This window comes from Humulus lupulus, chromosome 4, assembly GCF_963169125.1.
Source record: "Humulus lupulus chromosome 4, drHumLupu1.1, whole genome shotgun sequence".
Lineage (NCBI taxonomy): Eukaryota > Viridiplantae > Streptophyta > Magnoliopsida > Rosales > Cannabaceae > Humulus > Humulus lupulus.
Genome location: NC_084796.1, coordinates 54,752,735 through 54,896,913, shown reverse-complemented (window position 1 = coordinate 54,896,913; position 144,179 = coordinate 54,752,735). Strand labels below are relative to the sequence as shown.

General features: G+C 38.0%; 4 protein-coding genes, 2 non-coding genes and 1 pseudogene across 6 annotated transcripts; 1 reads left to right on the top strand and 6 right to left on the bottom strand.

The window, feature by feature from the left end:
- Positions 1-50,034: 50,034 nt before the first annotated feature.
- LOC133833624 (small nucleolar RNA R71) lies at positions 50,035-50,146 on the bottom strand. The gene has a single exon (XR_009892994.1). It is a non-coding gene; the product is annotated as a small nucleolar RNA R71 (small nucleolar RNA).
- A 2,953-nt stretch (positions 50,147-53,099) lies between these two features.
- On the bottom strand, positions 53,100-53,206 carry LOC133833695 (small nucleolar RNA R71). The gene has a single exon (XR_009893062.1). It is a non-coding gene; the product is annotated as a small nucleolar RNA R71 (small nucleolar RNA).
- Positions 53,207-53,792: 586 nt separating this feature from the next.
- On the top strand, positions 53,793-54,749 carry LOC133832190 (uncharacterized). The gene is made up of 2 exons (XM_062262565.1): positions 53,793-53,937; positions 54,445-54,749. Exons 1-2 carry the CDS (start codon positions 53,793-53,795, stop codon positions 54,747-54,749), a joined length of 450 nt encoding a protein of 149 aa, XP_062118549.1.
- A 23,307-nt stretch (positions 54,750-78,056) lies between these two features.
- On the bottom strand, positions 78,057-82,043 carry LOC133832189 (7-dehydrocholesterol reductase-like; annotated as a pseudogene).
- A 514-nt stretch (positions 82,044-82,557) lies between these two features.
- Positions 82,558-94,883, bottom strand: LOC133832188 (uncharacterized). Its single transcript, XM_062262564.1, has 7 exons — positions 94,799-94,883; positions 94,511-94,608; positions 94,118-94,294; positions 93,300-93,356; positions 84,618-84,726; positions 83,865-84,129; positions 82,558-83,187 (listed from the first exon to the last, which is right to left on the bottom strand). Exons 1-7 carry the CDS (start codon positions 94,881-94,883, stop codon positions 82,953-82,955), a joined length of 1,026 nt encoding a protein of 341 aa, XP_062118548.1. The 3' UTR covers positions 82,558-82,952.
- Positions 93,976-97,380, bottom strand: LOC133828974 (probable UDP-N-acetylglucosamine--peptide N-acetylglucosaminyltransferase SEC). Its single transcript, XM_062258981.1, has 5 exons — positions 97,314-97,380; positions 97,178-97,228; positions 96,573-96,689; positions 96,425-96,481; positions 93,976-95,237 (listed from the first exon to the last, which is right to left on the bottom strand). Exons 1-5 carry the CDS (start codon positions 97,329-97,331, stop codon positions 95,181-95,183), a joined length of 300 nt encoding a protein of 99 aa, XP_062114965.1. The 5' UTR covers positions 97,332-97,380; the 3' UTR covers positions 93,976-95,180.
- A 736-nt stretch (positions 97,381-98,116) lies between these two features.
- On the bottom strand, positions 98,117-98,843 carry LOC133828973 (glyceraldehyde-3-phosphate dehydrogenase GAPCP2, chloroplastic-like). Its single transcript, XM_062258980.1, has 3 exons — positions 98,730-98,843; positions 98,494-98,593; positions 98,117-98,364 (listed from the first exon to the last, which is right to left on the bottom strand). Exons 1-3 carry the CDS (start codon positions 98,834-98,836, stop codon positions 98,170-98,172), a joined length of 402 nt encoding a protein of 133 aa, XP_062114964.1. The 5' UTR covers positions 98,837-98,843; the 3' UTR covers positions 98,117-98,169.
- Positions 98,844-144,179: the final 45,336 nt, after the last annotated feature.

Sequence of the window (144,179 nt, the reverse complement as noted above, 5' to 3'; positions counted from 1 at the left end):
AACACTAATCGCCCTTCAACATCCCACACCCAACCACCCCAAACTCAGCCAATCCCACCAACACCTCAACCAATTCAAGAGTTTGATCCGACGTGATTTATTAACAAGGATGCCTTTGATCACTATCAAAGGTTATCTCAGCGTCCAGAAATTCAAGAGCGCGGAATGGAATATCAAGAAGATCCTTACCTTTAGGAAACTTATAATATTATTAGGGATGAAATTCAACGCCGTGGTTGGAAACTTTTTGTGGATGATAAGATGCCGAAGGCCAATTGTTTAATGGTTTATGAATTCTATGCCAATTTTCCTGGGGCTGTTAATAAAAAGGTGTTTGTGCAAGGGGTTTTGGTAGAATGTTCCATTGATAATATTGATTCTCTATATAGATCACCAATGTTTTCTCAAGAAGACGATGAGTATTATCAATTGGCGTATAATTGTGAAATTGATTGGGTTGGGGTGCCAGAAACTTTAGGCATTCCTGGTGCTACTTTTTTCATGCAGAATGGGGAACTGAAGCATTTACAAAGATATCAAATGAATTGTATGGCCAAAGCCTGGACACTCTTTGTGAGTGCACGCCTTATGCCCAACACTCACTTGTCTGAAGTGGGAACTGATAGGTGTCTTCTGGTTTATGCTATTATGACGGGACTCTCATTCGATATTGGCCGAGTTATCCGGTAAAGCAACATGGATTTATGTCGACTGAATACTACTGCCGGTTTGGGGCACATATCAATGATTACTTATCTATGTGAAGTGTGGGAGTTACCTAAGTATCCTAGTGATATCTATAGGAAGGCAATGGGGCCTATTTCTTGTGCTACGGTGTATAAATTTAATGACCCATCTTTGGAGCCACCAGTACCACAACCTAGGCAGATGATGGTTGAAGAGGAAAGAGATGTGGCTGAGGAACCTGCGTGCTGTCAATGATCAACCAACCAATTCAAAGGCAGCTGAGCAAGAAAGGAGAGGAGAATATCCTCAATATTTGACACTTGAGGCTCCACCGGATCCACACTTGGCCAGATTAGATTATATCATTCGGCAGAACCAACATACTCAGAATTATTTGGGAGAACTTCTTGATTATCATACAACTCAGGTTGACAGACAGAATGAGCTGGTTTACCGATGGTCAAACCAGGAGGCAGACCACCATCATTTTCCTCACCAACCGCCTTGGCATCCTTTTCTAGATCAACCCCCTTTTTGAAGTGATTCGCACCAGGTAAGTTTTCTTTCTTTACTTATTTTTAAAAATTGGGGACAATGTTTGGTTTAAGTTTAGGGGAGGGAGCTTATTTTTATGTTAGTTTTGTTTTGTATGGTTTGTTTAGTTTTTTTTAGTGTTTGGAGTTTTGTTTTAGTGTGTTTATTACCAACATGAATGATGATTAACAACAAGTGTCGATGAGAATAAAATGAATGTCATGAGTATAGTTCAAAGAAAATGAAATCTGAAAACAAAATCTGTGTGCTTGATTGAATACTCCGTTAGTTCATTTTAGTTTAGATAACATTTGTTGAATATCTTCTCATGATGTTAAATTTATGTTTTTGATATTGATTATGCTTGCTGAAATTGGTTAGTGGAATGATGAATGGAAAGTGGAAATTATTTTCTACGATTCTAGAACTTGCTTACTTATTAATTGAGGCGAAATAATATATCATGTATGCTTAGGAATATGATTTAGGCTATCATTTGGATTGTTTGAGCTTTTCTTGCCGACCTTAAATCACTTGATCCTTTGTATACCCCTTTTGAGCCTAACTTTTTCTCTTTTTGTTCTAAACCAACATTTAAGCCTAATACTTAAAACTTGGTTATATATACGCCCCTAATATACTATGAGAATATGATTGAGAAAAATTATGGGGATTGATGTGTAAGGGGGTTTAAATGTGATTTTAGTGGGTTTAGAAAATGAAAAGTGAAAAAATTAGAGAGAGTATATATATTGAAAAAAAAAATCAATACACTCCCAATATGAATATATAGAAAAATCAAGTTTGGGAGAGTGTAGCTACTATTGAATATATATATTTTACATCTCTCTAAAGAAAGAAAAAAAAGGGATTGCGGGATTGTATTACTATGGAAGTAAAGTTGGTGAGTTTTGGCCATGTGCTTATAGTAAAGTGAGCTTAAAAATTACTTTTTCATCTACCTTCACCTAAGCCATCATTACAACCCTTTGTAAGTCCTTGTGATTCTTATGCATATCATGATTTATATTAGTGGAGAATAGCAAGAAAGTGAGCTTACGAAGTTATTTGGTTTGAATTGATCGATTGGAAAGAAATTTGGTTAGCATAATTGATTTCAAATACATTTATGTAATGATCATGATTTGATAATCCAAAATGTTAGTATACTAAAGTCTGTTGATGGAGTGTTTTGATCAAAATTCTAGATATAATAAACTGTTGAGTAGTTTTCTGAGAATTATATGATTAACATTCATGATTTTGAGGCATAATTGTTGTTGTTGGTATAATTCATGTTGTCAGAGTCTAGGTTTGTTTTGAGTCCTTTGTTCGAGGGGGAACAAAGAGTAAGTTTGGGGGAGTTTGATAACTTCATTTTAGTGTCATTTTAGAATGTGTTTTTATGGTAATCTTGAGTCTTTATGTGTGTTTTGTCCAAGATTACGCTTTTGTTTGTCTTTATTGTAGGTTGGTGCGGTGAATCATGAGAAAAATGTAAAAAGAAGAGAAAATGGTGGCAAAACGATGGTCTTGGCGGTTGTTGGACTCAAAATGATGCTAAAGACGATTAAAAGTCAGTTTTTGAAGAAGAGACGAGTTGAAAGACCTAATTTGAGAAAAAATGGAATTAGAGCTACGACTTGAGCTTATAAGTCGCGACTCTAGGCAAGTTAGAAACACATGGCTGCTAGAGGCAATTAGTGCCGTGACTTGACCTTATAAGTCACAGCGCAAGGCGAAGTCAAAGGCTAAGCAAAGTGGACATTCTGGACATGGGCTGCGACTTGAGATGTTTGAGTCGCGGCGCCTGAAGACTTGTGCAGTTTTGGGAGGCTTCAAAAATTGATGCGGGCCACGACCTAGAGAAGGCCAAGTCGTGACTCACATATGAAAAACAAAGATTTTGTAATTTTTTTCTATAAATTCATACTTAGGGTTAATTAGGTCATTAGGTCAGATTTTAATTACGTTTTTAGAGACTAATTTTGATTCTTAGACTAGTTGTTCTGCATTTTTATATTTTTCTTTCTTCTTTAAGTTTTTGAATCTTATGTTTTTGAATTATTATTTTGTTGATTTAGTCATGTATGATATGAATAAACAATTTTTATCTGGAGTTTAATGTAGTCACTTGGATTTCTATCTAATATAATTATGATGTTATATTGATTTTTCTTCTCTATTATAATTTATATAAGGTGTGCCTAATGCTAGTAAATACCTGATCAATATTTTCTTGATTTATGATTTTGATTCAAAATTCGAAAGATGTGAATTAAATATGCTATCATTATATAGACATATGTTGCATATTGGATGAAAGTACCTGTATGGCTTGTGTAGTAATTAGGTTTCCATACTTAATGCCTGATATATGTTTAAGTTTATCACAGAGATTTAGAAAACCTGCATATAAGATGAGATTTTATATCTTGAAAAAGAATAGGAATCGGTTTATGTTAATCTGCTATTAGAATAAGAAGAAAGAAACTTAGAACTAATTAATGAAATCAGTAGAATGAAAATTGGATGAAATTAACACCCTAGGTCTTTTTAATATTTATTTTATCTTTTAATTAGTTATATTTTTTTCATAGTTATTTACAATTTTAAAATTAAATTGATTAATCTAAACATTTTTTTCCAAATAGAAATTTAAGAACAATTATTGGTAGTTGGGAAATAGTCTTCATGGGAATGATACTCTATTTATCATTTATATTACTTGAATCGATTGCATGCACTTGGGTATATATATTTTCGCGATCACACAGTTGAATAGCTCACGACTAGAAAGGTGGCAGAAGATGGAAAGAATGCATGAAAGTTGTTGTATCAGGTCCCGAATTACGTTATAGTTGATGGAATTCTCTACATGTGAGGTCATTTTTTTCCCCTCTTAAGGTTCGTTTTGCCTGAGCAAGCTTAGACTATCCTTCGGGGGGGGGGGGGGGGAACTTGGCTCTAAAGGTACTAAGGCAAGGTTATTTCTAGCCCACGCTGAAAAAGAACTCGGCCTCATATGTGCTCAAGTGTTACAAATGCTAACATTTTGCCACCATTGCCCGAGCTGCTCCCATGAAGCTAGCTATGATCTCTTCACCTTGGCCATTCGCTATATGGGGGATTGACTTAATCGACTTGTTGCCTACTGGAAAAAGAGGAGTTCGCTGCACAGTTTTCGCAATCAACTATTTTATTAAGTGGGTTGAGGTCGAGCCTCTAGCAACTATAACCTCGAAGAGAGTACTAGATTTCGTTGTGAAAAACATCTTATGCCGTTTCGGACTCCCAAAGAAGATTGTGTCTAATAACGAAACTCAATTTGATAGCGACATATTCATAACCTTTTGCAAGATATACGACATAATGAAGAGTTTCTCTTCAGTGGCATACCCTTAGGCTAATGGGCAGGTCAAGACAGTAAACAAAACCCTAAAGGAGAGCTTAAAGAGATGACTAGAAGATGTTAAAGGGCTATGGCCTGAACAACTCCCACAAGTTCTCAGGGCCTATAGGACCTCACATCGCACTTCTATTGGGCATAATCCCTTCTTTCTAACTTTTGGAAGTGAGGTTGTGCTCCCAGTTGAGGCTCTAGTAATGTCGCATAAGCAAAAGACCTACAACCAAGATCAGAATCAAGACTTGCTTAGTGCATTCCTAGACCTAATTGAAGAGCGACAGGAAGAGTCTCAGTTGTAGCTCGCCCATTACTCGCAAAGAGGTAGCTCGATATTTTAATTCAAATGTCAAAGGGCGTAGACTCGACCTAGTTAACGTTTGATATGTGTATGTACATATGTTTACAGTGAGAACTCATCAACGATATAGGATTAGAAAACTCAAAATGTATTGCAAAAACTATGTAGGAAGAGGATAGGAAGAACTTAAAGAAGAAAGATGCAGAACTACAATGAAGCAAAAATCGTATATTCCTTAATTGTCTAAGCATACAAAGAATTTTCCAACCCCTTAGCTTGAAGGGTTGAAGCCTATTTATAGATGGGCATTATTGGCCCCTGATACAAGGGTGTCCCAAGGGACAAGACCGTACATAGGTACATTGTCAGGGTAGTGGTGCAGTACGTAGTGGTGTCGGCTCTCGTACATGGTCAGAGGCATGCAGAACGTGGCAACACTTCACGTACTAACTCGGGTTGCCACTACTTGTCGGACACGAATATCAAAATCACACGTCTTCTACCTTTATGACTGTATATCCCGTACTCATACGCGTGCCTTATACCTTGTGATCCTTCATTCATTTTCAATTTCCCTCCAATCGTCCTTATATTTTGCTGAGTGTTGAAGAACATCGTTGGTTCTTCATCAGTGTAAATGGGACTTCCTTTACACGGTTTCCATGTTGAGGCACTTCTAAGAGGTGGGACTTAGGTGGTGAGTCCTTGCCATGTCTAGACCTCTCGTTATGGGGTTCAGAGAATGATGCCTCGTAGGTAGGCGGTTCCATAGTTGAAGGAGTTTAGCATCTGAACCAGCATCGCTTCGGATAGCGAGGTGCTCTCCTTCTCGCAGGCCTCACGCCAAGTCAAACGCGGCTCTAGGTCTTGCACAACCCCTCCTTCATTCGCTTAGCCTCGAACAACAAGGCATTCTTAACTCCGCGGGCCTCGTACCAAGTAAACTAAGGCTTTAAGCCTCGCCCAATAGCGCATAGCGAGGCACCTTCCTCCATTTGCTTAGCCTGGCACACCGAGGCACTTTTCTCTTTGCGGGCCTCGCACCAAGCCGACCGAGGCTCTAAGCCACAAGCAAATGAGTCTCGATCTTGCGGCACCCATGAATGCCAAAACACTGAGTTGGGCCTCACTATGTGAAGCCCTTGTTTATTGAGGGGTTCGCTAAGTGTTGCGGGGGTATGTGCGCATGTCTAAGGCTAGCTGGGCCTCGCATAGCAAGGCCTTTGCCCCCTTCGATGTTCACGCCCATATGGGGTGACGAATGCATCAAGGGAAATTTTTCCATATTCATAACATATTTAAGAAGTTTAAAACTTGAAAACATACCAAAACATGTCTTAAACATAAGGTATGGTTTGAATTTTTTTTATTTCTTTCAAGCATTTACTTTTCTCAAATGAGTATATACACATATCAAATGTGTAGATCTCGAAAAAATACTTAAATTCAAAAATAAAATCACCATAAATGGAAGTTGAGTGAAAAATTATGCCTCTTGCAAGAATCGCATCGAGCAACCATCGAGTTTTATCAAGCAAAGTCGATTTTTTTGATGAAAATCTTGATTTGGAAGGCCCCATCGAGCTGACATTGAGCACCATCGAGCAAAGTCATTTTTCTGCAAATTTTAGAGTTTAAAAAATGAAATGAAATGGTTTGTGAGGGTTATCCTCATGTTCGCCTTATTCATTAAATATAATCTTGCCATTGTCAAACAACAAACTTCTGTAGTCTCCCAAGCCCTTCAATCTGATAGGCATCTCGACAAAAATAAGTTCAAGATCCCAGCTACTACCTAAATAATATTCACCATGATTTGGATCACAATCTGTATACCAATCTATAAAAAAATTATAAACCCAACTCTGGGATGATTTATTAGAAGATAATTCAGATTAACACTTCTCCAAAAAACAGGTTCTGGATGGTTCTAAGACAACTTCACATATACACTAAATGTATATCATACCTTTCTACCCTAAGGATTATATTGGGCTCCTATTATTAGTGATTGCTGCCAATGATTTTATGGCCCAACCTATAGTCATTACGGTGCTATCATGTGCCTCAAATGCAATTAGTAAGTGTTAAGCATCCCATTATGGTTATTAACAATTGGTAGGAACTCCAATTAATAGTTGTAATTATGGAATTATGTTAGTGATTATATTATTCCATAAAATAATTCTAACATTCTCGCACTTGGAAATTATAATCAATCCACCACAATGTTGTCCATCACACAAAATTAGTCAAATGAACCATACATAATATCATATCGGCATGATAAATATATCATACATGATTCAGCCTAGAAGACATTCAAGTAAAATAATTGTTGGGAAGAGAGTGAGATTACACGACCAAAATAATAAGAATCTATACACAATTATCCTTGACTGAGTCCAATAAAAGATTGAGATAGAGAGTCGCAAACCCTAGTTATAGAACATGCTTCAAACGCTTATTACAACACCACTTGAAACTTCTTCTTCTTTGATGAGGATCAAAACAAGGCTTATACATGAGGAGTATTGTTGTAACGCCCTGGATAGCCAAGACCGCTACACTGTGTGTTTATAAAGATGCAGGACTCGCTAATCAAGTCATTTAGTCGAAACGTGATACTGAAACCACTAATGTGCTAGGGTTAAAAGAGTTTTGGTCTCAAAAGTGTAAATTCTATATAGCAAAACATTTTATACATGGGATCCCAAAAAGGAACAGCGATCGAAAGTCAGTTTAAAAAATTTCCAAGGTTTAAACAACCATTAGCCATTCTAAGGAAAAACAGACATTTCTGGTTCCCCTGTTCCTGCCTTCCCCTCAACCGTGGCGGCTGAGCAGCTGGTCATGTACATTCAACTTATAGAGCTCTCCAAGTAAGGGCTGATCAAGTTTTCCCTTGCCTTTACCTGCACCACGCAACACCCGTGAGCCAAGGCCCAGTAAGAAAACATAATATGCATCACAAACAACAGTAACAAATGAATAATCCCTTAAGCATGATCAAACACTTAGCACTCATATTAATCACATAGCAAGTATTCAGAATCAAAGCTGTAACCAAGCATTAATAACAATCAAGTTACATGATTAATAGGGCTGACAACTTAGGCCGCACCCTCTGTTTACCCCACTGACTCCGGCCTGCTTAAACCGAGCTCAGTGCATAATAAGCTGTCCTCGGCTACCAGTGGTCGAGCCACGCCCTGTGCGTTAGTGTAACCTTGGCACTCTTAGGCCATTGGTTTACTATTTACATGGCATGATACCATCCTTTCAAAGCATACATATTAGGGAACCCTTAGTCCCATTACAAATACACAATCGGGTGCAGTTTTCTTACCTTTAATTTCCAAGTTCACCGACTACAAGCGACGTCTCTCGAGCACGATCTGCTTCCCGAGCCCTAGCTTAACACCTAGTCACAACCAAGGTAATGGATTCCATTAATATTCAAATAAAGGTTTCCAGGTACAATTCTAGCTTCCGGGACATCGAATTCCACCCAACACGGTGGTGGAATCGATCCCGAGCACCCTAGGTTAGGTTCCCGCGCTTAAAATTCCCAAAAGATCAAAAATGCATCTAAGGGCTGTGGCCCTGAAACCTAGCCACGACCCACCCCTGAAACAGAAACCAAGGCCCTCTGAAGGCAGACACGCGTCAAGGCCCTGCCCTGTGGCACCGCGGCGCTCCCCTTCGACCAAGCCTCCCTGGCTCCTTTGCTTCATAGGGCCACAACACTCTAGAACAGAGCCGCGGCCCACCCCTTCGTGCCCAGAATATCCACCATTTCTAACATCCTAACCTTATTCAAAACCACCGTAAAGCACCCTAATACCAAAACCCACTAATCACAAGACTTTTAGCATGATCCTAACATCATAATCCAATAGAAATACAGCTTAAAAACTCATTAAAACTCCACTTTGATTTCTGAAACCCAGCAACTAAAGAACTCAAAAACTAGTCATGCAAACTTAGAATTTATGCTCTAAACTACGAATTGAAGCTTACCTTCTTTGATGGACCACTTCCTTAACAACTTTTGAGCTAAAACCCAAGCTTCTCAGCTTCAATTCAGCCCTTAACATCAAAACCATAAACACCTTAATGTTCAGCCAAAACTCAGAATTCTAACACCCAAAAACAAAACTCAATTCTTACCTTGGCCTTGGATGAGTGCTCCTTGGTTAGAGCTGAGCTAATTCCTCAAACTTCTGCTCAAATCACAAGATTTCCAGCTGAATTCACCTTAGTTTCCTATAGCTTTCTTGAGAGAGAAGATAGAAGAGAGAATAGGAGAAGAACTATTAAAGGGTCGGTTTATCTCTTTTGTTCCACTGGTTTCGTTTTTGTTAAGTCTAACCTTGGTTAATTAAATCAATCCCGAGGCTCGGGGTGTCGGAAACATCCCCGAGAGCAAAATGGTAAAATTTCCCCAATATTCCCGCCTAAGCTTCCTAACCTCGAATATATCTCCATATATTTATTTCCATGACCCGATAGTCTAAATAACCACCTGATACCTGAAATATCCCTGACTTGCCAAAGTCAAATATTAAGCCCTGTTGTGACTTTCCCGCTAACTGGCTCCCTAAGATCGCCTTTAGTCACACGTTGCAGACTTACCCACATAATAATGTGGTTCTCACAGATATAACATTTAACCACAATTATATTCATATAATCATTCAATCATGCTTATCATAAAATCATGCATTAAATCAATAAACTCACACATAAACCAATTATGCCCTCCCGGCACACTAATCAGGGCCCTTAAGCCATAACAATAATTTTGGGTCATTACAATTGTTGTCTAAATTCTCTTTTTCCTAGCCCTTGATTGATGTTTTAGGCTTTCTCTAGTAGGAAAGGGACTTGGGATTGAGCACGCCTTTAAATTCACAAAGACAAGCACTTTCCTTATGAATTTCTTGGAGAAAACTTATGATCTTGAAAGCTAGAGAGAGAGAGGTTAGAGAAAGATTTGGAAGAGTGATCAAGTCTATCAAAATTCTTTGAGAACCCTTTTATAGTGTAGGCACCATCATTAAGTCTAACCAATAGGATTAGAGATTTTAAACATATCATTTAGAACTTAAGACACCGGTCTGTATGGACACGTCAGACGATGTATCGCCTGCTAGGCATTGCCAAAACCCTAAGGTTTTAGGCAATGCAACACCTCTAAGGTGCATTACTAGGGTTGTCAATTCGTGCTATCTTGTCGTATTTTGGGTCAACATGATTTTGACACGACACGATTATACTCAACACGAGCATGACACGATTAAATAATGTGTCATTAAACGTAAACCCTAACACGACACATTTATAAATAGGTTAACTTGTGAGGCCATGTCCCAAGGACCACCCTCGCTGTCCTCCTGCTTTCTTAACCCGATAGTCCTCCAGGTCTAGGACTTTTGTCCTCGGGGCCTGGGGAGAGAGCTAGGCGGCAGTCACTGTAGCCTTGGGGCACAACAAGATCATTTGATAGATTTTTGGGTGTCTCTAGTAGTAGTGTCGAGTTCGTACAACTCACAATTGACATTTCCCACAATGTCGCTTGAATAGGAAAACGTGCAGTCGCATTCTCACAGTGTCAGGGACATGCCTCCTCTGAAAGAGGGGGTTGCACCTTGTGAATTGGGCCCCATGCGATTTGCATGGGCTTACTGCCACCTTTTGAAATAGAAAGGTGTTTTAATTATGCTTTTAATCCCACTTACGTGTGAATATTCTTATAATAACTCCTCATTAAGAGAGTTAATTAACATCAACCTCTATAAATAGGGCTAAGGTACCATTGTAAAAGGGTTCAAAACTTCTTATACTCAGAGCACACTATATGCTGCTTGAGAAAACCTCCATTGAAGCTTGTCATCTTAAAATTCAAGAATACTAATACTAATGACTCGTGGACTAGGGTTGTTTTATAGCCTGAACCATGTTAAATCTCGGTGTTAATCTTCTCTATTTTCTTTAAGTTATGTTATTAAGTTGATACTGAAAAAGGCAGTCAGCATTTCAGTGCTTTCATTGAGAGCTTGAAGAAAGCTCAAAGAAAAAGTTATGGTGACCATGCGTAGAAATGCCCCAAACGACAGTGCTCCTCCTAACGAGTTGAAGGGGGAGAACCCGCCGACCACCTCCACACGACCTCCCGGAGACGGCCCAGGAGGATTACGACGAGAACATTGACTACGAAGACGAATATAGGGAGTTCTTCAAGGAGGACTATACTACTCCCATGGACACGGAGGACCAGCCAGAAGTGGTGGCGCTCCATGGCTAGGTGGATTCATAGCATCCTTAAAAAAGATGGTTAACACCATGAGGGCTACTCTGGCAGCCCAAGGGCTGAGAGTAGACCCCCATGGAAAAGTACCACCAAGGCAAGTAGCTGGCATGCCACCTGTGCACCCAGCCATTTGCCACCCATCAGTACAGAGGGTATGTCTGTCATGCACCACGCCGGCACCTTGCCAGCTTCATAGAAATAATGGCCAAGGGGCTAGCAAGAGAAATGTATTCGCCAACCAAGGACAAAGAATTAGAGTCTCGGTCAATAACGAATACGATGACTCCGAGGATGAAACAGACGTAGGATACAATGACAACGGTGGTCGCCACCAAGCACAATCTTACTTGGGAGATGACTTGAACACCTGCAGGGTTAGGGTAGCTCTCGAAGACAATCCTGGGAAATAGCAACAGCCAGACCTCCAAGATGATCTTAATCCTCGGAGGAGAGAATACCCGGCACAGAGTGCCAATAAAAAATCGCGACCCTATCCGCACAGAATTGGATAGTTTGAAAAGGATAATGCTAAAGATGGCCAGGAGACAAGGTCATGACTCAGAGTCAAAGGATGAGGATGGGGAGCCTTGTGTTCCCCATATTGTGGAACCCCACTACCTCAAGGCCTCAAAATGAAAAACATCGATTCATATAGTGGAGGCACGGATCCCACCGACCATCTCTCAAAGTTTAATAATTGATGTCGGTCCACCGCATCTCCGAACACTCCAAGTGCCATGTCTTCCCGTTGACATTGACGGAATCAATAGATGAACGGTTTAAGAAGAACAAGCCAGGATCCATTCACTCATAGCACGAACACTCCTTCTCCTTCCGAAGACAATTCATAACTACACGGAAGGTGAATTTTGAGATTAATGCTTTGGCCAACATAAAGCAGAGACATTTTGAGACCCTTAAAGAATACATCAAACACTTTAAGGGAGAAGCAACCAGGACAAAGAGGGTCAATGATGGCCAAGAGCTAATGGCCCTACAAGCTAGCATCTGAGTAGGTTCCCCACTATGGGATGACCTCCAGTGAAGAGGGTGCCACCGGCTCGACGACTTCATACGTTGATCCCAAGAGTAGATCAACCAGGAGGATGACCAAATTAGAGCATTCGGAGGACCAGTCCTTTCCCCATTCCATTGTTCCCAAACGTCATGGCTCTAGGAATCCAGTACTTTCCATACACTTCAGCCCAAATAAGTGTTATTAGCACTACATAGTTCAACCCTGTTGTTCAAGCAGCTGGTTTCAGCACCATGCCAAATCCTGGTTTTAGTGTTGCCCCGACAGGCTATGGAGTAGCTCCCACTGGATGCATTACTTTTCAGCCTGCATTCGGTGCTGGAATTGGGGCTTCGGCCCAGTCCGTAGCACCAATGAGACCCCCAGTAGGATCAAACACGGGGGAAAAGGCAAGGGCAAGAAGCCTAAGAGAACTGGAGAGCTCTTTACGAGAAGTACGCTCCATAATACTCCAAGTACACAAACCTGGTGGATACTCGAGAGAATATTTTCCTGGCCACTGAGCAGTAGGTCCACTACTAGAAACTGCCACCTATGCGGAGGGACCGGGAGAAAAAAAATTTCACTAAGGTTTGTCGGTTTCATAATAATGTGGGGCACCACACCAACAAGTGTAGGAAACTTAGAGATCAGATTGAGTGTCATCGAACTGAGGCACCTCCACCAATATTTTAGGGCCAGCGCGCGACCAGCCTAGGCTTCGATCATAGGATTGCCTTAGCAGGGGATTCCTTAGCCCCTGGTCCAAGTGTCAGCCGCCCTGTAGTAGCAGATAGCCCGTGGACCTCCTTCGGTGAACGAGAGAGTAGGCATTATCTACAAAGGACCCCACCTGTGGGGCACATTGGGGGGCTCAAAGAATCGATATGCATGGGCCCTAAACCATGACAATGAAGTGCTGGTGTTAACCTAGTTACCAGCACAGATGCCTCGAATGGCTGATTAAGTCATCACTTTCTCCGAGGACGATTCTTGGAGGGTGCATTTTCCCCACTGTGATCCTTTTGTGGTCGAGAGCCAGATTTCAAACAAGATGTTTGCTCGAGTCCTTGTGGACAACATAATTTAGTGAACATCCTGTTCAAACTAGCCTACGAGAAGATTAGGCTGACCACTGATGACCTGTCCCCTTGCACCTCCACTCTTTACGGGTTCTCGGGAGAAGGTCACATTCCGATGGGCAAAATCAAATGCCAGTGACACTTGGAGAAGTGCCTCGCCAAGCCTTCAAGTGCTGCAATTTTGTGGTCATGGACTGCTCCTCTTTGTACAATGCCATCCCGGGGCATCCGATTCAAATAGAATTTGGAGTTGTCACCTCCATATGCCACTTGTGCATGAAGTTCCCAACTAAGGTGGGAATAGGCACATTTTGTGGAGACCAAAAAGAGGTCAGGAAATGCTACAATGTATCACTCATGCATCCAGTAATGGTAATTAAGGCAGCAACCCCCGAACAACCTCCTCCCTAAGAGATGGAGGTCCATGTTGTTCAAGAGGAAAGGGAATCCAATGAGCTGGACCCCAGAGTTTAGAAAGAGAGGATTACAGAGCCCATGTAAGAGACAGAGGAGGTGATCCTTGATGCCTTTGTCCTAGATAGAAAAAAGAAGGTTGGAAAGATCTCAAGGCGGATGTCTGAGAAGCCTTAGTGAGTTTTCTCAAAGACAATCAATACGTCTTTTCCTGGTCTCACTTTGACATGACAGGCATTAACCTGAACATCATATGCCATGCCTTGAACATTGATCCTTACATTGCTCCAATATAGCAAAAATAGAGAACGATTGACCCAACCCGAGCACTAGCTTTAAAGGCTAAGGTGGATAAGCTCCTCGTGAACGGGTTCATCTAAGAAGCTTAGGACCTGAGGTGGTTGTGTAACCCAGTTCTGGTGCACATGCCAAATGGAACTTGGAGGACCTGTATATATTTCTCTGACCTCCACAAAGCCTTCCCAAAGGACTGCTTTCATTTGCTCATGATAGATCAGATGTATGATGCTACTTCCAGGTACGAGCTCTTGTCCTTTATGGACACATACTTGGGATATAACCAGATTTCCATGAATGTTGCGAATCAAGAGCACACCAGCTTCCAAACCAACAAAATGGTATATTGTTACTAAGTGATGCCCTTTGGGCTCAAGAATGTTAGTGCCACCTATCAGAGATTGATAAACCAGGATGTTCAAGAACCAGCTAGGTCGGAACATGGAGGTTTACATAGATGGCATGCTGGTGAAATCTAAAATAGCACACGATAATGTGAGAGTTCTAGCGGAAGTGTTCTCTGTCCTCCGTAGATTCTAGATGAAGTTGGAGCAGGACCTCTAGAAGTCAGAGTCCTCAGGGAGACTCCTCAAGTGAGTCATTGAACTAAGTCAGTTTGACATCACTCATCACCTGAGAAGTGCCATCAAGGGACAAGCACTAGCTGACTTCATTGCCGAGTGTATGTTAGCGCATGAGCACCCGAAAAATGCATCACTGGTCGGGCCCTCGTGGAAAATGTATGTGGATGGGTCCTCCAATGAGAATGGAGCAGGAGCGAACCTAATCTTGGTTTCCCTTGAAGGGCATAGGGTTTACAATGACCTAAGGTTTGGACGACCTATAATATGGATCAATACGCGGAGTTGTACGTGAGGGAGATTATACATCTCCATGGGGTTCCCAAATCTATAGTATCAGACCGGGGTCCCATATTTACCTCCAAGTTTTGGGGTGGCTTACAGAAGGATATGGGACCTCAGCTGAAGTTCTGTACAACCTTTCATCCTCAAACATATGGATAGTCTAAGAGGAAAATTCATGTATTGGAAGACAAGCTTAGGGCATGTGTGTTGGACTTCGAGGGGTCTTGGATTAAGTACCTCCCGATGATTGAGTTTTCATACAGAAACAACTATCAATCAAAGACTAGAGTAGCTCCATATAAGATGTTGTATGGAATAAGATGTAGATCGCCCATGCATAGGGATGAGATGGGTGAGAGGAAGTATTTAGGACCAGAGATGGTTCAAAGGACTAATGAAGCCACTGAGAAGATCCGAGCTTGAATGCTCGCTTCGCAGAGCAGACAGAAGAGCTACGCTGACCCTAAGTGTAGGGATGTGGAGTTCCAGGTGGGGGACTACGCGTTTCTACGAGTGTCACCACTGCGAGGGGTGAGGAGGTTTGGGAAAAAGGGCAAGCTGATTCATAGGACCTTTTGAGATCCTAGAGAGGATCAGTCAGATGGCTTATAGATTTGCACTGCCACCATCGTTAACAAGGGTCACTACAAGAAAAAATGCTTTTAATAACACCGAAAATGTGTTATCAAAACATACCATAACACTTTTTCATGTGTTAAGGCCGACTATGTTATCGTAGGTCAGGGTACTTTACATAACACTTTATCATACATATGTGTTATTAAACTGTCAACGATAACACACTTTCTGTGTTATTTTAATATATAGATAAGTGTTTAATTATATTAATTATAGTCAAATTTTAATATAAATTTGTGTTATACTACACTTTAGTATAACACTTTTTTTGTGTTATACTACACTTTAGTATAACACATTTTTTGTGTTATACTACACTTTAGTATAACACATTATTTGTGTTGTATAATGAAGTTTGCATAACACAATTCTTTGCAGAAAAAGTGTTATTGTAATAGATATTATAACACAATTTTCGTATTATTTTAATATTTAGATAAGTTTAAATTCTCATTATATATATATATATTTTTATATAACACTAATTTATTCTATTATATTTTAATTTTTTTTATATAATTAAAATTAGCTTTCTAATATATACTAGCTTCGTCAAATGAACTTATTTTCAAATAACAAAAAGTAAGAACATTCAACATTGTATTAACAATCCACAAATTAGTTTAAAACATTCAACACTGTCATCAACAACAAAATGTTCTTTAAGTATTCAAGGAGTCTTAAATATTCAACATAGTTAAAAGTTACCACTTTCAACACAAAGAAATGAACAAAGTTACTACTTTCAAGGAGTCTTAAGTATCCTTTTCTACTTTTCTTGTCACATCTGCAAAATAAACAAAGAAATATTTTATTGTTATTATCTAGCATCACAAATTACTTTAAGAAAAATGCTATGGAAATTATATCCAAGAAAGGATACCACATACAAAATAATGAATTCACAACTACACCAAAGCAAACAAAGAAACCAAACACTAAATTATAAGACATTGGTTATTTTTTGAGTATGAAAATGTACCTCTTGGATTAACTTTTTTAGAAGGCCATGCAACTGTGGAACCAACTGCTTCTTGTATTGTAAGCATCGCATGATTAGGAAGAAATAAGTAAGATTCTGGTACAATATCAACATCAACCCATACTCGCATAAAGTCTGGTCCAAGAGGCTTTCCATGTACAGTTATCTTTGGATCGCTAGAATCCCAATGACCTTTAGCAACAATTACATCTGCCCAGTCAAGCAAGTAGCAAGCATTCTTCCCTTCTGTAAAGTTATGTCTTTTTTCTAGTACAATACTCTACCAAATTTATTTTAAAGACAATATATTAGTTTCTGTATTTGTTCTTCTAAAATGAAAATTTAAAACAATAACAACTTTTATAATTTACCTTAGGGGACTGAATATTGTTTGACTGCGATACATTGTGAGACTGTCCTTCGCTTGGTGTCACTTTACCACCAACCTAAATATAAAACCAAGTAAGTTTCATTGGAAGAAAAGAAAACTAAGGTTTATAAGTGCAAGATAGAAATACCACCAAGTGTTCTTTAAGTAGATTCATCATGTCAGTCATTTTAAGTAGATTCATCATGTCAGTCATTTTGAGCTTCATATTATGTTGCTCTTCTTCTAACTTGGAGATCTTGCTATTACACATATTAACAACAGTTAGCTTTGACCTTGTTACGCCTCTTCCATGTCTGATTAAACGACCAGATTTTGGGTTACCAAACAATTTTGTCAAGGCATCCTCATCAGCGTTGTCTGTAGTTCCATATTTTGGGTCTTCGAGGAGAATCTCATTCAATGAACCCTGCATATAAATTAGTATAACTAATGTATGCATTATGGAAAATAAGTAAAAATTCACAAAAATTAAATGACTAATACTCACAAAAATATCAGATGGCGTTGGGTTTACAGGTTCACCATTCTTCTTGGTATGGGCTCTCCGAAAAGCATCGATTCTAGATATTTTAACATCCATATTTTCTTTCTTCTACACAATACATCAATAGAGATTATAAAATAGAGACTACAATAATGGAAGCAAAAATACAAACATTATAAAACTTAATTATTACCATATCATTGATTGTTCGAGCATATCCTCTTCGACTTAAGGTGTGTGGAACAACTTTCTTTCTTCTCTCTTGGTATTTGGCCCTTATATCCTATTTAATAAATAAGTAAAAGAGGCATAATTATATTTAATTTAACAACAACAAAGATAAAAGAGGCAGCAACATCACTTCTTACATCATATTTCTTACCAAATGTTCTTTACTATTTTTTTTTGGCAACAAATGCTCTCCATTCTACATCACTTTTTATGCAATCCGACTTTAAGGCTAGTCCTTCAATCTCATTTTTTGCATTGATAATATCCTTTACAAGTCTAGATTTCCCAACTCTCCATAGTTCTGCCATCATTTCAAAGCACATCTTTTTTTGCCAATCATCATGTAAGTCATATTGTGCCTACAATAGAATATAGAATAATATATTATATGTTTAAGTGTAGAGCTGAATATATATAAAAAAAAATACACTCATAAAACTTTTAATTCTACCTAAATAGATGCCCAAAGAACATCTCTCATAATTGGTGAAACTTTCCTCCAATCTGAAATAGTGTAAGGAACAACCTCTTACACAAGAGCGCCCACAAAAGAAGAAAATTGCACTGAGTTAGTACCAACTGGTTGCCCTTTTTCATTCCAATTTATTATCCTTAAGTCATTGTTCCTCTTGGTAAGATTTGCCAATAGAGTTTTTCCCCTTGTCTTCTTGGCTAAGTTCATTACATTCGCATCTACATCTTGAGGTATTTCTTCAATCTTAGTTTGATTTGCCTCATCAGTTGTTTTTTGTAATCTAACCGATTTTCTAAGAGGTTGTTCAAGTTCTATCTCAGCCACTTCTTCGCATTCTGCAGCAGCCACTTCTTCACATTGTGCAACAACCCCTTCTTCAAATTCTACACCAACCCTTTCCTCATCAGCTATCTCTTCATGTTCCTCCCTTACTCCCTTTTCACAAACACTATCAACTAACTTATCTACTTCATAATTAAGAGATCGTCTAGTTTTTGAACTTCCAAGTGACATCTCCATGTCTTCCACATCATCATTTGGATCTGGCTCTGTATTATAGACCATACGACGAGTTGCTGCTCTAGTACTAAGAGCAGGTGGTGAGTCAATTACAACTCTAACAGGTGCAGAAAACCTACGAAGAACACTCTTTTTCTTTAAAACAGGGCTTCCAAGCAACATATCGTCACAATCATCTTGAGTCTTCAATGATGCTTTTCATTTTTTGGCCACAAAATTGCATAAAGCACCTGGACGAAGGTGTTTTTTTTGGAGATCTTTGTAATGTACTCATTTTCAAGTTGAAATTGCTGCAATATAAAAAGAAAGATAACATAAGAATATAAATCAGAAATGCAGATCACCAAAGAGTAATAAACATACACCAAAACAATAAAACCAGAATTATTTCATTCAAATTAAAATAAAATCATAAAGTACACCATAGAGAGTAATAAAATCAGATTTGTTTCATTCAACAAAAGAGTAATAATACACCAAAATTACATACAAAAAGTATAAGCAGATTTGTTTCATTCAAAGTACATAAGAAACAACAGGAAACTCAATTTTCTTCATTGGATTCAAGTCCAAAACACCCTCTATTTGAATCCTTTAAAGCTATATACCAATTACTTGACTCATTCACCCTTGCATAAAAATCTTTTTTCACTTGTGAAGCTAATACAAATGGATCCCTAATGGATTGAGCTTGTCCTATATTAAAATTTACAAGCGTATAGAACTCCGACTTCTTAACACCCATTCGAATATTCACCCAATCGCACCAAAATAATGGCACCTTAAAAGTACGATAATCAAGCATAATTATATCCTTGATAACAACAAAATACTCTTCTTTATCATTCAATTGCCCACTGTCATGTGCTTCCAAGTATACACCGCTGTTTTGAGTTGTTTTTTTAGCTCTTTTCTTTATGGAATCGAATTCCACTAATCATGTACCCTTTTGTAGGAAGTGACACCGCGACTTGGACCTTCAGCCAATTGAGCTAACATGTCATCTACTTTGTTCATGTTAGAAATCTGAAAGTAAAAATATACTTGTAAGAAGTTTGTACACTAAAACAAAACGTAAACTTTTATCTTGGCAATAGAATACAACCTTTTCATAAAACCATAACGGGAACCCTTCAGAATGTCGATTCCACAACAAAGTTTGATTGTTATTCAGATTTGAGTGTCTTTCTTTCAGCTCATCCATATGGACATTGAGAAATGGTTCTACAATATCCAAGTTAAACAACACATACCGATGCGCTACTGCCAAGTTCAATCGGTCAAGCTCAAAGCACTCTGCTGCTGATAGTGGATTTTCTTCTAGTAATGTACTATCTTGATTATCATTTTGCTTTAAAAATGTTTCAAAAACGCGTACACATTCAACAGCAAGATAACGATTTGCAATACATCCTTATGGTCGTGCATAATTTGCTACAAATCCTTTCAATACTTTCATATATCTCTCAAAATGGTACATCCATCGAAATTGCACCGGACCATAAAGTCTAACTTCTCGTGCTAAATGAACAACCAAGTGAATCATTGGATCAAAGAAAGAAGGAGGGAAATATTCTTCTAGTTGACAAAGAATTTCAAAGGCTTCTAGCTCCAATTTCATAATTTCCTCCTTATCAACCACACGCTGACACAATCCATGGAAAACTTAGAGAGCCGAAGAATTGTCTCTCTACAACCTTCTTCCATTAAACCCCTTATAGCAATAGGCAATAGTTATTGCATAATCACATGACAATCATGAGACTTAAGTCCTGTCAGCTTCTGTTTCTCCACATCTACATAGTTTCTAATGTTAGAGCTATATCCATAAGGCAATTTCAAGTCAAATAGCCTCTCACAAAGCAACTTCTTATCAGATTTTGATAGAGTGTAAGCTGCAGCAGGAAGACGAGTAACACCATTTTCTTCATACGGATGGAGATGAGGCATAATGCCCATCTCTGTCAAATCTAATCTCGAGTTGTAGTGATCTTTAGATTTTCCTTTGCAATCGAGCAATGTGTTAAGTATGCTTTCACAAACATTCTTTTCAACATGCATAACATCAAGGTTATTGTAATGACCCAACTACTATAGACTTTGGACCATTAACGAAAACTATCCATAGACACTAATCCTTAATAAAACTTACAAGTGAAATGATCATAACTTTATTAAAAAATTGTAAAAATAAATGTTAAACTTACATAAAATTTAAAGTAGGATATGGGATCCCATTGTTTTAAAATCAAAACATAACATAATTGTAATTAAAAGGGATTACATAATAAAGTGCGGAAAAATACACATAAAACCATAAGTAAAGAAACTTCATCCTTGAATTGAACTCTCGGCCCTTCGATTCCATTCCGCCTCAATACACATGCCCAAACTACCAAGAACCTTTCCCACCAACAAAGCTATTTTCCTGCACATATAAACATGAAAGGAGTGAGCCTAATGCCCAGCAAGGAAAATCTAACACATAAACCATATACATAAATTTCATAATGTAACATAAAACATATCATAACACATATGTCACATACATACTATAATGGCCATTATTACTTGGGGTCCCATAAACTAAACAAGTCATATGCCCATAATTTATTGGGGCTTGTTAGTTGTACGGGTCATATGCCCAAGTGTACAATTATACATATTATAGCATATTACATAACACATAATCATAAGATAACATTTATCATAACATATAAATCATATAATACATAAATCCTATCCTATTTTCCTTACCAAAAATATCAGGATATGAGAACAGTTTTGGGACTTTGGAACACTCCTAAAAAACCATAAATGGAAGGGTGAGTATACTGAAGAGAATGAGATGAAAAGAATGGAAGAACTATACCATTAAAAATATACTTACCAAAAACCTTATGTTCAAGATCTTAGATTTCCTATCCAAGAGTAAAGAATAAAGTTAGGGTGCTGAATAGAAAACTACAAGAACTTAAAGAGAAATAATACCAAATGAGCTAGAGTTTGGAATACCTTGAATGCTTCTATGACCAATCTAAACCTTGAACTGAAATGTGCTATAAACCTTACTTCCCAAGTGTTTAGTAAGCTTATAATGATCAAGCTTATAATCCTCAACCCAAGTGTTTACACTCTCACAATAACCTAGCAACTTGTAGCCTCTGAACTTAGTTTGATGAATGAATAAATGGCTGGGAACTAGGTCCTATTTATAGAGTTTATGAATGAAAAGATTTTCATTTAACTTGAATAAAAATAATGGCTTTTTAAGTGAAAAATATTTGAATTATCGTTCAGCAGAGGCTGAAGACTCGTTCAGAAAGATGTTGGACTTATCAAGAGGTTAAAGATTTGAATTGAGAACATTTACAAAAACTTTCAAAATGCCTTGAAGGAGGTGATATATCGCCCCTGTAGGCGATATATCGCCTGGGTCTAGCATGCCCGAGGCAATCATGCGAAGTTTCGTGTTTTTCGTATCCCCGTACTGCGATATATCGCCCCCTATAGCTGCGATATATCGGCATACGCTGAATATTTAAACACGAAATTACACAATTTTAGCTTAATTTGAATTGAGTAAACAACCTTGACTAAGTCCCCTAACGTTTTCAAAGCTACTGATAGACCCTAGGATATTCAAATATTACTCTTAATAAACTTATTCCTCAAAATAATATAGGCGCGCGTTTCCCTGTTTTCTCTCTTCCATGGCGAAGAAGAAGAGAGTGGTTCGAAAGCCAGTTTTTCAAACGCCTGATCGAGATTCGATAATTTCTTCTCATGAAGGAGAAGATGTAGAGGAAGTTGCTGGTTCTTCAGCTGGATTGGACTTAATTGCAGAAGTGGTGAATTCAGGGGAAATCAGTCAGACTAATAGCAGTCGTGAGCGTTCGTCTGGTTCGAAGGTTGATACGAATATTCAGCGCAGCTCGAGCTGGGCTAAGGAGGTGGAGTCGGAACCTGAATCTGAGGTAGCCCAGGGTCATTACCAAGAATCAGCAAAGACTCATTGGAAATCCTTTTCTAAGGAGAATATGTTCGTACGTGATCCAATGCTCTCCTATTCTGAACCTCTGATCAAGGATGGGATGAAGATAGCTCAAGTGGATCCAAAGGAGGTGGTGATGCAAGCTGCTAACTGGAGTTCGGCTGTTATCTGCATGGTTTTGGGAGCAAATCCTCCTATGGCTGTGTTTGAGGGTTTCATCAAGCGAATTTGGGGACACCTTGGGATTGCTCAAGTGGCTAGATTGACAATGGGTTTGATTATGGTTAAATTTAATGATGATGCTACTAGAGATCAAGTCCTAGAGTCAGGGGTGCTTCAATTTGATCGAAAGCCAGTTATCATCAGGCCTTGGACTACAGATATGAACACTCTTAAACTTGTGCAATCTGTGCCCTTATGGATCCGTTTACACGACTTAGGTCTTCAATACTGGGGGAACAAGAGTTTAAGTGCCTTAGTTAGTTCTGTTGGGAAACCAATTATGAAGGATCAACATACTAGAGATCGTACTAGAGTTAAATTTGCTAGGGTCTTGGTTGAGATGGACATTACGGACTCTCCTCCTCGTATTATCCAATTTCTAAATGAACATGGACAACTAGTGGAGCAGGGCATCAATTACGAATGGCTTCCTATGAAGTGTAAGCATTGCTCGGGGTATGGGCACCTTATGGCTGAATGTCGTAAGGGGGAAAATGTTACAAAAGGAAAAATGAATGTTGCAGCAAAGTCTGGTGCAGCTCACAAAACACAGGAACCAAAGCCTTTGGTTGAAGTGGAAAAGGTCAGTCAAGATGTGCCTCTGAATAACAAAGCTAATGATCTACCTACCCAAGATAAAGAATGGCTTATCCCTAAAAGAACAGTGCAATCGAAAGGGCAGGGATCCCATGATTATGATAAACCAGGTTCAGCTAGACAGGCAGGGAGGCCAACTGGGAATGCTTTTAGCATTTTGTAGGAATCAGGAACTAGTTTGGAGAAGGGTCTAGTGCCAATTAAGGCAAAGGGGTCAGGTATTGCTATTACTTAATGATGGATAATTACAATGTTGCTAGTTGGAATGTTCGGGGTGTTAATAACAAGAATAAACAGAATTCTGTTTTAGAGTTTTGTAGTATGAATAAAATAGGAGTTGGAGCCTTGCTCGAAACTAAGTTGAAGGATAACAAGGTTAACGAGATGATGATGAATAAATTCAGTAGTTGGGATTTCTATAATAGCCCAACCATTGAAGGTCGTTTGCTTATTATTTGGAGGAAAAGCTTTGTTAGAGTGATAGTCATTTCTGAATCCCCTCAGTTTATTCAATGCTATGTAAAAATGGCAGGTCAGGAAGATGCTTTTTGTGTTACGTTTGTTTATGGTTTAAACACCATTGATGAGAGGAAAAGCTTATGGGTGGATCTTTTGAGTCTTAGGTTTCCTGTGAAGCCTTGGCTGCTGTTTGGAGACTTCAATGCAGTGTTCAATTGTGAAGACAGATCTGGTGGGATTCCTATCTCTATAAAGGACTTGAATGATACTACTTTATGGCAAGCTCAGGCTCATGTGGAAGCTCTTAAAAGATCAGGCTTGTTTTTCACTTGGTCTAACAACCAAGATGGCGCTAGTAGAATCTATTCTAGAATAGACCACGCGTTTGTTAATGAGGAATGGCATGATATTTTTCCTAACACTACTGCCCATTTTGCTTGGGAAACTATATCTGATCATTGCTCGTGTGTGGTTGCTGCTACTATATCTGAGAAGATTGGGTTTAAGCCATTTCGATATTTTAATTGTTGGGCAGAACACCAGGATTTCAAGGAGAATGTTTCTGCTAGCTGGGAGAAGCCTTTGGCTGTTAGGGGTTTGAAAGGTATTTATCATAAACTCATGAGGTTAAAACATATCCTCAAGAATTTTAATAAGGCTGCTATAGGAGATGTGGGGACAACTTTTTCTGAAGCTAGAACTAACTTCATTGATGCTAGACAGCAGGCCCAAGCTCATCTGAGAGATATAGGTTACCAGAATTTGGAAAAGACAGCTGCTGAGATTTTAAGCAGAAATGAGAAGATGTATTTCAGCTTTCTGAGACAACGAAGTAAAATTAAGTGGCTCCAACAAGGGGATGAGAATACTGCCTTTTTTCACACTTGCTTGAAGAAAAGGAAGGTGGAGAACAGGATAGCAACTTTTGTCACTGACCAAGGTGTTGTTAATGATAATTTTACTGAAGTTGTTGATCATTATCTAAACCACTTTCGTGGTTATATGGGGAGCAGAAGCACAACTACTATGAGTCTGAATATTGAGTGTATGGAAAAGGGTGCTAGACTAATCCTGGAGCAGCAACTTACTGTTCTGAAACCTTTCTCAAACAAGGAAATTAAGAGAGTTCTTTTCAGTATTCCTGATGAGAAATCCCCAGGGCCTGATGGGTATGGTTCGGGTTTTTTCAAAACTATGTGGCTTGTTTTAGGAGCTGAATTTTGTAGAGCCATTTTGGATTTCTTCAACACAGGGAGTATGCCTTTTGAGTTTCATGCTACGATGATATCTCTAATTCCTAAGAAGGATAGCCCCTCGAGAGTTATTGATTACTGTCCTATTGCATGTTGTTCCACAGTTTACAAATGCATCTCCAAATTGATGTGTTTGAGGCTTGCGGAAGTGCTTCCTTCTTTGGTCAACCAAAACCAAGGAGCATTCATTAAGGGTAGATCCATAGCTCACAATGTGATGATATTGCAGGATCTTTTGAAAAATTATTAGAGAAAGACAGTTTCTCCTAGATGCACCATCAAAATTGACATAAGCAAGGCTTATGATACTGTTAACTGGGATTTTCTTGAAGCTCTGCTCACAGCCTTCAACTTACTTGAAAAATTTGTCCAAAGGGTGATGATATGTATTCGGTCAACAACCTATTCTCTTTCTATGAATGGGAGGGTGCAAGGCAGCTTCAAAGGTGAGAAAGGGTTGAGACAAGGTGACCCGTTATCACCTTTACTCTTTGTCCTAATCATGGAATACCTGACTAGAAGACTTCAGCTAGCTGCTACTCACTCTTTATTCAGGTATCATCCTATGTGTAAGGGATTAAATATCATTAACCTCTGCTTTACAGATGATTTAATCCTTTTTAGAAAAGGTTCTAGGCAGTCTCTGTTAGTCATAAAAGAAGTGCTGGACGAGTTCAGCAAAACTACAGGGCTTCATGTCAGTGAGGACAAATCGCAACTCTTCTTTGGTGGTGTTAAATCTATTGAGAAGAGTACTATTCTCAATGACCTTCATCTCACAGAAGGAGCATTCCCTTTCAAGTATTTGGGAGTGCCTCTTAGGCCTACAAAATGGAAAGCTGAAGACTATGGCATTATCATCAAGAAAATTAATCAGAGGCTGCATTCTTGGGCTAGTCGGCACTTAGCCTTTGCTAGAAGAATTCAATTGATTCACTCTGTGTTATTTGGTCTTCGTAACTATTGGATGAGCATCTTTGTGCTACCTCACAGTGTGACTAAGGAGGTTGAGAAAATTTGTAGAGGTTTTTTATGGGGTACTAATGGTAATAGGAGTAAAATTCATGTTGCCTCTTGGGATAAGGTGTGTCTCCCGAAGCCTTATGGGGGTCTTGGATTCAAGAATGGGATTAATTGGAACCATGCTATCCTAGCTAAGTTTGTCTGGGCCATCTCAGGTAAGAGTGACCTACTTTGGGTCAAATGGATCAATACCATTTATCTTAAAGGTACCCCGTTCTGGTCTTATGATCTTAAACCAGACACGAGCTGGTACTGGCGTAAGCTCTGCTACTTGAGACATCGATTTACTAAATCAGATATTGAAGCTGCTGGTTGTTCGGGTAAATTCAGATCTTCAGCTCTTTATAACAGTTCATTAACTCAATCTCAGGTCTGTTACTACTATAAAGTTGTCTGGAACTCTTTGAATTTACCTAAGCACCGTTTCATGCTGTGGCAAGTGGTGAATTCCCAGCTCCTAACCAGAGATAATATGGTCAAATTTCATCTTGACTTGGACACTTTGGACTGCCCTGTGTGTGGTGACAGCTCTGAAACTCATGAGCACCTGTTCTACAGATGCAGCTTGTCTTGTTGTATTGTTGATCAGATTTTTGAGTGGTTAGGCATGAATGCTTGGCCTAAGGACTTCAATGGTTGGATTAGCTGGCTGAACCTGAAGATGGCCGGTTTGGTGCACTGTATCAATGTTGCTGTTCTTGCAGCAGTCAACTATTGTATCTGGATTAATAGGAATAGGTGTATTTTTGAAGGTTGCTCCAGTTCGATCTCTCATATTGTAAATGATGTTAAATCTATAGTTAAGTACAGATTACATACTGTAAAAAATAGAAACTTGAATAGGCTTGAGAGAAATTACTTGATGAGATTACTATTGTAAGTAGTTTGTCTTGTTTGGTGGAGTCTCCTTTTTAGGAGCTTTGGTGTTTTGTAGTTTGTATCTGTTCAGTTGATTAATGAAGTCCTCATTCTTCTTGATCAAAAAAAAAAAAAACTTATTCCTCAAAAATACTTAATTATCATTAAACATACACATGACAAGTGTTACTTTCTTATTGGGTCTATCTAAACCTTATAATATAATATTTATCACCACCAATATCAGTCATATTAATCATACCTTAGGTTAAAATTAATATTCTTAAACTATAGGTTAAACTTAGAAAATCTACAAGTGTTACTATGAGTGTCCAAATAATTCCCGGTCTGAACCAAAGTCCACAGTTCATAAAAATACTACTACTATTACTATTATACTACTATCTAACTAGCTAAGTAAAGTTCTTGGACTCTACAGTTATGACGAACAACTAATATTTCCCAATAAGGCAGCCTAAAAAAAATAGAATGCTTCTTCCAGATTTGTATTGTGTCTATACCACGACTCCTCTTTTTTCCCTTTCCAAAGTCATTAGTCACTTTTCTTAACTGCTCAGCTACTTCAACACCTGTCAATATAATTAGACATTGTGGTGCTCTTTCCTTTGCCCTAGCTGTTGTATATTTCTTCTTTCTATAACGGTGTTCTTGTGGTAGAAATCGAATATGATTGCAAAAGGACATCTTTTTGCTATGCTTCAACCAAACAACATTTGAGTGATTGCCACAAACAGGACAACCATACTTCCCTTTAGTCGCACATCCAGCTAAGTTTCCATAAGCTGGAAAATCATTTATGGCCCATAGCAACATGGCCCTTAAATTAAAAAACTTCTTTGTAGAAATATCATATGTATAAACACCATTCCATAATTCAAGTAACTCATCTATTAAGGGCTCTAAGTAAACATCTATGTCATTCCCGGGTTGTTTAGGTCTAGGAATCAACATAGATAGAAAGGTAAATTTATCCTTCATGCACAACGCTAGTGGCAGATTATATACAATGAGCATTATATGCCAACAACTATACGTAGAACTCATATTTTTGTAAGGATTGATCCCATCAGCAGCAAGTCCTAATCGAAGGTTGTTAGGTTCAAGTTGAAAAGATGGCCATCTCTCATAAACTGGATCCCAAGCCTCTGAATCTACCGGGTGCCACATTTTCCCGTCTGTTCTTTTATTGGTTGAATGCCATTTTAAGCTTAAAGCCGTCTCTTCTTTTTTAAACATCCTTTGAAACCTTGGTATAATAGGAAACTATCTCAACAATTTTGCAGGCTGCCCTTGTAGCATCTCTTTTGTTTGTTCAATTTGCTTCCATCTTGGATATTGACAAGTGGGACATAATTGGGCATCATCATTCTCTTTTGTATACAAACAACAATCGTTGACACAAGCATGGATATGCTTATAGCTCAGACCAAACATCTTTAGAAACTTTTTAATTGCATACATTGATGTCAGTAGAAGATTATCTTTCGGCAACATTTCTTTGATCATCTCCAACATCTCACTAAAGCCAACATCTGAGATTCCATGCTTTGTTTTTAGATTATACAGCCCAATGATAGACAGAATTTTTGTATACTTTGAACAACCTTCATACAATGGAGATTCAACATCTGCTAATAGACTCTGAAAATCAGCACTATTGTTATCGTCACCAAAATCATTGGCGTTACTTGAAAATACTCCCGCTGCCCGAAATAAATCATATTCAAAACTTGTGTTTGTCGTGCTGCTTTGGACTGGATCTTCCCTGTGATGAAACCATGTTTTGTAAGATTGGTCCATGCCCCACAAAACTAAGTGTTCGACAACTTTGTCTGAAAGTTGATGTCTTAGATTGTGACATTTTTTGCATGGACAAAGAATCTTGGCTGGAAATCCAAGATTCGTCATGGCTGCCTTAACAAACTCGCTAGCTTTTTGCTCATATTCCACCGTTGCTCTACAGTTTTAGAGCATATGTCAATAATCAAGCACTGACACTTAAACTTATACCCAAAATAAACTATATCATTTTGGTTACTAACCTGTTAAGATGGATCCAACTTTTATCCATCTCAATTGAATTTGAACTTGATGTTGTTCTCTTAATAAAATCTTGTTTTTTTTCTGGGTTTAACAACTGTTAGACAAGACAATCACATTATTTGCGGTTGTAATTTCAGGGTCATGACAAGGTCATTAACACACATGCTTTTAAAAGAAAACATGCCTTGGTTGAATTTCAGGTCATCTTAAAAGAGAATTTCAGGTCATACCAGTTAAAAAGATCCTTTTCTTCAGTTAAATATCCTATTTTTGCTATTTATCCTATGAATGATTAAAAATGGAAGAATTCCGTTATTTTTGCTGAGTTTAAGAAATTTTTAATATTTTTTCATTTCATTTCCTCTGATAGACATTGCAATAGGTAGTAGGATCATAAGAGTTTAAGGGGGTCTTCTTAGTATCTTTTGAAAATAGCAAGTTAGCTTATGTTTTAGATCATCTGTATTGTTTTGGGGTTAGTTGCAGAAGAAGAAGAAGAAAAGAACGGTCATTAAGTCAATGTTGTTTAATAGAGAAGTTGACCATATTGTTATTTTCGACCTCAATTGTTTTGTGGGTTGTAAATATATCAATGAAAAGGCCTAGTGGGAACTGGCCCTTTTAATTTGATTAAGAAAAAAAGGGATATTATGTCTAGTGGGCAGCAGACTCTACTTCATGTGCTCTTAAGAACTTGTTCCTTGAGAGTATAATATGATTAATTCAGTTTTTTAAATCTGTAAAAATAATTGGTTATATGATCCAAATGGTGGTAACTAACCAAAAGGAAAGAAAAGGAAAAGACATTGATCTCTTTTGTTTTTTTTTTATTATTTTTTTGCTCAAGATTATTATTATTATTATTATTATTATATTTCTTAGTATTTAGAGTGGTCCCCTCCAAAATTCCATTGCCATGTTAGCAGCTTGTGGAGTGTGGAGTGTGTAGTGTGGAGTGTGGACTATTTTTGTATGATAGAATAGATCACATGAAGGATGAGAATGTCAACCTCATCACCATCTTTTCTTTTATAAACAAAAATATTTAACCTTTCAGTATCATCAATGGTTAGACTTAGATTTTTGTCTTTGTATAATATTCCATCTATGATCTCTAATTTCTCTTCCTATTTTTTATTTTTATGAGCAAGAATATAAATGGTGGGTAAAGTTTTACTTGGATTATGGTGAACCTATTTTCTTACATATGTACTAATTTCAGCATATTATTATTTACTTGTTTCAAATAAAAAGAAATGGTTGACCCAAAAACTTGTTGTTGAAATTATTTTCCTTTCAATGAATAAGAAGTAATCTTTAGAAAAAGATAAACGTTCCCTGACCCTAAACATTACCAAATATTGGGCTGCTTTTAAATACAAAAAAATTCAAAGATATATTGTTTTTAACAAAACATTACCAAATGAGCATGCATTTAAACATCATTTTTAACAAAACAAGTGTCATATATCTCACAATTCAGGGCCAATTTAAGAAGCATACATAGCCATCTGTTTGCTAGTGTGACCATTTTCTATTAGTATACATTATAAATTCAATCTATTGTACTCACTTTGTTTGGACCTACTTATAGGCTATATAGATCATCAGAATACACCATACCATCATATGGCTAAGTTCTTTCAGATTTGGGTTATAATTAATTGATGAAATTACACTTTTTAATTGTAATTTTATTCGACCATACCATCATATTCTTACCAGTTTTTTTTCCCTCTAGTCTTGGCAGTTTTCCCTCTACAAGCTAATTACTCTCTTGAATAAATAAAAGAATTTCATTTCTTGGTTTTCTTTTAAATTATGGATTTCTATTTTTTGTAATTTAATGATTTCTTATTTGGCTTAATCTGAATTGTTCCCCAGGTTCCGATACAACTAGCTGCAAATTGAAGTTGTAACAAAGAGCTTTCACCAGTTAAAAAGATCATTTTCTTCATTTAAATTTGATTGATTGATTTTTTAACTCAAAGTTGCGTGTGTATGGCTTAATTTTTGTTGAACTTGTGGTTGGCTGTTTGGTTTCTGTTGAATAGAATAATCACGTGGAATGACTATTACTTTGTTCTAAGTGTTCACAGTGTAGTATATTCTTTGAACACTGAAACTAGAAACTAGAAACTAATGGTACAAGGAGTTGAGTGTGAAAATAGAAGATAATAAAAAATAGGAAATGATGCTTTACACAACGCTACTATGTTAGGGAGGAATAAAGATCTGAACCAAAGTAATAATTGTTTATTTTTTTATTACTTCTGTTTGTGTTCATGTGTTATTTTTGGGGGTTGGGAGTAATAAGGAAGGAAGGAATGTGTCATGATGGTATGTTAAGAAGAGATGTGGTTCATTTGGTAGTCACTATGAGTGCATTTTTAGGATTCTGCTCTCTTAGCCAATTATCTTATACAGTTTACATAATATTTGCAGATGTGGAGGGGTAATTGGATTCTATGGGCTAGGGTCAAATATTGGACTGCTTTTAAATACAAAAAAAATTCAAAGATATATTGTTTTTGGATTTAGTTATGAACTAAATTTATTGTTTATATATATGAAGAAGATCCATTGTCATCTTTTACTGTGGTAATGTTTTCGTTATACTAATCATATTAGCCCCTGTTTCTTATCGAAAATGAGAATTATACTAAAATGTGCTGCCATTTTTTCTTCTTCTTTCGTATTGGCTATGATAATGACATACGTAAAATGAGCATGCATTTAAACATCATTTTTAACAAAACAAGTGTCATATATCTCACAATTCAGGGCCAATTTAAGAAGCATACATAGCCATCTGTTTGTTAGTGTGACCATTTTCTTTTAGTATACATTATAAATTCAATCTATTGTACTCACTTTGTTTGGACCTACTTATAGGCTATATAGATCATCAGAATACATTCTTGTTTGGTTTGGTAGTCTATTGCGAAACTGCCTCAAAGTTCTTACTTAAGGAACTTTAGACTTTTTGACTAATTTAAATTTGTAGGAAGTGAATGTGTGTTTGATTCTGCAGTAAAAGGAAGTTTCAACAATGAACAAGGGTAAGTTTTTTAAGCTAGCAAAGGGGTTCCGTGGGGTACATTATCTAATAATCGTTTCATAGATTTGTAATTTTGAGTAAGATTTTATATTATATTCTCTGTCTATACACGATTGTAAGGGATTGCTAATGATTTTGGTCTTCTTATTATGTAAGTTTTGTAGTATTGATCTCAGAATGAATCCTGCTCTAAGTCTTAGTTCTGTATTCAGTTTCTTTTAACTAAAAACTATACAAATAGTTTAGTTAATGCTCTCCTTTAGCTGCACTAAAGAATTAGAGAAGGATTCATTTTGAGATCAATATTAAAGATAATAAATAGTAAAATATTGTGTACAATTTCTGAATGTGTAAATTACTTTTGTTTTTGTGGCTTGAAAAGCTTGTTTGCATTTTATTATGGAGATTTCTATTGAAATCAGTAAGGCAGAGTGAGTTTCACTTATTTTAGATAGATTTTCCTTTGATTGAAAATCTTATAGTAATTTTTGAGGAACCAAAAACTAGAGAGAACTACTGAAATTCCTCATTATTAATTAATAGACAGTGCTGGTATAGACCAAAACCCTAAACATTACAAGGTTGAGTTAGATTGAGAGGCTCCCCTTTCCCAAAGATTGCCAAATTCTTCTCTAAGTAAATCTCACTCTCTATCTACAATATCTTCCCAACCTAACAGCCCAGACAACTTCTAACACAAGTCTTTCTTATTGGAGGCTTATCTAAATGCTTATCTAGTTAATGTTTGTCTAAACTTGTGTTGGCTCTGCAAAATTAGCTAGATAGCATGAGCACCTGCCATTTGTCTTCGCATTCTACTGAATATTTTCTCAAACTGGCTGTTAATATATATTTAAGACAAGAAATAGCAGCTTCACTTTACTCTCTTCTCTGCATCCTGTTGTCGTTGGTGGCCTTTCATTTCTTAGCAACATATCACAAAATCTTGATGTTTTATTTCAAGGTTAATTATGGCAACTTCATGCATGGGCTTATGAAAGAAAACAGGAAATTTTTGTCTGAGTTATCTATGCACGAACCATACAGTTTCAAGTTTTGGCTGAATTTCATTGTTTTTTTATGATAGACGGCATGTGAGCAACAACCATATTTACATGCAAAATTATTAGATCTTAGTTTTCCAGCCCTACAAGTAACTTGGCACCGGTCTATGTTATGCCTTGACCACCATTTTTTGTTAATTCTATTGGTTTATTTTCTATCCATTTAATAGTCTCTAGTTCAAGAGATTCTAGTGTTGTTTTTAATTTAAAAATCAGATTCTAAAATGGTAGCCACTAACTAATTGGGTTTGGATCAAAGACAAGATTTTAGCTTGGGTTATGGCAATTTTGTTATGGCAATTAAATCTAATCTATACATATGGAAATAATGAAAACAATATGACTAAATGAAAAATCTAATCTATACATATAATGAAAAATCTAATCTATACATATAAACGCTTACCTAACCATCTATCAATACCAAGTCAAAAAATTCAAACAACACACAATAAGTTTTCTTCCTTATATCACCGCAGCACACAAACAAATTTTCTAGAACCTACTTCTCTAATACACACAAGTTTTCAACCTTCCGTTATCACTGCAGTACACAATTTTAATCTCAGAACCTACTTCTCTATGGATGAATATTTAAGATATTCAAACTCCTCTAACATTTTTAAGATATTAATAATAAGAGTTAAAAGAATAATTCCGTACCTCTTGCAAATTAACTTTGCAATGCTCCTTGCCAATTCGATCCACAACCTAAAGAATATAATCAATACCTAAAAGATTAAAACAAAATTAAGTTTTTCAATAGATATTAAAACAACCTTTGAAATCCAAAATTTGTCTAATTCGATCTTAAAATTTGGGGATAAAATATATACACACATTTACTTTAAAGGCATTTTAAGTATGACTTAGTAAATTTTGACAAAATGGATAGGAGAGTGTTCCTATTTCACACAATACAACAGTAAGTTTTGATCGTTTTTTGAATATATAGGATTAAATGGTACTTTTTCCATAATTGATTTTTTTCTTTCCGGGGATGATTGAGATGTTATTATCCAATAATTTTTTTTCTAGGGGACATTTCTACTCTAATCTGAAATTATAGAGAGAAATTAAAAGGGTAAAGGCTGAACTGAAAAAAGAATTTGAGATGAAAGATTTGGGTGCTACAAAACTAATTTGGGGTATAGATTTCTGGTTTATGGTGGAGCTGGAAACGAATATAGAACAGCTGCTATAGAAGGTTTTGTTGACTCATATTTTGCAGGCTGTCTAGAAATTAGAAAATCACTTAAAGGTTATACCACATTCTTTTCTCTTTTTCTTTTTCAAAATTTAAAATGATAAATTAACCAATATGGAGTGTTGCTGTACTATTATATTAAAATTTAGTTCCTACCTAGCAAGTTGATAATGAATCATGTGATCAAAGTTTAATTACCAAATAATAGTGTTAAAGTGTATATATGTACCACTGGAGAGAGAGATTCAAGTTAATTATAGAGTGAACTGTATGCATCATGTTGGGAAATTTGGGTTCAGCTTTACACAATTCCCACCACCAATTGATATATAAAGTAAATAAATAGTAGAGCATTAATCACTACTGATAGAGAAATTGAGTAGTAAAAAGTAATATCAATGACATGGTTTCAATTCTAGGTGGCACTAATGGGAAAATGTGGATTGACCAACTAATTACAAAGAGCAATAGGAATGAATATAATCTGTCTTATTAATTTGAACCATACAGAGACAAATATTTACAGGAGAGCTATTGAAAAATTGAAAAGGAAACAAATTTTAATAATTGGCGAAAGACATGCATGATAGTGTGATGATCTTTTAGCAACTACAGTAGTCTTGTGTTGTGATTGGCTCTTGTTATACATGTCATCTGTTTTAACTAGTCCAAACTTGCTTAACCCCGGCTAGCAATTACTTGTTTATCATTTATGATTGACAAGAGCCATACAACATTTAATAGCTAATTACTTAGCATTTTTTGAGATCTAAAATCTGACCTGATTTTTAGCTTAACTTGTATATGTTTTCATTCTTGGATGGTTGATGTTCTTTTATTCTCCATTCAACTTTCTCTTCTTTTAAGTCAAATTATTTTTCAAAAATAAAAATATCTCATTACAACCCCAAATGGTTTTTTTTAACAGACATGCTTTTCTTCTGTAGTGGCACCATTCTAAAACATTGGCCCCCCATCTCACCCTAGCTTGTCACAGTAGTTTTGGTAAGGAAAGAATGATATTTTAATGAAACTTGGCATTCCCAACATTTATACCAGTATATTTCAGAGCCAAAAATCAATCAAGAACAGTTCAAAATAGCAATCAAAATATGATCTTTAAACATAAACTGGTAAATGCCCAAATAAAAACACAAAATAAACTGGTAAAGTTGATAAAACATAAAACATAAAAAGTCTGAAAGATGAAAAACTCAAAATAAAAACTCGATAAAAATGGTAAAGTTGAAAAAACTCAAAATAAACATAAACTTGTAAAGTTGAAAAAACATAAACATCGTTTCATCATTTCAGTGAACTCTAGCCTTTGTCCGGTTTGTGAGAGAGCTGAGGAATCTCATCAACACATGTTTTTTTACTGTAGCTTTTCTCATTAGGTTTGGGAGCTGACTAAAGACTGTTTAGGCACTGCCATTTGGCCCAAGAATTTTGTTCAATGGAAGCTGTGGTTAGAAGGGAAGCCCAAAAATTGGCTGCTGCAGTTTATGGCATCTGGTGCAACAGAAATGCATGCTATTTTTCTCTTTGCTCCAGCACTCCTCTTTGTTTAGCTACAATGATAAGTTTGAGTTTGAAAGCTAGATTTTTTGGTTGTTTGAGTTAATAGTGTTTGGCTAAGAATAGATCAATTGTTGAGTTGGTTAAGAGTTTATGATTTGGTTTGTTTTTTAGTCTCTGTTTTGAGTTTGTTGTAAGTTTGGTGGTGTTTCAAATCTGGCAGTTGTAATTTGTTTCTGTGTTTTTAATATACTCCTTTTTTCGATAAAAAAAAGTTGAAAAAACTCAAAAACTCAAAATGCCCAAACCGTACCTGGTGAAAGCTAATGTAGTTGAGGTTACCCAAGTCTTGAACTGGTCGGAGACTGAGTGAGGAAGGGAGCTCTGATATTGAGCCGAGATCGAGGGAGTGAGGCCTCAGATTAAAAAATTGCCAACAATCTGCAAAACCCACAATTAATTTTGAAAATGCTGATAACTTTTGAGGTTAATGCTTCCAATAACACCTAAAACTATATATCCTTACCTGGCTTGCCAAGACCGAAGAGAAGGAGTGAAACAACCCAACGAATGGAACCCTATTGACAGAGAGTGTAATGACCCACTAATCTAGAATTTTGGACCATTAACGAAACTATACATAAAATCCTAAATAGAACTTACATTTGCGAAAATACCATAATTTTATTAAGTAACTTGTAAAAAAAATAAGAGTTACTTACAAAATAATATACTAAGAAGGATATGGGATCCCATTGTCTTTATAAACAAAACATGATTTAATAAAAAGACATTACATAAGAAATGCGGAAAATACATGTAAAACCATAAAAAGACATAAAACAGTAACTACATCCTCGAATCGAATAACGCTCGGCCCCTTGACTCCATTCACCATCGATATACATCCTCTAAGCGTCCACGAATCTTACCGCCTCTAAAGCTATTTTCCTGCACATAAAACAAAAAAGGAATGAGCCTAATGCCCAGCAAGGAAAATCTAACACATAGTCATACACATAAATTTCATAATAAACGTAAAGACATATCATAACACTTAATACATACACTTATTATAATGGCCATTATTACTTGGGGTCCCATAGACTAAACAAGCTTATGCCCATGAGATTAGTGGGGTCCTACTAGCTAAGTAGGCATATGCCCATAATCTTTTTGGGGTCTTGTTAGTCAAATAGGGCATAAGCCCAAGCCTACAAACATACACATTCATAACATATTCATAACATATCATATTTCATAACATAACACATAAGATAACATAAGCAATGAACATATAGATTCTATCCTATTTTCCTTACCAAAGTTACCGGGATATGATGGACTGAGTTGGGACTTTTGGAACACTCCTAAAACCATATGAGAAAGAGTGAGTCTTATGAAGAAGAAGAAATGAAAATGAATAGGAAGACTAAACCATTGAGAAATATGCTTACCGAAACTTATGTGCTTAAGAACTTGGATTCCCTAACCAAAATAAGAATGAGGTTAGGGGACTGAGTAGAAGGCTTTGAGAAAGAAAATAACATGAAACAAATGAAATAGAGTTTCGGGTTTACCTCAAAGACTTGCAAGACCAATCTAACCACAACCGAAATACTAAAGAACCTTACTTCCCAAAGTGTTTGATAAGCTAAAGATGATTAAGCTTATGACTTTCCCACCCAAGTGTTTAACTCTCACACTCTCCTAGCACTTGCAGCTTCTGAACTTAGAGCAAAAGGTGAATAATGGCTGGGTACTAGGTCCTATTTATAGAGTTTGGGAATGAAAGTATCTTGATTTTACTTGAATAAAAATAATGGCTTTTTAGGTGAAAAATATTTGAATAATCGTTCAGCAGAGGCTGAAGACTCGTTCAAAAGATGCTGGACTTATGAAGGAGTTTGAATGGCTGAAAGGAAAAGAATTCAAAAGTGTTTGAATTTATGCTGGAGGAGGCGATATATCGCCCCCTGTAGGCGATATATCGCCTGGGCCAGTATGCCCGAGGCGACCGTGCATCGTTTCGTGTTTTCCGTATCTACGTGCTGCGACATATCGCCCCCTATAGCTGCGATATATCGGCACACGCTGAATATTTAAACACGAAATTACACAATTTTAGCTAAGTTTGAATGGAGTAAACAACCTTTACTAAGCCCTCAACGTATTCAAAGCTGCTGACTGACCCTATAACATTCAAACTTTACTCCTTATTAAATTTAATCCTAAAAAATACTTAATCCTTAATCACCATTCATAACATGTGCTTAAAATCCTATTGGTTGATATCTAAACCCTATAGTACAATAAATATAATCCTTAATATCAGTCTTATTAATCAACCTTAGGTTAAAATTAATATTCTTAAACTATAGGTTAAACTTAGAAAATCTACAAGTACTACTATGAGTGCACTTGAGCTGAGATTTGAGGGATGGAGGAGATGTGAGCTGAGATTTGAAGCAGGGATGATGAAATCGAAGTTGGATAGAGTTCGGACTGTGCTTAGCCGAAGAAGAAAATGGTGAGTCTGGTTTGATTTTTTCTGAAAAAATTGTATAAATGGCGGGCTCCCAAAATATTACCGCCATTTTCATTTGCCACATATATAACATTTTCCATAATACTTTTTCATTTCTATTATATTCATGTGTTATGGAAATGGGTATTTGGTGTAGTGGGTTCACGACGTATTCAACATCTCTATGCTTCAGAAGTACGTCTCAGATACGACTCATAAGAAAAGCGGTCGGTCCAAGTCCAAGACAGAAAAGGTAAAGTTCTGAGGAACAAGACAATTCCTATAGTCAAAGTGTTGTTGAGGAATAGTAGGGTCAAGGAAGCGACCTGGGAGCTTGAGTTAGCTATGCGGGATCAATATCCCAAGTTATTCAGGTAAATTTCGAGGACGAAATTCTCAGTAGGAGGGGATAGTTGTAACAACCCAAAATTGCTAATAGGTTTAGGCGCCTTGATTAGCGTGTCGAGAGGGCATAATTGCTTTATATATGTGTTTAATTGGTTAAATGCGTGGCTATGTGGCATGCATGATTAAAATGATTATGTGAATATATTATATACATGTGTTATGAGTATTAGATATGCATGTGAGCCATTTACTGTGCATAATGGCATATTTGTAATTTTGGCCCGTTAAGGGCATAAATGTGATTGTATGTGATAAATGGTTGAGACCACATTATTATGTGGATATATTTGTAGTATATGGTTTGAAACAGTCCTAAAATATTGGCGGATTAGCGAAATAGTCACAGCGGGGTTTAATACTTGGCTCGGGGGAGCCTAGGGTTATTTTGGTAATTTAGAGAATATTTCAAGATTTATTGAGTAATGAATAAGTATTTGGTAATTGATTCAACATGATAGGATTATTTGGTTAATAGTAGGAACTCTTGAGGAATTAGCGGGAACCGGGGGAAAATGACCATTTTACCCTTAGAAACCATTAGAAGGCTGAATAAACTTAAAGGGCAAAAAGGTCTTTTGGGTTAAGGATATACTCAGATGTGTTAGGGAATGATCAGAAACATCACGAAATTTCTCACACTCTCCTTTTTCCTCTCACTCACGTTCACTCCCTCTCCCCCTCTTGTGTTGGGGCTTTGAGTTGGCTAAAGGAAAAAATACTAGTTTAAGCTGAAGGAGAACTCAGGAAGTGAAGTTGGGAATTCAACTATGGGAACCTAGGGGATCGAGCCAGAATCATCCAAAGTCTTTGCTGAGGATTAAGCCACAATTGAGGTAAGATTTTAGGCCCTTGATTGTGAAAATTCCATCTTCGTCTTCTGCTAGGAAGTTATATCATTAGGTTGAAATTGGGCTGAGCTTGGGGTGATGAATTACTGCTAAATTGGGATGGTAGCTTCAGTAAAATTCTTGGTGTCTTATGTTTAAAATATGTGATTGAGAGTCCTAGATTTTTTCCTGAAATTGGTATGGATTTGGGAGTATGGTTAGAGGAATTTTTGAGGTGATGGCTGGGTAGAATGCTAAGGAAACCTAGGGAATTCTGGGTTCACGGGGGCGCGTCACAACCTAACTCATGGGCGACGCAGCCCGCATGCCCAGAATGCCCTTGGAGGGATTACTGACTTGAGGGCGCACTGTGGCCATAGGGGCAACTCGCGGCCCGCCTCCCCTGAGAACCATGAGGTTGTACCTCTGACTTCAGGCGCGCTGCGACACTTAGGGCTAGGTCGCGGCCCACCTAGGGAGCTTTGGCCTAGGATATTTTTAAGCTTGGGGAGGCTCGGGGGTTCAAACCTAAGCGCTCAGGACGATTTCTACTACCCGGTTTAGTAGAATTCGAGGTCTCGGAGGCTAGTTTTTGTTTCCTAAATATTTATTTGGATTAGGAATTGATGGATACCCATTGACACTATGATTAGGTTTATCACTAAGGCTCAGGACTGAGGATCGTGCTCGAGACCATTCTTAATTCTACGCTTGGGATTCGAGGTAAGAAAACTGCACCCTTGTTGTGAATAGGATTGAGGTTCCCAATAATTGAATACATGTACTGTGTGATTGTACGATTGTTATGTTATAAGAGAATGAATGGCCTAAGGGTGCCGGGGTTGTATGATAAGCATACTAAATGCAACTCGGCCTAAGCGAGCCAGAGTCAGCTAGATAAACAAAAGGCTCGGCCTAAGCATGCCAACCCTGAACATTCGTGTATCTGGCTAAGATATGAACTTGAGGTTATTTGTTTACCATTGGTTAGTTTAATGCTTGCATTCTGTTACATAATTGAACTAGTTGAGTTAAGGTTGATTAAATACTACTATTGCTTTATGTGCTTGCTGTTTATGGTTTTCTTACTGGGCCTTGGCTCACGGGTGCTACATGGTGCAAGTAAAGGCAAAGGGAAACTGGACCACCCATGAGTTGGAGAGCTCTAGGGGCGGAGTGTACATAGTCAGCTGCTCGACCGCCATGGCCAAGGGATTGTTACAGGGACGAAGCTCTAAATTTTTATTTTTCCGTTAGAATGGATTTTGGTTGTATTAACTTTTGGGGATTGTAAATTACTACTTAAACCCTGTTTTTGGGATCCCATATATCAAACTCTGTTTTAATGAAAATTAATCATTTATGATCAAAAATTTTTAACCCTGACCTGATGGTTAACCTGAGGATCACATTTTTGTTCAAACGACTTGATTAGCAAGTCTTTCACTATTTCAAAAACACAATGTAACAATCTTGGTTATCCAGGGCATTACAAGCTTGGAAGCTGCTTTACTAAGTCCCCGGTAAGTTATAATAGACAGCAAGTTGTATAGGGAAGGATATTCATTGCCCCTTCTCCGTTGTGTGTCCAAGCAAGAGGCCAGCCTTATACTTTGAGACGTACATGAGGGTTTTTGTGGGGACCACCCTGTGGAGTAGAGCCTAACCAAGAAGATCTTAAGACAAGGGTACTTCTGGTCCACGCTGCGGAGTAGAGCCTAACCAAGAAGATCTTAAGACAAGGGTACTTCTGGACCACGCTGCAATGGACTACGTCAAGAAGTGCGACAAGTGCCACCACTATGCCAACATACCCTGAGCTCCTCCAATTGAGCTCACCCAGATGAAAAGTCCTTTTGCCCTTTGCAGTTTGGGGGATTGACTTTATTAGGTCCTTGCCCACTGGGATGGAGGGGGGGGGGGGGAGTGAAGTACGCTACTGTGCCGGTGGACTACTTCATGAAGTGGGTTGAGTCCGAACCTCTCGCTACAATCAATTCCAACAAGGCGCTAGAATTCGTCATTAAGAACATCATTTTTCGATACACTATCCAGAGAAAGATATTCTTCGACAATGGTCTGCAATTTGTCAGTGCGTTGTTTACAAATTTTTGTTAATGGCATGGGTTTATGAAAAGATTTTCCTCCGTAGCCCACCTGCAAGCAAATAGACAGGTGGAGTCTATCAACAAGGCGCTTAAGGCCACCTGAAGAAAAGGATGGAATAGGCAAAAGGCACCTGGCCCGAAGAGCTACCTAAGGCATTGTGGAGTTATCGCACCACTTCTAGGACCTCTACTAGCCACTTGCCATTCTCTATGGCCTATGAATATGAAGTCATGCTACTAGTTGAGGCAAAAATCTCCACTCACCAATAAGATACGTATGATTCGACCACAAACCACGCTTTACTCTGAGAGTCTCTAGACCTTGTAGAGGAGCTCTGTGAAGCTTCACATCTTCGAGTAGCGTCCTACCAGCAAAAGGTGGCCAGATATTTCAACTCTAAAGTGAAGGATAGGAAGTTTGGGGTTGGAGATTTAGTGTTGCGAAGAGTCTTCTTAGCCACCCAAGATCTTGGTGCTGGAGTATTGTGCCTTAACTGGGAAGGCCAATATCAAGTCAAGAGTATCATCTATCCATGGAAATACAAACTATATCGACTAGGTAGAAAGTCAGTGTCCCACGCCTGGAATGCCGAGCACCTTTGTAAGTATTATCAATAATATAAGAAATGTATTTTCTAAGTTTATAGTCATTTTGTAGCATCCAGGGACAATTAATGGAAATCGTGTGTGCAAAACATGACAGATGAAATTTAGAGAAAATGCTTGTATTTTAAATTTTAATTTCATTTCTAGAGGTGTACCCGCTCGCTGGCCTAGACAAGTTTACGTAGACTAGTCTCCTATCATTTGGGGTGAATAGCTAGGTCTCCTTGCAAGATAGCTGCTCGCAGAGCATGACCTAGGAAACTAAGCTTATCATGAGCGAAGCAATCCTAGTGTCAACGTTTGCATAAGCACGATAAAAAACCAAGTAACCTATGGGCGGAGAACTTAAGTTGTCTCCCAAAGACCAACTACAGGTTCCCAAATTCCAGTTGGTGAATGAAACTCAGAGTCATCCTTACTCTGGGGGCAACATTGTTCAGTGTAACCTCTCGAGGATCGTGTGCCCCAAAAGTAGCACTGAAAGTAACCTAGGAAGCTAAGCTTGTCATGAACGGAGTAGGCCTATCATCACGACTTAGGGAACAAACCCAAGTGTTGAAAAATTCCAAGTAACACAAGAATTGAATTAAGTTTATCTCCTGAGGACCATGCGCATGAGGAGCACTAACCAATTCCTAAATCTCGAAAAGTGAACAGAAGCTTGAGTCACCAATACTTGGGCACAAGCCTCAAGTTACATAAATCTTGATCACACGTACTCACGGAGCAGGACCTTGGAAACTAAGCTTGTCGTGATCGGAGTAAGCCTAGTGTCAAGACGTGAGAATGGAACAACCTAGGAGAAAAAGTAAAACCTGATGGTTGAAAAACCTAAAAAGCCCATTTAACCATTTAATGGGTGAACTTGCGTTACCTCCGGATGACTGCGCCGAGGAGCAGTAATCAATTCTCAAGCTTCAAATCTCCCATACTCAGGTGCAAGCATCAAGTTCTCGAAAACATAATCGGAAGGCCTGGCCTAAAAGGGCAAGAATTCGACCCACTTTCTAGGGACTATTAGCTAGAGGACTGGGAACGGGTTTCTGATTTCCAAAAACTCAGTAATTTGAAGTCGGGTGAAGCCAAAGAAATGACCTAGTGTAACCTCTCGAGGACTACATGCTTAAGGAGTACCACTCCACCTTGGAACCCTAAGTAAAATTGACCTCCCAAGACTCGAGTTCTTGGAACACGTGGGTGTAAGGATACATCTAGTGTGCCAACTTGACACTGCACTAAAGTTAGTCCCAAGGATCGCGAGCATGGGAAGCAACACTAAGTGCTTAAAAGCATCATAATACTTGGTGAGTCGATTAGACTCAAGTCACCAGAACTCAAGCACAAGTACTAGTCGAACTTACTTGGGCAATTAATACCTAAGTCTTGAAGACTAAGGCCCACGAGTAGTGGACGGATTAAGGTTTCAAATTCTCATGGTGTTAAGTTATGTTGAATTAGATGTTAAAACCTTCTCAAATTTTTAAGACCAAATTTCATAATTATTTAACATTAAACACGTTAGTAATAAATCAATAAAATCAAAGAAATAGTTCATGCAAAAGAAATTCACAAAGAGAAAAGTATTTAAAATTGCGCTCGGAGGCTCGAGCAATAAATGGCACGTAGGCCTATCAAAAGTAAAATTAAAAAATTACAAGGGCCAACTCGCCTGGAGTAACCTCTGTCACGATCTCGATCATAGGATCGACCTCAGGATTCTGACCTGCTATCTCGTGACTTGGCTTCCTTAGCCTTATTTTCCTAAAGACGCTCCTCGAGCAACATCCTTATGTTGGGCTCCCCCGTGAAGGCCAGGTCTATATCCCTGTTTCTTTGCAACGTAACGTAGACGGTGTCGTCAGCCATCACGTCGAGTTCCTTCTTTAACTCTTCACTTTGAAGCTTTAGGTTCTCATTTTGTAGCTCCAGTTCCTCATTTTGAAGCTTCAAGTTCTCAATCTCTTTGGCAGTTTTCTTCGCTCGCGAACCTGCCTGCGCAGCCTCCTCTCGGGCCTTGGTGACCTCCACAAAGTGACTGGAGGACTCCTCGCGGGTTATACAAAGATCCTCCTAAACAGTTGCGAGATCGTTTGACAGCTTGAGGAAGGCTTCCTCCATAGCTTGGGTGCAGCCTGCCGCATCCTCCAGCAACTTTGAATAAGTATCTTCAAGAGTTTACAGCTTGGACCCATCCTTCGCCAATTTGGTTTCTAGTTATGAGGCACAATTCTTCTTGCCCTCCATGGCCTTCTGATGTCGCAAGTGCTCCTCCATGGGAACTAAGGACTCCCTGAGCTCCTTGAGTTCAAAACATCGTGGCATGCGAAACAAAAACATTTAGCTTCAAGAAAGGACTTGGCAAAAAAAAAAGGAAACTTTGAGAAATTCAAGTGATATTTACCTGCACAGTGATGTAGCAGTAGACGGTGAGGAGTGATATATCGTTATCACTACCATAGCTGCAAAATGACATGTTGCAGAGGGACCCCACTAGTCCCTGGAGAAGCTTCGCCACTAGCGGAGCTGTTCGATCGCCAACTGTCCTCGCAAGGATTGGATCAAACTCTTTGCAGATGGGATGCGACATCGAGATCTATAGTTTGTCTTTGCGTAGATACTCTGCCATGACTTTGAACTCCTCATTCCCTTCGACAATACAAGCATTTAAGTAATCAACTACTCGCTTGTGCCTCTCGAGCTCTTCCCCTTCTTAGTGCTCAAGGAAGATGATAAGGCGAGGTGTTCTTAATAGGGTATTTCTAGGCACCTTGAAGGAAGGGGTCTCCTTTCCCTTCTAAAAAGGCCCCTCATCACGTACGAGGGATCCCTCTAGGTCAATGACCTCTTCGGACACCACTGGCTCTGAGGGAAGGACCAATGAAGTAGCCGCAAGGGCTGCAGGGGGTGCCAGAGCTTGGGGAACAGACACCTACGGTTGAGACACCACTCTTGATGCCGCTAGGACATCAATTTGAGAGGGGTCTGACACCCTCTAACGATTTGCTCGAATGTATTCGGACAAGCCCATGCGATCTGCAAAAGAAATGTAGTTGGTTAGCACTCAGAAAGAAGGAAAGATAAATAAATGATAACAAATGAACAAACTGACAAATGCATGTAAGAAAATATAAGTGCATCGAATCTCCTCAGGAGCCCTACCGCTATAAAGCTCCTCTGGGTGAAGAATGGAGTGGGCAATGGGCAACCTCTCGGACAAGTCGGCCCATTTCCTGCGTGGTGTTTGTCTCGTATTCACAAAACCTCCTTGCATGTATGGACGTCACCTCATCTAGAGGCACGAATACTTGGGGATGAATTCTTCTCTTCAGGTGGTGGAGGAAGACATCGTTCAAGTCTTGGTAGTCTTGGAACTCCTCCTCCTCCGTCCAGTGACGTCCCGAGAACTACCTGCACTTGAGGAGGGATGGTGAACCCATATGTGGTCAGGACTAACTCCTCACCCTATATGCTTAGCATGGTAAAGGGTTATGGGGGATTTACCTTGAGGCATAGAAGAAGACCCTATCCTCGCCTCGAGCTTCTCGTCCTCTTAGGACTCGACAGCAGCCTGGATGGCGAGCACTGTCTCCACGTGCTCTTTGCGCATCCTATGTTTGTACTGGAAGAGCGCCTGTGTCGCCACATACTCTATGTGAACTATGGCCTACGCCAATGATTTGATTAAGTCGTGAAAGCTGGACAAGTTCAAGGGTCTTATGTGTTGACCCTCCTGGAGAAGCCAATACTGACACATATTAGCCTCCATTATGAGGAAGGAGAGACTCATCTCCTTGTCTAGGAGGGCCTTCATTATTTGAAACCTCTCATTGTAGGTGTCAATGTGAGGAGTGTCACGAAAGAGACCTGCAAAAGACTCAACTCCTAAGGACCAGCAACTAGGGGAGGAATATGAAACGAAAATAGCTCGAGGAGAAACTTACCAACACTTGTGAAGTCCAGAAGTAGTGTTATATTCATTCGCGTGGGAAAGCCACTTGTCAAAAAAAGTGGTCTTTGTAGTCTTGATCATGGCTCTCATTGTCGCACGGAGCCTTGTAGGACATGCCCAACTACATATACTTCATGAAAGTGTATTACCCATCATGGTTCCCCTTCTTCGGGCAAACTCAGAAGCTATATATGTAAAGGATCTCTGTCGGAGAAGGGGCGGGCTAGTTTTGCCTCCTATGTAGAACAAAGAGCCCTGCTAACACATGATATCCATTCAGGGATAGCTAGAAGGTGGCTATGCTGACAAAATTTGGGATGTCGACATAGTACTGATGGAGTGGTAGCGCAGCTCCCGCCTCGAGGTGAGAGGCGCTCCACTTCTCAAGGCCATGGACGCTCTCGTGTGCCCTCTCATTCTGTTGGGACAAGTGCACCAGCATGTCCTAGGTGTCCACTTCAAAGTGGGTTGTTAACTTGTTAAGAGCTCCCCAATGTCTCATCTTTCTAGGGAGCTCCTCCACCTCAAAATTGTCAGAAATGTATTTGTTGTCCCCTGCCAGGGGACCCATGTTGTCCTCCTCCTTTGAGATGCCAAGTGGAAGGGGCTTCTCCACCTTTGGAGGGTTGTCTTCCCTCACCATGAGGATCCTATTCTACTTTGCGACCACTCGTTTTCCCTTCTCAGGAAGTCGTCTTGTGTCTCGGGCATCTCCTATATCTCGTGGTCGAAGTGATAGAATCCTTGTCGGTTGAGGTGGTGTAGCTCTTCGGACATCTGACACAAAACCAAGCAGTTAACTCCTTGACCAGAAGAAAGATAGGCCAAAATGAGAATTCCTAAGACTGCTGCTCGGGGAATGGAAGACAAAGAATTTTAAGGGACTGTGATGTTCTCAGAACCAGCAGATTGGGGCCAGAGAACACCACCAGAGTTCATGAACTTTATTGAAATCTAGAAATTTTTCAGATTCAGGTCGAATGTCCAAAAAGGTGGAAAATCACATAAAGCGCAGAATAGGCCATGTCAGCCATTTTAAACATCAAAATGGGCCAAAAATAACTAAAATTAGGTCAAAAAAGAACTCCAGATGCCAAAAATGTCAAAGCCCTAAGCATGCAACTGCACACTCACCAAACAAGAACATAAAGAAAGAATGGGGAAGGCATACTTACTGATATAAAGCGCCTATAGGTGTTGTGCCATGTGTGGACCCAAAAATACTTCTTGTTATTCGACCAGAAGAACGATCATTCCCTCCAGCCGTCCAGGTCGTCGGAAACGTAAGAACTGGTGAAGATTTTGAGATTTGTGAATGATGAAGCTTGGAGAGAGTTTGAATGCTCTGGGGTTTTCAAATTTCAAATGGCCAAAGTGAATATGTGAGAGGTCGTTCTCGACTTTTATACTCATAGAACATGGGGTGGAAGCAACTCCACCTTGACCATTGATCACCTACGGGGTGGGCACTCGAGCGTGATCCAATGGTCATGATTATCAAGGCAGGGATCATGATCATTAGCATGGGAAAAGGAAGCCTCGGATAAAGGGCAAAAGGACACTTCGGGTACAGATTGGACGTCTTGGGCATGGAATGGTGTTGAGTCTAGTTTTGTGTTGTGTTTAGGTTGTGTTTTAGGTAGTTTTTATTAATCTTTTTATTTTTATAGTGCAGTATTATGCTTTTTTTTTTTTTGCTTGTTTCCAAGTTTTAGCTTATAAATAAAGGAAAAGAACAATTGGAGAAATTTGGCAGAAAAAATGATGAAAATTTTTCTTTTTGATGTTTATTCTGTGAAAAGATGAATCCTTAAGAAATTTTATGGCTTCAGTGAATTTTGTTATCAAAATCACAAAAATTGAAGAAATTGTTAAGGTTCGCGGTGCTATGATGCTAAGCGGCGGCCAGGTTTGATACGGGTCGTAGCGTAGGAACAGAGGGCCACGGTGTTGATGAGTGTGTCTGCCAAGAAAATATACATAGGTCACGGTGCTGAAAAGGTTGGGTCGCGACTCGCCTGATCGAAGCCTAGCTATGATTTAGACACGGGTCGCGGCGCTGTAATAGGTGGGTCACGACCCGCATTACTTCTGAAGAAAGAAATTAGGTTTTAAACCTCATTTCGAGAGGGGTAAATCAGATAGAAAGGGGAGGACGAACTCTGAAGAAAAAAACACATCGTGGAGCATCTCCATTCGCTCTCTATAGTTCTTTTTCTACTACCCTTTAATTCTATGTTATTTTTAATTGTTGTTTATGTTTAGAATGACAATGTTTAACTAATTTCTTTACTAGGGTTTTCAATTGATTCTCTTGAACTCCTTTGAGGATCAAATGCAATATTAATATATTTATTTTTCATCTATTAAGCTTATCTCAATCTATTTTAATGCATGATATGTGATTGGCCATCTTATTTCATTGTCTATTTGTGTTTGAATTGAAATTCTCAAAAGTGAAATTTAACAAGCTTTGATTGAAACAACATAGCTCTAATCTAGAATGAAAGTATCTATGTTATTTTTGTAGCAACTGAGTTGTGAATTCATTGCCTCCTTATTGTTGAATTATCATAGAAATACCAAAAGTTCACAAATAGGTTGAGTTTTATAATTCCTAATCCGATTATAAAATACCTAGACAACTTGTTAGCTTAATAAGAAGAAGAGTTTTTAATATTGTGTTAGTAATTGAGAGGAGGGATTTTAGGTGAAATTAAAACCCCTAATTGTTTAAATCCTTAGAATTTTATTCTTGTTTATGTTCTTACAATCTTGCATTATTTTAGTAGTTTTATTACTTTTAATCATCAAAATATAAAACAAATTTTCGTTAACCAAATAGAAACTAAGAACTAATTTTTTTGTAATTGATAATTCAGTCCTCGTGGGACGATACCTGGTCTTACCAAAAAATTATTACAAATTGTGACTGTTTGTACTTGCATAGCTCTAATTTTTGCAACAAGTTTTTGGCACCGTTCCTGGATACTTGAAATTATTAATATCATTAATTCTATTTCTAATTTGGTTGTTCTTTGAACTGTTTCTAAATTGTTTTTCATGCATTATTTACCATTTTTTCAGGTAGTTCTGTTATATGTGTAGCAGAAGAGGAGCAGATAGCCTTGTTCCTATTAATCCTGAGATTGAGAAAGCGTGCAGGCAGAATTATAGAAACAAGAGAGCTTCTAGTCCAACTGTTGTTATGGAAAATCCCCAAAACAATGATGGGTTGAATGGAGGGGTGCTAGAAGTGGTGCTAGGATGAGCTCAGAATCCTGCTGTGAGAAGCTTACGAGATTATGTACTCCCAAATGATACAAGAGTGAAAACATGTATAAGACCACTGACTGTGGAGGTTAATAACTTTGACATTATGCCGAAAATTTTACAAATGGTGCAATCCACCGTGCAATTTGGTGGCTTACCTTCAGAAGACCCTCACATGGATTTAGCTAATTTTCTGGAGCTATGTGCAACGTTCAAGTATAATGGGGTGAGCGACGATGCAATCAAATTAAGGCTATTCCCATTTTCTCTGCGAGATAAAGCTAAATTTTGGTTGAACTCCCTTCAATCCAATTCTATAAATACTTGGGAGGATTTGTCTCATAAATTCCTTGCCAAGTTCTGTCCTCCATGAAAGGAAGCACAGTTGAGGGCGGAGATTAATAATTTATATCAGATAGAGGGGGAGTCTTTGTATGATGCATGGGAGAGTTTTATGGATTTGTTGAGAAAATGTCCCCATCATGGTATTGAGAAGTGGATGTTGGTCCACAATTTTTATAATGGGCTGTTTGTAAATACTCGAACCATAATTGATTCTGCAGCTGGTGGGGCATTCATGAGTAAGAGTGCCAATGAAGCATATGAATTGTTAGAAGACATGGCCACCAACAACCACCAATGGTCTGATCAGAGGCCAACTAGTGTTAAAAAGGTTGCCGGAGTTCATGAACTTGATGCCATCACTGCTTTGACTGCTCAAGTTACTTCCATGACAAAACAGTTGCAACAAAATATTGTGTCTATTAATGTCATTCAGATGCCAGCAGGTAGTGAAATTTGTTGTGGTCCTCACAAATTTGAGCAGTGTATGAAAAAAAAGTTCAATAACACCATACCTATGGAGAAAGTCAACATTGTTGACCCTCAAATTGGTCAACGACAAGGAGTCAGATAAATGATATAAAATGAGATGAAAACAAGAAGAAATTAAGACGAAAAGGTAAATGACACAAACAATTTAGAGTGATACGACCCTAATAAGATGGTAATGACCTACGTCCACTTAGTGTTCTTATTGATGTAGTATTCCAAGAACAGTGATCAATGAACTAGGGTTCACGAGTTTCACAAATTTTCAGATGGATACTATTGTGATGGATAACAACACTCTTTTTTTCTCTTTGAATATCTTAGCTCAAGTGTTCTCAAGCCAAATGTTCCAAAATCCAAAAGTCCCTTCTCTTGAGCCCTTTGATTCTTATTTATAGGCTCAAGGAGGTCTACATGGGCCAATGGACCTTAATTACATTGAATACATGCGTATCTAAATAATATGGGAAATTACAATTAATGCATAATTTCATATTTGAAGGAAATAAATGAATATATGCGACCAGACTGGTCGCCCATAAGTATGATGCTTGATAATTCATTAATCTTCTGGTCGATGGCTAAGTGTTAGGCTAGTTTTAGCCTACTTTTTAAATGTTCGATCATTGTTTTCTTCTTTGGTTTGCACGATTTTGGAGCGGATTTATGCTTGTTTTTCTTGATTTTAGGTTTATGCACTATAATTTGGAAATTGGAGTGAAAAGTGGAGATTTAGTGATAAATCGGAGCTGAAAGCGTGTTAACCTGAATTTCTAGTAAAGGCCGCAGCGCTACTAATGGCGTCGTGGCGCTGGTATGCATTACAGCCACGGCGAGGTCAGAATTCCAGATTGCGAGTCAAGATCCCATGAGGAATTAGGGTCGCGACGCTAAGGTGAATTACGACCGCGGCGAGCCCCTTTACAGAAAGTTTGAAATTTTTCTATCGTGCAATAGCGCCACGGCGCAGGAATTGGAGCCGCGGCGCTAACGTCCGTATGTGTCAGAATTTTTAAGGGTAATTTCGTCATTTTTAGGAGAGAAAGGAGGAGGTTTCATTTTTAATAGGGGGAAATCGCAATTTTAAAAGAGTATACTTCTCGAACCCTAGAAAAAGAAGAAAAAGGAGATTGGAGTAGGGGTTGGCGGATCGTGACAATCCTAAACTAGTTTCTTCTCTTCTCTCTTTATTTTTATACTTTTAATTATGTTTGTTTTTGAATTAGTTAAGAACATGTTAACGGAGATTATGAACTAAGCTCCAATTTAGCCATTTTAATGGAGATTGTCTGAGATTATCTATGGATTAGTGCAATTTCGATATATTTTTTTCTTCTATTGATATGTGATTTATTCATATTTGTGCTCAATACATGTTTTAGATTGGCCATCTTTTACATGACCTATGATTCAAATATGAAATATGAAAAGTGAATATTAGGAATGCTCTAATTAAATAAACATAAGTTTTGATGGAAAACGAAAGTATTTGTGTAGCTTTTGTGGCTTTAGATTACTACATAATGCTGATTGCTTGTGTAATTTATCTCAGAAATGAGATAATTTACCTTATAATCTAGTATCTTTATGTCTCAATAGGAATGTTGGTAATTTTATAATCTTCCATCACATTAGAAGAAGAAGGAAAATTATTTTGCATTACTGAATTAGATAATTGAATCAATTGAAATTATTTTTCCCTAATCTTCATCTCTTGATTGAATATTGTTATTTGTCTATTTTTATTTCTTTGCCTAATTAAATTAGTCTCAAAACAAATTTTTATTTGCCAAATAGAACTATAGATTCAATTTAATTGGTAATTAGCTACAGTCCTTGTGGGAACGATCTCACTCACGTGAGTTATTACTTGGGAAACGATATGTATACTTGCGTGTGAATTTTTGCAACAAGTTTTTGGCGCCGTTGCCGGGGACTGCGTTAGCTAATATTGAAATAATTGAATTTTATTGTAATTTGGTATTTCTTTTCAATTTCACTAATTCCGTCATTGTCTAAATTTTCTCATCTCAGGTACAGGTAGTTTATGCGACGTCTTGCACCTGCTGCAAGACTGCCTGTTGATCCTGAAATAGAGAAGACCTGTAGACTGAACAGAAAGAACAATAGATTGGAAAGAAGAGTTGAAAGTGAAAGAAGAGTTGAAGTAGAAATGGTAGATCCGATAAATGGTAAAAATGGGGGTGATGTTGAAGACCAAGCTAATGTCCAGAATCAACCAGCCAGAAGCTTGAGGGATTATGTATTGCCCACCATTATAGGGGTTCAGTCTTGCATCAGACCACCCGCGGTAGATGCCAACAATTTTGAGATAAAACCTAACATTCTACAAAAGGTTCAATCCACTGTCCAGTTTGGGGGACTACCAACTGAATACCCAAACATGCATCTTGCTAACTTCGTTGAGCTCTGTCAGACGTTCAAGATGAATGGAGTTAGTGATGATGCAATCAGACTCATACTATTTCCATTTTCTTCGAGAGAGCGAGCAAAGAGTTGGTTGGTATCTTTGCCACCTAACTCAATCAATACATGGAATGATCTTGCATTGAAGTTTCTCTCCAAGTTATTTCCCCCAGCTAAGGCAGCTAAGTTGAGGGGGGAGATCAACAATTTCTACCAGCTAGATAATGAATCTTTATATGAGGCGTGGGAGAGATTTAAAGACCTGATAAGGAAGTGCCCGCATCATGGGATAGAGAGATGGATGTTAGTCAATAAATTTGATAATGGGTTTTGTGGTACCACTCACACACTCATTGATGCAGCAGCAGCTGGGGCATTTATGAGGAAGAGCGCCAATGAGGAGTATGATTTGTTGGAAGAAATGGCCATTAATAATCAACAGTGGCCAAGTGAGAGACGTAACTCGAAGAAAGTGGCTGGTTTGCATGAGATTGATGCAATATCTAAGTTAACTTCTCAGGTTGAGGCTTTGACTAAATAGTTGCAAGGCAGTACAATGGCAGCCCCCGTGATGCAAGCTCAGATTAAGTGTGAATTATGTGGGGGTCCTCATGCTTATGAAAAGTGCCAATACGCAGATGTAAATAATATGCCATTGGAACAAGCTCATGCCATTGGGAATTTTCCTCGTCAAAATAACAATAACCCTTATTCAAAAAAATTTAACCAAGGGTGGAGGAATCATCCCAATTTTTCCTGGAAGAATGATCAACAAGGTCAATCCTCAATTCAGCAACCACACCAGTCATTTTAACAACCACCTCAAGGGTTCTATCAACAAAGACTCAAGCCTCAACAACAACCACCTTAGCTACCTATGCAACAACAACAGAATCCTGTGAGACAGCCTGATACTCAGTCTGATGTTCTTAATCAATTCATGATTGAGACGTGGTCTTCTATTAGAAATTTGGAGACTCAGATAGGGCAATTGGATACTCTTATGGCCAACTGTGCTCAAGGTAACCTACCTAGCACAACTGAGGTTAACCCAAAAGAGCAACGCCAGGCTATTACATAGAGAAATGGAAAGAGGTACGAAAGGCCAAGCTCAGAACAGTCAGTTGAAGACAAGGGTCAGGATCAACAGGCACAGGGCACATTGGATCAGAAGCAAGATGAGGACAAGGTTACTAAAGACCTACCAGTCGAGGAAGGTACACCGCCAGTCAGTATTGATCATCATATTAAGATTCCCTATCTTCAAAGGCTTCGCAAGAACAACTTAGATAAGTAGTTTTTGAAATTTCTAGAAGTATTCAAGAAACTGCATATCAACATTCCATTTGCGGAGGCTCTAGAGAAAATGCCTAGTTACGTGAAATTCATGAAAGACATCCTGTCTAAGAAGAGAAAAATGGGAGAATATGAAACTGTGGCATTAACTGAAGAATGTAGCTCTATTCTGCAAAGGAAACTCCCTTAGAAGCTGAGAGACCCTGGGAGTTTTACTATACCTTGCACCATAGGGAATATTGAGAGCATGAATGCTCTATGTGATTTGGGAGCAAGCATTAATCTGATGCCGCTTTCAGTTTTCAGAAGATTAAAGCTTGGGGAAGCAAGGCCTACTACGGTGACATTACAATTGGCAGATTGTTCATTGGTACATCCTCGAGGTATAATAGAAGATGTCCTAGTTAAGGTGGACAAGTTTATCTTCCCAGCATATTTTATTGTACTTGATATGGTGGAGGATACAAACGTTCCACTCATCTTGGGTAGACCATTCTTGGCAATAGGCCAAGCTTTGATTGATGTGCAGAAATATTAGTTGAATCTAAGAGTACAAGGTGAGGAAGTTGTTTTCAATGTACTCAGGGCTATGAATTACTCTGGGGCCAGTGATAGCTGTTTTTCTGTGGATGTGGTAGAGAGTCTAGTGGATGAGAAGAAGGTAGTAGAAGACCCTCTTGAGTTGAGTCTGAGAGAGGAGGAAGTTACTGAACAAGATGGGAAGGACGTCATGGAATATGCGAAGTGGTTGAATTCTTATGGGCCTTTGAAGAGGAAGTACTTTGAAGAGCTTGGTTCCATGCCTACAAGAACATTGCCTTCAGTTGAGAAGACGCCAGAGTTAGAATTGAAGGTATTGCCTGATCATTTGCGATATGAATTCCTCGGTAAGAACAAGACACTTCCTGTGATAGTATCTGCTTTGCTTTCGGATGTTTAAATAGAGAAGTTACTAAGGGTGTTGCGTATGCATATGAGAGCCATTGGGTGGACTTTGGCTGACATCAAGGGGATCAGCCCCTCAACAGTGATGCACAACAATTTGATGGAAGATGGAATTAAGCCTACTATTGATGCTGAAAGAAGGCTTAATCCACCAATGAAGGAAGTGGTCAGAAAAGAAGTGGTCAAGTGGTTAGATGCAGAAGTGGCTTATCCAATTTTTGACAGCAAATGGGTGAGTCCAGTTCAAGTTGTTCCCAAGAAAGGAGGGATGACAGTGGTCAAGTACGAAAATAATGAATCGCTTCCAACTCGAACTGTCACAGGTTAGAGGATATGTATTGACTACTGAAAGCTCAACAAGGCAACCAATAAAGATCACTTGCCACTACCCTTTATTGATCAGATGTTGGATAGACTGGCCAGCCATGAATATTATTGTTTATTGGATGGGTACTTTGGATTCCATCAAATAGGCATTACACCTGAGGATCAGGAGAAAACGACATTTACATGTCCATATGGCACATTTACATTCAGAAAAATGCCATTTGGACTTTGTAATGCAACAGCACATTCCAAAGGTGCATGATGGCTATCTTTTTTTTACTTGGTTGAGAATTGCATCGAGATTTTTATGGATGACTTCTCAGTTTTTGGGTCTTCCTTTGACCATTGTCTAAGCAACTTGGAAATGGTTCCAACAAGGTGTGATGAGCCAAATTTGGTGCTTAATTGGGAGAAGTGTCACTTCATGGTGAACGAAGGCATAGTGTTGGGACACTGAATTTCTAATGAAGGGATTGAAGTAGAAAGAGCAAAGATCTCTACAATAGAAAATTTGCCACCACCAGTTTCAGTGAAAAGGGTTCGTAGCTTTCTGGGTCACGTTGGTTTCTACAGACGGTTCATAAAAGACTTTACAAAGATTTCAAAACCCTTATCTAGTTTGTTGATGAATGGAGTTCCATTTGATTTTGGAGAGGATTGCTTGAAGTCTTTTCAGACACTTAAGGAGAAACTCATTTCAGCGCCCATAGTCATTGCACCAAATTGGGAGTTGCCCTTTGTAATGATGTGTGATGCAAGTGACTATGCAATGGGAGCAATCCTGGGACAACGAGTTAACAAGATATTTCACACCATCTACTATGCTAGTAGAACCTTGAATGACGCTCAAATGAATTATGCCACCACCGAGAATGAGATGTTGGCAATAGTATTTGCTTTTGATAAGTTCAGGCCATACCTAATTGGGAAGAAGGTAATTGTGTACACTGATCATTCTGTAATTAAATACCTTATGACCAAGTAGGATGCCAAACCAAGGCTGATTCAATGGGTTATTTTACTACAAGAGTTTGATTTGGAAATCAGAGATAAGAAGGGAACAAAGAATTTAGTGGCAGACCATTTATCTAGGTTGGACTTAGAAGAGAGCCAGACTATGAAGGAAGTCTAGATAAATGATGAATTTCCAGATGAGCAATTGTATACTTTGAGGGAAAGTGTGATGGTCCCATGGTTCGCTAATTATGTAAACTTTTTGGCTGCAAACACTACTCCTCCATATATGTCTAGACAATAGCTGAAGAAATTTTTCTCTGAAGTGAAGCACTATTACTGGGAAGAACCAATCTTTTAAAAACATTGTGCTGATAAGATTATCAGAAGGTGTGTGCCTGAAGAGGAGATGCATTCCATTTTGACCCACTGCCATACTTTGCAATGTGGTGGTCATTTTGGCAGTGGTAGAACTGCTGCAAAGGTTCTTCAGTGTGGGTTTTTCTGGCCAACTTTGTTTAAAGATGCTCATGAGTTCGTGAAGGCATGTGATCGCTGTCAGAGAACTGGAGATATTTCAAGAAGGAACGAGATGCCTTTGACTGGAATTCTAGAAGTGGAGTTGTTTGATGTGTGGGGAATATACTTTATGTGCCCATTCCCGTCATCTTACAATAACCTGTACATATTGCTAGCTGTGGACTATGTCTCTTAATGGGTGGAAGCAGCTACAACTCATGCAAATGACGGTAAAACAGTTCTTAACTTTTTGCAAAAAGATATCTTTACTCAATTTGGTACTCCTCGAGCAATTATAAGCGATGAAGGGAGTCATTTTTCTGACAAGCTGTTTGAGACTTTTCTTGCAAGATATGGAGTGAGACATCGCACTGCGTTGCCTTACCATCCATAAAGTAATGGACAAGCAGAAATCTCAAACCGAGAGGTAAAGAGTATTTTGGAGAAAACGGTGCAACGGTCCAGGATAGATTGGTCTAAGAAACTCGATGATGCATTGTGGGTATATAGGACAGCTTTTAAGACACCTATTGGCATGTCTCCATACATGTTGGTTTTTGGCAAAGTGTGTCATCTACCAGTGGAACTTGAGCTTCGAGCATTTTGGGCCATTGAAACTCTGAATATGGACATGGCAGCATCGGGAGAGAAAAGATTGTTGCAGTTGAATGAGCTAGAGGAGCTAAGGAATGAGGCATATGAGAATGCCAAAATTTACAAGGAACGGACTAAGTTGTGGCATGATAAGAACCTGGTTCGAAAGGAATTTCAACCTGGTCATTAAGTATTACTATTTAATTCTAGGTTGAAATTGTTTCCAGGCAAGCTAAAATCGAGGTGGTCCGGACCTTACACTGTTGTTAAAGTACTCCCTTATGCATCAATTGAGGTAACTAGTGAGAAGACCGGTAATTTTAAGGTGAATGGGAAAAGATTGAAGTCCAACTTGGGTGGTCATTTTGATCAGGCCAAATCCGTCATCCTCTTGACGTCACAATGAAGAGGAGTTCAGCATCCGACTAAATGACGTTAACGACAACGCCATTGGGAGGCATCCCAACTTGTATTTTGTTTTGCATTTTAATTTTTGGTTTGGAACAATTAGTTTTTTTTACTCTTTTCATTTCTTATTGTTTTTGTCATTCTGTGTAACATCTGGAAAAAGAAAACCGTGAAAAACGTTAAAAAAAGGATAATTTTTGGCTTTCAATTAGGGCCGCGACGCAACTTGTTGCACCGCAGCGCCTAGGGGCATTAGCGCCATGGCGAGGCCCCTGATAGAGAGGACAAAAATTCAAAGTCGGCTTAGCATCGCGGCCCCAGCTCTTGCGTCGCGGTTCCTGGAGCAATTGAAATCCGAAGAAAAAAAATTACATACATTAGCGTCGCTGCGCTAGCGCGGGCCACCACTTATAACCTAAAATTTCCACTATTTTTTCCAAACCCTCCAAAATACCCCATCCGCCTCTCCTCATCTTCTTCGATTTTCCTCCACCCTAAACACCATAAAACCACCATAACCACCAATATTTAACTCCTTTTTCATAATTTCTCCACCCAATTTCATAAAAAGCACTTATCCCATCCTTTTCTTTCCCGCTCTCCACCAAGTTTCATCAAAAATACCACTTTTCCCACTCATTTCAACCCTAATCCGAAAATCACCATCTATTCCTAAATTTTCTTCAATTCGTCCAAGCTTTCGACAAAAATGGTGGATTATCAATGGGTTTCTCACTAATAAAAGTGATTTTGCCTCTCATATTTGCAAAGTTAATGAGCTTCCTTTGGTTATTGAAGAAATCAAGTGTTAATTGGGTATTATTGTGGATTAAGTGGTGTATTTTGGATATTATTGATATTGTGAAAAATTGGATTGGTGAATTTTGGTTTGTGGTGAATTGTTCTGATTTTGGGAAGTGCTAAAAAAAAGGGGAGGTGCTGCCAAAATTTTTAGATGACCTAAAAGTGTGTATTTTTTGAGTGATTTTACTCAATGGGTCCAAAGAAAGGTACTGTAAATGCTTCAGGTGCTTCATCATCTCGCCCTCCTCGTGTTTCCAGAAGGGCAGATTATGACACCACTCGATTTGTGAGCAAAGAGGCTCAAGAAAGGTTTGTGGTGTTGTCAAGGAAGCCTATACTTGAAGAAAGGGTATGGAATTTAGTCCAGAACCTCTGGAAAACCAGCCACTATATGAGAAAATTCGAGCTGAGATTGCTCGCTGACAGTGGGACCAATTTGTTGACTATAATGGCAAGGCTGATCACACGATGATGTATGAATTTCTTGCTAATTGGCCAGAAAGAGACAACCATACTGTCACTGTGGAGGGCAAGAAGATACTAGTTACTCTTGAAGCATTTAATCAGTTGTATGAGGTACCTGACTTTCCCATAGAAGAAGAATGAGCTTCGGGTATTGGGGGCCGATAATCTAGATTATGTTGACATTGCAGAGACATTGGGTTTTCCTAGAGCCCGAATTCATTTGAAGGATGGTGAACCCAATTGTATGTATCAGTGTGAGCTTAATCAAGTGGCTCGAGCTTGGTGTTATTTTGTGAGTGCCCGATTGATTCCCAACAATCATCTATCTGATATCCCGATTGATCAGCTCAAGGTGACATACGCTATCTTAAAAGGGTATAATCTAAACATTGGGAGATATATTCGGGAGAGTATCAATCATATCATTCAGGGTACCACTACTGGCGTGTTGGGGCATGGAAATTTCATAACTGAATTGTGTGTTATGTATGGCGCACCTCAATACTTAACTGACATGAAGGTGCCTCCGCAAAAGCCAGTCGGGTTGTCCATGGTGAATCGCCTCATCCCTCCGCATCCATATGGCGCCCCCAGTCCTAAGAGGAAGAGGTCGATCGCGTCAGAGGACCGATGATGGTGAGGATGAGCCCGAAGCTTTCTGTGGTCACATTGATCCTGCTATGCAGTACACTCATGATCAGCTGAATTACCTTATTCAGCAACACATGCATATGCAAACTTATATGGGGCAGCGGAGTGCTTATGATACGAACCATATTCAGCAGTTGAATAATTTGGTATCTCAGTGGTCTTTAGATGAAGAAGATGAGAATTATTTTGCACTACCACCGCGTTTCACTCCATATGACCAGCCACTGCCATCGAACCCATTCTGAGGAGGTTGTAAGGTAAGTTTTTCTCTCTTGGATTATAATGTTCACATTGGGGACAGTGTGAAATTAAGTTTGGGGGAGGGACTTATTTTTATTTTTCTGTTTATTTTAGTTAGTTTTAATTGTTTTTCAGTGTTGTCATGTGTTGTTTGTTGTGTTTGTGTGTTTAGTGTTAAGCCTATGATATGCATAAATGTCGATGTTGTCACTTGTAAAATGGAAATTGTAAATAAACTGTGTGCTTGACTTGATTACACTTTGGATTAATTTGGATGCCTTTTGGAAATTTTTGTAGATGTGCAAATTTTAATAATTGGATTGTGTCATACATGTTTTACTTTGGTTTAAGGTATGAATGGTTGAATAGGATAGAACTTGCATGATTTGCCTTTTGAGACGAAATTTAGGCGATTTTTTTTGGAACGTCAGGGTCTTTCAAGCTAACCTCTATTGTGTTATCCCTAGTTGCCCCTTTGTGCCTAGCCTATTTATTGTTTTCAAACCACTTTTGTTGAGCCAAAAATTCTATCTATTATTATTTACTTTCCCTTTGTCTTAAAAATTATACCATAAGCTTAAAAGTAAGTTTGGGGGAGGGAATTGTAATTGAGTCAAAGTTTTTGTATGAGTGGTTAAACAATGTAAATTCTTGATTGAGAAAATTATCTAAAAAAAATTATTAAAAAAAATGAATAGCATGTTGTGAAAATAAAAGTGTGTGCAACATCACAATTTGAAAAGAAAAAAGAAAAAAAAAAGTAAATGTCTTTACATTTGTGAAACTTTTCTCAATCATTGGAAGATGGGGAATTGGGGATGGTTGTAAAAGTTTAAGGTTTGATTGGTTTTAGTAAGCTTATGGTATAATGGTGCCTAAATGACTTTTCAACCACCTTTTACCTAAGCCAAAATGTTATAACCTTGAAAGTCCTGCTGATTCCAAAGCTTGAATTGTTGACATTAGTGGAGAAAGGTAAGTGTGCAAGCTTATTGAATATTGGTTTGTGGAATGTTGGAAGAGTAAGGCATGTATGATGTTGTCCAATTGTTGATTTGTAATTTGCAAGTATATTCTTATTTCCAAATAAGGCATTAGGATTAATTGTTAGAGTAATTGAGTTAAAATTCTGGTTGTTTAATGGTTGAAGTTTTATAGGTGATGGCGGCATGCTATGAATAATAGTGGAGGCTTAATTTGTCGTGTTTTGGTTGTTTTAAGTTTTGTGAGTCATTTCCTTACTCGAGGGTGAGTAAGAAGCAAGTTTGGGGGAATTTTTTAGGCTAGTTTTAGCCTACTTTTTAAGTGTTTCGATCATTGTTTTCTTCTTTGGTTTGCACGATTTTGGAGCAGATTTATGCTTATTTTTCTTGATTTCAGGTTTATGCAATATAATTTGGCAATTGGAGTGAAAAGTGGAGATTTAGTGCTAAACCGAAGCCAAAAGCATGTTAACATGAATTTCTAGTAAAGGCCGCGACGCTACTGATGGCGACGTGGCGCTGGTATCCATTACAGCCGCGGTGAGGTCAGAATTCCAGATTGCAAGTTGAGATCCCATGAGGAATTAGGGTCATGGCGCTAAGGTGCATTACGGCCACGGTGATCCCCTTTACAGAAAGTTCGAAATTTCTCTATCGTGCAATAGCGCCGCGGTGCAGGAATTGGAGTTGCGGCGCTAACGTCCGTACGTGTCAGAATTTTTAAGGGTAATTTCTTCATTTTTAGGAGAGAAAAGAGGAGGTTTTCGTTTTTAATAGGGGGAAATCGCAATTTGAAAAGAGTAGACTTCTTGAACCCTAGAAAAAGAAGAAAAAAGAGATTGGAGCAGGGATTGGCGGATCGTGTCAATCCTAAACTAGTTTCTTCTCTTCTCTCTTTATTTTTCTGCTTTTGATTATGTTTGTTTTTTAATCAGTTTAGAACATGTTAATGGAGATTATGAACTAAACTCCAATTTAGGGATTTTAATGGAGATTTTATGAGATTATCTATGGAATAATGTAATTTCGATATTTTTCTTTCTTCTATTGATATGTGATTTATTCATATTTGTGCTCAATACATGTTTTAGATTGGCCATCTTTTACATGACCTATGATTCTAATATGAAATCTAAAAAGTGAATATTAGGAATGCTCTAATTGAATAAACATAAGTTTTGATGCAAAACGAAAGTATTTGTGTAGCTTTTGTGGCTTTAGATTATTGCTTAATGCTGATTGCTTGTGTAATTTATCTCATAAATGCAATAATTTACCTTGTAATCTACTACCATTATGTCTTAATAGGAATATTGGTAATTTTATAATCTGCCATCACAATAGAAGAAGAAGGAAAATTATTTTGCATTACTGAATTAGATAATTGAAGCAATTGAAATTATTTTTCCCTAATCTTCATCTCTTGATTGAATATTGTTATTTGTCTAGTTTTATTTCTTTGCTTGATTAAATTAGTCTCAAAACAAATTTTTATTTGCCAAATAGAACTATAGATTCAATTTAATAGGTAATTAGCTATAGTCCTTCTCGGAACGTTCTCACTCACGTGAGTTATTACTTGGGAAACGATACGTATACTTGCGTATTGAATTTTCGCAACACTGAGTAGGACACACTTACTTAAAATAGCCACGTGCCTCCCACGTGTAGACCAATCATGCCACGTCATCAGGAAGTTCATTTTTGGGTAGACATTTTCCCCCCAAGTTTATTTTACTACGACCAGCATAAAATAAACTTGAACGACGGACCTTCTGCTTGACCTGTCAGACCTGTCACAACCATTAATGCCTTCTCAAAAAAAGACAACCAATCATGACATTGTAGTTTCCCAAAAAGCGATTTGACGGCTATCACATTTTTCCATGCCTCAAAAATCATTCCCCATCATTACCTCATTAACCATGGTTCAACCAATATAAATACCCCCCCACCCCATATTTATTCTTTACTTTTTACTTTCCATCTTTCATGAAGAACTTTGAGGAACAGAATTTATGTCCAGCTACTCAAACCAACGTTCCAGAAATTTGCATCAATCTTTATCCAAGTAAGTTTCTTGAACTTCTTCGTCTCTGAGATGCAATGCAATAACTACCTTTTTAGTTTTCTGGTTTGACTTGGATTCTAAGTACCCAAATGTTCTTGAAAAATGATTTGGGGTAATCGGGCATGTAGGTATTAACATGAGAGGATAAGGAAAAAACACTAAATTTGGCTTAGGAATTGGTTTAGGATTTAGGATTTAGGATTATTGGTTTAGGGCATTAAATCAAAGTAAAAATTCGATTTTTAGGCACTTAGAAAAAACTGGGTTTTTCCCTCCCTCTCTCAGAGTCGAAAAGTTTTTCCTGAAAAACTTTTCACTTTTACTTTTTAATCTGTTTTCTAAGATGTTCGCATACTATTTAGTGTTTACGTTAGGATGATGCTGGTCGTATAAAAGCTTAACTTTTATACACGAGTAATGTTATCCCAATGCTTCCACTTCTTTAGCTTATTGGCTGTAGATTCTCACCTCCCCTTCCCTGTTCGTAGATTTTCATGGACGTCCCGTGGGGTGGTGAGAGGCCAATTGACGATGACCTTCTCGCGCTATTGCTCGAATGTCAAGAACAGTCGTTGCTGCAATTCTTAGAAATTCCCTTTTCTCAAAATAACCCCACAAGTAGACCTTCGACCATCCAAACAAATATGGGTCGTGTAAAATCCATTGCAAAAAAGAAAAAGAAAACAACCAAACCTCTTGCCAATCAACCTGCCCCTCGGGCTGAAACTCCTTCGACTAGCCCTCAACCTGAAAACACTTCTCAGCCAAAAATTCAAACAAAAGCCCGACTTCAAGACGTCCTTTGACCAGAGGTCGAATGTTACGTAGCACCTCTTAGTATGATTACATCTAGGATGGTATGGAATTATCTCAAGACTTACGGCCTTCCTGGGATAACCCTCATCAAGCCTTCAATCGACCAGCGGGCAAACCTTCTTGGCGGCGACTTCAGCGCTTGGTCGAGATATCATATTGAGGCAGGGGCAACCTTGCCTCTGCATCCATTTTTCCAGGGGGTGGCCAACTATTTCGAGGTCACTTCCTTTCAAATCACCCCAAACAGATATAGAGTGCTCTCTACTCTCTATATTCTTTACAGCCACAAGAAGTGGTCAGTTCCTACGCCACATGAGATTAATTGATTGTTTGATCTCAAATCTAACCCCAACCAAAACAACACGGGGTTCTTTCATTTCTACCACTAGCAATCTGCTCACACCTTCTTGAGTAATATTACCCACAAGTCTAACGTGGGAAAGTACTTCCAGGAGTACTTTTTAACACCGGACCTAGTCGGCAACAACCTGGCCTTCGCTGAAGGAGGTAAGTCATTTACTTAATGGTCAAGAGATTTCATTTAGCTTTTCTGCACATTCTTTAAAACTTTGGTGTCATTCAGATCCATGGCATCGACCAGTCCCAACTCAAAAAATGGAGATACGAGCAGCATCCTTGGCCAGCATGATGAATATTGAAAAAAGTGTCAAAGAGTTGGTCACGAAGAACAATCTAAGGCTGGTTGGCCTTCTGGCACCTCACCAGGACGTGAGGGAATCAACTGCGAGAAGTGCCACTGGGGAGAAGTTCCCAAGTAGCACTAAGATGTGTCACAACCTCCGAGGAGGAGGGCAGTGGGAGTGACCATCAAGGAACAGTCCAGCACTCCACGAGCAGCGGCTCTCCCCGCCCAGCATGGGAAGGGCAAGGAGAAGCTCCCTGATCACCCCGAGCCTATACTTGAGTCCTTGAACGAGAATGGTACTGACTTCTCACTCTTAGACAGTTTACCAATTCCCTGTCATTTATTTGACGGGAACGAAAACTTTAAATACGCGCCTAGTTTAAATTCAGACTTCTTTAAGGCAGAGAGTGAGTGTAGCAGCAGACAATAAATAATGTAGAGACCAGTAGTTGTAGCTTGGGTATTTTACTTATAATTTATTTTCTCTTTGGTTGCTTGTCTTTTTTGCATAACAACTCACCCTGACTGATCGTATACTTCTTTTCTGCAGACATGCCTGCCGAGAAAGCATTCGATTTATACACCAACCCTACTGCCACCACTCCTGCGAGCAGGAAGAAAACAAATAGGCGCCAGCCAGGACAAGGTTCTAGTGACGCATCCACAAAGAGGGCTTGGACAGAGGACCCTCCTGCACCAACTCCTTCCAAAGAGACAACTCCCCCTCCAGGCCCTGCCGACCAGACTCCTTTAGCTTCCATCGACTAGAATCCCTCAACTCTTGCCAACCAAAGTCTTGTTGCTCAGCCAGATAAAACCCTTGTCGAGGTGATCCTGAACTCCGCCTACACCTCGGCCATTGACAGGCTGAAGAGACTGTCCAGACACGGGCGTAGTTTGGAATCCTTCAGCAATGCTCCTACCATGTCGGTCGATGAGCTCCTTAGCTGCGGGCTGAACAAACTACTCACTTTAAGATGCTGCTTCCATTGTGGTTTGATTCTTATCTCTTTATTAGATACTAACAATCTTTTTACTTTTATTTTCTAATCGTAGGGGATTCTAACCGTGAGTACCAGTTGGTGCCACTCGGAGGAGGTGGTCGCCAAGCAGGCTGAAGAGATTAAGGCGGCTGAAGAGAAGCTAGTCGAGCAGCACAAGGTTGTTGAGGCCAAGCATGTTGAAGATTTTCGAGCAGTTGAGGCTAAGATTTCCAAGCTTGAGGAGGAATTGAAGAAGTAGGAAGACTCTATTGCCAAAATTACCGCCTCCAAAGATAAGTATAAGGAAGCCTCGTTGATAAACTACCGAGAAGCCCACAAAATTCAAGCGGAGTTGGAAATCAGCCACAAAAGAGGTTGTCGAACTCGAGGAGACCAATGCTCGCAACCTGGAGAAGTACGAGGGAGCAGCGTTCTAGTGCTTCTACATGTTCTGGAATAGAAATACCAAGGCAGACTTCACCTACTTACCAGATTCTATAAGGGAGGCTGAGTTGGCGAAGTGTGTTCCTCGACTGGAAGAGGATGAGAGGGCTCAAGGATCCCCTGAGGTATCTTTGGCAATAGGCATTGAGGGCGTTAATGAAGATGATGGGGCCATCGTCGACCAACAGCCACAAGAGCCTCAGGATCTTTCTTCAGTTTCAATTTTTTTTACCTGTATTTGATCTAACTTGTAACTTGGGACACACGAACCTCGGTTCGTGATCTCAAGACAATTTACTTTTTTGTTGCACATGCAGCTTTTACATTTAATTAACAATTTCATCCGAGTAGAAACTGCTCACGGTGAAAAGGATTTTACTCTTTATATTATAATATTTGCATTTTATTATAAAATCAGTTCGCATGACCGAACTTAGCATAGCATTTTGTTTTGATTTAACAAAATTTAAACAAAATTTTGAAAAATACTCTAAGTACCGTAGTATGATTTCCCTTATTTTGCTTGTGTGTTTACATATACTTGTTGATATGCTTTGCTTGCTTAGTACCTTTTATGCCCCCAAGTGATTGAGGAGCATAAGGTCCTCGGTCACTTGCCAAAACCAAGACCTATTTGAACATTTCTGCTCATGATAAATACTTAGGAGAATGATATTATAGCGAAACAACACACGTAATGAGCAAATACTTGTAATAAATACAATATTGGCAAGAATAACTGGCTACACACAGTTCCTTTTATTTCTCGTAATAAGTGGACAATCATGTCTGTATGAGTGATCAAGAAATGATCTTACACTTATAAGCGATCAATCATATGACTGACAGACTCTTGTTCATAAACTTGTAAAAGGTTAAATTAATACAAACCAATTCTTGAGAATGAACTGTTTATTGATAATACTTGCACAAGTGTTCTCCATTCCAATAACAAGGAATGAGATCTGCATTTTAGCGGGCAAGTTTATATGTGCCTGGTTTAAGGACTTCTTCGATTTGGTATGGCCTTTCCCAGTTAGGTCTAAGCACATCAGCAGCTTGGTCGTGGGTGTTGAGGAAAACTTTTCTAAGTACTAAATCTCCCACATTAAACTTTCTTTCACGTACTTTAGAGTTGAAAATCTGGGCAACCTTTTGCTAGTAAGCTGCTACTCAGAGTTGGGCTTGCTCGCGCCTTTCATCGACTAAATCCAGAGATTCCATCAATAATTGACTATTAACGTCCTAATCGTATGACACCTTTCGATGCGATGGCAGATCTAGTTCAACAAGCAACATAGCTTCGTACACACAGGCCAAGGAAAATGGAGTATGGCCTGTTGCTGTTCGATGGGATGTTCTATACGATGAAAGGACTTCGGGCAACTGCTTTAGCCATGCCCCCTTCGCTTCTTCAAGCATTTTATTCAGAGTATCCTTTAGTGTCTTGTTGACAACCTCAACATCTCCATTTGCCTGTGAATGAGCTATTGAAGAAAATTTTCTGATAATGCCATGCCTTTCGCAAAAATCGATGAATAGATCACTATAAAATTATGTGCCATTGTCTGAGACAATTTTTCTTGGCATCCCATAGCGACACACAATGTTGTTGACCACAAAATCCAGCACCTTCTTGGTCGTTGCCTTTTCGCGTGGGCAAAGACCCAATCAAATCAATCCCCCATACTTTGAATGGCCACGGGCTTTGCATATGTTTTAACTCATTAGGGGCTACTCGTAATATCATAGAGAATCTCTAACACTTGTCGCATTTTTGAACGAAATCCGCAGAGTCTTCATTCATTGTTGGCCAGAAGTATCCTTGCCTTAGGATCTTTTTTGAAATCCTCTGCCCCCAGCATGATCCCCGCATAAACGTTCATGGACTTCCCACATTAATTCTTTGACTTTTTCCTTTGTAACACACCTTAAGAGTGGCATTGAGTACCCCTTCTATATAAAATTATGTCGACCAGGATGAACCGAGGAGACTGCCTCTAGAGGGCCCTTGCTTTGTTTCTATCTGTCGGCAGTACTCCATGCGTCAAGTACTCAATGAAGGGTGTCATCCATGTGTCTGCTACTTGGATGACCAGAGAGGTTTCTTCTGTTTTAATGCTTGGTGTAGATAGCCATTCAACATGCACTAAATTCAAGGTGTTAGCATCCTTTGCAGTTGCTAACTTGGCCAAAGCATCAACGTTTGAGTTCTGGTCGCGAGGTACTTGCTGGAGAGTTTATTTTTCAAATTGTGCCAACAAATCCTTTACTTTGTTTAAATAACCAACCATCTTCAGACCCCAGGCTTGATATTCTCCAGTGATTTGATTAACCACTAATTTGGAGTCACTATAGATTTCAAGCGAATTTATGTTCATGTCCTTAGCTAATCTTAATCTTGCGAGCTGAGCTTCATACTCGGCTTCGTTATTAGACGCTGTAAAGTCGAATCTGATTGCGCAGTGGAATCGATGTCCTTTAGGTGTAACCAGAATCACACCGGCTCTAGTGTTGTGCTCGTTAGAAGAGCCATCTACAAACATTTTCCAAGAGGGAGTTTGGATTTGTGGCTCAGGCTCTTCTATCGGTTCGATGTCCTGAAGCCCAGTGAGTTCCGCGACAAAGTCTGCTAGAGCCTGTCCCTTCACTGCTGCTCATGGCAAGTAAGAAATATCAAACTGTCCAAGTTCAACTATCCATTTCAATAATCGACCAGTGGCTTCTAGTTTCTGCAGGACTTGTCGTAGGGGTTGGTCAGTTAGTGTTGCGATGGGGTGAGCTTGGAAGTACAGTTGCAACTTTCTGGAGGCTAGGATCAAGTAGTACGCTAATTTTTCAATGGGAGGATATCGCAGTTCTGCTCCTATTAGCTTTTTGCTTATATAATACACAACTTTTTGCACATGTTCCTCCTCTCTTACCAGGACAGCACTAGCATCATATTCTGTGACCGCCAAATAGATGAACAAGGTTTCCTTTTGGACTGGCTTAGATAAAACTGGTGGTTGCGACATATACCCCTAAGTAGGGAAAAAAATGGGACACACTTATTCGTTGATTTGGAAAAAAATCTACTCAAGGTGGCAATCCTCCTGGTTAGGCTTTGAACATCTTTTATCTTTGTTGGTGACTTCATCTCGATCAGGGCCTTGATCTTTTCAGGATAAGCTTCAATGCCTCGTGAGTTCACTATAAATCCCAAGAATTTCCCTAATCCAACTCCGAAGGAACACTTGAGGGGATTCAGCTTCATCTGATACTTATTTAAGACGTTGAAGCACTCTTACAGGTCCCCCATTTTTTCTTTTTCTTTCTTCGATTTAACCAGCATATCATCCACATATACTTCCATATTTACCTCGATCATCTCTTTGAACATGTCATTGAATAATCGTTGGTAAGTTGCACCAGCATTTTTCAAACCGAAAGGCATTACTTTGTAACAATAAAGCCATGTATTGGTTCGAAAGCTAGTGTGATCCTCATTAGGTGGGTGCATAATGATCTGATTGTATCCAGAATATGCATCCATGAATGATAGGATCTCGTGCCCCGAAATGGCATCGACCAGCTGGTCGATCCTTGGGAATGGGAAACAATCCTTTGGGCAGGCTTTATTGAGGTCTATGAAATCAACACATTTTCTCCACTTGCCATTTGGCTTGGGAACTAGTATGGGATTAGAGAACCATGATGGATAAAATGCTACCCTGATGAATCTGTTCTCCTTCAGCTTCTCAACTTTTTCTTTTAAAGCTTTCTATCTATCTTTGTCGAGCAGCCTTCTTTTCTATTGCACTGGTGGGAAACTTTTATCTATGTTCAGGACATGACTGATAATTGCTAGGTCAATTCCAACCATATCTTTGTGCGACCAGGCAAAGACCTCCTGGTTATTCTTAAAAAATTCCACTAGTTTTTGTTTTGTTGTTGTCTCTAAGTTTTTATTGACTTTGACAACCCTGGTCGGATTTGCCTCATCGAGTTGGACCTTCTTGAGGTCCTCAACTGGTCCTACTTCTTCATCAAAATCCCTAAAGCGAGGATCTAAATCCCTATCCTCACTTTGGGCAACACCCTATTTGGTGATGTGCTCACCTCATTGGGCTTGCATCTCATTGGCCAATTGCAACTCTTTTCCTGATTCTTCCCTCGATCCACCCCTAGTTGCCTCAGTAATGAGGAATTGTAACATTCCCTTGCTTCTCACTGGTTTCCCAACACGCATCCTATCCTTGCGTCAGTTGGAAACTTCATGGAGAGGTGTCAGACTAAGGTTACGGCTCGCAGGTCGACTAGGATGGGCCTTCCAATTACAGCATTGTATGTAGAAGGAATGTCCTGTTCGCAGGTGTGGTTCCTGCTATAACCGAAAGCCTTATCAACTTTATTGGCATGAGCCCTTCGCCAGAAAAACCATAGATGGTTTGGTTGCATGGCTCCAGATCTTTCACTGACAATTTCATCATTTCCAGCGAAGACTTGTACAAAATGTTTACTAAGCTCCCCATGTCCACCAACACCCACTTAACCATCATATTGGTGATTTGGACGTCCATGACCAAAGGGTCCAAATGAGGAAATCAGATATGATGAGCGTCAAGTTCAGAGAAAGTTATCAGTTCTTCCTCTGTTCGAGCTTCTTTGGGAGTTCGCTCCTCCACATTAAGCATTTCAATGTCCTGGTCATGGCATAAGGTTCGAGCGTATCGCTCCCTTGCCTTCCCACTATCTCCGGCTAGGTGTGGGCTGCCACAGATGGTTAGCAATGTACCCACCACAGGAGCTGGCTGTAAAGGGGGTAAGCATTGGCGTACAGGTGCTTGCTCATTGCCTTCTTGAGCCTCTTGCTGAGAACCTCTAGTGGCTCGTACATATCTCCTTAGGTGTCCTTATCTGATAAGGAACTCAATTTCATCTTTCAGCTGGTTGCACTCATTGTTGTCATGACCATAGTCGTAGTGAAAATGACAGAACTTGGTTGTATCGCTCTTGGAGATATCTTTCCTTATCGGAGTTGGTCGCTTGTAAGGGACATTGGCACTGGTCGCCTGGTACACCTCCGCTTTGCTTTCAACAAGGGTCGTGTAATTGGTCAATCTTGGCTCGTACCTATTACTCTTAGGGCGCTTATTCTCAGACGTCGATGGCTCGTTGTTTGCCCTTTTTCCACCATTTTTACAATTGTTTTTGCCATTGCCATTGGGTTTATCTGACCCGTTGGTGACTTTAGCGGGATCTTCCTTTGGTCCCTTATCTCCTGTAGGTGACTTCCCTTCGTTAGCAATCGCCTCTTTAAGCTTGATGTACCTGTCTGCTCCATCTAAGAATTTTTTGGTACTCTTCACCCCATTCTTCCTTAAACTATTCCATAGGGGTGAGTGGCGTCACACTCGAGTAGTAAGTGCCATCATTTTCCCCTTATCACCAACCGTCTTAGCTCCAGCTACTGCTCGCATGAAACACTGGACATATGCCTTTAAGGACTCTCCCTCCTTCTGGCGTATCTCGACCAGTTGGTTGGCTTCCGTCGGGTGTACACGACCAGCATAGAATTTCCCGTGGAACTCCTTTACGAACATCTCCCATGACACTATGCTAGCATGAGGGAATTTAAAAAATCATTCTTGTGCAGTATCGGATAGGGTGGCCGAAAAGATTCTGCAGCGAGCATCGTCCGACACCTTCTGGATGTCCATCTGTATCTCGAACTTATTAACATGAGATATGGGATCTCCATATCCATTGAAGTTGGGAAATACTGGCATCTTAAATTTGCTAGGGGTTTCTACCATTGCTATTCTTTGTATGAATCGAGTGCCTCTTATCCGATCATACTCGATGTGGGATGTTCGGCTCCCACCAGCTACTGGATGGCCTGGTTTAGGGCATCGATCTGGGCATGTAATACGTCTGGTATTGCTGGGCAACTGGTGCGAGAGGAGCGTACTCATCATGCCTTTTGTGCCTATCATTGAGCACATCCCTCAAGTTGTCATCTCTACACCTTTGGTCGCTAGGGCCCAACCGATCAAAGATGTTAGGTTGCCTAGGCTACCCCCAAGTGTTCTAGCTCGCAGGCCTATTTTCTCTTGGTGGGGGTTTCCTTTCTCCACCTCTCTCTCCTTGTCTTCAACCAGCATTCCCTGGACCGGAATCAACTTCATTGTAGTCGTATCCATCTTGAAAATGTGACCAGTTATGTCACGACCAGTTGATCGCACTGTCACCTCCTCTTGCTGGCATGTCTCGAGCGTCAGGGGGAGGCCTATGCTATTCAGTGGGTCCCCGGGCATTATTATGTCGTGGGGGGCCCCTGACCATAGAGCCTGACTCAGCATGCCTTCTGTTAGCAGAAGGACGCTATCCCCTGCTCGAAGGATTCGACTCCTCAGTAGTTTGGCGTCTAGGGCTTCGTGGAGGCTGCCCGGCCCTATTCTGCCTTTGATGCTGGGGATTATATCGACCAGCACGAGAAGGTGGCTATTTCTTAGGATCTTAAAATGGAAGATCCTCTTGAGCAGTAGGAGGTTGCTACAGCCTTGGAGGGCTTGCCGGTTGAGGTGGATGACTTAAATTTGGGACTTGTTGTGGTGGTGCCCTTGGTGGCTATTCCGGTTAAGAAGTTGGTGCCGGTTGTCCCCGGGCCAACTGAATGGCTGCTTCCAGAGCGGCAGTGGAATCCCTCTATCGGCGGTTTATGTCAGCCTGCCGCTCATTGAATTCTTGACGTTGACGGTTAATTTCTCTCTGTTTCAAAGCCATTGTCTCAGCCACATTCTCTTGATTAGCCCTCAAATTGGCTAATTCCTCCTGCAACACACTTAGTGTTGTCCTCAAGGTCTCAGAATCCCTCTCCTCCTCTTCAAAATCCAACTGTGGTTCATCTTCAGCCACATTTGATGGAGGAGTCTGTGTGGAAGCAGCACCAGAGGTTTGTCCCGTCTTTCTGGATGTTTTTGCCATTTAATTTTTTTGGAAGTCTTGCGTTGAACTCTCAATGAAAGCACCAAAATGTTGACCCTCAAATTGGTCAACAACATGAAGTCAGATGAATGATATAAAATGAAATGAAAACAAGAATAAATTAAGACAAAAAGGTAAATGACACAAACAATTTAGAGTGGTTCGGCCCCAATAAGATGGTAATGACCTACGTCCATTTAGCGCTCTTATTGATGTAGTACTCCAAGAATAGTGTTCAATGAAACAGGGTTCATGAGTTTCACTAATTCTTAGATGGATACAATTGTGATGGATAACAACACTCTTTTTTCTCTTTGAATCTCTCAGCTCAAGTGTTCTTAAGCCAAATGTTCCAAAATCCAAAAGTCCCCTCTCTTGAGACCTTTGATTCTTATTTATAGGCTCAAGGAGGTCTACATGGGCCAATGGGCCTTAACTACATTTAATACATGCATATCTAAATAATATGGGAAATTATAGTTAATGCATAATTACATATCTAAATGAAATAAATGAATATATGCGACCAGACTGGTCGCCCATATGTATGATGCTTGATAAACCAATAATCTTCTGGTCGATGGTCGAGCAGGATACACTTACTTAAAACAGTCACGTGCATCCCACGTGTAGACCAATCCTGCTACGTCATCAGGAAGTCTGTTTTTGGGTAAACAAACATGATGAGTAATTTAAATAGGCAAGCCAACAATCCTTTCTCCAATTCATTTAATCCAGGGTGGAGATATCACCTTAATTTTTCATGGAGAAATAATCAGGGCCAGCAACCTCAATTCCAACCTCAATCTCAACAGATTATGCCTCAACCTCCAACACCACCACCTATGCCACCAGTCCCTAAAGAGAAGTTAAATGAGTTACAAGCTGCATTGTTGACCTTCACCAACTCCCAAGCTCAGTTTATGACTGAAACTCGGTCATCCATAAGAAATCTTGAAATTCAAGTGGGTCACTTGGAAAATATTTGACAAAGTAGACCACAAGGAACTTTTCCAAGTAATACTGAGGTGAATCATAAGGAGCAGTGTAATGCGATCTCCTTGAGGAGCGGTAAGGAGTTGGTGAAGCTAGTTGAGAAATCTAGTCTTCCATCAAAAATGGAGTATGAGAAGAAGAATAGGGTGCATGAAGAGGTAAATGAGAACCTCAAGAAGAAGCGACCAGAAATAACTATTGAGCATCACATCAAGCTCCCATATCCTTAGAGGCTGCAAAAGAGGACGCTTGACAAGCAGTTTTCCAAGTTCTTAGATGTTTTCTGAAAACTTCACATTAACATTCCCTTTGCAGAAGCGTTAGAAAAAATGCCGAGTTATGTGAAATTCATGAAGGAAATCTTGTCAAAAAAAAAAGAAGGAAATTGGAGGATTATAAGATGGTGGCACTTACTGAGGAGTGCAATGCAATATTTCAAAAGATACTACTTCCCTAGCTTAAACATCCGGGTAGTTTTACCATTCCTTGTACTATAGGGAGTGCGGTTTTTGAGAAGGCATTATGTGATTTAGGGGCTAGTGTGTATCTAATGCCTCTATTGATCTTCCCCAAGTTTAAATTGGGAGAAGCTCACCCTACTACTGTGTCCCTACAAATAGTAGATCGCTTAGTTAAACATCCTCGGGGAGTGATTGAGGACGTATTGGTGAAAGTGACCAAATTCATCTTTAATGTAGAATTTATTATTCTTGATATGGAGGAAGATTAAAATATTCCAATTATTCTTGGGAGGCCATTTTTAGCTACTGGAAGAGCGCTAATTGATGTACAAAAAGGGGAATTGAAGCTACGAGTGTAAAATGAGGAGGTAACATTTAATGTTTTTGCTGCAACTGAACGATCATTGCTAAAGAAGGTAGTCAAAGAGTGCGTAATCATATGAAAAGGTTCTTTAGTAGGAAAGCTTGAATGTTACATGAGCGGTGGAAAGCTCCAAAAAGTTGCAGCATCATAAGACGGGCTTTCTCATATGACACTTTGGCTCTTAAGGATTCTAGGGGTGGACTTCATCTGAGTTAAATTTGAAGATGAATTCAGCGTCTGGCTAAATGACGTTAACGACAGCGCATTTGGAAGCATTCCCATCCTTTATTTGTAATTTTTTTATTAGTTTTATTTATGTTTTGGATTATGAATATTTTATTTTATTTTGAGTATTTATTTATTTTTTATTTTATTTTAGGATTAATTTTAATTTCTGTCGTTTAGTGTTAAATTTGTAATGTTGAATCGTCTAAAAAACTAAGGGAAAAAAAAGTAGGGTCACTATGCTACTTCAAGCCCAGCTCATAAATTACCAAGTTCAATCTATATCAGCCACCACATTTTGGCTACCTGAGGAAGACGGTGGCAAGGGTCCTTCGTTGTGGGCAGTCTGAGTTTGCCAGGTCAGTTTCTTTTCCTTTTCTTTTTATGTCACATTGGAGACAATGTATCAGTTAAGTTTGGGGGAGGAAATTTACCTTTGTTTTGTATATATTGAATAGTTTGTTTTAGTTGTTGTTGTGTTTTATTTGTGTATTATATTTGGTTAGTCTTTTATTTACTATGTTGTTGTGTCTAGGATTGTTGGAGTGTTGCGTTTGTGTAAATTAAGTTGTCAATGCTAGCCTATGATATGGAAGAAAATGTCGTGCAAATTTTTGAATTTTTTTATCAATTGAATCTGTGTGCTTGGTTAGACTTCATTGGTACCTTGTTTCGATCCATAAAAAAATGAATGTGTAGCCATGATTGAAAATTCTTTAAAATTTGAATTTGAATGTCTGCACTGTTAAAAAATTGGCTTGTGGTTTGATGAATGAATGAATCTAGAACTTGCTTGTTTATCATTTGAGACGAAATCCTAGATGAGGTATGATTAGGAAAGTGATTTAGGCCATTTCTTGGAATATTTGAGCCTTTCAAGCCAACCAAAAAGTAATTATCCATTGTTACCCATGTTGAGCCTAAAAGTATCCTCTTTGTTATTTGACAGCAATTGATAGCCAAATAGACATTTTGTTAGTTTTCACTCCTTTACCAAACTACTATGAGCATATGGTTAAATAATGGGGAATGAATTTTAATGAGATGTGATTAGTTTTGTAATTTGGTGTATTGTTATGAAGAGTAAAAAGGTTGAGAATTGAAACAAAAAAAAAAAGAAATTTGAAAATCCAAGCTACACTCTTGTTATGCTTTCACTAAAACAAGTTTAGGGGAGTTTAGTTTGAATAAAAAAAATGATAAAGTGAAATATGACTTTCTCAACCTTTACTTGGGTTCATATGGGGTTTTCTTTGGAAATTGTTTTGGTGGATTGTTGGTTTGTAAGGTCATATGCTTATGGTAATTTGGAGCCTGAATGACATATATCTACCCATTGCCTAAGCCTATTGTTATGAGCGTAAAGTCCTAGTGATTCTTGAGCATATTTTGTCTACATTAGTGGAGAGTGATGAACAATGCAAGCATATGGATCAATGGGTTGATGGTGAGTATTTTGCATGCCTACATAGATTCAATTGTTGACTAATTTTTGTGGTTATGGTTGAATAGGAATTTTTGGATTGAATCAGGATGTTGGTGTGGTTTAACGTATATTTTGGATTGTTTCTACAAATTAGGATTTTGGACTTTTGATGAGATTTTCTGAAATTGAGGCTAATTCAATGTTGTTGACTTGATTCATAAGCTTGTGTCATTTCTGTTTTTGAGTTGTCCATGTGTGGGTGTTTAGTTTAAATCTTTACTCGAGGCGAGTAAAGGTTAATTTTTGGGGAGTTTGTTGAGTCTAGTTTTGTGTTGGGTTTTAGGTAGTTTTTGTTAATATTTTTAGTTGTTTAGTGTAGTATTATGCTTTGTTTTTGCTTGTTTTCAGGTTTTAGCTTATAAATAAAGGAAAAGAACAATTGGAGAAAATTGGCAGAAAAATGATGAAAAATTGGCCTTTTGGTGTTTATTAGGTGAAAAGATGAATCCTCAAGAAATTTTATGGCTTCAGTGAATTTTCGGGATCAAAATCAAAAAAATTGAAGAAATTGTTAAGGGTCGTGGCGCTATGATGCTGAGTCATGGCCAAGTCCAAGGAAAAAAGGCTGTTATTCAAGGTTTGATACGAATCGCGAAGTAGGAACAGAGGGCCACATTGCTGATGAGTGTGGCTGCCTAGAAAATATACACAGGTCACGGTGCTGAAAAGGTTGGGTCGCAGTCTGCCTGATCGAAGCTCAGCTATGATTTAGACATGGGCCGCGTCGCTGGAATAGGTGGGTTGTGGCCCGCATTGCTTCTGAAGAAAGAAATTAGGTTTTAAACCTAATTTCGAGAGGGGGAAATCAGATAGAAAGGGGAGGATGAACTCTCACTACAAGAAAAAACAGTATTCATAACACTTAAAAAGTGCTATCTGGGACTATTGATAGCACTTCTGAAAATGCTAACGTAGCCCATGTTATTAAAAGTCCAGTCTTTTCTATAACATTTTTTGAATGTTATGTTCGGTGTTATCTTAAACTATTCAATAACACATTTTTAGGTGCTATAATATTCAAATAATAACATTTAGATAGAGTTTTTGATTATAAATTTGAAGTTTAATCTTGTATTTTTTTCATAATACTTTTCAACTGTTACATTTGATTATTTTGATAACATTTTTAGTTTGTTATATTATATAAACCATAACGATTTTTTACGCTTATAATATGCTTTTAAATCATAACATATAGTAATAAAATTTTAAATTTTATTTTGATAAGTATACTTATATGGTTTTTTTTTAATTAAAAGATTTTCATTATTGTATTTTGATAAAAAAATTCAAAATTAATCATAAAATGTAATTCTCAATAGATTGATAAACCATAAGTATTACATTAAACAATAACTAATTCAAACCATAAATGTGTCTACTTCATGAGATCTTAGTTCTAACTTAAGTTTGAAAGCATAACATAATAAAGTTTTATAATCTTGAACAATTTTTACTTCAAAAATGAAAAATAGAAACAAAACTTTATAGTAATTTTCCTAAACAAGAAAAGTTTTTGGTCATTGAAGATGAGAGAAATACAACATCCATAAAGTTGACCATTACAAAAACAACAATAACAACAACATGATACCAGCCTGCCATCATTTAATTTGGAAAGGCTGAATATACATGCCATTCTCAACATAGAACAAACACTTGTGCAACATTTTCTCAGTAAATTCCGGGGATGACCCTGTACCGAACCTTCTCGCAGTACGATTTCCAGTATTTTCCATACCTACAATAACAATCACATGTCAAGATTTTATGCCTTTATCTGTATGAAAACGCGCAAACCATTATTCATTTCGTCTACTTATTTATTTTTCTCTACACTCGCATCGGTTTGTAAATTGTCTACACCTGTTGGACCAGAAACCACTAACATGATCAGAGTTTGTCTCTCCCATACAAGCAAATAAACTAGTAGCACTCGTAAGGTAAGTTTTAACTAATGAATTACCTCAACTTCGGGATCTATTTGAAAAACTAAATTTGGAAGGTTTACCTTTGCAATTTTTAAGGGACATAATTTTTCATAAACAAATGATGAGATTGTGTTTGCTTACTTGGATCGGCACCGATCATCATCCCTTTTCGCCCGGTCGAGGAGAAGGATTGTAAGAAACACCACATAAAAGTAGGGTAAAGCCTGCAGGACAAAAGTGATTCAATTCAAACACAACTTCTAACAACATAAACAAATCTAAACCCCAGATGGAAAATTACTTACGTGGTTAAAAAGAGCTGGAACAGTCCAGAAAAATGCAGCTAATATTTCTGGGACATAGTGGAAATGTCAAGCTAATCCTCACCTGCGTGAACCAGAGAACTTTGTTTCTAGAATTTTAGCATTTGACAAATTAGGACAATGGCTCATAGAAATAGAAGAAGAAAGCACCCTCTATCAAAAAACCAAACCATCCACATGGTTAGAATGCTCATTTTATATACATAGTGTACCCATTTCAAGGTTTCCAACATCCTGTTGGAGCAAGTAGGCCAACAACAGCATGCTCACCCCCCCACATTCATAACCAAGAAGAAAAAAAAATCCAGTTAGTTCATATTTACATGGCAGAGCCTGAAAACGTACCATCCCGAAGTTAAAAGAATGCTGCTTTTTGTTTCCCCAGTTGTGGTAGTGTAAGTGGCAGTTATCTGTGAAACAGAAAGGGAAGAATTATGCAGGATTTAGCAGCAGATATACAGAAAATTGTATGTATAATGAGAACCAAATAACGAGTTTCAGAGAACCATATACCTTTGATGGAGCTTTACCCCAAACCAAAGCTTTGCCATTTGTTCTGCGAAACTCTTGCCTTTGCCTATCACAGTCGTAGTTGATGTATATGCAAAGAATGCCTGCTACTAGGATGTAGAGTGCCAACTGTGACAAAGCAAAGTAGACAACTAAAATTAAGAATTAATTTAATAGGACAATGGGGAAATAGGACAGAAAAGAAAGTATGGTTGGTTGCAAAAAAAATCAAGCCTACGCTCATCTCATGGGCTTGGCAGCTTACAAACAAAGTTACAAGCATTCAACTTTTGCATTTGGCTGGTAGAATAGATTTGCAGCTTCTAACTCAAATCTAGAATCAAATTGCCAATATACAGCTTTTACAAGCTAATAATAATATTACTGGTGTATACCAAGGGGAGTTAGCTCAAATGGGAAGACATGTGGTTTTCTTCCATAAGGTCTAAAGTTTGAATCCCACCAAGGTATCTACATAGCCATTGCTATAGTTTCCTACTCTCTAGTAATGCAGAAAAGTGTTCACATTTTGAAAAGGTTGAAAAACATTTTGGAACTGTTCCTGAACGAAAGCAGTAATATTACATTTTATTGACCAAATAAACTTAGAATAGAAAACTTTATACCTGAGTTCCAAGGTGTACAGGATGATTGACCAGGTACATGCCAGGAGAAGTATATATAGAAGGCACCCATACAAGGCATCCCCAGCAAATATAAAAACCAGCTGTCAAAATGATAGGTACAATGATCCAAATGAGAGAAAGTATGAACAAACCAAAAGAACGGGAAAGAAGCAATAGATAAATTCAGCACTACAAGAACATTTGTTTAATAATTATTTGGTCTCTTCTAATCACAGTGGAAAATTAGGTAGTAGAAACAATTTATCTGCTAAAATTAAGGCCAAGAATTTTCAACGTCATGTTAGCCAATCCAAGTAATTGGGATCAAATACAGCAATAGATGGAAAAAGTTAAAGGGGAAGTAACTATAATCTTCGAATGGTAACGAAAGTAAGAGACTTTAATGATGATGACTTCATAGAAGACGAGTTATCTTATTTCTATCTCACTTAATTCATAAATATAAGTTATGCTTAGTATGCATTCAAAAAAATAATAAGACATCTAAATTTGTACATGTTCCAAAATATCAAACCATCCAGAAGATTATTGCCAAAATGATGTTTAATAAAATAATGGATAACAAGGATGGAAAGTTAAAATAAAAGGATGTAGAACCTCGATCATGTGCAATATCCATTGTGCTCCAGTATCCAGCTTCCCACCAAAAAAACTTAGTAACATACACCAGCATCAATATGGTATTAACAAGCATTGAATCAGCCACTTTGCCGTTCACTTCATACTGGTAAAAAGAAAAAAGATAGACGTTAAATACTAGCAAAAGAGCTAAAGAGTGTGTCCACAAAGCAATCTGTTGTAGAAGTGTAAAACAGGAAGGTCGGGTCTGATTTAGAGGTAAGAAATAACCACCAGGCCAGCTACACGGGCACACAGTAAAGTAAGATTAAGTGTTCTTTTTGTTCAAATGAATTATACAGAGAAACAATCCTTGAACAAGAGGGAAAATGATTGGCCGCTGGAAATGGATTGTAGAGATTTTGTGGCAAAGCAACTCAGATTCGTTAATAAAATTTTAACAGTCTAAGTTCACACAATCAAATGGCTACACTGCTGCCACATATTTCAAATTGTAAGCGAGCCAAGTTTCAAACCTAAAATGCAATTCATATTGCAACTGGCACATCAACCAACACCATGGACATAAAAAAAGTGATGCTGAATTACTGACATAATTAGGCATAATTCACAACTATCCCATAGACGCTACCTGCTTTATGCAATAGGTTACAGCTAGAACTGCCCAAGACATCATTCCAAATCTGTAATTTGTAAAAACTTTAATGTCGAAGTTTTTACCAATGCGAGGATAGAGTTCCATACCCTGCAAAAAGACAATCGAAATTCGAAAGGATATTCAAAAGTTATGGTTTGGGAAAATTTCAATAATGACCGCATACACTTAGTAACCCAGCAGAGTTTAAGCTGCTACAAAGCACATACTCTCTAGCAAAATTGAAATAGTAAAAATGACAACAACAAAAAACTAACAGAAACAAGTAACAACCACCACCACCAAAAATCCACTCAAAGTCCTTTTGACAGTTGACAAGTGGTGCCAAGACTTGTGCTAATTTTATTATTATGATTATTTAAATTAAAAAAATAGATAAATAAAAAAGAAGAAGAAATCAAGCAGAGAACTATTGTGATTTCTAATAGTATTTACATGTGATAGCACAAAGCCCTTGAATAAGACTTAAGAACAACTGATAGGTGAATTATCCTTACAAAGAATGTCACACTCCAAAATCCTAGTCGACAATCCTAAATTTACATGTACCTTCACAACCTTATCTCATTACAGTTTTTTTCTAATTTACCACATCCCAAATTTAATAAACAAGAAAAGCAGAAATCCCAGAAGAATCACACTTACCCAATAGAAATCAATTATGATGTTCCCAGACGAGCCAGAATCAGTGGAAGACGGTGCCACATGGCCCTTAAAACAGAAAGAAAGAGTCTCAAAAATATCCAGCTTGTGGTACGAGCTAGATTTGGAGGCTATGGCCCTTAAAACACATTTCTAATTATATTATGTTTTAGAGTTACATGTTTAGTATTCATAAGTTAAACTTGTTAAGCACACGTATATTATAATTATGAGGTTTGTAGTTTATACAATAATCTAGAAAACAATAATTCATCTAATAAACAAATACATCAATTGCAATCGTTAAAAAATAATAATAAAAAAAATAAATTACATAAAACTATAACAAAATGTATAGCAAAAAAAGAAAGTCAAAGGTTGTATATACATGGAGAGACTTATACTATCTTCAGTGCAATCTGTAAATTTTATGCTAAATTTAGCAAAAAAAATCAATGAGTGTTATATTTTATGCTAAATCGAAACTGTAAATTTTGTAATTATTAATTTCAGTGTCGTACCTTTGTAAATAATTTTATCCATTATAAATATCATTTGTCTATATACAAAATATATATAGCATATATGTAAATTTTCCTTAACTAGAGGCTTCAATGTCGTACGAAAAGGTTTGCGTAATCACACACAGTTTTGGTACATAATTATGTAAATACATGAACAAATTCACTATTAACAAGTTTAAAAAAATAACAATAAAACATGTTGTCCTTCATAATCAACAGTATAGCACCAATAATTTGACAATACAGTAAAATACAGCAATTTCAGTTTGATAATGAAATGTTATTCTTCAAGCTCCTACTACTAGTCTCTTTGATCTAGGTTCATCATCTTCTGGTTCAAGATTCCATGTGCCTAATAAACACTTATTTTTTACACACAACCAATCAACATGGCCGGTCTACTAAAGGTAAAGATGTCCAAAACAATATACAGGTTCTGATCGCCAGTTCAAATTACTAATAAGAATAATAAGGTGAAGAACACAAAAGGATAAATATGTACAATGCTAGTGTTGTATTATAACTTTAACATTTACCTTTTAGTAAGGCCTTAACTTGGACTGAAATGCATTAGCTAAACTAGGACATATCATGTCTTGATGCCCATCTCTCTTCATATCTCCCATATGAGCAAGCCATGGCAGGAACCTCAGTTAAGTGAAGAGGGTCTGGTTCAATACCATAATCTGTTAGTGGTCTGTGTTCCAGAAAATCATCATGAGATTTCACAAATTCAGAAATTTCAATGTCTTCCTTCTTTACATCATCCCAAAGGTACTGCAAACGACTCACGTACTTGATCTTCCAATACAGACTAGAAAAAGGATTAAAGGAGAAGAAAACAATATTAATGCAAACATGTGTAATACATCAGCACAAACACCTGCATATTATGCTTTTAAATCATGCTGAGAAACTTATCATCACTCGGTATTAATTGTGTGTATCAAATTTATTCGAGAAGCAACATCACAAACTACTTGAGATTCAGTATATATAAATATACCGTGACAGGGTAAACATAGATTTGGGATTCAGTTATTTGAAACAGAAGGATAGTTAAATAACGATAGAGCTACTGATTGCAGCAAGCCCCAGATGCTATTTTTATTTTAACATTACAAGGTTTGATTGGAATGGAAGACAATGCTTGCGTTATTGATGCAAAAAATTGCAAAGGAAAGAATCAAACGAAGGAAGAACAACCATAGTTTAAAATTCAAACAATTTCAAGATTGTGTCAGGAGACATTGCTTGGACCATACTAGACTCATAAATTCTACACTAAAGTTATTGGGTGGGCGAGTGGTGCAGGATTTAAATTCTCCTAAACGTTTCTAATTGAATCAAAAATGAAATTCGACACTGGAATACCAAGCAAATGATATCATAACTTTTAAAACAACCATGATCAAGCAAAACTACAGAAAATTACTACTCCAAACAACCTGGTTAGAATTTTGGGTTAAAAAAAATCATAAAATCACTCACCCTCCACTTAGGAAGAATCGCCCGAGGGTAGCAAATACAAGCTGCGAGCGAAGCCCAGGATGAACAAAGTAGACAAATTGAAGCCTGTCTTTGAAATCAGAAGGAAGGTCTTCATAAATCCACCTCAAGATAGTGATCCCAGGGGAGTTATCCTCTTTCTGGACAGTACTATGCATGTAAACAATGGAGAATGGCCCTTCAGGCAATTCACTGCATAGCTTTTGAACAATATACCTCTTCAAACGATCTGCGCTCACAATTGGAGCTGCAAACGAACAACATAACACAACCGGTAATCCACTCATAATGGTTTAAAAGGTCATAATATAAAAATTACTTCTTCAAGTAAAATCCCCCACCATTCACATTGCTCTGAATAAGATATCAATAATTTCTGGTTATTATTATGAAAGTATACAAATTTATGATAGAATCATGCACTGAATTTTCTCTTCCCAAAACTTCATTAAATCTAGAAAATTTATCCAATTTTTTTACAAAATTCAAATACTAACGCCATACCAAAATACAAAACTAGGAATTAGCATGTGAAAGAGAACTAACATCAAATATCTGCTACAAATTTTTCCTCCAATTTCAAAACAATACGAGCAAAATCAACAAAAATACCGATATTAACTAAATAGAGGGTTTAAAAAGAACACTACCAATAAAACAAACAGAACCCTCGTATCAAACTCAAGTTACGAGCCAAAAAAATAAAACTTTTGAGTAGAGAGATTCGGATTTTACCGGGAAAGTACTTTCCGACGATGCGAAAAATTCGATTGCCGGACTTGTCGAGACCTTGGATACGAAAGAACTGCAAAAGTTCAAGGTCGGAGAAATCCTCGTCGATTGACTAATAGCAGAGCAATACCAGCCACGATCGGAAGAGAGTGAAAGAGACTCCTCGTCGCTGAGGCGATCGGTGAACACAACAACTGTCCAGACGGAGAGGCAAAGAGACGCGACTCTGGAAAGTTGTCTTCGTGAGGCAGAGACTTTGGTGAGGGCGGAGAGACTTCGGTGAGGGCGGAGAGACTTCGTGAGGGTGGAGGCAGAGATGAGTTGAGGGAGTTGAGGGCGGAGAGACTTCGGTGAGGGCAAAGAGACTTCATGAGTGAGAGATTGAGGCTGAGAGAAAGGCTTGAGAAAATCTGAGAGAAAGGGAATTTTGGCATAAATTCATTTTGCTGCCTGGGATTTTAGTCATATGGCGCCAAAAAATTTAATCCCCACTATTCATCAGTTCCGTGTTAATTTTAATCCCCCATTAATAATAGCATTTTTAAAAATATGCTATTCTTTAATGTAATATATACTCAATATTGTTGTAGTGTCTAAAGAAAAAAAACACATCGTGGAGCATCTCCATTCGCTCTCTACAGTTCTTTTTCTATTACTATTTAATTCTATGTTATTTTTAATTACTGTTTATGTTTAGAATGACAATGTTCAACTAATTTCTTTATTAGGGTTTTTAATGGATTCTCTTTAACTCCTTTGATGAACTAATGCAATATTAATATCTTTCTTCTTCGTATATTAAGCTTGACTCAATCTATTTTAATGCATAAAATGTGATTGCCCATCTTATTTCATTGTCTATTTGTGTTTGAATTGAAACTCTGAAAAGTGAAATTTAAAGAAGCTTTGATTGAAACAGCATAGATCTAATCTAGAACGTAAGTATCTAGGTTATTTGTGTAGCATATGGGTTGTGAATTCATTGTCTCCTTATTGTTGAATTTATCACTGAAATATAGAAAGTTCACAATTAGGTTGAGTTTTATAATTCCTAATCCGGTTATAAAATACCTTGACAACTTGTTAGCTTAATAAGAAGAAGAGTTTTTAATATTGTGTTGGTAATTGAGAGGAGAGATTGTAGATGAAATTAAAACCCCTAATAGTTTAAATCCTTGGAATTTTATTCTTGTTTATGTTCTTACAATCTTGCATTATTTTAGTAGTATTATTGTTTTTAATCATCAAAATATAAAACCAATTTTCGTTAACCAAATAGAAACTAAGAACTAATTATCTAGTAATTGATAATTCAGTTCTTGTGGGACGACTTGGTCTTACCAATAAATTATTACAAATTGTGATTGTGTGCACTTGTATAGCTCTAATTTTTGCAACAAATAGACTCCTCATTAATTGCACCGATTAATGGGCCCAACAATGGGGGGTCGCATGTGGCCAGACCTTTTTGGAAATGTGACATCATGGAGCCAAAACGTCATCTTCCGAAGACCTTTGAGATTATTCCTCAGTCTTAAGTCTCCACTGTCCGAGGACAAGTCAAGACTTGGGGGAAAATGTTGTTCGTAATTTCATCATTGGGCACGTGGTAGTCATTAGAGAAGTAATTCAGCTCCTCAAAAGACAATAAAGATCTATAGAGCTCATCCAAAACTCCTCGGAGTGTAGTATCCTCCCAACAAGCTGCAATCCCTTTTTAGGTGTGGATGTCTCCAAGTGAGGCCATGTCCCGAGGACCACCCTAGCTGTCCTCCCTTCTTTTGGACCCAGCATTCCTCCAAGTGTAGGACTTTATTCTTGGGGCCTAAGGAGAGCGCCATGTTTGTGTCACTGTAGCCTTGGGCCACTACAAGACCGTCTGATAGATTTTTGGGTGTCTCAAGTAGTGGTGTCGAGTTTGTACAACTCGACAATCAACATTTCCCACAACGCTGCCTGACATGGGAAAGAAGGTTGTTGCATTCTGACAATGCTAGGGAAATGCCTCCCCTAAAAGATTGGGTTGCAACTGTAAGGCCATACTACCTTAGAGTAGTTACCATGTGATTTATAAATGTTCCATTAGCTCTCTAATCAAGGTTTTAGGTTGAAAAGTATGATTAAATTAAAATAAAGACTCATTTAACAACATAGGTTATAAAAGATTTGGACATTCATTAAAATCATAAAAGTTATATAGTTTGGGTCCCAAAATATTATTTTGAAAATGTATTACAACTCAAAATGTAGATGCAGTCGACCTAAGCAACAAAGCAAATTATTACAACATATTTTCAACAAAATAACCCTGGTTGTGGCAGCCAGGTCGGCCAAACATGTACACGCCACTCCACGCTCCCCAACTCATGGTTAATCGAACTTTTCCTTTTCCTTACCTGCACCATAGAGCACCCGTAAGCCGGAGCCCAGCAACAAAACTCAACGTATAACAAATCACATATCAATCAAACAATAAACAGAAAACAGTCAACAAACTAAACGCATAGCGGCCTACGCCAACCCAAGTGCTTTACCAGGCCCTGGGTTTGTGGTCTTCACTGAGCGGGTGGATACAACACCCTTGGAGGATCTCGCCCTGGCGGCCTGCATCAGCGTGCTTTCGCCGTTCCCGGCCTTCACCGTTCTCGGCCCTTTGCCCTTCTCATCCTTCGTCATTCCCGGACTTCGTCGTTCATTCAATAATCATGCACAACATAGCATTGTATTTACAAGTATTCATACGTATATTAAACACAAATAATTGGGCCATGCCCTAAAACAGAAACTACAGGGCCATGCCTTGCTCTATGGGCACAAACAGTTTTCTTACATGTGTCCCGCGCTCATAAATTAATACGATCCCTTAACACGAGCTTTGACATAAAAACCTAGTCACAATATCATAATAAATAGATATCCATCAATCTCTAACCAATTAAGAACTTTGGATTAAATTACTACCCTTTGAGACCTCGAATTCCACTAAATCGGGTAGTAGAATCCTTCCCAAGCCTTAACATTTGGGTTCCCGAGATTAAAACCCTCAAATAGCCAACAATTCCCATTTGAGTCACGGCCTAGCCCTTAAGGCTACCCAAGCCTCAGAGTTCAAGCGAGCCACGATGCCTGATGAATAGGGCCGCGGCTCGACAATTCATGAACACCTCCAACACACCAAAGAGAGGAAGAGAAAGCCGAGAGAGAGAGGAAAAGCTGAGAAGAGATTAAATGTTTCTCCTTAGTTCTAGTGTGTTGTTGGCTTAAGTCTATCCTAGCTGCCTAATGACCAAAATGCCACTAAGTAAATCCCCAATCCTTTAATACCACCAACGGTGATCTTGTCACTTGCCACATCCCGCCAATTCCTCGAGTGTTCCTATAATCCCCCATTTAATCCCCGACATAATTAACAATCACTAAATCTGTAATGCCGTACTTTCTTAGAGCCTTTACTAAGTGAGTTAAAAATGTGCCATTAGCTCGCTAATCGAGGTTTTAGGTTAAAAGTGTTACTAAACTAAAGTTAAACTTGTTTAAAGACATTAAGTATAAAACATTTGGTTAATCATTGAAATCTTAGAAAGTTTTATAGTTGGGATCCCAAAATACATTTTAGAAAATACATTATAGATCAAAATATACACACGGTCGACTTAGGAGACAAAACAACTATTACAATACATTTTGTCAAAAACAACCTTGGTCGTGACAGCCAGGCAGGTCGAACATGTACGACCTGAATTTTCAAGACTCGATAATGAGGAAATATAAATGTTTTCATTTAACAAAAAGTCTCAAAAACCCGTATAAAAAAATACTTTTTAAAAAGTCGTATGGCCATACTTAATATTTAGTTACAAACATATTTATAAATGTGACGGGGATCAGCCGTCTAGGATATGACGGATATCTACCGTTCATATTTTCTAACTCAGCACACACTAGACTAACGTCTCTAAGAAACTTTCTATTACCGTGTATATATGTGCATGTGTCCCTATACTAACATACAATACAATAGTCATTTCACGTTGCAGCCACACAATAAAAGTTGACTTACTTGGAGTCCTTAGCACTCAGCAGGTTTTCACCCTCCAACGTTCAGTCCAGTAACGCTTAGCCAATACTGTAGTTATCCATACAGTATACTCGAATTAATTATGGCACTCATAATTCATTATTTTTATTTTGGGCAGTTTGGTCATTTTAATAAAAATCATTTGTAAGGATTAATGATCCTTATTTGGTTTTAAACCCATTAAAGAAATTCATACAAAAATATTTGAGACTAAACCCTAAGTCTCGGGGAGACCTATCCTATGGTCTCGATACCTAGGCTTCACTATTAACCCGCACCTTCAACAAGTCGGTTAAAATATGTAAGATTTTAGCTGGTATTATATCCTGAAAATACTAATTAATTCCTTAATTATTTTTAAAGAAAATAAACTTTTAAATTTTCCTTTTATTTTTCTTAAGGTTTTAATCTCTAAAAACCGCTTTTAAGAAAATTGCCTAATTTTTCTTAATTAGGAAAACCATTAAAAATTTCCCATCTTGACTAGTTAATTTTCCAAAATCAATCAATCAATTTTTACTTACTAGAAAAATAATTTACTTAATTATTTTATCAAAATATAGGGTTTTAAACCCTCTTTTAATTTATTAACTATTAATAAATTAAATATCTTATTTTTAAAAAGAATAAAAATAATTCACACTAAACTCAAAGTGGTAATTTTAGTGAAGATGTGTTTTCAAGACTTACTAAGTTTATATCTTGAAATAAGCAAAATTTTATTTTTTACCTTATGTTCCAAAATCTCATTTTTACACTAAGTGTGAAAATCCCATTTTTCACATTTTTAACTACATACTTCGTTAGTCCATAACTTGAAATTTACTTACCCACTTGTTACCAAAATTTTCCAATTCCATTTTTGGTATGCCATTTAGGTCTTTGTAAAATCTTAGGTCAAAATGAGCATTTTTGATTGGTGAAATCATTTTCCAACAATGAAGTAAAAATGACCTTATTTTAAAGTCCTTATTTTTTTTAAAAATTGACAGTTAATAACTTTCAAACCGTTCAGTATTTTCTTACCAAATTTTACAGTGGAATACTAGGTTATGCCAACAATATGTCCACAAAATTTTAGAAAAAAATGGGTTCATTTTCCCTATACAGTCGCTGTCCAAACTTGGCTCCGAAAATAAGAATATGAAAAAACAGTTTTTTACCTAAACTTTGAAATAGCATAACTTACTCATTTCTAAACATTTTTGAGTGTTTCAAAAGCCCAATCTTATGTACTCAATCTCAAAAACATCACGAAACAATTAAATTTTACAAAATCAATATACAGTGGATGCTAGACCCCTTGGAAGTCACAGCTCAAAACATGTATTTTGTTTTAAGGTTTCCTACAAAACCGTTCGGGGTTTTGGTTCCTATTTTCAAAAATCAATACACAAGCATCATAAAAATTATAAAACAACTACCATAACCTTATTACACCACCAATAAGAAACTTTAAGCATTAACTATACAAAATAATGCTTAAAACTAAAAATCATACAATAACAACCATAAAAGTAAACTTTTTACCTCTTTGGTGTTCTTGCTTAAGGTGTGGATCTTCCTACTAGCTTTGGCTCCTTCAAAACCTTTTAAAAACCCTAACCAACTTCCCCCAACAACATAGATAATTAGCTATTTGAAACTCTTTGATTAAAACTTTACAAAATTCTAGATTAATGAAACTTTACCTTAGGGAAACCTTTTCCTAGACCAAGACTTAGCTTCCAAGTCTCCTTGGTGTTCTTGGGGTTGAAAATGGAGAGAAAACTTGAGAGAGTCTTCAAAAATCAGATGAGAGTGAATGGGATAGAGGTGTGGTCGGTTTTGGGGTTAGAATGGCTCACAAAACTCTTCAAAATATCATAAAACACTTAAGTGTTTTTCTACCCACTTGACTTCTTTATTAAATGGGATTTAAACTTAATTAAATTGGGTTTACACAACTCTACAAAATCACATGGCCGACCCCCCTTTTCATTTTATCTATGTTTTATATATATATTTTATACATTTTTCACTCTTATTAAGTTTTAATCACAAAACTTAACATTAAATAATTAAATTAAATGTCTCTCGCATTTAATTTAATTAATCACACAATAAAATTTAACCTAAGGTCCATTCATGGAATAAAATTCCCAATTTCGGTAAAATTAGGCATTTAACACAAAATGCCCTGATATTCCCATTTTTTCTTAGGTTTATTATTTTTGACCAAAATTTAATTTTTATGAATGTATTTTATGCCCAAAATATATTTGCCATAGTTGTTCATTTTATTTTCCGAGATTTTTACCCGATCAGGGTTTTTGTGTCGGTCCAGGACCGAAAGTCTTATCTTGACTTTTAAATCACAAAATTCATAATTTGGCTAGCAATAACTCATGGAATAATTTATAAACAAATATAATATTATTTAACATAATATTCTTAACTCGGGGAAAAAATCCCGACCCGAGTCGTTTAAAGGTACCTGAAAACGCAGGACGTTACAGAACATGTACCCATCGCTCCACGCCCTCTGTACTCATGGTTGGTCGACCTTTCCCTTGCCCTTACCTACACCACAGAGCACCCGTGAGCCGATGCCCAGCAAGAAAACTCAACAAAAAACATATAATATATGCATAACTATCCACAACATACAACAAAACAGACAATGGGCTAAACACATAGCGCCCAACACTGTCCCTGGCGCTTTACCAAGCCCTACGTTTGCGGTCTTCACCGAGAGGGTGGCTCCAGCGCCCTAGGATGGTCTCTCCCTACAACCTACCCTCAGTGTGCTCAACGCTGATCCCGACCCCTTGTCGTACTCGACTTCTTGCCATTCTCAACCTTCGCCATTCCCGACCTTCGTCGTTCTCTCACAACCTGCAGCACATAGCATATGGTACATAGATATTTAAATGCATATTAAATATAAGAATTAGGTCCATGCCCTGCAACACAAACAATAGGGCCATGCCCTGCTCTATGGATACAAAAAATTTCTTACCTGTGTTCCGAGCATTCTGAATGAGCACAGTTCTCTATCCTGAGCCTCGTTGAAAACCTAGTCACAACGCATTCATAATAACCATCCATCAAGTTATAAACCAATGAATAACTTCAGATTATTCATCTAGCCTCTTGGACTTGGGATTCTACCAAATCGGGTACTAAAATCCTTCCCGATCCTGAATACTTGAGTTCCCAAGCTAAAAAATCTTAACTTCCCATATTTTCCCATTTAGGGCCACGACCCGCTACTTTTTTAGAGGGCTAGGCCCTCCCTGCTGGAGGACACCGGCCGCGGCATGCTCCCCCACGTCGCGGCGCTTGAATGAACTAGAGGCTTCTCTAGCCTCTTCAAACACGTGGGCTGGGGCACCTGAAGAATAGTGTCGCAGCTCGGGCCTCCCAAACCCAGAAAACATCATTTCTTTGCATATTTTCCTCGAACCTAAACAATAAATTCTCACCCCAAACACTAGTTCAACCCATAATCAAGCCTTGACTTCCCTTCCACATGACCCAAACATCACAACAAAACCACAAACAACTCAACACATTCATAAACACCAAAATCAAACTCATAATTGAACTCACATGCAAACCACTAATCCTAGCAGAATTCAGGAAGAAGTTCAAGTCTAAGTGCTTACCTCTGAACTATATTTGACCTTGAGCTGATTCCCCAAGCTCCCAATCAACCAATTATTTAGTCTAAATCCTCTAGGTTTTCTCCAATCCTTCAACACCACAAGAGAGAGAGAGAGAGAGATTCTTGAAGTCGAGTTTTCCTTATTTCCTTCTAAGTCTCTCTAGAATCTCAGCATCCTAAAGAGTCTAAGTCTATCCCTTACCAATAGTCCAAAATGCCCCTTAAGTGTATCTAAATCCTCAAGTGCCACCAAGGGAAATTTCATCATATGCCACATCGTGTTAAGTCCTCGAGTATTCCTATAAATCCACGTTTAATCCCGACATGTCCAAATCATTACTAAACTACTACTTGCTACCTGGTAAATCCCGAACACCAACTGTGTTCCCAAAATACCCTAGGCTCCTCCAGATCCGGGTATTTGACCCCGTTCACTACAAGAAAAAATGCTTTTAATAACACTGAAAATGTGTTATCAAAACATACCATAACACTTTCTGATGTGTCGTAGGTCTGGGTACTTTAGATAACACTTTATCATTGTTATACATATGTGTTATTATACTGTCAACGATAACACATTTTCTGTGTTATTTTAATATATAGATAAGTGTTTATTTAAATAGTCGATTATATAATTCATTTCAATACTTATAAATTTGTGTTATACTACCAAAACGTGAACTGAGACAACAAAACTCCACTGTCGAGAAAAGCAACACAAGTAAAAGCTTTATTGTTAGGTTAACCTCTGTAATTGATGGCCTGAAGTCACACAGTACCCGAAGGCGAGAACCTGATGTTTTCAACAAATGTATGCAAATAGATAAGTTGAGGCTTTTACATGCAGATCTCAAAATAATTATAAAGTAACATGTCCCAAATGACCCTAAACATAACACAGTACACAGGAAAAGAATAGTATTTACCACACTCGACTCTCCAATTACCCACTCACAGCAGTTTCTTGAGCATGAAATGAGCTGCCAATGCCCATTAAAGCAAAACACACCGCCTAGAGCATAAAGAAAAAAAAATATCAATAGAAAGAACAAGGTAAACCAAAAAATTTATAGAAAAATCAAACAAGCCTATCAAGAAATTGAAGATTCCCATTTCTGCCAATTCCAAAGTGCAAAAAATAGTTAACAGACCTTAAAGCCAATGTACAGTAAAACATATTTCAATAGAAAAATGCATGGGGACCATATGGTCAAATGTCCATTCAACATTCAGAAAGGACTAGTCCATATCATGTCTGAACTAGAGAAAATGGTTCAGTAAGACTAAAAATGTGACCAAACCAAGTTCAATACCATAAATTGCATAGAAATATCAGGATTTTGAAAGATTGGTACTACACTTGACACTTAAAAACAAAGGAATCATTGTTTTCCCCCTTGGAATAGGAACCATCCAATTTTTATTCCCTCTAAAGAACCATTTGAATAGCAAGAATCACAAGCTATTATACTGTTGTTTTCAGGTTTCAACATTATACCTGAATCAACTACCTTTAATTCTAAGATAGATAAATCTTACCAGGAACAGATGGCCCAAATTTGACTGTATCCTAGGATAATCTGTATGCTTGATGCTACTATTAAAGCACCTTGGATTGCTCTCATGGTGTTGAGAAATCTCTAGAAAAATGTACAAGAAAAGTAAGCTTCCTTACAACACATAGATAGCAAAGAAGTCATACCATAAAAGAATGCTTTAGTGATATCAAGGAAAAGGAAATGCCTTATTCAAGAATAGAAGGGTTGCACTTACGATATGAGGGTCCTCAATACTAGCCAATGATGAATCATGAATGATAGATATAATAGGGACCATGAATGCATAAGACCCTCTAATAACAGTAGGCAGTCTGGTTCCAAAGAGAGTTTGAAGAAGTGTGTTAATTCCTTCAATAAACAGTAGAGTCTGTACTACTCTGACTTTATCACCCTGATGAAATTTTATTTTTCAAAGATGGTTCATAAAATCATTAACAAATTTTCAACTTTGATACATAAACAACTCCAAAAACTTGACTTTATCACTTTAGTAAAGAAAAGAGGATGAGAAAAATTAGTATGAGGAAACATTAAAGGATCGGCTCACAAACTATATTAATTTCTTGCTTAAAAATAAATATTGGTCTTTTATGAAAAATGAGCTCACATCAGTACCACCCATGTAAGGAACAAGGAAAGAAGGGATCATCACTGCAGTTCCAAGGGCCAAAATGTAGTGCTGAAAACCCAGAAATACTGCCTCCCCTATTTTTCCAAATGAAACAAATAACACTTTAAAATAAGAAATAGAAGAAAAATAACATAAAGAATCAATAAATGAAGAAATGAACATACCCCAAGGGAAGTACTCAAAAGAAGTCCCTCATTGTCTACTCAAGTGATTGTGGTGAGAAAACTGAACCAGAACCAATACACAAACACTTGGCAAACATACCAGCGAGCAACATATGTATAGCATGATCAAGTGCCAAGTCTTTCGCATTATTTTGTCTAACAGCCACTTCTATATTTTTAACCATCACTAGAGTTTTTCCCTCTGTTCAATTGACTATTTATTTATTAATTTTGGTCCTAAAATGTGATTGATCTGAATGGTTGTTGATACATAGAACTGACTGAAACATTATAATAAAATTAACTATAAAACAGTGCAGTACAGGTTTCAACCGTCTAAATTATATGTTTAAGAATAAAAAAATGCAATAAATGTTCTTGAGTAGCCATCTTGGCTCTTGGATAAAAGCACAAACAAGAGAGGGACTACACAGAGGTTAAACAAAGATTAGAAACATACACGTTCAATGGTTGCCCGCTCCTCAGGAGTTACAGTCATAGCCTGTGGCATGGCTGAAGCCATCAGGCTCAGAACGTTCCTGATTGTATAATAAAAATGAAAAATTAGCATGTGTCAAGTAGATAACAAAAACTGATAAATAATAAAAAAAAACTGCATTCATCTCACCCTTCTCCCCCTCGACAGGTTCATTTATCAGGCGCAAAAAGTCAGCCTGAGGCTCTTGTATGAGATGCACAAGATGTGGATTTTGTTTCCCTAGCTCTTGAAGCATAGGCTGCAAAACAATAAGTGTAGCATGAGTACTATTTAGTGTCTGTCTGCCACCAAAATGACCAAGCTATCAATAGGCATTTTGTTTCTTTATGAGAAGCCTAACCTGCCGAATTTGAGGGTTTGCTTGCACCATAGCTCGCAATGCTTGGAACTACAATGAAAGTTAGAGAAAAAAAAAATTAACCATGACTACAACAATAAAAAAGAGTAAAGCTCCATATGGATGAGAGAAAAAAATAAAGGAAAAAAAATCAAGTACCTGTTGACTGTTTTGAAGAAAATCCAAATTGTCAGACCAGCATTTGCACCCACATTTGGTAGGCCCTGATTCAAGAATAGTAATATATTTTATTAATTAGCTGATCATAAGATACAATTCAAACTTCAAAGGAGCATCTATCTGAGGGAAGAATTCAAAAGTTAAGAGGTAGAACAATAGCTACCTGTGAGAAGAGATCCAGTGGATTTGCATTAGGGACAACAGCAGGTGCAGTAGCAGGTTGTGATGCTTGCACCGGAGGAATGATTGCTGGGGATTTTGCTGCTGCTTGAGCAGGAACTTCGGCAACTGGTGGAACATATGCCTGTTCAGGAATTCCCTGATGCATAACATCTATGTCAACTTCACAGTGTCATCAACAAAGAATGTCTCTTACAACAAACCTTTGGAGAATATTAACCTTTCAAAAATATTATTTTTCATGTAATAAAAACAACCTATAGAAGAAAAACAGTACACGGTTTGAGCAAACTCGTACAAAATAATAAATTTAAATTGATATAATAATGTAATTATAATAAAGCAGTTCCATAGATATTGGAGTATAGAGGAACCTGAACACTAGTATATTTATATATGTATGTGTGGGTGTTGTATTCAATCATGGAAGAGTGTAGATATTTAGGAAATAGGTAAAAGTTTGTAGAGTAACCATGTACACCTAATATCAGACCTATCAAGAAAGAAAAAAAAGACCATGGATTCCTCACCTCTTGAACTAATCCTTGAGCTTTCATCAAATTCCCAAGATTAATGTGTGCATCAACCTGTAACATTAAGAAGAAATGTTATGTTCTATTCAAAGATTTTGTTAAATCATTGAATATCCAAGTGTCAAGAGTCAGAAAGAAATTCTACCAAACGTGGATTCAGTGCAAGAGCCTGGCGACAACATTGAGCTACCTCGTTAAACTGCCCTTTATGCATATATACACTTGCTAAATTTGACCATGCATCAGCAAAATTTGGTCGGAGCTGCAAAATAAAACAATCAGTATAATATGGAAAAAAGAATTCAAAGAAAGAATATATATTTTTGCTCTTGATGATCATGCCCCCACGAAAAAACAAATTTGGCTCCGCCACTGGGTGTAAGATTCCTAGTACTAGGAGTGATATTAGCTAATATAACAACCAAAACCTTCCCATCAAATTGACTCTACCCAATACTTCAAAACAACCTAGTTGGAGTGTTTGCTCTAGCCCGGTTGGTTAGTTTCACTGGAATTTATCAACACTAAAGTAATAATTTAAGCAAGCACCAACTTATATCAGCTAAAGAATTGATTATTAGCACTTTTAATTAACATAAACACCCCCACCAGTGGAAAGAATATATCAGGAGTTAACTAATAACTGTAAGCCAAAAACAGAAAATATAATTTGAACTCAAAAAGTATATATTGCAAACACATCACAAAAAAAAACCCCACTTATGGACTAGATTGATGGCTGTAACAAACCTCGATAGCAATTAAATAGTAGCGGATTGCAACATCAATGTTGCCCTTCTCCTACAGCAGAAACATAATAACTGTCTATTAGATGCTTGCAGGCTAAATACTTGACAGTGGAACCATAAAAGATACTACAAATTACCTTCCAAGCATTTGCCATATTTCCATAACACTCAGCAAAGTGAGGATCAATTTGAATAGCTTTTTCATTTTTTGCAATGCACATATCAAAATCATGTAGATAAAACAGAATAAAATAAAATCTAAGAATCAGGTGCAAGTAAATTCACTTACAAGCCAGAAACACTGAAGAGCGTACATATATTGAGAAAATACATGAATGCTAATAAGCTTCATTGAGAACCTGAAATGTAAAATATGGCAAGATAATTGTGTGACTTGGCAATAGCAACATAATGGCTGGCCAAAAATAGCTATTATATATGCTTCAAGTACAGCCCATCAACACTTGCTCAAACCAAAAGCTTAATGCCTATAGAATGTTTTGTTAAGAAATCTATTTACACTTATAGATGTTATGATAGTGTTGACCAAGACTTAAAAAGTTCCAACAAAATGAGGCAATGAAAAGAACTAAATCTAAAAGCTTGTCTACATATGCTACTGTATATTTACAAGCATTTTTTGTATGTGTGTGTAGTTTATTCAGTTTTTATGTTATATATAGAAATTTTGTTAGGCTAGTTGGCTCACTCTCTCAGCATTCTCTCTCTATGAATCAAGCTGTAGATAACCAGATGCATTCATAAATTCAAAATCAAGTTTGAACAATTTCACTAATCATTATAAAAATCACAGCTCATTGTTGCTTTATAAAGAAATTTCCCATACTTTTCTTCTTGCTGTTTCTAGTAAGACTATCAGTCTTTGGTTTTTCTTTTGGTCTCTCTACTCTTTGTAAATCAATTCTATTTTTGTTTCTTCTACTCATCCAGAGCGCGTGCGCGCACACACACACAAAGAAGAAGAAAAAACAACTACAACAAGAACCAAAACAAAAACAATAAAAACAAGTAGCAATCGACCTTAGCAAGAGGAGCAAGACAGTTGGTAGTACAGCTTGCATTTGAAACAATGTCCATGTTTGGCTTGTATGTCTGCTCATTTACTCCAACCACAAACATGGGAGAATCAACTGATGGAGCTGATAAAACTACTTTCTTGGCTCCACCCTTCAAAGACAGAAAAGTTCAATGTTACAAAGAATTTCATGCAAATGTAAATGGATTTGTACGTGCATGGTGGGCTCTCACACATTTGATTGTCTGAGACAGAGAACAGAATAAATTAGTAAAAGAAACCTTCTTATGTGCTGAAGCTTTTTCAATTGTTGTGAAAACACCGGAAGATTCAACAACATACTCAGCTCCATAATCACCCCAAGGAATCTCAGCAGGGTCCCTGATTAAAGGTTTAGATTTTACTTGTCAGCTCAATTTACATTAAGCTTTAAACAAAAAAACACCCACATTTGCAAGTGCTATAAGAAAATAAAGAATATGTATACACTTTCATGCTAAGATCTGATGAAAATTACCTTTTACTCACAACCTTAATCTGCTTCCCATTGATTTCTAAGGTTGAATCATCTACAACCTTAATGCTTCCTTTGAATAATCCATGAGTAGAGTCATATTTAAACATGTAGGCCTGGATAAAGAATAGAAAATATCATAACCATTTTCATATAATGGGATGACCGTAGAAGACAATTAGGAGTAACTGTTACTTAAGTTGAACTATTAGCAAAGGACATCAATTTAATAAAATACTCTGAAAAAGAATAGAATCATTTTTTGATCAATAGATAATTGAGATAATTATATGCAACTAAATACTTGGTAACATTTATAGTGGGTTTAAGGTGATAAAAATAATTTCAAAGCAATTAATGATCCAGATTTAAGACATCTCTCACATTTATAAAGTAGTTGAAAATAATAAATAGCTTTTGTAAAGTCTCTTAGTTATAAAGCATAAATTTGTCTGCAAATAATTAATTTCCAAGAGAAACAAGTCAAAAACACATAATGAACGCTTAATACAGCAAAAAGAATGAAATCATGTTTTCTCAATCATCAATGCTCTAGTAAAATCTGTCACAATTTTGCCTGTGTTCACACTCCTAGCCAACTAGTAAAGACTGTCTACTCAAAACATGTTTAATTACTTAGAATTTGTAAAAGTAATGTCCCCACAAAATTGAGCTTCAATAAAAACATTTAAAATTATGATTATTTTAGCACTAGACATATATATCCTTGAAGTCATAATGAAATTAAGAAAAATACAAATTTTGAAATAAAAAAAGTAATAAGAACACTTACAAAAAAAAATTGCAACATGAACAACTAACACAGAAACGAAATCAAACATAGTAGTCATTTGAGATAAAGCTCTCAGTTCTTTTAGACATACACATTTTAAAAACATATTAAAATGGAGCCTTTTTTTATACTCAAGCACATAACCATGATTTTCATTAAAACCAGTTTGCATCTTCACCAATCTAGAGAGAGAATGCAAAGAAAAAAAAAAGATCATCTTGTTACCATCTAAAGATGGAAACGGTTATGATGAAAAATCATGGACCTTTTTGAAACTACTACTATTTTCATTATTGGGCTAATGAAACTAAAGTCCTCAACATTAAAACAAGAACATAGACAAATACATTTTACTAAGCTATACACAGATTGAATTTAGTTCAACAATTCAACTCGTTCACTTGTTCAGAACAATTCACATGAAATAAGATTTTACAACTCTCCTGATTCAAGTAATGAATTTTTCATGTCAATCAATGATAAAACATAAAGGGTGTTAATGTAGTACACTGAAGAACATATTAACATACAACAGTACATGTAACATATAATAGTTATTAAAAGCCTTCAGATCATTAACAGTAAGATCAACTTTACAGCTTACAAATAAAAAATCAGTACATAAGTTTTATTGTAGACATCATTAGTTACTAATCATGAATTAAGTTCAGTTCGACATTACATATGATTTTTCAAGAGTATAGGAGTGAGGAAGAGAGCATAAGAATTGCGACCAGGAACCATGTCAGTGAAGATGTTGACACAGTAAAAACGTCATCACAAATCAGCAACTCAAGTTATACATGATCTAAGGATCCGTAATGGATGTGAACAACCATTAAGGAAACACAAATTCATTATAGAAGTAACAAGAGCAACCCATTAAATGTAACAAATGTATTATTAGAGAGCCCTCAGATCTCATATCTATATGAGATCATTAACAATATTAACCACAGATTATTTTCAAAGCCCATTTACATCTTCACCCACCTTGTAAGAGATAGAGAGAGTAGCAGTAGTATTAGTAAAGAAGGAATGAAAGAGAGATAGATAGATAGATATGATGGTGGTGGTGGCAATAATGAGGCGGCAAAGATGTAAAGGGCAATTATGAAAAACCAAGGAGAATTTGTTTCCAACAATGAGTTTTTCCATCAAAGGGTAGAAACATTATTATACATGATATAATCATCACTAGAAGTCAATTGAAAAGATCAGTGAACAATACAATGCCGAAATAAACACGAAAATGAAGTGAAAGTTCCTCCCTTTAAGTGGGTAGGTTCATATAAAGCTTTCTAGGCTGCATGTCCATCAATTAACGCAGCAAAAAAACTACTCATAAACATTTTCCATCATCTATTAAAGAACCCATTAACATACCAAACCAGAACAACAAAATAAACATTGAGTGAGAAAAATGCAAAGATGAACTGGCGCAAAAATGCAAAGATGAAAAACATATAATACATCAAGTAGTAGTCTTACGAAGCACAATTGCCTCCACCGTCAAGAGAACTCTCATCTTTAAAAACTAATCTTTCATCAATCTCAGATGAACTGGCGCTACTATCTGAACTCCTCTGATTACTGACCACAGGGAAACGATTCTTTCTACGATGGGTCACCAACGGATTGAAACATTGTCTATGCCTTCTGACCAAATAACAGCCCCCAACAATATCTACATGTCCTAACTTGTTCCTACTAGTAAAAGCAACAATCAATAAAAGCCAAAAGAATCCAAAGTTTGAAAGTTTCAAACACACTACTTCCATGTCCAAATATTTTTTCTGGTAACAGAACAAAAAAGTGAGCAACCACTAGCCAAGTGAGATCAGATTCTTATATGTTTATTTTGTATCTTATAGGTACACATGTATATTATAGTGTTCAACCAAACCAATGTATATTTCGGGTGGCAAAAATCTAATTGTAAACTGCCCAACTAATCTTCGTTTTTTCTAGTGTGTAAAAATGATATTGATTACAAAGATCATGACATATATATATATTCTCTGAGACATTCTTACTATTCGAACAAACAATCATTTAAAATATGCTTATAACTCTCCGAGACATTTTGTGAAACAAACAATAAGTTCAAAACATCAAATATTCTTAATATTCTCTGACACATTTTGCCAAACACTTGTGTGCTTTAAAAATGAAAAGCTGAGCAAAATAAAAGATTTGAAACCAAATGTCCAAATGAATCTTCTCAAGTGGAAACAAGATATTAAGCAATATATAAACCAGTAACCACATCAATTACTCACAAAAATATAAAGTATAAACCCACTGCTCATTTCTATATTATCTATTTCAGCATTCAATCTTCTCAATAATAACTATTTCAGCTTTCAATCAATTCGATAATAACAAAGAAAAAGCTGAATACAAAGAAAGAAGAGAGTTGACAGAACCTGTTGGAGGAGTCCCTTCCTGCGTCGTTGCTAGTCAGAGAGAGCGAGCCGAGAGCCTGTTGGAGAAGTCATCGTCGGTGGGTGCTCTGCTTCCTTCGCTGCTCGGCTTGCTGGACTGTCTGTTGCCGAGAAATATGGAGAGAGAGTGTGAGAGCAGAGGTCGGGGGAGGCTGGAGGTAGAGAGATAGACACGAGAGGGAAACAAAAAATCAAACAACCCCATTAGAATTATTCCAAAATTAAGCTCGATTAGCATAAAAAACCAATGTCCCAGATCAATAACACCTAAAACTATATATCCTTACCTGGCTTGCCAAGACCGAAGAAGAGTGAAACAACCCAACGAATGGAACCCTACTGACAGAGAGATAGAGAAAGACGAGAGAGAGATGGAGGAGATATGAGGGATGGAGGCTGAGATTTGAGGGATGGAGGAGATGTGAGCTTAGATTTGAAGTAGGGATGATGAAACCGAAGAAAGAGTTCGGACTTTGCTTAGCCGAAGAAGAAAATGGTGAGTTCGAAATTGGTGTGATTTTTTCTGAAAAAAAATGTATAAGTGGCGGGCTCCCAAAATATTACCGCCTTTTTCATTTGCAACATATATAACATTTACCATAATACTTTTTCATTTCTATTATATTCATGTCTTATGGAAATGGGAATTTGGTGTAGTGGTTGTGACTATCTAGCAAAACTGCTCCCTAGGGCCGTCTCAGATCGCACATCACAAATATATCACCAATCACTCGTGGTATCAATCACAACACACACATATATCATAGTTGTGCCCTCAATGGGCTAAAATTACAAATATGCCCATGACAACCAGATGGGGCCCACATGCATATTTAATTCACCTAAACATGCATTTCTAATCACATAATCATCAAATTCACATATTAACATAATTAAATCATTTATTGCCCTCCTAGCACGCTAATCAAGGCCCTAAGCCTTATTAGCAAATTTGGGACGCTACAAAATCGCTACCTATTACCCAGTAATCCCAAACATGCACTACGATCCCATAATATCCCTAGGCTTACCCCGAGCTAGGAACTTAACCTCGTTGTGACTATTTCACTATTTTTATCCCTAGGACCAACTTGGATAAAATATCACAAGTATTTCACCACAATCTATGGTATCAAGTACAACATGCATATAATTCAAATTTAATCCCTGAACGAGCCAAAATTACGATTATGCCCCTTTCAACCAAAATGGGCCTACATGCATATTTAATTCACCTACTCATTCATTTCTAATCACATAATCATTCAATCCACATAATAACATAATTAAATAAATTATTGCCCTCCTGGCATGCTAATCAAGGCACTAAGCCTTATTAGCAAATTTGGGACGTTACAACTACCGCTCCTTAAAGAAATTTTGTCCTCGAACTTTACCTGAAAAACTAGGGATATCGTTCCCGCATATCAGTCTCAAGCTCCCAAGTCGCCTCTTCCACTTTGTTGTTCCTCCATAGCACTTTCACTAAGGTGATGGTCTTGTTCTACAAGACTTTATCTTTTTGGTCTAGAATCTGAACCGATTTATCCTCATAGATAAATCTTGATCCAGCTCCAGGTTCTCATAACTCACCACGTTCGTAGGATCTGATACATAATTCTGGAGCATGGACACATGAAATACATTGTAAACCCTTGGTAAAGTTGGAGGCATTACCAACCTGTAGGCTACCTCTCCAACCTGTTCCAGAATCTCGAAAGCGCCAATAAACCTAGGGCTCAACTTGCCCCTCACTCCAAATCGTTTCACTCCCCTCAAGGGAGAAACTCTAAGAAATACATGATCACCGACTTGAAACTCTATGCTCATGCGTCTCAAGTATGAGTAACTCTTCTATCGACTCTAGGAGGTGAGTATTTGAGCTCTAATCTTCGCAATTGCCTCATTGGTCCTCTAAATACTTTCTCTCACTCGTCTCATCAAAATGAATGGAATATTTGCACTTCCTCCCATATAACATTTCATACGAAGCCACTTCGATAGTCACCTAATAGTTGTTATTGTAAGAAAACTCAATCAAAGGGAGATACTTACTCCAAGATCCCCCAAAATCCAGAACATAGGCTCGCAAAATATCCTCCAGTATCTGAATCGTTCGCTCAGACTGTCCATCCGTCTGAGGATGATAGGTTGTACTAAATCGCAATTGTGTACCCATAGCCTTGTACAGGCTCTATCAAAACTGAGGTGAAGGTGGGGTCCCTATCGGATGCTATCAACCTTGGAGCCCCATGAAGTCACACAATTTCCTTCACATACAATTCAGCTTACTGCTCCACTACATAAGTTGTCTTAACATGCAAAAAGTGGACTAATTTGGTGTACCTATCCACAATCACCCACACATAATCATACTATCCTACAGTCTTCGGTAATCCAACCACGATGTCCATGGTGATGTCCTCCCACTTCCACTCCAGAATCCCTAAAGGTTGTAGCAACCCAGCTGGCCTTTGATGTTCAGCCTTTACCTGCTGACAGATCAAACACTTGGCATCATAATCCACTACATCCTTATTCATCCCTAGGCACCAATACAAGGTTCTCAAGTCTTGGTACACCTTTGTCGTAACTAGATTTAAGGAATAGGGAGTGGTATGAGACTCGTTTAAAATCTCTCATCGAATACAAGAATCCATCTGAACGCAAATCTGACCCTTAAACCTCAATAAACCCACCTCTGAAATGGAAAAGTCCTTAGCCACTCTAGCAAAGACATCCTCTGTGTACTTCTTCAACTGTTTCTACACTTCCTTGATACTCTCAATGAGCGAAGACTGCAGTGTGATATTGGCTAGTTGACCAACTACCAATTCAATTTCTACTTTGGTCATCTCTTCAGCTAACCTCTCTGATATCTACCTCAAACTAAATAACTACCCTTGGCCCCTCTGACTCAATGCGTCGGCCGCCACATTGGCCTTCCCACGATGGTACAATATGTCACAATCATAGTCCTTTACCATTTCCAGCCAATGCCTCTAGCGCATATTCAGATCCTTCTGAGTAAAGAAATACTTTCGACTTTTATGGTCGGTGTATATTTTGAACTTCTCCCCATACATATCATGCCTCCAAACCTTCAATGAAAATAGCACCGCTGCCAATTCCAGATTATGAGTGGGATACCTCTGCTCATACTCCTTCAGCTGTCTTGTCGCGTAGGCTATCACCTTTCCATCTTGCATCAATACACACCCCAAACACTGCCTAGAAGCATCGCAGTAGACTAAAAACTTCTCATTGTCTCATGGGAGACTCAATACCAGAGCGGTGATTAGTCGCCGCTACAATTCTTTGAAAATGTTCTCACATCTACCTCTCCAATTATAGTTAGTCTTCTTATGCGTCAACTCCGTCAATGGTGTGGAAATTCTAGAGAATTCCCCAATGAACCGCCGATAGTACCCTGCTAATCCAAAGAAACTCCTAATGTTTGATACGTTGCTTGCCCTGGACCAATCTCTCACTACCTCAATCTTGCTTGGGTCCACCAAAATCCCCTCCTTACTCACAATGTGGCCCAGAAATGTTACTTTGGCCAACTAAAACTCACATTTTCATAATTTAGCATATAGCCTATGCTCTCTCAATCTTTGTAGTACCAAACAAAGATGCTACTCGTGCTCTGTCTCGAACTGGGAGTACAATGTCATTGATGAATACGATCACAAACTTGTCCAAATAATCCCTGAAGACCCTATTTATCAAATCCATAAAGGTTGTTGGGGTATTGGCTAGTCCAAAGGACATGACCAGGAATTCGCAATGTCCATACCTCGTGCAGAATGCGGTCTTTGGTATGTTCTCCTCTCTAATCCTTAACTGGTGGTAGCCGGACTGCAGGTCAATCTTGGAGAACACTGTCTTCCCCTATAGCTGGTCAAACAAGTCGTCGATCCTGGGTAGTGGGTATTCTTGATGGTAAACTTATTCAGCTCTCTATAATCAATGTACATCCTTAAGGATCCATCCATCTTCTTGATAAATAGCACTGGAGCACCCCTTGGCGAAAAGTTCGGTCTGATGAATCCTAAATCCAATAACTCCTGCAACTCAATCTTCACTTCCTTCAACTCTACTGGAGCCATTCTATGAGGTGTCCTAGATACTAGCTCAGCCCCTGGCGCTAACTCTAAGGCAAACTCAATCTCTCGGTGTGGTGGCAACCCAGGCAAATCAGCTGGGAACACATCAGGAAACTCGCATGCAAATCTGGTCTCATCTGGTCCAACCGAAACAATCCTATAGGTACCCACTATGTTTGCTAGGAATCCTACGCAACCTTCTTGCGTTAGGTCTTTATCCCTCATTGTCAAGATCATAGGTACTCGTGGTCCATTCACTGTCCCCACAATTATAAAGGGTACCTCTCATTCTGGTTCAAATTTCACCATTGTATGCTTTGAGACTATCGTTACCCCATACTTTGATGACCAATACATCCCCAGAATCATATCAAAGTAATCCATCGCTAGCTCGATCAAATCCACAGACAACTCCCTTCTATCTATCTCTACCAGTAATGCTCTAACCCATCTCATAGAGAGTAATAGTTCCCAGTTGGCAACAAAGTCCTGAATCCCCTAGCATACATATCACAAGGCCTACACAGACTGTCTATCACTCTAGCAGATGCAAATGAATGCGTAGCTCCTGAATCAATCAATGCCATAAATGAAGAACCGACACTAGATGTCTGACCTGTCATGACCGAGGGACTAGCCCCAGCCTCAGTTTGGGTCAAGGTGAATATTCTGGCTGATGTGAGGTTGTCACTCTTCTTCGGCTCTTCTTTTCTAGCTTGTAGGCAATTCTTCCTCATAAGACTAACACTCCAACAAGTAAAGCAAGCTCTGACTCTGCACTCTCCCTGATGTCATCGCCTGCATCGAGGACACTCCGAGAAGCTCCTCCAGTTATCTCCCTCGCCATGACGGCCACTAAAAGTGCCCCCTGCCTTTCTATCTGAACCAAGAGGAACAAATGAATCTGGGGCCTTTCTCTTCTGCTCACTGGGGCCACTACCCCGACTAGAACCAGTAAAAGGAGGCATCGTCCTCCGAGCATTGTGCCTAGCGGTGCCCTATCACCATATCTGATCCTCGGCCCCCTCGGTTGTAAGGGCCTTCTCCACTACCTCAACATAGGTGGTAGTCCTCGGATCTATCGTTATATTGACGTCACTGGCTATCATGACGTTCAATCCTTGCACAAACTAATCCCTCCGTGCCATATTAGTAACCACCAAGTCTGGTGCGAACTTCGCCAACCAGTCAAACTTCAGTGCATATTCTATAGCCCTCATCCAGTTCTCAGTCACGTTGACAAACTCATTCACCTCTACAGCTTGGATTGCAACACTATAGTATTTCTCATTGAAGATGTCCCTAAATTCTTCCCAGGTCATAACTTCTACATCCCTCCTCTAGGATACAACGTCCCACCAAATGCGCATATCTTCCCTCAACATATAGCTGGCACAGGCCACCATCTCATTCCCTTCCACCCTCATGAATTCCAAGATGGAAGAAATCAAATTCATCCATTGCTCTGCCTGAAGTGGGTCTGGACCGCCCTTAAAGGTGGGAGGGTGCTCCTTCTTGAACCTCTCGTATAAAGGCTCTCGCCTATTTTCCATCATAAGTTGGGCTAGCACTGGTGCCACAGCCTGTGAAATTTGTAACCCAATGCCCCGAGGAGGGGCCTATTGCCTCAACTCTTGGAGCTCACCTTTCGCTCATTGAAGTATGGCTTCCATTTCGGCAAACAACTATTGCCATTTCGATGGGGCAGGTGGAGGGTCCTAACCTTGATTGTCATCTTTGGCCTATTGCCGTAGAGTTTGAACGATCGTCGAGGCATAGCAGAAATATGCCTGCAATCAATGATGCCACACATCAGGCATGATAACAACATCCAAAAACCACCCCTAGTCCTATTAATCCAATACAAACATCAATCAACACATCGCACACAACATATAGCATATCAAGGGACTGTGCCCTAGCATCATACATATATAAACACATTCATCATGCTCTATCTATAACATTAAGGCAAATAGGGCAACTTAAACAAGCAGTTACACAAATAGTTCATCTAATGCCGACCATCCCAGAGTTGAGCTTCCCACTGGCAGCGAGCGTACATTTTTGTTCGATCTCTAGAAACCATAAACCTTGGAAAGCTTTGATACCAAGTTGTAAATCCCTACACCTTAGATTCATTACCATGTTATTTATAAATGTGCCATTAGCTCGCTAATCAAGGTTTTAGGCTGAAAAATGTGATTAAATTGAAATAAAGATTCACTTAACATCATTGGTTATAAAAGATTTGGACATTCCTTAAAATCATAAAGGTTATACAGTTAGGATCCCAAAATACTATTTCAAAAATGTATTACAACTCAAAATGTAGATGTAATCGACCTAAGCGACAAAACAAATTATTGCAACATATTTTCCCAAAATAACCCTGGCTGTGGCAGCCAGGTACGCTGAACATGTACACGACGCTGCACCCTCTCCAACTCTTTGCTGGTGGACCTTTCCCTTGCCCTTACCTGCACCATAGAGCACCCGTGAGTCGGAGCCCAGCAAGAAAACTCAACGTATAACAAATCATATATCAATCCAACAATATACAGCAAAAAAGTCAACAGACTAAACACATAGCGGCTTACACCGACCAAGGTGCTTTACTAGGCCCTGCGTTCGCGGTCTTCACCGAGTGGGTGGATACAGCACCCTTTGAGGGTATTGACCTAGGGATATGCACTCAACGTGCTTTTGTTGTTCCCAGCCTTCATCGTTCTTGGCCCTTTGCTATTCTCGACCCTTTTCCATTCTCACCCTTTGCCATTCCTAGCCTTCGTCTTCATTCAATAATCATTCACAACATAGCATTTTATTTACAAGTATTCATACATATACTAAACACAAATAATAGGACCATGCCCTGCAACACAAACTATGGGGCCATCCCCTACTCTACGGGCACAAACAATTTTCTTACTTGTGTCCCGAGCTGACAAATTAATACGATTTCAAGCACAATCCCATAACCTGAGCTTTGACGTAAAAAATTAGTCACAATGCCATAATAAATAGATATCCATCAATCTCTAACCAATTAAGAACTTCAGATTAAAATACCAGCCTTTGGGACCTCGAATTCTACTAAACTGGGTATTAGAATCCTTCTTGAGCCTTAACATTTGGGTTCCTGAGCTTAAAACACTCATACAGCCAACAATTCCCATTTGAGATGCGGCCCAGCCCTTAACGGTCGCGGCGCGCTCAAGTTAGAGAGTATGGCTCTCTCATTTGGGGAACACGGGCCACGATGCGCCTCAAGCTGCGCCGTAGTGCCTGCGCAAAATTCGACGCTCCCCAAGCCTCAGAGTTCAAGCGGGCTGTGGTGCCTGATGAACAAGGTCGCGGCTTGAGCCTCAAAACACATAAAGCCCACCATTTTTCTGCATTTTTTGCCGATCCTAAACTATTAAATCACACCCCCAAAAACATTCAAGCCTAGAATTAAGTCTCCATGACCAGCTCAATCAGATCTACTGATAACTCTCTACTATCCACCTCCACTAGTAATTATTTGACCCATCTCCTAGAGACTACCAGATCCCTAGTAGACAATAGAGTCCCGAATCCCACTGCATAATACTCACATGGTCTACACAACCTATCAATCACTCTACTAGATACAAAGGAATGTGTAGCCCCAGAATCAATCAAAACATAACAAGAAGTGCCAACACTAGAAAGCTGACATGTCACCACTGAGGGTCGAGCCTCAGCCTCTGATTGTGTCAATGCAAACACTCGAACTGGGCCCATGTTGTCCGCCTTCTTTGGTTCTTCCTTCTTCACTCTTGGGAAATCCTTCTTAAGGTGCCCAACTTTACCACATAAAAAGCATACCTTCGCCTGAAACTCTTCCAAATGACGTATGCTGCATCCGGCGCATTCTTGATAATTCATCCAGCTCTCATTGCTGCCCTAGTGACTAACCTGTATACCTTGTGGCCTTCTTTTTGGGCTCGTAACTTTAATATTGTCCGAGGTCTTCCATTTCTGGTCACTAGGGCCTTCGCCCCTACCAGATCCAATAAAGGGAGGTCCCACCCTCCTAGTATCCTCTATGGTCATGTTCTTATGCCAGATCTTACTTTAAGTGCCCTCAGCAGTAAGGGCCTTCTCCACTACCTGAGCAAAAGTTGTAACTATAAGTACTAAAGTAATTTTACCATCCTATGCTATCATAACATTTAGTCCTCATACAATTCTTTCCTTTCTTATCAAATCTGTTGGCCCAAAGTTTGAAGCGAACTTGGCCAACTTGTCAAATTTCAATGCGTACTCTATAATAGTCATGGTCCCTGCACTAGATTGTTGAACTCATCTGCCTATGCAGCTCTGACTGCATCGTTATAGTATTTCTCATTAGACAATTCTCTGAACTCTTCCCTGCTTAGAGTCTTTGCATCTCTGGTATGAGATACCAATTCCCACCATATTCGAGCATCCTCCTGAAACATAAATGTAGCATAGGACACTCTGTAATTACTACCACACCCATAATGTCTAGGATAGAGGTGGTCATACCTATCCACTGCTCAACTCGTTGCGGATCTGGGCCTCCCTCAAAAGTAGGAGGGTGCTGCTTCCTCACGCGCTCATAAAGAGGCTCCCACCTATTCTCAGCCCCTGACGGTTACTCTAATACTGGTGATGCATCAAGTTGCACAACTAGTGTACCATTCCCTGCTAGAACCTATTGATGTCTCAGTAGGCGGATCTCTTCTTCCTGCCTCTATAATCTAGCTTGCTAGCTCTCAGGAGCTGGCTGAGGGTTCTTACCCTTGTCATTGTCTTTAACCTGACTTCCAACACCGACTGCTTCATTTGATTGCCCTGGAAGCATACTTCCAAGTCTATCTGCAATCAATGATTCGACCCATCAGGCAACAATAACGGTTCTTAGCACCACCCTATGGTCCAAGATAGAACAATTAAGCATACACATGCAATAACAGTTCTAATAAGCAGTTGTTCAATATTCATAGCAAAATTAGTGCTAATAAGCACATCCTTTAACATTCACATAACAGTCAAGGGTCAGGCCCTATCAATATAACTCATGCTTCCTAATCAAGCATGCAAATAAGACATTCATATGTCAACTAGGTCGGTAAACACAGATTAATATCAATAGTTATCGAACCCTGAGTCGAGCTTGTATACAGCGGTGAGTGTACATGCCCAACCAATCTTTAGGAGCCTTTAAACCTAAACTGCTATGATACCAAGTGGTAACATCATCCTAATCCAGGATTGTTACACTATGTAATTAAATATTGCTTAACTCGCTAAACAAGTCTTTTGGACTTAAAATGTGTAATTGAAACTAACCATAGGTTTAGGTACTAAATATATCGATCAAGAGTCAACCATTTCATTAAAAGAGTGTGATTTCAATACATGGGATCCAAACAGAGTTTAAAAACTGTTACAAACTCAAAATGAATACAAAAGCCGACCTAAGTGACAAAATCAGGGTCCAACCTAGTTCTGACTGATAACCTCACTCGTGGCGGTTGAGCAGGCCGCATATGTACACCCTGTCCCTGAAGCTCTCCAACTCATGGCTGGTATAGCTAGTTTTCTTCTTTTACCTGCACCATTTAGCACCCGTGAGACGAGGCTCAGCAAGAAAACATAATCATGCTCATAAGTAGAAATCATCAAATCACGTAATCATAACCAGCATGCCTAGCAGTAATAACTCTACTCGTGCATGCAAATAAATCTAGATAAGTAACTATAGAGTCACATCGGGCCCCTTGCCCAATTTCTTGTATAACCAGCAATAGAGCTGGCCAAACATACATGGCGCTTATTATTTCAGGCAGCCATAGGGTCGTAGAAGCATATATCACACTTCCTGGTTAGCTTAACCACATCGGCCAACACTTAATAATTTGCACCAATCTCGTTAGTAAGTCATCGATAGAGAATTAACTGCATGTAATGGTTATAAAAATGGATAATGTATTTATGGTTTGGAAAATATGTTCTATGAATTCAGGAGTTCAATTCTGAGTCTATAGTGGAGTCACGAGGAATTAATAAGTTTGTGAAATTATTCATAAATAAATTCACGGTAACTTATTAGAGCTTGATTTCATGAATCATGGTCCCCGCATCACCTTTGAGTAAATCATCTAGAATGTCTCAATTAATTGATTTAATTATTAATTAGGATTTTTAAAGTTAACTATGTCAATTTTGAAAAATTATAGAGATATGAGATATAGAGAATAAAAGATAATCTTTGGGTAAATTTATTAATATTGATAAATTAGTGTCAATATAAATAAATAATATTAAATCAAGTTTCAAATTATAATTAGTACATTCGAATAAGGATTTAATTAATTAATTATAAATAAATAAATAAAAGGTTTTGAATTTAGGCCCAATTAGGATTTAAATTCAAAATAAAGAAATTGGGCCCAAGTCCATTTATGGCTGCCCAAGGCTTTTATTTTTGGTTTATTATTTTTAATTAATTTAAATTTAAATATAAATAAAGCCCATTAGGTTGCCTATATAGGGAATATGATATCCAGGGTTTTCATAAAGAAGTTAATCTCAATTGGTTCAATGGGTAAGAGAAAATCTAGACAGTCTAACCTTTCTTGGCCACTCTCTCTTCATTTTCTCTTCTAAATCTCTATCTCATGTGTTTAAAACCAACCCACACTAGTTCTAGGTTAATCAAAGGTTTGGTGAAGAAGACTGTTGTTGATCTAGTTCAATCTCTTGATAATACTCTGCTACAGAAAGGAATCAAGGGTTAGAGAGATTGAAGGAAGGGTTAGAGAGATTGAAGTAATGTAAGATTTTACTTTACTTTATATTTATATCAATTTCATATGAGCATATTCTAAGAATTTGCATGTTTGTTTGATAATATGTAAATTACATAAAAATAAATAAAGATCCTACAATAAGTATTTCCTACAATTGGCCTTAGAACCAGGTTGCTAGTTTATTTTCATGAATGAACATGTATGAAATTGATTGATGTGTTAGGTATTAATTGAATGGTACATGTTATTGGTGCATATTTATGTTTTCTTATGTAAATTTAGCAATAATTTGGTTGTATTTGGCTTGTTTTGGATTAAAAAATTGTGTAAATTGCACACAATTTTTTTACAAAAATTTTTTTGGAGTGATTTTGCAGTGTGCGTGCTGGGCACGCATGAAGCCGCCGCCGAGACCCGACCATACGGACGTCCGTACGGCGTCGGTGCCAGATTCTGCGTTGGCATTTTTTCGCAAAAAAATAAATAATTTTTAAATTTTTTTTATTTTGTGCAGTTAAGCTTAAAATATTTAAAATTGATTATATGTGATTTTAGATATTTTAGGTTTTCAAAATATTTTGAATTAGTTATCTAATAATCATGATATTTTAAGATATTTTTTTATTTTGTTATAAATGAAATATTAAAATTAGTTATCTAATTATTCAAGATTATTTTATTATTTTTTAAATATTTATAATTAGTTATCAAATAATTCTAGATATTTTAAATTTGGTTAAAATATATTTTGATATTTTAAAATTGGTTAAAATATTTAAAAAAATAAAATATCTTGTCATTCCTAACAACTTAATAGTCTAGGTTAAATTAATTATTTGAAATCGAATTTTGTTTGATAAATTCTGTTTTAATTAATTTATATTTTCCAACTTGTTTAATTAATTATATTGAATTTTGTCTGATGAATTCTATGTTAATTAATTATTATATTTTGCAAAATAGTATATTGTTGTGATATATTTGCATAATTTAATAATACATTCTTATAGAATAACATGTTAGGCCCATCCAATTATTAGCATATCAAGTATCATTATTAAGTTATTTTTTGCATTTGGGCTTTAAATATAAGTATAATGATTGTCCAATTTTTGTGTTTGAAAATGTGGGAAAACTCAAATAAAACTTTCATAAAATGTAGGTTTTATTTGGGCCCAATTGAACATGTAAAGTTTAATTTCCTCTCTTGTGGATGGTTCCACTTGTGAAGGCCTATTTGCTTTGCATTACTAGATTGGTCCTAATCAATTGAATAATAATTAATAAAATGAATGTTCAAATTCCTATCTTTTTGTGGAAGTTAGGGAGTCTTAGCAGGGGTTCTGACATATTGAACCCAGCTCTCCTCTATACAAGCTTGAATTGTTCAGGCTCATTTACCTAAGTTGGACATAATTGTATTAGGTTATATTTTTTAGTTGGACCTAATAATTGATTAGAAACGAATTAATTCTATTTTTTGAATTAATTTTCAATGGTAATTTTAGAATCAATGTAAAAAAAATTTATATACTATGGTTTATAAATTATTTTATTAATTTGGTAAACCTAAGTTGGTTTATTGATTATGTTGACCCAAGATTTGGCCAACTGACACGGAGTCAGAATATGCTTGATATGGATGAATATAATGAGAAGAACGTAATGACAAAAGTAAATGAGACACAGTGTTTTATAGTGGTTCGGCCCCAAGACCTGGTAACGACCTACGTCCACTTAGACTGATATTGATCTAAGAATCAGAAGGGTGATCAAAGAACTAGGGTTCAATGAGTTTCACTAACCTCTGAAGAACAATACAATATTACTAGGAGAATTACTATAGTCTCAAATGATTCAAAAGCCAAAAGTCCCTTCCTTGAGCTATCTCTTGCTATTTATAGGCTCAAGGGGGATTACAAAAGATTGTTACAGATATTCTTTCCCGAATAATCGGATATTCAGGAGATTGTGTGAGATAAATTCGGGATTCACAAAGATCTTCTCATAAATGTTGCTTTGTATGCGGAACTATCGACCAGCCTGGTCGCAGGTAAGATTGGGCCGCTAACTGCTTCTAATGCGTCTTCTGGTCGATACTCTAGCAGAACGTTTCCAGGTGTCAGCCACGTGTCCAGGGATCACTTGCCACGTCATCAATGCTAATTTTTTGGATAACAGATTATTTTAATAATTTTGGCATACCTAAGATGGTTTATTGATTATTTTTATTTTTTTGGGAGCCTAAGTTGATTTTTTTTCAAAAAGAATAAAATACTAAACTATTTAATAATGATTTTTAAAAAATTTAAATTCGATCTCCACCGTTGATTTAACAAGGTTAGAGTTCAGTAAGGCCTAATGACGCTTTGATTTCGTCTCCCTACGAAAGGTGTTCACAGGACTTCTTAACATGGTCAAATTTCTTAGGATAGATGGACCTTCTATAGACTCATCCCTACGGTGACTATAAGAATTAAGTCTATAATAATCAAAACCGTTGGTCAAACTCATAAAGTAAGAAATATTTGTGACTCTTGCCTACCGCGACACATGAGTTTTCGTTACTTTGATCAGATGAAATTTATAGTTAATAAAAGTCTATGACGTTTTATTAATTGAGATGTTTCTCTATTTAACTAAGTGAATATTTGTGACTTTCGCCTACCAGAACACATGGGTTCATGGCTAGTTAAAGTACCTAAGAAATAGAACATAAATGTTTTAGTATTTTGCTTATCTCAAAACATTTTGTATGTTATGCTATTTTAAAAATTTTATGAATAAATGTTTGTCAAGAAATCTGTTGCTTTCTAATTAGTTGATAATCGAAGCTCTAGGCTCCCCACCTCATACTCTCTCTAATCTCTAAAAAGTTACTCTATGGTGAGAACCTCACGAAATGTTTGTCCAGCGTCAACATGGTGTTGATTATGGACAACATCGAGTTCGTGATAATCAAAGATATTCCTATTTTTCCTATGCAACGATCACAAAATCCTTCAAAAGATGATTGTTGATGGTTGTTCGAGCAAATGAAACGATGCTAATACTACTAAACAAGCTCAAGGAGAAGCTGCTTTAAGCTTCTTCTTTGAAGAGCAAATGAGGAAGAAATTCAAACAAAAATAATAAGAAGTCCACTAGCAGGGAACCAAATGCAGCAAAGCATCGTAGAGTAGGGCCTGATTATAAGTACACAAAAAGGGGAGTGTTTCCAACTGCAAGGAGACTGGGAATTGCAACTAGATTGCCCAGCACTCAAGGAATTGGAACCCAAGATAATTAAAGTTGTCTTGGATGCATGTGATTTTAGAGGATGATACTTTGATTTTGGATCATTGAATCAAAATCTACTAAACATGCATGTACCTTTTTACAATATCTTAGCACTAGAAATGCCATCAAGCATAAAAATATCAAAGGTAATTCATATCAAACAAGGCAAAAGGATAAGCTGTTAGGAACATGTTTCCTAATACGTAGCGGAATTGTGTGATGGGTTGGCCCAGTGTACAACAAAAAAATTGTAATATATTTAATTCTACTTTTAATTATGCGAATTCATTAATATACATACATTAATCATAAATAAGAAAATAATAACGAACATACCTCTCGATGCCTATCAAGTGTCCTTGCTATCTTTTCGTAAAATAAACGATCTTCCTATCCAAGCTGCTCCCAAGTAGTCACACCAAGATCTTCCACAGCGTTCTCTACACCTCAAGAAGTGTGTGGGCACTTAGAGAATAAATGATGGTATATTTCTATATCTTTTTCAGGGAGAGATGGAAAGTATCGTTCTTTTCTTAGAGCAAATAATTGAGTATCTTGTTATTTTCTGATAAGTCTAACTTTTATAGAAAATATTTAAATTTTAAAAAATAAATATGTAACCAATTATAATTTATCTTTTAATTAATTAATTATCTTATTAATGAAAATATCAAAACTATCTTTTTGAATTTTTCAATAATTAATTAATAAATAAATAAAAGTGAAAAAATGAACTCCCTTATTTTTATAACTGCACGCCACACACAGTCCAGGGATTGTGTGTGTTGTGCAGTACCCCATAAAATAGGGGGATTTATTTTCACAACCATTATTTAATTATTTTAATAATATAAACATCAAAACTAACTTTTGATTTATCCATTAATTAATTAATTAAATAAATAGAAGTGAAAAATCCAATATATATTTTACTGTGCTACACGCCCAAGTGAGTCCCTGGGACTCCTTGGTGCATGTAGCTCCCTACAAAATAGGGTCCAAGTTTTTTTCCACAATTATTTAATTATTTATTCAAACTACCTTATCAAATAAAATCCAACAACTTGATAATTAATTCAAATTTGAATCTATTATCTTTTTAATTAATTATCACATATAATTAATTATTTTAATAAATATTAATCTTTTAAATTCAAATGCAATTTGAACTTGTCATATTATTATCTCCCACTCAAATAAAGATATTTAATTAATTCTACTAATTAATTAAAACCAATTTTAATTAAATGTTAATTTAAAAATTATAATTTTTTATTTATATAATTTTGAAAATTAAAAAATAATTAATTAATTAATCACTATTATCACATAATTGCACATTTGGCCCGAAGAACAAATTTCTTCTTAAATATGTCTTTTTACCATTTTTCCATTTATATCAACTCTTGTGTTGAATAGTGTCGATAGAGCTGCTGTGGGAACCTATGGACCTATAATTCCAAGCTCCAATAAATTTGTGAGTATTAATTAAACTCTTTAATTAAATAATCTTAATTTATTAATCTCATGATTACTCCACTATAAATATGAGATTGAAGTCTTGTAATTATAGACATTTAATTTACTGAGTACTTTATAATAATAATAATAAAGCATCCATTGATATAATCATTACATACAAATTAACCTTCTAGTAATGGTTCATAATTAATCGGGAATAAAATTACCATTTTACCCTTTTACTTATATCTTGTTTCCATAAGTACCATCGACTTTACTAGTGAAGGTTAATTCATAACCAAATTATGAATTTGAGCTCAATAACATTTTAGTCCCAAAAGTCAACCCTTAAGAGAGCCATTATTCAATCTCTTGCGATAAGGTATAGATTCCTTATCTGTATATTATGTCCCAAGCCATTTACATTAATGAGTTTCCAAAACAAAAGTATCTAGCTTAATCATTCTGACAAACCCTAACGAGTGAATCAAAGAACTCATATATCATAAATAGTAGTTTGTAGTAACTTCAGGATTAAGATCTATTTGTATATAATCATCGGCTGATATAGTTAATTAATACTTCGAAACAATATTTAACTAAGTATTAATAAACATATCTGATCCAGTTCTATATATCTCTAATATATGAAGTACCACCACTAAAGTGTCCTACAACACTAGTAATTCTGATCTAGATCACATGTATTCATAATACTAGTGGACCGTACTTGCAGTAATTAATCTAAAAATTCCATAACTTTATTTTATTGCGAACTATTCAAGATCATTTATCTCAAACACAATACTCTCGTACCAATACGTGGTTGAGACTACATATATGAACTTAGGAGTTTTTCTGATATTTACATAATATTATCATAGAATAATATAGTCCATAAAATATATGCATAACAAATTCAATTTATTTATTTATTTCTTAAAATAATGTCTACTAGATATTCTTTCAGAGCACAATTCCCAACAATCTCCCACTTTCCCTAAAGCAAATAAGGCATCAATCTCATTCTCATGTTTCTTACATGGTCCTTAAAAGATTTTATAGATAAAGTCTTTGCGAAAGGATCGGAAAGATTATGCTCTGAAGCTATCTTCATAACTACAACATCTCCTCGGTGAACTATCTCTGTAGCATTCCATAATTTTACTTAGTTAGCTAGATAGTAGTAGTTGTGGTATTTTAAATTTCGTGGATTTTGGTACAAAGCGGGACTTAGTTGGAAACTCCTAGCAATAGTTATGGATTTTATAAGTTTAACCTATAGTTTAACAATATTAATTATAACATAAGGTTTGATTAATATTGCTGGTTATAAATATGATAATTATTATAACCTAAAGTTTAGATAGAGCCAATAGGATTATGACACTTGTCATAAGCATGATTATTAAGGAATTATTATTTTAATGATAAAATAAGGGAATATAAGACTTAGTCTTCACTAGAAACTGTTAGGGTCATAGTTTGACTCAGTCAAAGTAGTTATCCAACCTTAATTATGCTGAAAAAAATGCAATTACGTGTTTCAAATAATCACGTATGTCGATATATTGTAGCATTGGAGTCGATATATCGCCTGACACTGAATACGGAAAACACATTGAGGTTGCACGAACGTACGGGCGGAGACTCGGAAGTAGAGGGCAGCCGATATATCGGCACATAGGGGCGATACATCGCCTATATTAATCATTTTTTTTATTTTTGTTTTTAATTTTTAAAAACCACCTTTGACCCCTTAGACCTACCTCTGTTAGTTTTGACCGAGTCTTCAGCCTCTGATTGACGAATATTCAATTATCTTCAATTAAATTCATTATTTTTATTCAAATCAAAATGGGGTTAGTTTCACTCCTTACCTCTATAAATAGGACCTAGTACCCAGCCCTTTCACTTACTCTTCAGCTGTGATCAGACTCCAAGGGGCTAGTGACACCATAAGAGTGATACACTTGGGTTGGGAAAGAAAAAAAAAAGCTTTACCATTCTTAAGATTTATCAAACACTTGGGAAGTAAGGATTAGATTATTTCAGTATTGGACTTAGGCCAATCCATAAGGTCAATAAAGGTACCCTTATTCTTAAGTTCAATTCTGTTTGATTCCTTAGTTTCTTTAGTTTTTATTTAGGTTCTAACTTTTGTTATGGTTTTGTGGTTAGTTTCTTAAGTTCTTTGAACTTAAGGTGACTTTTCGGTAAGTTTTCTCTTGATGGCTTAGTTCTATTCTTTTCATCTCTTTCCTTTAGAAATACTCACTATTCTAATGCTGGTTTTAGGAGTGTTCCAAGTCCCGCATCTGTTCTCAATTATCCCGGTGTTGGTAAGGAAAATTAGATAGTTTATTATTATGATCTAGTTTATGTAATGTATGATATAGTTTATGTTTGTATAACCTAATATTTCAGGTACAATAAAGGGGTAAGTGTGTCTGGACCGAAGGTGTCCAATGATGTATGACGGACTATGTCCGGTAGGCTTGGTTGCCAAAACTTTATGACGGACCTATGTCCGGTGTATGATGGACTTTTGTCCGGGCCTTAATTGCCACTCCTGTATAAACACTTATCTTTTCATTATATCTCACTTGTAATTTTAATTATGATTATGGTATATGACCTATAGTTATGATTTATGACCTATGATTTATGATCTATCACTTATGACCTATGACATATGACTTAGAGCATGACCTATGATCCATGACTTAGATTTATGATTTAGAATTATGACTTAAGATATGATATGATCCAGATGTTTCTATTTGTATGACTTTGGTGAATTTATGTTATATTTGATTATATGACTAAACCTTTGGTTTGTATTTTCCTTACTGGGCTTAGAAGCTCACTCCTTGTGATGTTGTTATTTCAGGAAATTAAGGATAGAAAGGCCGGTGGTGAGTGGGACCTAAGAGCTTCGTGATGTATTCGCTGGGGACCATATAATTGAGCAAGATCAAGCGGGCCAAATTTTTTTATTTTTTTTAAGTTTATTTTAAAGTTCTATTTAAATGTTGCTCATATTTATGGATCCATGTATTTATTTTTAAGCTTTTATTAAATAAAAGAGCAATATTTACGCTTATGACCCAACGCTGTGTTCTTGGTAATCTATGAGAAATTAGGGCGTTACAATCTCTTTGATCAAGTGATACTTCCTCATGATGTGCTTTCCCCTCTTGTGACTCTGTGATTCCTTTGCGTTAGCTACTGTCCCACTATTGTTACAGTATAGGACTAGTGGCTTATCCACATCTGGAACTACTTCCAGATCGGAATAGAACTTCTTGAGCCACACAGCCTCTTGAGCTGCTTCACAAGCTGCTTTACTTCGCTAGACTACTACTCCTCCTCCAAGTTAAACACTGATCCAGAAGTCAATTTTCCACTATCTCTGTTTGATTGAAAATCAAAATCAGTCTAATCAGTATAATCTCTAGTATTTCTAAGATACTTGAGAATATTCGTCACTGCAATCCAATGATTCAGACCAGGATTGGATTGATATTGGCTGACTATCCCTACTACACAACAAATGTCAGGTCTTGTACATAGCATAGCGTACATAAGACTGCCTACCGCTGAGGCATAGGGATACTGTCTAATATTATCCTCTTCTTGAGGTGTTTTGGGACACTGCACCTTGGAAAGGACTACTCCAGAACGGGTTGGCATATCACCCTTTATGGAGTTTTGCATATTAAAGCGTTCTAGCACCTTATCAATATAAGTTGCTTGAGACAGTGCCAAAGTCTTGTTCTGTCTATCTCTATGAATTTGAATGCCCAGAACATACTTGGCTTCTCCCAAATCTTTCATTTGGAATCGTTCAGCTAAACAGTTATTTACTTTTGATAATGATGTTATGTCATTGCCAATCAGTAACATAACATCTACGTATAGAATGAAGAATACTACTACACCATCTTTGATTTGTTTATAGACACAAGGTTCGTCAACGTTTTGTTCAAAACCAAACGTTTTAATTGTGTCATCAAATCTATGATTCCAAGATCTAGAAGCTTGCTTGAGTCCATAGATGGACCAAAGAAGCTTGCAAACTTTTTGCTCTTGTACTTTTACTTCGAACCCTTCTGGTTGAGACATGTAAATGGTTTCATTAAGGTAGCCATTCATAAAACTTGTTTTGACATCCATTTGCCAAATCTCATAATCCATTCACGAAACAATGGATAAGAGTATACGAATGGATTTTAGCACGGCTACAGGAGAAAAAGTTTCTTCATAATGAACCCCTTCTTTCTGTGTGTAACTTTTGGCCACAAGCCTTTCTTTGAAAGTCTCTACTTTTCCATCCACTCCTTTTTTCTTCTTGAATATCCACTTGCAACCAATGGGCTTGCTATTCTCAGGTGGATCTTCAAGAACCCTTATAGAACTGGAATACATCAATTCCATTTCTTGGTTCATGGTGTCTTGCCATTTGTCCTTCTCAGAATCATTCATTGCATCTTTAAATGTCAATGGATCGTCTTTGTTTGTGTTAGACAGAAGCATTTGAACTTCATGTTCCTAGCGTATGGGTTGCTTACCAACCCTCCCACTACGACGAGGCTCTCTACTATTCTGACTAGAACTAGCAGTTTCCTCTTTATCGTTTTTCATGGGTTGTTGTTGGTGACTTTGCAACTTCATTCAAGACCATCTCATCCAATACAACCTTACTGCAAGGTTTTTGGTTATTAACATATTCATGTTTAGGAAAAGTTGCATTTGTCGATACAAATGTTTTATTTTCTTTGGGACTATAGAAAATTTCACCTTTAGTCTCTTTGGAATAGCCCACAAACATGCACACTTCAGAGTGTGATTTCAACTTCCCGGTCTTTCCTTTAAGCATGTGTGCAGGACCCCAAATGCGAAAATGGTGTAAACTAGGTTTACAACCATTCCATAATTCCATGGGTGTCTTCTGGATAGACTTAGATGGAACAACATTCAATATGTATAGAGCACATTGAATTGCATAGCCCCAGAATGACAGCGGTAATGATGAAAAGCTCATTATTGATTTAACCATATCTAGTAACGTTCTCTTCTGTCTTTTTGAAACACCATTTTGCCATGGCATTCCAGGTGATGTGAGTTGGGATTGAATACCATGCTCACGCAGATGGTCCTCGAGTTCAAAATCCAAGTACTCTCCTCCTGGATCAGATCGAAGAACTTTCAGTGGTTTACCTAATTGCATTTCATCCTCTGCTCAAAATTCTTTGAACTTTCCAAAAGTTTTAGATTTTTTTTGCATTAAGTATAGGTAACCATATCTTGAATAATCGTCAACGAAAGTGACAAAGTATTCATAACCTCTTCTTGCTTTTACATTAAGTGGATCGCAAACATATGTATGCACTAGCTGAAGTGGTTCTGTAGCTCTTGAACCTTTAGCAGAGAAAGGTCTCTTGGTCATCTTGCCCTCTAGACAGGACTCACAAACAGGGAGAGATCCAATAGATAGTTCTCTTAAAGGAACATCCTTTATAAGCCTATTAATTCTATCTAGACCAATATGGCCCAATCTCAAGTGCCGCAGATATGTTTCACTATCAGAATCAGTCTTTTGTCGTTTAGTAGATCTAGGATTAGCTGTTTTAAATAATTTAGAATTATAAGCAGATTTCTCTTTAGCTTGCAGTTTATAAAACCCATCACTAGATTTTTTAGAACATATCTTAAAACCATATCTCGAAATAACAATCGAATTATTATTAAAATAAATTTTAAAACCTTGTTCATGCAACATAGAAACATAAATTAAGATTCTAGAAAATCCAGGAATATAATAAACATTCTCTAAAATAAGAAATTTATTCTTCTCAAATTCTAGGCGGGCTATTCCAACTGTTGCTGCAGAGACAATCTGACCACTGCCTACCCTCATAGTCACCTCTCCATCAGCAAGCTTCCTCATTGAACTAAGAATCTGTAGAGAAAAACAAACATGGTTAGTGGCTCCTGAATCTACTATCCAAGATGAGGAACTTGTTTCCACTAAACAATCTTCTAACACAAGTAAATCAAATTTACCTTTCTTTTCCTCTTTCAGGTAAATGAGATACTTTGGACAGTTTCTCTTCAAGTGACCATCTACTCCAAAGTGAAAACAAGTCCCTTTAGGGGTCTTCTTTTTGGAGCTCTTGGTGTTCTTGTTCTCTTTGCCTTTGGATGACTTGTTAGGCTTCTTTGAATTCTTTTCTTTTCCTTTCTCTTTGTCCTTCTCATTTCCATTTTTCCTCTTTTTGCTTTTATCCTTTGGAGGGGATGGACCAGAATCAACAACATTTGCCTCTCCTTCTTTCTCAGAACCTTTGTTAAGAGATTCATAAGTTTGAAACTCAGTGAACAGCTGTGTCATGTTATATTCTAATTTGTTCATGACATAGTTGGTTGTGAAACCTTTAAAAGCTGGAGAAAGCGATTCAAGTATAATTCTAACTTGAGTCCTTTCATCAATGGTTGCCCCATGGATAATGGCATCATGCATTATATTGATCATGGCTAATACATGTTCTCTGACAGAAACTCCTTTCTTCACTTTCTTGGTCATGTAGGATCTGGTGGCTTCATGCCTACACCGATCTAACTACTGCCCAAACATATCTTGAAGGGAATCCCAGATCTCATAAGCAGCCTTAGTGTCTTCAAACTTCTTTCTGAGCAAATCTCTCATTCTTGCAAGCATATAACACTTTGATTTGTTGTTTGATAAGATCCAATTGTCAAACTTTTCTCTTGCTGTTTTGGTAGCAGTAGCGGGAGGGACTTCAGGACACTCCTCAGTCAAGACAAATTTGTGGTTCTCACACATTAATACAATGTTCATGTTTGATTTCCATTTCATGTAGTTTTCACCACTCAACTTTTCATTAGCAAGTAAAGAAGATACACAATTTGAGCTAGACATGATTGATGAAAATAAATAAATAAACAAAAATGAATTTATGCATATAATAAATATCACTAATTTTCGGATTAGTAAATGTGATGCATGAATTCAACAATTAAATAACACATAAAAAAATAATTACTAATACCACGATTAGTTAATTTGAACATTAATGGACCAGCCTTAGGGTAGGTCAGACTAATTGCAAATTAATTTTGAGACAAGTTCTCAAATTTATAAGTGAAAACTCAAATCAACATTTCTCTTTTGACTTATAAACAACCGCTTGTTTGGTCAAGGATACACTAGTCCACTCGAAAGCTAAATGTACCTTGTGAGTGTAACCCATTATTTTAGATCAATGACTTAACTCAAGAGTGTGCCTTGGGGTCAGTCAAACTTGAAATACATCGTTAAATCCTATTCTTAAAGAAGTTTGCCTTAAGAATAACATAGTCTGAAGCCTTCCTTATGGGGACACAAGCAATGGTGCCACGAGGCCCTCTCCATGTTACCTCGATGCTAACTAATAGTGGAGACCATGGGACTTATTGTCATAACTCCCTCTCCCACTCACAATTTTAAAATATGTGTTTTATCAAAACATCCTATAAGGTCTTAATTAGGTTGTAAAAAAAAAAGTGATCTATTTTTACCAAATGATATTCTAATTATTACTAATCCAATTAAGCAAAATAAAAATTATAGAACTATGCCATAACTAATTCAATTTTAATTTGCTATAACTACTAGGAATATCATTTATTATTTAATAAAATAATTTTATTAAATGCTAGAAATTAAACTACATTTAAAATCCATTTTCGCTCTTGAACTAGTTAAAACTAGATTTATTATTATATGATTCATCACATAAAGCATATAATCACAAAGGACAATCCTAAGGCGTGTTTCTACTCATATGAGATGCATGCTAATTTTAAATACTAAGTGGGTAATATGTATGGCATGTCAAACAATGCATGATAAAGTATTAAACAATTTAATCACATTCAAACATTTAAATAAATAAATAAATACTAATTAAATAAATAAATAAAAGCCAGCCGGGTGTCTTGGGTATTTCTAGAAAAATTACAACACTTGCAAAATTATACACAAAAATGTAAGAAACTAAATAAAGCCTAAAGAGATCTCTATCTTCAGCTTTGGGCCTTCACAAGTAGTCTTGATCCATTAAGCCATTTATCCATTTAATTTTGAATTAAAATAACGCTTAATTATCTTAAACAAATTTTAAGAATAAATAACTTGGGCTTTAATGCCCAACAAGTTATCAGGCCCACTTTTGAATTTGGGCTCAAACAATTAATTAAAAACAAAACAATTTTAATTACGGGCATAAAATAAATTAGGCCCACAATTTAAATAGATAACAAAGCTGCAAGCCCTAAGGTTTAGAAACCCTAGGGATGACGGATATGTTGCTCGGTGGGGCAGAGGCTTGGCGGGAGGCCACGGCAGGGGCTGGCAGCGGCTCAACGGGGTCCTAGTGCCGTTGGAGCAGGCATCGAGGCCTGGGATGCTACGCAGGGTGCACGGGCCAGCAACTGGGGCCATGGCTGGAAGGCGTCCAGGGAGCCAGCAGGGCTCATGCGGTTGCAGGCGCATGTTGGGGAGCTAGCAGGGCACGGGGTTGTACGACAGCATGCGATAACCTTGGGCTCGGGCATCGAGGCACGAAACTTGGGGCTCGGGCCTTACAGAATTTTTTCCAATAATTTAATGGAGAAGATTAAATTACAAAAATCCTTATGCCTCAAAATGGCTTACATTTTTCATCTAGAAATTTAAGAACAATTCTTAAACCCAAAACACCATATAAATAACGACCCTTAAGAATAAATATTAAACATACATACATCCATCCATCCATTTAGACATATTACGATAACATAAGAATGCATATTATGCCCACACAGTAATTAATGTATGCAGAGATTAATGACCGCTCTGGTACCAATTCTAAAGAACAAGTTTACAACAAAAAAATTGTAATATATTTAAACTACTTTTAAATATGCTGATCCATTAATATACATACATTAATCATAAACAAGAAAAGAATAAAGAACATACATCTCGATGCCTATCAAGTGTCCTTGCTATCTTTTCATAAAATAAATGATCTTCCTATTCAAGGTGCTCCCAGGTACTCACACCAAGATCTTCCACAACGTTCTCTACACCTCGAGAAGTGTGTGGGTACTTAGAGAATAAAGGATGGTATAATTCAACTTGATGTACTCAACACATGAGATCAAGAGAATAGGCCTGAGATTGGCTCTGTTTCTTTTTCATGTAGAGATGGAAAGTATCATTCTTTTCTTAGAGCGAATAACTGAGTAACTTGTTATTTTCGGATATGTCTAACTTATATAGAAAATATTTAAATTTAAAAAAATAAATATGTAACCAATTACAATTTATCTTTTAATTAATTAATTATCTTATTAATGAAAATATCAAAACTATCTTTTTGAATTTTTCATTAATTAATAAATTAATACATTAAATAAAAGTGAAAATCTCCAATCCCTGAATTCGATAGCTGCACGCCACACACAGTCCAGGGATTGTGTGTGTTGTGTAGTACCCCATAAAATAGGGGGATTTATTTTCTCAACTATTTTTTAATTATTTTAATAATGTAAACATCAAAACTAACTTTTGACATACCCATTAATTAATTTATTAACTAAACAAAAGTGAAAAATCCAATCTTTATATTTTACTGTGCTACACACCCAAGTGAGTCCCTAGGACTTCTTGGTGCATGTAGCTCCCTACAAAATAACGTCCAACATTTTTTTTCTACAATTATTTAATTATTTATTCAAACTACCTTATCAGATAAAATCCAACAACTTGATAATTAATTCATATTTGAATCTATTATCTTTTTAATTAATTATCACATGTAATTAATTATTTGAATAAATATTAATCTTTTAAATTCAATCCAATTTAAACTTGTCAGATTATTATTTCCCACTCAAATAAATATATTTAAGTAATTCTAATAATTAATTAAAACTAATTTTAATTCAATATTAATTTAAAAAATTATAATTAATTATTTATATTATTTTAAAAAATTACACAATAATTAATTATTAATTAATTTTGATAAATACAACTAATTTGTAATTTATTAATTAATCACTATTATCACATAATTGCATATTTGGCCCGAAGAACAATTTTGTTAGTAAATATGTCTTTTTACCATTTTACCCTTTTTATCCACTCTTTCCTTCAATAGTGTTGATGGAGCTGCTGTGGGGACCTATGGACCTATAATTCCAAGCTCCAATAAATTTGTGATTTTTAATTAAACTCTTTAATTAAATAATCTTAATTTATTAATCTCATGATTACTCCACTATAAATATGAGACTCCACTCTTGTAATTATAGACTTTTCATTTACTGAGTACTTTATAACAATAAAGTGTCCATTGATATAATCATTACATAAAAATTAACCCTCTAATAATGGTTCATAATTAACCGGGAATAAAATTACTGTTTTACCCCTTTAATTATATCTTGTTTCCTTATGTACCATCGACTTTACTAGTGAAGGTTAATTCATAACCAAATTATGAATTTGAGCACAATAACCTTAAGACAACAATTATTCAATCCCTTGCGAGAATGTATAGATTCATTATCTGTATACTATGTCCCCAGTCATTTACATTCATGAGTTTCCAAAACAAAAGTATCTAGCCTAATCATTCTGACAACCCTAACGAGTGAATCAAAGAACTCATAGATCATAAACAAGAGTTTATAGTAACTTCAAGATTAAGATCTATTTGTATATGATCATCAGTTGAGATATTTCATTAATACTTTGAAACAGTATTTAACTAAGTATTAATAAACATATATGTTCTAGTTCTATATATTCTCTAATATATAAAGTTCCTCCACTAGAGTGTCCTACTACTATAGTAATCCGGATCTCGATCACATGTATTCATAATACTAATGGATCGTACTTGCAGTAATTAATCTAAAGATTCCATAACTTTATTTTATTGCGAACTATTAAAGTTCATTTATCTCGAACGCAATCCTCCCGTACCAATACGTGGTTGAGATTACATATATGAACTTAGAAATTTTTCTGATATTTACTTAATATTACCACAGAATAATATAGTCCATAAAATATATTCATAACAAATTCAATTTATTTCTTAAAACAATGTTTACTACTGTAGCGTCCTGGAATTTTACTTTGCTAGATAGTAGTAGTAGTAGTAGTAGTAGTAGTAGCTATAGATTTTTTTAGTTTTCGTGGATATTGGTCATAGCCGGGATTTAGTTAGAAAGTCGTAGAAATAGTTATTGATTTTATAAGTTTAACCTATAGTTTAGAAATATTAATTTTTCACATAAGGTTTTATTAATATAGAATATTATTTATTATAACCGAAGTGTTGACCCTCGTTTTGGTCAACTCACACGGAGTCAAATGCTTGATGTGATAGAAAGTATTGAAATAGATCTAATGGAAAGAAAAGTAAACGACACAACAAATTATAGTGGTTCGGCCCCACGAATTGGTAATGACCTACGTCCACTTAAGCTATTATTGATCTTGATTCTCAAAGGAGTGATCAAAGAACTAGGGTTCTTCGAGTTTCACAAGCCTTAAAGGGATGAATAATACAACCGAAAGATAATAGCTAAAATTCTCTTCTAAAGCATAAATCAAAATCAGCCAAAAGTCCCTCCCTTGAGTTATTTCTTCTCTATTTATAGGCTCAAGGAGGATTACATGAATTAGTTACATATATTCTTTCCTAAATAATTGGATCATCAGGTATCATGGGAGTTAATCTCGGATATGATTACAATTGTACAAGATTATCTCAAAATATATGGAGTACACGACCAAGCTGATCGTACATAAAATCTCAAATGCTGTGTTAGGAGAATCTCCCTGGTCGATGGTCGAACAGAACCTCTGCCAGGTGTCAGCCACGTGTTAAAAATGTTTGCCACGTCATCCATACATGCTTTTTGGATAACATTTTCCCCCCAAGTTTATTTATTACGACCAGCAATAAGTAAACTTTTAGGAAAATGACCCTTCGATTACCCAACCAAATCTGTCAGAGTAGTTCGTGCCTCCTTGGAAAAAGTGACCTACCCACGTCCAATCATACCTTTTTGGTTCCCAAGCAAACCTATGACGGCTATCACTCTTCCCCATGCTTCAAAAAAGGGGAACTTATGATAACCTCTTTTTTCCATATCTTAGGTAATATATATAGCTTCCAGAATTTCCTTTTCACTTTTTACAATCTATTTTTCTGTCAAGAACTCTTCCAAGAACCCCCAAGTCAGAACCCAGAATTTCTTTGAAGATCATCCTTCGTCATTCCAAGAATCGACTGTTCGTACACCTACACTTGGAATTTCTCCAGGACTCCACAATCTTCGTATAGGTAAGCTTCAGAACTTTTGCACCCTTTATTTTGCTGTGCATGCCGATTTAAGCTAGCTTTTTAGGTTCTGATACTGCTTTGTGTTCTTGGGTAGAGATGCATGAAAATAGGGCATTTGTTGAGTGATGCTAGATATGGTAGTGTATATTTTCCTTTTAGGGGTAATGAATCAGTTTGATAGTCGAGATCATAAATTTAGGACGTAAAATCGAAGTAAAAATTCGATTTTTAGGCTAGTTGAAAAACTGGATTTTTCCCGCCCTTACTGAAGTTGAAAAAGCTTTTTCAGATTTTTTTTTACTTTCACCATTTGATCTGTTTTTCATACTGTTCGTTATGAAAATTTTTAGTTTTCGTTAGAATGCTGCTATATAAAAGTTAGACTTTTATACACGAGTAGCGTTATTCTAACCAATTTTTTAGGTTATTCATCCTCACCTCCCCCTTTTTCTGTTCGCAGCTTTTGATGCCAGATTTGTGGGGAGGTGAGAGGCCGATAGACGACGATCTACTTGCGCAGCTGCTTGAAGGCGAAGAGCAGTCAGCTCAGTGCATCCACGAGATTCCTTTCTCTAGAATTTCTCCTCCCAGACCTCAACCAACTCCAGTTAGAATGGGTCGTGTTAAGTCCACTGCCCAAAAGAAGAAAAATCCTGAAAACTCTGCAAATCCTCCAGCCCAGCCTGACTTGCAGGCTGGGTTTCCTTTGACCAGTGGTCGAGAAAATATTGTTCCTGACCCTCATATCCAATTTAGGGCCCGTCCTTGATATTCAGTTCTTCTTGACGTTGAGTGGTATCTTTCCCCACTTAGCCAAGTAACCCCTAGGATGCTAGCCAACTACCTCAGAAAGTATGACCTTTCTGAGGTAACCCTCAAAATTCCTACTGCGGATGAGCGGTCGAACTTGCCTGGAGGCGTTTACAGTGCCTGGTTGAGGTATCACATAGAGGCTGGGGCTACCCTTCCTCTCCATCCATTCTTCCAGGGGGTGGCAAACTATTTTGGAGTCACCCCTTCCAAATTACACCAAATGGATATAGAATGCTTACTGCACTCTATATCCTTTATAACCACAAGAAATGGCCAGAGCCTACCCCCCACGAGGTCAACTACATTTTTGACCTTAAGTCCAACCCCCAACAATCCGGTACGGGGTTCTTTCATTTTTGTCACCAGGAGACCAACCAAACCTTCCTGAGTGACACAACCCACATTTCCAACGTGGGGAAATACAGTCAGGATTATTTCCTCTTGCCTGACATGGTCGTGAATAACCTGGCCTTCACTGGAGGAGGTAAAAGTCTTTTTCCACTGGTCGATGTTTTTACTTAGCAATTTTCCTTGCATTTTCTGAAACTTCTTGTGTTTTTCAGGCCCATGGTTGCGACCAGACCCAACACCAAACATGGTGTTGAGGTCTGCCATGATGGCGAGCATGACGGACGTTGAGAAGAGCGTCAAATCTCTGGTCACCGAGGCTAACTTGAGGCTAGCTGGCCTCCTGGCCCCTCACCAGGATGTGAGGGAACCTGCGGCAGGAAGTGCCACTGCCAAGGAAAATCCCGAGCAGCAACCACCAGTGTCTCCTCCTCGATGGAGACCGACTAGGGTTACAATTAGGGAACCCGTTGGCACTCCCCCAGCAGAAAGGTCTTTTGCCCCCCAAGGAAAGGGAAAACAAAAGGCAGCCAAGCTTGTCATAGACTTAGATGAGTCCTCTGACGAAAACAGTATAGTTATTTCATTCTTAGATAACTTGCCAATTCCTTATCATTTATTCGACGGGGACGGCAATTTTACATACGCTCCAAACCTAGGGCCAGACTTCTTCATGCCAGAGAGTGAGTGTATGACTAGTAGAGTCAATAGTATAGCGACCAGTAGTAATAGCTCGGATATTTGACTTTGTAATTTTCTTCATTTCTTTTCTGATGCAACATAACTTGTTATCTATTTTTGGCTTACTATCCGCATGTTTACCTCTTTTGTAGAAATGGCTTCTGCAAACATTTTCGATCTCTACAACACTCAGGAGGAAGAAGAAGTTCCCTTGGTCCGAAAGAAGAAATTGACCAGGAAACATGACGGGGAGCCCAATCAGATGCCTTCAGCCAAGAAGAACTGAGCCACCGATCCTTCGAAGGATGGCCCCTCTAGTCAAACATCTGCCTAGCCTCCTGCTCCTCTCGAGAAGGAAATTCCGCCTCCAACTGTTCATGCTGCCACGACACCTTCACCTCCGACTCCTACTGAACAGGCTCAACAAGCTGAGGGTGTTCCCCCTTGGGCTAAACTATCAGGCCACTCCCTAAGGTCAGCCAAGGATCGCCTTGCTCACATTCTTAAGCATGACCGCTGCAAAGAGGCCATGGCTGAAGCAAAAACAATGGGGGTCGACCAGATCCTCAATAGAGCCTTCAATGAAGTGGCCAGTGTAAGTAATCTTCCTTCTCTTTTGTCTCATGGTCCTGATTTTCCTTTTTGAAGTCAGTCTAACTCTTATTCTTTGATTGCAGGCAATGCTGACCATGATGGCTGCTCGCGTCCGCGCAGGTGCAATGTCGAGTAGTCCCGTGCTAGCGAGTTAAAGCTAATGGAGGAGCTTCGAGCTGTGGAGGAAAGGCATGCAAGAGAGCTGGAGGTGGTGACCCAACAGAAGGATTCTTTGGCTACAGATTTGGTGGAGAATCCAGCCTCTTTGGAAAATGCTAGAAAATAGAGAAATGAATACCAGGAGGCCAGCTGAATCCACTGGTGCGAAGTCACAAAAATCCAGGTGGAAAATCTTGTGAAGGACAGGAGCATTGCCATCCTCAAGAGCCAAGTGGAGCGACTCAAGCTCACGAATGCCAAGGACCTGGAAAGGTACAAGAATGCGACACTTCAATGTTTCTACAAATTCTAGAAACATAATCAAAGTGCCAATTTCGGCTGCCTTCCAGAGGGTGCTAGGAAAGCCGAGTTGGATCGCTGTGCTGCTCGACTAGCTGCCGAAGAAAGGGCCAGAGTTCCTGCCTCCCCCGAGATTTCACTGGCCATGGGGATGGATGGAGGGGAAGATGCAGAAGACGCAGTTAACCAAGATGCTCCCCAAGATCCTTCCGTTGCTCCTTAGCTTGTTTTTTTTTTACTTGTATTATTTTCTTTTTCTTTACATGACACACAGGTCATGATGTCAAGACAATTATTATTTTCTTATTGCTGCATGGGCAGCTTTTCCTTTTAACTTAACATTTACATTTGAGCAGTACTGCTCGCGGTGTAAAAGGATTCGTTTGATATTATAATATTTCTACTTTATTATAACATCTATTCGCATGACCGAACTTAGCATAGTACTTTGGCTTGATTTAACAAAATATAAATTTTGAAAAATACTCTAAGTACCGTAGCATGCTTTCACTTATTTTGCTCATGTGTTTACATACCTCTTGGTATGCTTTGCTTTCTATGTACCTTATATACTCCCCAAGTGATCGAGGAGCTTTAGGTCCTTGGTCACTTGCCTTGACCATAACCTGTACAAACATTACTGCTCAATATAAAATGTAAACCTTATAATACAACAAAACAACACACGTAATGAACAAATACTTGTAAAAAATTACAAAGTTTGGCGAGAATGACTGGTTGCGCATAGTCCCTTATAATTCTCGTATTTAAATGGACTAAACATGTCTTTACGAGTGATCTTTGAAAGATCTTACACTTATAAGCGATTAGCCATATAACATGACTAACCCTTTTTCAAAACTAGTAAAAAGTTAAAATTAATACAAGCCAGTACTTTAAGAAGGACTGTTTACTGATAATACTTGCGCAAGTGTTCTCCATTCCAATAGCGCGGAACGAGATCTCCATTTAAGCGTGCAAGTTTGTAAGTTCCTGGATGAAGGACTTCTTCAATCTGGTAAGGTCCTTCCCAGTTTGGTCCAAGTACTCCAGCATCTTGGTCGTGGGTGTTTAAGAAAACTCTTTCAAGTACTAAGTCTCCGACGTTGAATTTTCTTTCTTTTACTTTGGAGTTAAAATATCGAGCGACTTTTTGCTGGTACGCAGCTACTCGGAGTTGGGCTTTCTCTCGTTTCTCCTAGATCAGGTCTAGGGACTCCATCAAAAGTTGGCTATTTTGGTCTTGGTCGTATGTGATTCTGCGATGTGAGGGCGGATCTAACTCGACAGGAAAGATAGCTTCATACCCGTATGCTAAGGAAAATGGGGTATGACCTGTTGCTGTTCGGTGAGAAGTTCTATACGACCAGAGGACTTCAGGCAGCTGCTCTGGCCATGCTCCTTTAGCTTCCTTGAGCCTTTCCTTCAGGGTATCTTTCAATGTCTTATTTACTACTTTGACTTGCCCATTTGCTTGCAGATGAGCAACTGAAGAAAAGTTCTTGATGATGCCATGCCTTTCGCAGAAGTCTGTGAACATGTCACTATCAAACTGGGTGCCATTGTCCAAGAAAATCTTTCTTGGCAATCCATATCGACAAACAATGTTCTTGATGACAAAATCAAGTACTTTCTTTGTCGTTATGGTTGCGAGTGGCTCAGCCTTGACCCATTTGGTGAAGTAGTCGACCGCGCCTTTTCCTGTCGGTAAGGACCCGATTAAATCTATACCCCATACTGCGAAGGGCCATAGACTTTGCATTTGCTTTAACTCATTAGGAGCTGCCTGTGCGATCTTGGAAAACCTCTAACACTTATCACATCTTCGGACAAACTCCATCGAGTCTTCGTTCATGGTTGGCCGGAAATAACCCTACCTTAGAATCTTCTTTGATAAGCTCTGCCCCCCTAGCGTGGTCTCCACAGAAGCCTTCATGTACTTCCTTCATCAACTCTTTAGCCTTTTCTGGTGTAACACACCTGAGCAGTGGCATTGGGTATCTTCTTCGGTATAGAATACGATCGACCAAGATATACCTAACAGCCTGTCTCTGAAGAGTCCTGGCTTTTTTTCTATCTGCTGGTAGTATACCGCTCGTGAGATACTCCAAGTATGGTGCCATCCATGTATCTGCTAACCGGACCTCCATATTGGTTTCGTCTGCTTGTATGATCGGCGTGCGTAGCCACTCAACTGGCACTATATTTAAAGTGTCAGCATCTTTTGCACTTGCGATTTGGCTAAGGCATATGCGTTTCAATTCTGATCTCGAGGTATTTGCTGGAGGGTATATTCTTCAAATTGTGCCAATAGATCTTTTTTTTTGTTCAGATAGGCCACCATTTTTAGGCCTCGTGCTTGATACTCCCCTAAGACCTAATTCACTACCAGCTGTGAATCACTGTAAATATCCAGCATTTTTATGTTCATGTCTTTGGCTAACCATAACCCAGCGAGTAGGGCTTCATACTGAGCTTCATTGTTCAAAGCAATGAAATCAAACCTAATTGCGCAGTGAAATCGACGCCCTTCTGGCGTTATCAATATCACTCTTGCTCCTGCGTGAGATTCGTTGGATGATCCGTCTGTGAATAGCTTCCACGAAGGAGCTTCAACTTGAGGCTCAGGCGCACTAGGCTTTTCACCTTGTTCACTGTCTGGGAGTTCAGTGAATTAAGCAATGAAATCAGCCAAGACTTGTCCTTTTATTACTGCTCGCGGTGAGTATGTTATATCAAACTGCTCGAGTTCGACTGCCCATTTCAACAAACGATCAGCAGCCTCTGGCTTTTGCAAAACTTACCGAAGGGGCTGGTCAATCAAGACTGTGATTGGATGGGCTTGGAAGTAAGGACGTAACTTCCTTGAGGCCAAAATTAGGCAATAGGCTAATCTTTCAATGGGAGGATATCTCAATTCGGCTTCGATTAACCTCTTGCTCACATAATACACCGCATTTTGTACGCCTTCTTCTTCTCCCACTAACACCGCACTAGCAGCATATTCGGTGATCTCCAGGTATATGAACAAAGTTTCCCCATCTACAGGCTTTGATAAGATGGGAGGTTGTGCCATGTGGGCTTTTAAGGATTGGAAAGCCTGTTCGCAGTCTTCAGTCCACTCGAACTTCTTGTTGCCCCTAAGTAGATTAAAGAAAGGGATGCACTTATCTGTTGATTTTGAAAAAATCTACTGAGAGAAACAATCCTTCTAGTCAAACTTTGCACATCTTTGATCTTTACTGGCGATTTTATATCGATCAGGGCCTTGATCTTTTCGGGATTAGCCTCGATTCCTCTCGAATTGACAATGAACCCCAATAACTTCCCTGATCCTACTCCGAAGGAACATTTGAGAGGATTTAGCTTCATTTGATATTTGTTCAGAACACTGAAACACTCTTGTAAATCCTTCACATGTCCTTCTGCCTTTTTTGACTTCACCAGCATGTCATCTACGTACACCTCCATGTTTACCCCGATCAACTCCTTAAACATGTGGTTAACTAGTCGCTGGTAAGTCGCACCAGCATTTTTCAATTCGAAGGGCATTACTTTGTAACAGTATAGCCCTGTATCGGTCCGAAAGCTAGTGTGATCCTCGTCAGAGGGATCCATACTAATCTGATTGTACCCTGAGTATGCATCCATGAAAGAGAGGATCTCATGGCCTGCAGTGGCATCGGCCAGCTGGTCGATCCTTGGGAATGGGAAGCAATCTTTAGGGCAGGCTTTATTAAGGTCTGTGAAATCCACACAGGTCCGCCATTTGCCATTCAGCTTGGGAACCAGTACTGGATTAGAGACCCATGATGGATAAAACGCCACCCTGATGAACCCATTCTCCTTTAGTTTTTCAACTTCCTCCTTCAAGGCTTTTGATCTGTCTTTATCGAGTAGCCTTCTTTTCTGTTGCACGGGTGGAAAGCTTTTGTCAACATTCAAGACATGGCTGATGACTGTAGGATCTATCCCAACCATGTCTTTATGTGACCAGGGAAAAACCTCCTGGTTCTTCCTCAAAAATTCCACCAGTGCATATTTGGTTGTTGTCTCTAAATTTTGGCCGACCTTTACAACTCTGGTCGGATGTTCTTCGTCGAGTTGGACCTCTTCAAGGTCCTCGACAGATCCTATATCTTCAAAATCCCCAAAGCAAGGATCTAAGTCTCTATCTCACTTTGGGAAACACCCTATTTGGTGACTTCATCACTTGATCGGGCTTGTACATCAATGGCCATCTGCAACTTTTCTGGGGGAGCACTCCTCGACATACCCTTCTTGGCCTTAGTGATTGAGGCATTGTAGCACTCCCTTGCTTCCCTCTGGTTTCCCAATACACGTCCTACCCCTGCATCTATTGGGAATTTCATGGCTAAGTGCCATATATAGGTGACGACCCGAAGGTCGACCAGTATTGGCCTTTCGATTACTGCATTGTAGGCCGAAGGACAATCAACTACTATAAAAGTAGTGAGTAATGTCCTGGTGGTGAGTGCAGTACCTGCTGTTACTGGAAGCCTGATTGACCCTGTTGGAGCGAGTCCCTCACCAGAGAAACCATAAATTGTTTGGTTGCAGGGCTCCAAGTCCTTGTCGGACAAATTCATCCATTCCAGCGAAGATTTATACAGGATGTTAACTGAACCTCCTGTATCGACCAGTACTCTTTTCACCATTATGTTGGCAATCTGAACATCCACGACCAACGGATCGAAATGTGGGAACCGGACATGGTGGGCATCACAATCAGAGAAAGTTATTGCACCGTCCTCTGTTCGAGCCTTCTTTGATGCCCGATCCTCCACAGTCATCATCTCGATGTCCTGGTCGTGGCGTAGGGTCCGAGCGTATCGTTCCCTTGCCTTTCCGATGTTTCACGTAAGGTGCGGGCCTCCGCAGATGGTGAGTAAGGTGCCAGCCACAGGGTCAGGTTGTAAAGGTGGTGAGCGTTGGCGTGTAGGCGCCTGCTCGTTGCTACCTGGAGCCTCTCGCTGGGAAGCTCCTGCGGCCTGCATGTATCTCCTCAAGTGTCCTTGTCTAATAAGGAACTCGATTTCATCCTTCAGTTGGTTACACTCATTTGTATCGTGTCCGTAATCGTTGTGAAAATGATAGAACTTGGTCGCATCCCTTTTTGAAATATCCTTTCGAATGGGAGCGGGTCTTTTGTAAGGCACACTGGAACTTGTGGCCTGATACACCTCTGCTCGAGACTCGACAAGGGCGGTGTAGTTGGTGAACCTTGGCTCATAACGATTGCCCTTGGAGCGTTTACTCTCGGAGGTAGAGGGTTCGTTATGGGGCCTCTTCCCCCCATTCTTGCCGTTGCCATTCCCATTGCCTTTGCCGTTGCCGTTGGGATTTGACCCATTGGCGGCTTTGGTGGGGGCTTCAGTCCCCTCATCTTTATTTGGGGTCTTTCCCTCGCTGGCAATTGCATCCTCGAGCTTGATGTATCGATCAGCTCGATCAAAAAATTCTTGGGTAGTTTTAACCCCATGCTTTCTGAGGCTACTCCAAAGAGGCGTACGACGCCTAACTCCTACAGTTAGGGCCATCATTTTGCCTTCATCTCCCACTGTTTTGGCCCCAGCCACTGCTCGCATGAAACGCTGGACATAGTCTTTCAGTGGTTCTCCTTCCTGCTGACGTATCTCGACCAACTGGTTTGCCTTAGTTGGGTGCACACGACCCGCGTAGAATTATCTGTAAAATTCCTTTACGAACATCTCCCAAGATACAATACTTGCAGGAGGGAACTTAAAGAATCACTCCTCTGCCGCATCAGAAAGTGTTGCAGGGAAGATCAGGCATCGAGCGTCTTCAGACACCTTCTGAATGTCCATTTGTATCTCAAATTTGTTGACATGAGATACCGGGTCACCATACTCGTCAAAGTTCGGAAGTGTAGGCATCTTAAACTTACTGGGGGTTTCAGCCATTGCGATCCTTTGTATGAAAGGAGTGCCCGTTCTCATGTCGTACTCGATATGAAACGTTCTTCCCCTGACTAATTGTTGCACTGCTTGGTTCAGGGCATCTATTTGGGCCCGAACGACCTCAGGAATTTCCGGGGCTTCTGGTGCCGAGGGAATGTACTCGTCGTGCCGTTCTCGGTGATCATTGAGTACATCCCTTAGATCGTCATCCCTTCGCCGTTGCTCGCTAACTCCGAGCTGGCTAAAGACATTGTTTTGTCTGGGCTGCCCCCCAGCATTATGTCCTTCATGACGATTTTCTCTAGGTGGGGGGCTTCTGCCTCCACCTTTCTCCTCATTCCTCCGACCAGCATTCCCTCTGCCTGAGTCAGCCTCATTGTAGCCATGGCTATCTCTAAACCTCGATTGGCTATGGTGGGACTGACTGTTTCCTCGGTTGCCTCCTTGGACTGGAACTTCTCGAGGGTTAGGGGGAGGCCTGCGCTGGTCGGTAGGTTGCCGTGCATTATCATGCCGTGGGGGCCCCCTGGCCACAGAGCCTGTCTCTGAGTTCCTTCTGTTGCCAGAAGGATGCTACCCTCCTGCAGCCCGGCCCTATTCTGCCTTGGATGTGGGGGATTGCCTCGACCAGCCTGGGATGGAGGCTGCGTCTCAGGGTCCCTAGGTGGGACATCATCCTGAGGCATTGGTGGCTGCTCCGACCTTTGAGGGCTTGTTGGCTGGAGTGGAGGGCTAGGATTGGGACCTCTTTGAGGTGGCCTATTTGGGGTTGGTCAGGCTGCGAGGCGGGCACAACCTTATTCCTAGCCAATTGGCGGGCTGCTTCGAGGGTTGCCATGGCATCCCTCTGACGACGGTCCATCCTCGCCTGTCTTTCACTCAGCTCTTGGCGCTGGCGCTCTATTTCTTGTTGCTGCCGCGCCATGGTCTCCACAGCACTTTCTTGACTGGCCCTCAGATTGGCCAATTCATCTTGCAATACTCCCAGAGTAGTTCTCAGTGTTTTGGAGTCCAGTTCCTCCTCATCAAACTCCAAATGTGGCTCATTCTCAGCCATGTTCGGGGGAGGAGGTTGAGATGGTGCAGCGTCAGCAGCCTGCCTAGTCTTCCTTGTTGTCTTTGCATTAGTACTTCAACCACCTCGTCTTAAGCTCTCAATGAAAAGCACCAGAATGTTGACCCTCATTTTGGTCAACTGACACGGAGTCAAATGCTTGATGTGACAGAAAGTATTGAAATAGATCTAATGGAAAGAAAAGTAAACGACACAACAAGTTATAGTGATTCGGCCACACGAATTGGTAATGACCTACGTCCACTTAAGCTATTATTGATCTTGATTCTCAAAGGAGTGATCGAAGAACTAGGGTTCTTCGAGTTTCACAACCCTTAAAGGGATGAATAATACAACCTAAAGATAATAGCTAAAATTTTCTTCTAAAGCATAAAACAAAATCAGCCAAAAGTCCCTCCCTTGAGCTATTTCTTCTCTATTTATAGGCTCAAGGAGGATTACATGAATTAGTTACATATATTCTTTCCTAAATAATCGGATCATCAGGTATCATGGGAGATAATCTCGGATATGATTACAATTGTACAAGATTATCTCAAAATATATGGAGTCCACGACCAAGCTGGTCGTATATAAAAACCCAAATGCTGTGTCAGGAGAATGTCCCTAGTCGATGGTCGAACAGAACCTCTGCCAGGTGTCAGCCACGTGTTAAAAATGTTTGCCACGTCATCCATACATGCTTTTTGGATAACACTAAGGTTTAGATAGATTAAAGAAGAGTGCGACACTTGTCACAAGCATGTTTATTAAGGATTCAAGTATTTTTGATGAATACTTTAATTAAAAGAAAGATCTAGAAGCTCTAGAACCATGCATCCTCTATTAGGATCACATTTTACTCAGTCAAAGTTGTTTTAATCAAATTCAAATTATCCTGAAATGTGCAAAAACGTGTTTGAAATATAATCGTATGCCGATATATTGCAGCTATAAGGGTTGATATATCACCTATAATTGATACGGAAAACATGTTGACTTCGCACGAACGAAACCACGGACCCTCGGGATCATGGTAGGGGCGATATATCGCCTACCCATACAGAGAGTGGAGGCACTACCTGAGCACTCTCGACGATATGCCAGAATCGACACCACAATGTCCTACGCCACTACCCTGACAATGTACCTGTGTACGTTCTTGTCCCTGGGGACCACCTTGTATCAGGGGCCAACAGTGCCCATCTATAAATAAGCTTTGATACCTCAGGTTAAGGGGTTGGAAAATTCTTTGTATGCATAGTCAATTAAGGAATATTCAATTTTTTCTCCATTGTAGTTCTGCATATTTGCTCCTCTAAATTCTTTCAATCTTCTTCTATGATATCTTTTGCAATACAAATTGAGCTTTCTAATCTTATATCATTGACGAGTTCTCACCGTCGATAGGAGTTAGTTTCACTCCTTGAACTCTATAAATAGGACCCTTCACTCAGCCATTTTATTCATCATTCAAGCACAATTCAGAGCCTCCAAGCTGCTAAGTTCGTTCTAGAGAGAAACACTAGGGTTTTGGGGTTAAAGCTTTCAAATCTAAAGCTTTTATAAACACTTGGGAAATAAGTTTTTGTTATATTTTTGGTGTTCGAGGTATAGATCGAAGTTTTAAGCTATCCAAGGTATTCTTTATCTGCAGGTTTAGTTCATTATAGTTTCTATTATTCCATCATTTTTCTTGAAATCCTAACATGTGATAGTAACTTTTGGTTAGGTGTTTCGTTTCTTTGAAACATAAGGCTTTTGGTAAGTTCTTATATCGATGGTTTAGTTCTTCTCTTCATCTTATTTTCTTTAGGAAACTTATGGTTTCTTTATGTTTGGTTTTAGGAGTTTCAATCCCTCTCTTGTCTCCAATATTATGGATTTTGGTAAGGAAAATTAGATAGTTTAGTATTATGACTTAGTTTAAGTAGTTTATGATATAGTTTATGTTTGTATGACCTAACATTTTAGGTACAATAAAGGGGTAAGTGTGTCTGGACCTAAGGTGTCCAATGATTTATGATGGACTATGTTCGGTAAGCTCGGTTGCCAAAACTTTATGACGGACCTAAGTGATGTCCGGTGTATGACAGACTTTTTTCCACGGCTTAATTGCCACCCCTGTATAAACACTTATATTTTTATTATATCTAACTTGTTATTATGACCCATAGTTATGATTATGATTTATGACCTATGACCTATAGTTATGATTATGACTTATGACCCATAGTTATGATTATGAGTATGACTTATGACTTATGACTTATGATCTATGACCTATGATTTATGACTATGATATGATTTAGGTTATGATATGACCTAGGATTTATTGTTGTGTGATTAGTATAAATAAGCTTGTTTATGACTTTGGTGAAATTTATGATATGTTTGATTATATGACTAACTCTTGTTTGTATTTTCCTTACTGGGCTTAGAAGCTCACTCCTTATGATGTTGTTATTTCATGAAATTAAGGATAGAAAGGTCTGTGGCGAGTGGGACCTAAGAGCTTTGTGATGTATTCGTGGGGACCATATAGTCGAGGAAGATCAAGCGGGCCTATTTTTATTAAAGCATGTTATTTTAATGTTTTATTTAAATGTTGCTCATTTTTATTTTAAAGACAATTATTTTATTTTTGTAAAACCATGAATCCATGTATTTATTTTCAAGTTTTTATCCAATAAAAGGGCAATATTTATGATTATGACCCAACGCTGTGTTCTTGGTAATCTATGAGAAATTAGGGCGTTACAGGTGGTATCAGAGCCCACAGCTATATTGGTCCTGAACATTCCCACGAAATACACACGATATCTACAAAGGACCTACTCGTTACCAAGTAAGTATACACATTGTTTTCTAATATGTTTGTAATGTCTTTCTTGTGTTATTTTTTCAAAAATTAGCCCAATGGACTCAAGTGTGGTTAGAAAGGTTAAAGCTATAAGAAGAATACCAGACCCTGAGTGTGATAATGGATCCGATGTGGAGGATTAGACACATATAAGAACACATCGTTAAATTTTATTTTATGATGTTTTAGAAAATTTTCATTTGTTCATAATTTTTTTTTAAACATGTTATTGCTTCATTGTGTAGTAAGTGTTAAGAAATTTTTGGATTCAATTGAAGGTGTAAAGTTTAAATTCCTCTCTTATGGGTTAGCCCATTTGCGAAGGCCCATTTTCTTTGCAATATTAGATTGGCTCCAATTTAAACGAATAACAATTAATAAAGCAAGGGTTCAAATTCGTGTCTTTTGGGTCCAAGTTGAAGTTAGGGGGCCTTAGTAGTGGGTACGATATACTGAACTAATCCCTCCTCCATGGAAGATTCAATTGTTAAGGCCCATTTACCCAAGTTGGACTTAATTGTAATATGGTAGGTTTTATAGATAGATGGACCTAATAGACAGTAGTACAATAGGCTAAGTTGTAACCTTTACTTGTTTTGTTTGTCTTAGTTTTTTAACCTTTTCTCTTTTGGGGAAATAGAAAAGACACATGGAGTAGGAACCAAGAAGATCTGAAAGACTAAATGGTCAAGGAAGAGGCCAAGGAAGGGGAAGGGGGCGAGGAAGAGGAATAGCTGCCAACCCCATATATGAAGAAATTCCAGCAGCCCCAGGAATGCCTGAGACACCAAATGTAGTGGAAGATCTGGCAGCTGCTGCTACTCGAATAAATTTGGAAAGAGAAAATGCTCGTCTTAGGGCAGAGCTAAGGAGAAGGGAAGAAGAGTTCCAAATAAATTCAGGGCAACAACAACAAGTGGTGCAACAAGTCATTCCTCTAGCGCAATTACTATAGTTGGCAGAACCTTGATACGAGGCAGTGTATGAAAGCTTTAGAAAGCAGCAACCACCGAACTTCGATGGCAGATTTGACCCAATAGAAGCAGAAGAATGGCTTTGATCAGTGGAGTCCATTACAGAGCACATGCGGCTGGGAAACGAAGATCGAGTCTCTTGCGCTTCAAGCTTGCTAAAGAAAGACGCCCGCATAAGGTGGGATATAGTAAAGTAGACTAGAGATGCCAAGAAGATTTTATCCAAGTGTTCAACAAGAAGTATTACAGTCTTGTCATTCTAGCCACAAGGGTGGACGAATTCATTGCGCTTACTCAAGGGAATTCGACTGTGACGGAGTATGCCAGGAAGTATGATAGGCTGGCCAAGTTCGTGGAGGACATGGTACCCATTGAGATGCTAAGAATTCAAAGATTCATTAAGGGATTGAAACC

Bases quoted from the DNA above. Each gene is read 5' to 3' on its own strand.
- LOC133828973 (XM_062258980.1), bottom strand. From the start codon at position 98,836: ATGTTTAAATATGACTCTACTCATGGATTATTCAAAGGAAGCATTAAG. The intron at 98,594-98,729 runs GTAATTTTCATC...ACCTTTAATCAG, and splicing joins ATTAAGGTTGTGAGTAAAAG to GGACCCTGCTGAGATTCCTT. The intron at 98,365-98,493 runs GTTTCTTTTACT...CTGTCTTTGAAG, and splicing joins AAGCTTCAGCACATAAGAAG to GGTGGAGCCAAGAAAGTAGT.
- LOC133832188 (XM_062262564.1), bottom strand. From the start codon at position 94,883: ATGGTTAAAAATATAGAAGTGGCTGTTAGACAAAATAATGCGAAAGAC. The intron at 94,609-94,798 runs GTATGTTTGCCA...TTGGAAAAATAG, and splicing joins TATACATATGTTGCTCGCTG to GGGAGGCAGTATTTCTGGGT. The intron at 94,295-94,510 runs GTGAGCTCATTT...AAATTTCATCAG, and splicing joins CTTACATGGGTGGTACTGAT to GGTGATAAAGTCAGAGTAGT.
- LOC133832190 (XM_062262565.1), top strand. From the start codon at position 53,793: ATGCAACAACAACAGAATCCTGTGAGACAGCCTGATACTCAGTCTGAT. The intron at 53,938-54,444 runs GTAACCTACCTA...CTTGCACCATAG, and splicing joins TATGGCCAACTGTGCTCAAG to GGAATATTGAGAGCATGAAT.
- LOC133828974 (XM_062258981.1), bottom strand. The intron at 96,690-97,177 runs GTTTGTTACAGC...TTTATTTTGCAG, and splicing joins ACTATTTAATTGCTATCGAG to CTCCGACCAAATTTTGCTGA. The intron at 95,238-96,424 runs GTGAGGAATCCA...TTATACAATCAG, and splicing joins CTCAAGGATTAGTTCAAGAG to GAACGTTCTGAGCCTGATGG.